At 43.0% G+C, this 144,179-nt stretch overlaps 1 protein-coding gene across 5 annotated transcripts; it reads left to right on the top strand.

Moving 5' to 3' along the window:
* The first annotated feature begins 83,133 nt into the window (after nucleotides 1-83,133).
* Nucleotides 83,134-139,988, top strand: PEX2 (peroxisomal biogenesis factor 2). 5 transcript variants are annotated; one of them, XR_012320165.1, is made up of 4 exons: nucleotides 83,134-83,262; nucleotides 89,783-89,844; nucleotides 135,470-135,543; nucleotides 139,157-139,988. XR_012320165.1 is itself a non-coding variant. In XM_073679474.1 (4 exons), the coding sequence occupies exon 4, from the start codon at nucleotides 103,588-103,590 to the stop codon at nucleotides 104,500-104,502; it is 915 nt and encodes a 304-aa protein (XP_073535575.1). In that variant the 5' UTR covers nucleotides 83,134-83,262; nucleotides 89,783-89,844; nucleotides 102,162-102,222; nucleotides 103,577-103,587; the 3' UTR covers nucleotides 104,503-107,845. The 5 variants fall into 5 exon arrangements, 4 of the variants coding, with proteins under 4 accessions (XP_073535575.1, XP_073535573.1, XP_073535577.1 ...); XM_073679474.1 differs by lacking the exons at nucleotides 135,470-135,543; nucleotides 139,157-139,988 and adding exons at nucleotides 102,162-102,222; nucleotides 103,577-107,845; XM_073679472.1 differs by lacking the exons at nucleotides 135,470-135,543; nucleotides 139,157-139,988 and adding an exon at nucleotides 103,577-107,845.
* The last annotated feature ends 4,191 nt before the right edge of the window (nucleotides 139,989-144,179 follow it).

The raw sequence follows: 144,179 nt of genomic DNA, 5'->3' as shown, positions 1-144,179 counted from the left end.
ATTATTATCAATAATGTCTCTTTTTTTTTACAGTGCATACATAGACTAGACAGTCTTAAAATGTGGTTGATAAATCTGGAATATTTTAAGTTTGTACCACCTATTAGTTGGTTACTTTATGCCAAAAATTAGCACAACAATTTTGATACATATTATGCCCCTTTTTAATAAACCACACAACTTGTCAGTGAGGTCATATCCCTTGCTGGATAAGAAACAAAAAGTGTGCAAAAGACATGAAAAAGGCTGTGGGGACAATTCAAGTGCAACAGTGTTTTATCAAAGTAACAATGTATGAATAAAGTGGTACTTCTCACCTAGTGCGGTTGGCAGATTCAACATGGTGTTGAGGTAATTGGAGATGTGGGTAATCTGCGCTGCTAGTGGTGTGTCCACAAATAATTCCAATATGTAGTGTAGAAGGTAACAAAGTGGTTTATTCTCAATGCATTTCAAAGTTCTCAGACTACTTCTTCAGGAGAACCACAAAGATCTTTTTGATTCTCCTGAAGAAGTCTGAGAACTTCGAAACGCATTGAGAATAAACCACTTTGTTACCTATGTAAGAAGGCCACCAGAAAGGTCCTTGATTGGAGATATGTATCACCCAGGTTGGTAGCTTCGGTGATGTAAAACCGGGAAAGCATGCTCCAGCATGTTTAGTGCTGAGGGGGCTAATAGGCTGTGTCAGGGCCAGTTTTTACGAGTAGTCATAAGAGTTGGGCGGGATTGGCTGCTCACATATCCCCACCTGTGTATAAAATGGAGACCGAGTGTCTCATTCAGTGTTTGTGGCAAGAGGAGTGGAGACCTCCAGCGTGTCTGTGCTACAGGACACTGACTGTGAGCGGGCGAACCTGCAGCATTGTATGGACTGGTTTTTTTGTTTTGTTACTTTGTGCTAGACAAGGCTGTGTTTTTGTTACTTTGTGCCGCACAAGACATGTTTCATTTACTTGGAGAGTGCGGTTTATGAAGTCCGAATAAACCCACCTTGGACATTTTTAAAGAAACTGACTCATGTGACTACTACCTCAAAATTGGCTGAGTGAGTACCAACCCTCTTACAATTGGTGGAGGATGCGGGCAAGATTCCTGGAAAATGTGAACCTGCCACAGAGATAGGTGAATGTCCTGGGTAAAGGCCGCCAGTCAGCCAGAGATGTCCGGCACAATGGAGGAGCTACTCAAACACCTGCTGCAAAGCCAACAACAGCAGCAATTGCAGAGCCAGCAGAGCCTGCAACAGCAGCACCGGGAACAGCAGCAGATGCAGCAAGAGACTAATAAACTCCTGATGCAGCAGATTCAGCAATAACAATGGCAGATGGAAATTCTAGAGGGGAAAGTTCGCAGGAGAGAGGCTGCGACTCCCCCAACTCAAGGTGATGATTCGCACGTCAGGAAGACAGTAAGAAGAGTGTTGCAAAAGATGAGGGGAGGTAATTCAGCAGTTACTAGTGCCAGGGTTGCACAGATGCAGGGTGTTAGATATGGCCCATACACATGTCTTGGGTGGTCATCTGGGAGTAGAAAAAACCCAGGAAAGGATCCTCCAGAGGTTCTATTGGCCCGGGTGTCACAGAATGATCGTGAGTTATTGTAGGTCGTGTCCCACCTGTCAGCTGACCTCCCCGGTGGCTCACTTCCATAGCCCTTTAGTGCCTCTGCCTGTCATCAAGACCCCGTTCGAGTGCATCGCCATGCATCTAGTGGGACCACTGGTCAAGTCCACCAGAGGACATCAGTCCATCCTGGTCATACTGGACTATGCTACAAGGTATCCAGAGGCCGTGCCACTACGAAACTCCTCCTCCAATTGTATAGCCCGGGAGTTGTCCATATCTTTTCCAGGACGGGGTTGCCTAAAGAGATTCTAACAAACCAAGGGACTCCGTTTATGTCAAAGGTGATGATGGAGTTGTGCAGGATCCTGAAAATCACACAACTCAGGACCTCAGTCTACCACCTACAGACAGATGGCTTGGTGGAGCTATTTGATAAAACCTTGAAGGCCATGTTGAAGAAGGTCGTGGAGATAGATGGCCAGGACTGGGACTGCCTATTGCCGTACCTTCTGTTCTCTGTCAGAGAAGTCCCACAGGCCTCAACTCAATTCTCCCCTTTCAAGCTGTTATATGGCCGACACCCCCGTGGACTCCTGGACGTAGCAAAGGAGACCTGGGAGGCTGAGTCTATACCCTACAGGAGTGTAGTCAAACATGTGGCACAGATGCAAGACAGGATTGCCAAAGTAATGCCCATTGTGAAAGAACACCAAAGCACAAGAGGCACAGTCAAGTGTGTACAATAGGTCGGCAGGGTGAGACACTTCCACCCTGGAGATTGGGTACTGGTGCTGGTACCTACAGTGGACAGCAAATTCCTGGCTAAGTGGCAAGGCCCCTATGAAGTAGTGGAAAAGGTTGGCAATGTAAATTATAAAATTCACCAACCAGGGAGACGAAAGCCCTACTAGGTGTACCACGTCAACCTGATCAAGCTATGGCGAGACAGGGAGCCCGTGAAAGCTCTGTGTTTGGTGACAAAGTCTGAAGCCAATGTGGAAGAGGTTAAGATGGCTGAGTCGCTGTCATGTGCCCAAAAGCAACAGTGCCGAGAGTTGCTGCAGCGGAATAGGGACCTGTTCTCCGAACTACCAGGTTGTACCCAGATCATAGACCATGAGGTCCTTACAGAGCCTCATGTCCGGATAAACCTGAAGCCGTATGGGATTCCTGAAGCCCGCCGAGAGGAAATCTCGAAAGAAGTGAAGCGGATGCTAAGTCTGGGAGTCATTGAAGAATCCAAGAGTGGCTGATCCAGTCCCATAGTTTTAGTGCTGAAACCAGATGGAGAATGGGGGTTTTGCAATGACTATAGGAAACTGAATGAGGTCTCTAAGTTCGATTTGTACCCATTGCCCAGAGTAGATGAACTAATTGAAAGGCTAGGACCGGCCAGGTACATTACCACCCTTGACCTCAGAAAAGGGTATTGGCAAATTCCTATGGCCCGAGATGCCAAGGAGAAGACAGCCTTTTCAACTTCAGATGGATATTTCCAGTACACCAAGATGCTGTTTGGGTTGCAGGGCGCTCCAGCTACCTTCCAGAGAACCATACACCGGATCCTAGCTCCCCACAAGGAGTATGCAGCGGCCTACCTGGATGATACCGTGATCCACAGCCAGGATTGGGGAAGCCATCTAAGCAAAGTCCAGGCAATATTCGATGCTCTGCGGAAGGCGGGGTTTTCCATCAACCTGAAGAAATGTGCCATGGGCATGGAGGAAGCCAAGTATTTGGGCTATGTCATGGGCAGAGGCATGATGAGGCCCCAAATAAATAAAATTAATGCGATCCATGGTTGGCCACCACCTCTCTCAAAAAGCAGGTCAGAACGTTTCTGGGCATTGTGGGCTACTACCGCCGGTTCATTCCCAACTTCGCCATTGTAGCTGCCTCTTTGACAGACCTCCTTAAAGGGACAAAGTCGGCTATGGCTAAGTGGTCTCCAGAAAAGGGGACGGCTTTCCAGGAACTAAAGCAGGCTCCGTGTACACAGCAAGTGCTGGTGGCTTCGGATTTCTCAAAGGAGTTTGTGGTCCAGATGGGTATTGTCCTATCACAAGAAGTGAAGGGGGAGGAGCACCCCATAATGTATTTAAGCCAGAAGCTGACATCCTGTGAAAAAAATTACTCCATAGTGGAGAAGGAGTGTTTGGCCATTAAATGGGCCTTGGAAACCCTAAGGTACTACCTCTTAGGCAGGAAGTTCAGGCTCGTGTCAGACCATGCCCTACTAAAGTGGATGAGCGAGAAGAAGGGGAACAGTGCTCGAGTGACCAGGTGGTTCCTAGCCCTTAAGGATCTTAGCTTTCGCGTAGAGCATAGGTCTGGGAAACTGCATGCAAATGCTGACGCATTGTCGAGGGTCCACTGTTTATTAGCAGCAGGTGCCAAGTTCCCTGGCTTTGGGCAGAGGGGGGGTATGTAAGATGGCCGTGGACAGGTCCTTGACGGGAGATATGTAATACCCAGATTGGTAGCTTCGGTGATGTAAAACCAGGAAAGCATGTTCCAGCACGTTTAGTGCTGAGGGGGCTAATAGGGCATGTCAGGGCCGGTTTTTATGAGCAGTCATAAGAGTTGGGCGGGATTGACTGCTCACACATAAGAGTGTCTCATTCAGTGTCTGTGTGGCTGGAGGTGTGGAGACCTCCAGCATGTCTGTGCTACAGGACACTGACTGTGAGCAGGCGAACCCGCAGCACTGCATGGACTGTTTTTCGTTTTGTTACTTTGTGCCAGACAAGGCTGTGTTTTTGTTACTTTGTGCCGGACAAAGCTACGTTTCATTCACCTGGAGAGTGCAGTTTATGATGTCCGAATAAACCCACCTTGGACATTTTTAAAGAAACTGACTCCTGTCACTACCTCAAAAGCGGCTGAATGAGTACCAACCCCTTTACACCTTTACACCACATATTGGAATTATCTGTTGACACACCACTAGCAGCGCAGGTTACATGGAGCAATTTACAGCAGAATTCTGGCAGATTTATCCCCACTGTGTGAATGTACCCCTACTAAAAGAACCTTTTTTTACTTATTTTTTATTCCTATTTTAGAAATAAATTCTCCTTAATGACACGACGCCTGACAGCTCTTAGCAGTCTGCGAGTCACACAAACTGAATGTATGGGAAATCAAAGAGGTATCAATATCTGATTGGCTGCCTTGAGTTACAATGAAGCTTATCAGCGCAGTAGGATCCGATGACTTCCATTTGAATTCAACCTCTTTATTGATAGAGTTGCAATGGCAACCACATAAAAAAAAACCTTCATGCATTTATCCATCTATTGTGAGCCACACTTTATAGCTTACACTGTACATCCATCAGCTATTATTGTGCATTGTACATTAGTCTGTACGTAGCACTGCATTAGTCCTGGACTTTGACTTTATGTATTATATATCATAATTTTTGCCAACGCACTAACTCAGTATGCTATTCTTTACACATAATGCAGTTGTGATAATGAGGTTCTGAGTACGGGTTGTTCAAAGTGAAGATTCTCTATGTAGGGGATTGTGTCCCAATAATCAGGCCTTGATTGTGCCCGGTCCCCCTGTGACGAGGCTCTTTGTGCGACTCTCTTCTTGTGACACACTGCTGTGCGGGCCGATGACTTCTCCATCAGTACACAGTGGAACACATCAAATAGTAAACTGAAGCACTGCTATGACTTTAGCTGGTTTTCCTAGTGTGTGTGGAGCAACACGAAAGGGGAGAGAGATATGGTGGGCAGTAAAACTGTTTTGTATGAGAAATGTTTCAAGAAGAAAGGAGCAGCATTTCAATTCATTAGCTACGTCGCAGATTAGAACTCCTTTGTAAGCAAGAAAAACCCCAATGGAAAAATGGAGATAGGAAGACGTTAAGGGAATGTGGCTGACAAAGTCCACTGGGACTACTGTAAGCGTTGTGCTTCAATACCAACCACTAACTGGATTTCAGCTTCATGCAGTGATTTAGTTTTTTTTTTTTTCTTCATCTTTGCTAGAATACAAGCAAAGACCAGCGTACATTAGGATGCACGAAGGAAGATGCATGTGGATTAATAGTCGCTATTTAAGTACTGTGTTTGGAAGTGTGAAAACAAGGAAATCTCAATACTTCATTGCAGGTTAAGATGCACTTAGAGTAAAGGAAAACATTTAATTTGTCAATAAAAACAATTAACTTGAGGCGTACAGCAGGTTAGGGATTCAGGGCAGGAGCGGAGGGTCCTTGAAACATCATGGATGGTTTAAATAAACTAAAAGCAGGATGTGTTAATGGAAGGACTTGTACTGATTAATTTCAAGTCGGTTACATATTTATTACAACAGCACATTTCTTGGCTTTGGTCAAAAAAACATGGAAAAAGCATTATATGGTAATTGTTCTTGAAAACCAACACATTTTTTAGGGTCATGGTTAAATCACTTAAATGGAAGCTACTCGGGAGCAAAAATACTCTGCTCTGTCAATGCCGTGTAAAAGCATAAAGCGCATTTTCAGACATGCACAATACGTCCCATTACAATGTCCTGTTAGCAAGTCAAAGTGCACAGCAAGTACAATGGAATTATTACAATACAAGCATCACATAAAAAATCTGGAAAATGTCTTGTAAACACTCAAGGCTTAGGGCCTATAGAATAATAGCATATAAAATATATATATTTTTTTAGATGAACCAATCATATGATTTCTTTCACAGTTTCTTAGGGTGGATGTCACCTGCTGCTTAGTCTAAACCTAACAGAACTATTCCACCTGTGGTCCAGTATGTATCTTCCAATTTATTGACAGAAATAAAGAACAGTAACAAGTCCGATTTAAAAGTCCGAGTACGGATCTTAGTGTTCAGACCATCCCTTGGTCTCCTGACCTGAACTCAACAGCTTCATAGGAACATATGAACCTGTTGACTTCAGATCAGGAGACCTGTGGCTGGTTTTGACATTGTGGTCCATAATCGGATGGAGAATGTCAGACATGTGAAATCAGCCTAATACTAATTCTTCTACTCAGTAAGATGTCCATTTATGATATATTGTCCACAGTCCATACCCATCTCTTTCCAGTTCCCAAACTTAAAGGATTATTCTCAAGAGTGAAACATATCAACTATCCTCAGGAAAGGTGATAACTTACTGACCGCTGGATGTTTTACTACCAATAATCTAGAAAGAGGCTATTAGATGCTCCATTGGAATAGAGCGGTGACCAAGTATGTCGGTCACCACCAATCATTATTGGACTACAAAAGACAGTTATGCACTGTATTCTGCAATCTCTTGCAGTCACACATGGAGGTGAGATGCACATGTGCAGACAATATTTTATTACAATGGACCATTTCACAGTTCTCAAGATTGGTGAAGGCAACAGTGGTGGTACCCTCACTAATAAGCAGACTATCATCAATAATGTGGATAGGTGATCATATTCAATATTGTCAATTCAATTACTTGTTAATTATATTGCATTCTCAGGCCATCTCTTCTCAAAAACTTAAAGTCCACTTAGACTGCAAGATTATTGTGAACATGCATTTTTAGGAACGCTCTTTTAAGGATAATCGTGCAGTGTAAAAAGGCTGTCAATGACCCGACGAATAAGCAAAACGATCGTTGATTGGGGAAGTTATATTTTGGTCTGCACAAAAGATCATAATTTTGGAAGCAGTGTAAACAGACGTGTACTGAAAATCTACAATCTGCATTCTGCTCATCTTTTGTCATAATCTGGAATAGGACATCACGAACACTGAAGACTGCACTGCTGACAAGGGAAACCCTAATACGTGTCTTAAAGTTGTTATCCACAGTGGTGGTCTAGATGTCTATAGAGAAAATTTCAATCCTTAGCATACTACCTCCCCTATAAATCTATAATTCAACTATGCCAAACAAGAATATTTCACATATCTGAGAAGTTTCAGAAGTCTAAAATGAATTTTAAAAGGGACCAGAATTTGTGCTTAGGCCTCATTCAGACATCAATTTTTTTGACGCATGAGAAAAACGATTTTCATCAGTTTGGTCAGATTTTCATCAGCTTTTTTCACTGATAAGACCTTCTTCTTCTATCAGTTAAAAAAGGACAGCACACGGATGGTATCCGAATGCTGTTAGATTTTTTCACTGATCCATAGACTTGCATTGCTGATTTAGATCCAACACTCAGATCAATATAGGACATGTCTCTGCGATTTTGCATAGACCACTCGGTTTGAGGAAAAAATATGACATGTGAACTGCCACATAGACTATGATAGGTATGAGTGCTACTCATGAAAATATCGGATAGCACACATACATGAAAAACTGATGTGGGAATGTGATTTAAGACCCTCATCAACATTAGATAGTTGTCAGCTGAACGATCAAAATGTAACCAAAATTTTGGCTCAAACAATGGCTAAACTAAGATAATCTAAAGATGTCTAAAGATGTGCCACGTGTATCATCCAGTATGCGCTACTCTGATGACATTGGCACATTGCCAGACTCTTATCAAAGTTTCTGCTGTCTAAATATTTGATAGGATTGGTAAATGTGCCTAATGTTTTCTCTCTTCTTCACCTTCTTCAGTGCTTGCTGTTTGTTGTTACATTCATGGAGGACATCTTCTGGCTTTAGCATTCTTCCCACCATACAACGAGCATTTTTGCTCCTATTCCTTTACAGATTGCCTGTTCTCTTTTACCAGAAATGATTGTTAATGTTCCTCAGCTATCCTCATTACTTTTTCTGTATCTTTCCCTCATTTAAAGGCTAGGGTCACACCATTGTATTATCTCTTATTTGAAAAAAAAAAAGGTCCGATTATGCTAATCACAGTCTGATCAGAGTATGATCGTAGTGTGATCCAATTTTCACGGATGAGGAGAAGATGCAAAAAAAAAATGTCTCCATCTTCTCCATTCTATCAGACCGTGAAAATCGGACCATACTCGGATGTCATCCAAGAGCAGCCGATTTTTTACACGGACTAATTCATTTGTATGGCCAAGTGCGATCCAAATGTCAGATGCAAGTCATGCATGCTGCAATGTTTTTCTCAGGCAGACTTGGTCCGAGGAAAAAATCAGACTTGTGCGTGGACAGATAGAATAACATTGGTCCACGTGTGATCCGATGTTTTGTCTGATCGCTCTTGTCTGCATGAGCCCAAACATGTAATTACTCCTCTTACGTAATATATCACCTTCCCCAAGCTTTACATTTCATTAAAACTGCTCTTCGTATAGATTCTGATTCTTGACTGGCCATTTGCTCCTAGGCAGCATAGCCACTGTCCTTCGGTTAGTTTTGCTTCTGACCTTTCCACTCTATGCTCAGTTATTTGCCTAAACCTATAATCTTCACCAAAAAATATCCAAAGACCAATCACTGAAGAAGTAGCCATCAAGTCAGTAAGTACAGCACATTATCCCTACCAGATCGTCTTTCTCAAAGTCAGGAAAAACCTTTAAAGGAATTCTCCCATCTCGACAAGTTATCAGCTATCAATAGGATAGGTGATGATAACTTGATCATTATTGGGGGCCTGACAGCTCGGACCTCCAATGAACTTGGTAATGGGGCTGTGAAATGAACTGTTAGAATGGAGTGGTGCCCATACATGAGCGACCACCAATCTATTCATTCTCTATGGGACTGCCGGAGATATAGCGCTGAACTATTTCTGGCAAATCCATAGTCAATGAATGGAGCAGTGGCCGCAAGGTACATACATATAAGATAAATCTCAGCTGAACCTGCCGATATCAAAAGGTTCATGGGAATCCCGGATAACTGATTGTCGGGGGAGTTAAGGATCTGACTTGTCCGAGTTCAGACTGAAGATTTTTTTGTTTTCCCTCAGATAATATCTGGTGGCCGCTCTCTCACAGAAAACAAAGGCATGCTCGTCTGAATGAGCACTCCTGTATATTGGAAGGCCAGTCGAGATGGCTGCCGGCCAAACAATAAGCCGAACCCCAACATTCTGCTGACAGCCATATAGTGTGTATGAGGCGCTTAACAAAGCATTTCAAAGAACGTGCCTCAGGTTCAGACAATTCCTTTAAGACTTGCAAGGTACTAGTGTGGACAAACCTTTGTTCAGTTCTATGAAATTGCTTCTGTCCATAAAGATTGTGTGGTGTTATGATAGTACATTGAGTACAGTTGGGTTATCAATCAGGCAGTAGTAAGAGATGTCCCGATAAATCTTATGAAAATAAATCCAACCTCAGAAGCACAAGAAGATTTCTCAGTTTCTCTCAATACCTTTCGGCCCTTTAACAACTAAAGACTGGGAATCTTTCATATATAATCATTTAATCATTGCCATGTGAGCCACATATGGTCAGCAACTAGAAATCCAATCTGATTTTAGATTATAGCAGTGCTCTGCCTTTTTTTTTCCATACATGCTATAACATTAAAAAAATTATTAAAAACCACTATCATGCCCGCACCATGTAGAGCGTTTCATCATTCAACTGAGAATGCTCCAGGCTTTTTTTTTTTTTTTGCAAAATTGTTTAGGGCTTTAAAATCTAATCCCAAGTCAACTTGATTTATGGAATATGTACATTCAAGTACTTTGAATTAGGGGTTAGATAGGGAATGAATGGCCTCATCTTTCCTACCTCTGCACTTAAGTATTTCCCAAAGGAGCTGACAGGCTGTGCTCTGAGCACCAGATCATTAAACTTCGGGCAGGAAAGGAGAGCAGGACAAGTCCATAATTTGCATGCTTATATCAGCTGGTGATTGACAGGTGCTCACGGGCTGTGAATTGGGCCATTAATATAGTAGGCCCATTGCTTTGTATTTTTCCTTCTTGGCTAAAAAAAAATTATTTTAAAATGCAAACAAACAAACAAATATCCCATGTTCTCCAAGGAACACTTCCGAGATTGTAATTGAGGTATCATTCAGAAGCACGAAACATTTGCCAGAACAGCTACGTCTGCAATATTTGGAGATTCGGAGTTGACAATGAAATCCACAATGACTTAGGTTATAGTCACTAGTTATAAATATGCTATCCTTTTTATTCAGCAAAAAATTAAGGAAATTAAGAAAAAAAATGGGAATGATAAAAAATGCAGCAACAAAGATATAACAAAATGACATTTAGCCTAAAGCACTTGTTCCACTTTTCTATAAGCTCTATGTTTTTTGCGGACCGGTTATCCACATAAAATCGCAAAGACATATCTGTTTTTGATCTGAGTCACAGATCAAAGTTACCTATAAAAGTCTACAATTCCGTAAAAATCCCAAACAGCAGACGGATGGCATCAGTGTACAGTAAGCATGTTGGAAACACTGAGGAAACACTGATGGCAAAAACTGATTAAACTCGGATTCAAATCACTAATAAATAATGGCCTGGGTTTTTACGTACACCAAAATTTATAGATGTCTGAATGAAGCAGGACCTTAACTATAATATAGTCCCACCTGAAAAATATTCAGCATGAGAAATTGGTGCTTTTGAGGTATTGTCTAAGGCCACGTTCACACGTTCAGTATTTGGTCAGTATTTTACATCAGTATTTGTAAGCCAAAATTAGGAATGGATCTAAAATGCAGAAGTGGTGACTAGTGTTGAGCCACCCCCGTAGTGTTCGAGTTCGGTTCGGTTCGTCGAACACCCGTGTGTTCGCCGAACTGTTCGTCGAACTGTTCGTCGAACACCTTCGAACACCGTTAAAACCAATGGCAGGCAAACAAAAACACATAGAAACACATAGAAAACACCTTCAAAGGTGTCCAAAAGCTGACAAACTGCTCAGAAGACACAACTAACACATGGAAAAGTGACAAGTACATATAGTCATGCGAAAAGAAAAGAGGTGGAGGAGTAAAAGGAGGGGGAGACACAGATATAGGCATGTCATGCCCTTCTAAAATCCAAAAAGTGAGAAGCCGAGACGGCCAGTCCGCTCCTGCCCGTGCCACCTCCGTGTCGCCGGGTTTGTGCCAGAGCCGCGGTGAACCCTGACGGCCAGCCCCCCTCTCCCAATACTGGTGCCTGTCCGCTGGTGGGTCGAGAGAGCCCCCCTGTGGTGGAGGCAGCTCTAAGCTTTTTAATTTAAATTGTCCCTCTAATTTGAATGAATACACTTTAAATCCATTTACAAGGATCTATTGGAGGGCAAGTCTCATGCCAGCAGCCGCGTAATTCCAGCTCCAGTAGCGTCCACTAAAGCTGCTGCAGTTAAAAAGCTTTTATAAGGATCGAGCTCGGCTGTCCACCGCAAGGCATCCTAGTGCCAGTCCCAGCCCCTATGCCTTGGGGTGCCTCCTGATGCTCTTCACTAAGTATCCCGTGGTCCCGAAGCATTTCCTTTGAAAAAATTAAGTGTCCAAACTACAGGTGGTGTAGCTTGCTTAACAGCCGGGATAATCCGCTGACTAGCAGACACTGCTACTAGGCACAAAGTATTTCCTGGGCTAGATGCAGTTAAAAATTTGTAAGTAGATACTCTCGTTGGATGCTGAGAAAGCATTCCATAGAGTCTCCTGGCACGCCATATATGATTCTCTTAAAAAGCTTGGGGTAGGGGTCTAGGGGACCCTTTTATAGCCAAAATCACGGCCCTGTATCGCAATACGTCACCTAGGCTGAAGATAAATGGAACTGTAGCACCGAGGGCTCGGTTGCTACAGACGTATTGCACCTCACCCAGAGGTGTGATATCTCACTCTCAGATAAGGATGGAGTGTGGATCAGGACCCGACACCTGCATGCATTACACCACATTGCCGTGGGGCAGGGCGACCAATATGCCCCTGAGATGGGCACGACAGTCCCTGTCCCTGGCTGGAGTGGGGGGAGGGAACACTGAGGAAGGGGAACCCTGCAGTGCAGGAGCAGGGAGGAAGCAGTTCCTGGGTGCATTGAGAAGGGAGTATAAAAGGTGGGCACCATCTTAGTTCAGTGCAGAGAAGTCTGAGCAGAAGTGGCAGGGAGCAGGGGCTCTGCATGAGCTCTGCTCCGGAGGCAGGCCTAGTAACAGAGGCCCAGGCCTGCAAGAGGGAGAAGGAAGGAAGAGGAGCGGAGAAGGCTCCAGGAACGAGGAATGAAGGGATCCCAGGGGTGCGGACGGGCGAGTCGCCACCGCACGCCCGAATCCACCTGCGTGGAGGGGTCAGGCCAAAGGGGGAGACCGGTCACCGAACTAGTGGAGGCAGGAAACGACCCTCAGCTAGAAACCGGAGGCTCTGACATTTTATGTGGCGCAGCCCCTTGCTCCACCCGCTAGGAAGGCACCACATAGGGTCAGGGAAACTGGCGCCAAGTTTACCAAGAGGAGGCCCGAGGCAGCCGGACAGAAGTGTTGGTAAGAAAGGCCAGACAAAGGACACACAAAGGGGGTCCTGTGAAGCGCTCCAAAGTTATCTGGGAGTTGTCTGAGCCCCTCACCTGGTGAGCACAGTACGACGTGGGCAGCCGTTACCTGCAGACGTGGTCTGGATAATAAGAACTGTGAGTAAAGGCCCTGAACTGCATCACTGACTCCGTGTCGTTACTGCTGCTGCCCTGCACCATCACCCCCATCCTCCGCATACACTGCCCTGAGGCTATACTCCTCCCGTGGGGAGTTATGCTACGCTCTGCTGCACCCACAACACCAGCCTTAGCGGTCTGCCCTGTAGCGGCGGTTCACTCTGACCGCAATCCACGGGTGGCGTAGTCGGACATTTAAACATCAAAACCACATAAATAGTTCCGCCACTGGTTTGACCGCCCTGAGCCACGGAACCGGATCGCCGCCACGAAGACTACAACCACCAGCATCCACCAAAAAGGGTCCGGCTCCGGGTGTCCCAAGGCCCAGGGGGTGCGTCAGAACATTTTCATCACCTTTCACAATCACCAATGGGACAAGGCAGGGATGTCCTCTGTCCCCTCTCTTATACATCCTAGTGACGGAGCACCTGCTCTCATCAATTCGCCATAACCCCAATATTAGGTGGATTGAGGTGGGAGGCACCGAGTACAAGTGCTCTCTATTTGCTGATGATGTCCTAGTATATATCACTCAATCACATATATCCATCCCTGCTGTTATTGCTGAAATAGATCACTTTGTTACATGGTAAAATTTTAAAATCAATGCAGCGAAGTCTGAGGCCCTCGATGTCTCCCTCCCTAAATCCATATAGGATTCCATCCAGTCCAACTTTCCCTTTGCCTGGCCCTCACAGGGTATCAAATACTTAGGAATTCCTATTCATAGAGACCTCTCCCATCTATGTTATCTTAATTTTGGGCCCTTTATTGAACAATTCCATACAGACCACGGTTGGCAAGTTAGAACTGTAAGATTCACTACGTGAACCACTGGTGTTTTGTGGAAAAGCACATGTACACCGCGTTCCAAATTATTATGCAAAAAGTGTTTAGGAGTGATAAGGGAAGAATTTGTTTGTTTGTCAGTTAAACTCATTGATGGTGATGTGTGTCAGGGCTCTTTATATCACTGTAAGCAATTGCAGACACCTGTGCTAATTAGTTTGGCAGGTGTGTCCAATGAAAGGCAAGACTACTTAAGAAGGCTCTCTCACATTATTAAGCAGCCTACATTTTCTGCCAAAATGGGAAAGAAAAAGGATGTGTCGGCTGCTGAGAAGCAACAAATTGTGGTGTGTTTAGGTCAAGGCATGACTACAATCAACATTGTGCGATGATCAGGATGAAGTGTCTTGGCAATCAAGAAGTATGTAGCTGATTCACAGTACACACGTGTGCGTGCTGATAAGGGCAAATTGAGGACTCTTTCCTACAGGCAATTACGTCAGGTTGAAAGAGCAGCGGCAAAAAAAGCCTTGTCATAGCAGCAGACAAGTTTTTGAAGCTGCTTGTGCCTCCAACGTCCCCCGAACAACAAGATGCAGGGTCCTTCAGAGGTTTGCAGCTGTGCATACGCCATCCTGTCGACCTCCTCTATCCACTTCACACAAGCAGAAACGGCTCCAGTGGGCCAAACATTACATGAAGACTGATTTCAAAACTGTTTTGTTCACGGATGAGTGCCGTGCAGCGCTCGATGGTCCAGATGAATGGAGTGGAGGATGGCTGGTTGATGGACACCCCACGCAAACACGGCTACAGCGCCAACAAGGAGGAGGTGGAGTAATGTTTTGGGCTGGAATCATGGGGAGAGAGATTGTCGGCCCCTTTAGGATCCCTGAAGGCGCTAAAGATGAACTCCATAATGTATGTGGATTTTCTCAAACAGCACTTCCTGCCATGGTTCAAGAAGAAGAACCGTGTATTTCACAGCAAGATCATTTTTCTGCATGATAATGCACCATCTCATGCTGCACATAAAACATCTGCATCTCTGGCTGATATGGGCATAAAAGGGGACAAACTTATGGTGTGACCCCCATGCTCCCCTGACCTCTACCCCATTCAGAACCTTTGGAGCATCATTAAAAGGAGTGTCTATGATGGCGGGAGGCAGTTCACATCTAAGCAACAGCTCTGGGAGGGTATTCTGTCCTCATGCAAAACAATTGAAGCAGAAACCATCCAAAACCTGACAAATTCAATGGACGAGAGAGTTCAGAAGCTCCTTTCGAACAAGGGGTCCTATGTGAAAATGTAACATCACCTAGAATAAAGTTTTGAGTTGAAAACTGTTTGATTTCAGTTTCTAACAACCTGCTAATGCTTATAATTTCAAAAATGACCATTTTTTTGGTCTTTATTAAAATGAAAAGGTTGATCGAAAAGTTTGGGGGATCTAAGAGTGTGGCAACCCAGTAGTCATGATTACTTCGAATTCTGACAATATGAGGGTCATGCTGCAGGTAGTGCAGCAAGAAGGCACTTATGTGTCTTGCGCATCTCGGAGCCCCAAAATTATTTTCCGGGCTAGATGCAGCTAAAAATTATTTTTAATTTTAAATCTGGTGAAGCTTATTATAGATGGCCTAATAGGATCAGTGCTGCACACTGCTACAAAGCCCAAATTATTTTCCAGTCAAGATACAGATAAACATGATTAGTAATTTGAAAGCTTAAAACGGTTGGTAGGGTGATTTTAACCAATCATCAAGCTTTTACTCTCCCCAGGATGACACAGGGGTAGAAAAGTCGTTTCGGATCCATGATTTGTTCATCTTTATGAACGTGAGTCTGTCTACATTATCAGTGGAGAGCCGCGTGGGCTTATCTGTCAGCACACCACCAGCAGCGCTGAACACACGTTCAGACAGAACGCTGGCTGCGGGGCATGACAAGATCTCCAAGGCGTAAGTGGCTAGCTCTGGCCATTTATCCAGATTGGAAGCCCAAAAAGAGCAAGGGTCCAGTGACACAGTCGTGGCTTCAATGTTTACTTGGAGATACTCCTGTACCATCGTCTCTAGGCGTTGACTATGTGTCAGACTTCTTGTCTCCTGTGGCCTTGCAAAGGATGGGCTAAAAAAGTGGTGAAATGATTCCGCAAAATTGATGTTACCAGCAGATACTGTGGTTCTGTTACGGTTTGAGTGCTGAACACTTGACGGTCCCACGGTTGGCAAGTTGGAACTGTGAGATTCACTACGTGCACCACTGGTATTTTGTGGAAAAGCACATGTAAGATTCTGCAACAGTCTCTGCTGATACTCCTGCATGCGTGCATCCCTTTCTATGGCAGGAATAATTTCTGCAAATTTACTTTTGTACCGGGGATCTAACAGTGTGGCAACCCAGTAGTCAGGATTATTTCTAATTCTCACAATTCGAGGGTCATGTTGCAGGTAGTGCAGCAAGAAGGCACTCATGTGTGTTGCGCATCCAGGAGCACCAAGTCCCTGTTGTGTTGGTGGCGAGGTAACAATCATGCTTCCTTCCTCTGTCCTCTCCCCCCAACCTCGCACAACAGAAATGTGATCAAGGTCTCCCTCATCTGATGAGTCTTCCATCAGTTCGTCCTCCACTTCTTCCTGGGCTCCTGCACCTTCCTCACTAGTTTGGCTGCTACCATGCGCCCTGGTTAAACCATCTCCCCCACCCTCACATGCCTGCCGCCTTGGTGCTGCCGACCGTCTGGACCTTGCAGATGTTAGCCCTTCCGCATACAACTCCTCCTCCTCTACTTCCTCCACCTCCTCTTGTGCCACCACCTGACTCCGAATTCTGTTTAACATGTGCTCCAGCATGTAAATCACCGGAATAGTCATGCTGATAATGGCATCGTCAGCAGTAAACATCTTCGTCGCCATTTCAAAACTGTGCAGAAGGGTGCATAGGTCCCTGATCTGAGACCACTCCTCCAGCATGATTTGCCCCACCTCTGAATCTCGTTGGCCCAGGCTATACGTCAGAACGTATTGCACCAGGGCTTGTCGGTGCTGCCACAGTCGCTGCAACATGTGCAGAGTTGAATTCCACCGGGTAGGCACATCGCATTTTAGCCGGTGAAGTGGCAGGCCCAACGACTTCTGTAGAGATGTAAGTCGCTGAGCTGCGGGATGCGAACGGCGGAAGTGAGCACACAGCGACCGTGCCCTCTGCAGAAGGCCATCTAGTCTGGGATAGTGGGCTAAAAATTGCTGGACAACCAGGTTCAACACGTGAGCCATACAAGGCACGTGTGTGACATTGCCCCGGCGAAGGGCCGCACCCAGGTTTGCAGCATTGTCGCACACGGCCTTCCCTGGTTTCAGGTCCAGTGGAGACAACCATTCATGAAATTGGTTCTCCAGAGCTGACCACAACTCCTCAGCTGTGTGACTCACATTTCCCAGACATTTCAATGTAAAAACCGCCTGATGACGTTGAGCCCTACTGCCAGCATAGTAAGGAGGTGTGCAGGATCCCTTCTGCGCAGTTAGAAAGCTTGTGGCATGACCAGACAGGCTTTGGGTGCAGGTGAAAGACCGAGAGGAGGTTGAGGAGGCAGAAGCAGTGGAGGAAAAATGACATAAAGAGGATTGACGCACAACTCGTGGGGACGGCAAGACTTGGACAGCAGCCCCTTGTCCTGCTGTCACCATAGTTACCCAGTGCCCAGTCAGCGACATGTAACGCCCCTGTCCATGCCTACTCGTCCAAGTGTCTGTGGTGAAATGCACCCTGTCACACACAGAGTTTCTCAAAGAAGCGGTGATGTTGTGTGCGACATGCTGGTGGAGCGCAGGCACACCTTTCTTTGAGAAGTAGTGCCGACTGGGCATCTGGTACTGGGGCACTGCGACGGACATAAGGTCTCGAAAATCCTCTGTGTCCACCAGGCGGAAAGGCAGCATTTCTGTAGCCAAGAGCTTGCAGATGGTGAAATTCAACCTCTTAGCTTTCTCATGGCTAGGAGGAAATGGTCTTTTACTTGTCCACATCTGAGGGACCGAGGGCTGGCTATTGTGCTTAGACGGGGTTGATAAGGGTGTCCCCGGCAAACTGCCGGTCTGTGAGGAAGATGCAGGCGGACATGTTAGGTTGCCTTGATCCAAAGGTGGTGCTATCGATGTCAGACAGCGCTCAAGACCAGCTGGTGTTACCACCTCCAAAGAAAATGATGACCTGCCAATCACGCTGGCTGTTGCGGGTAAAGAGGTGGCAGGTCTGCGCCCCAAAACAGGTGTGACTGCTGTCCCCCCAGTCACAGAGGATGAAGAGGCCGCGGATGCACAAGATATGGCAGACGGTGGTTGGCCCGGCCGGCTAGACCGCATTGTAGCACACTGAGCTTCCCACTGCAACTTATGCTTCATGTCCATGTGCCGGTTCATGCATGAAGTACTCAAACTATGTATTTTTTGGCCTCTACTTAGCTTTTGCTGACAAATGTTACAGATAACACGAGTTGGGTCATCTTTATCGATCTGAAAAAATGCCCAGGCTATGCAAGGCTTAGCACCCATGCGACCTGAAGAGCCACCACGACTTGTGGTGAGAGGCAGAGTTGTGTTTGAGGATGCAGTTGTTGACGTGCTTCCAGTACTACGTCTCTGTCCAGGAAGGCGCAACCTGACCTCGTCGTCACTAGCATCTTCCTCCACCTCCTCTGCTGACCTCATCTCTTGGCTGACTGTGGGTTGACAGTAAGTGGGATCTCCGACCTCATCATCATCACCCTGTGCGTTATCACACCCGTCGTCCTCAGAGCCAACCTGTTCCTGCCCTGACAAAAAACTAAAGTTGTCGCTCCAATCAGGTATTTGAGTCTTATCATCGTCTTCCTCATTGTCTCCACCAACAGGAGTTACAGTTTGGGAATGAGGGTCTACATTATGGTCAGAACCTTCTGCGTCTGGTCCTGGATCCGACTCATAAAGATTCTGGGCATCAGTGCAGATCATTTCCTCGTCTGGATTCACAGAAGCGCTGGAGTCGACCTCTGATTCCCAGGCTATAGTATGAGTAAACAGCTCTGCAGACTCAACCATCTGTTCTACCTCATACTCAGACGGGCAGCTGGAGATTTGGGAGCTGTGAGGAAGCAAGTGCGATTTGGGTGACACCTTTGAGGACTGGAGTATTTGTGATGTTGAAGTTGATGTGGAGGAGAGCCCACTTAAAGGAGCACTTGATATCCGTTGAAGCACCTGCTGTTTTTGTGCCTCATCTGGAATTTGTAGCGATTGGCGTGGCCGTAAGACAGGGATCTTATCACATTGTCCGCTAAAAGAAGTAGACATTTTAGTTTGGCTGGAAGATGGTCTTTCTTCTGCACCTACCCCACGGACACAACCTTTTTTCCCCTTCCCAACACGCCTATTCCCCTTTCCACCAGCAGCAGGCCTTTTTCCACTCATTTTGGTGGTTAACTAATTCACAACTCTGGAGTTGTTTGCACAAAAAAAAAATGGATGGTAACCGAGCAGAGCTGAGTGGCCAAACTGTGGTATTAGGCCAAAACTATTGGCTGGGTTAGATGCAGAAAAAAATTATTTTTAATTTGCAACCTGATGGAGGTCAGTATAGATGGACTAATAGACCAAGTCCCACACACCGCTAGAAGCCCAAATATTTTTTCAGAGCTAGATGCAGAAAATTTTTTTATTCAATTTGCAACCTGATGGAGGTCAGTATAGATGGACTAATAGACCAAGTCCCACACACTGCTAGAAGCCCAAATATTTTTTCAGAGCTAGATGCAGAAAAAAATTATTTTTAATTTGCAACCTGATGGAGGTCAGTATAGATGGACTAATAGACCAAGTCCCACACACTGCTAGAAGCCCAAATATTTTTTCAGAGCTAGATGCAGAAAAAAATTATTTTTAATTTGCAACCTGATGGAGGTCAGTATAGATGGACTAATAGACCAAGTCCCACACACTGCTAGAAGCCCAAATATTTTTTCAGAGCTAGATGCAGAAAATTTTTTTATTCAATTTGCAACCTGATGGAGGTCAGTATAGATGGACTAATAGACCAAGTCCCACACACTGCTAGAAGCCCAAATATTTTTTCAGAGCTAGATGCAGAAAAAAATTATTTTTAATTTGCAACCTGATGGAGGTCAGTATAGATGGACTAATAGACCAAGTCCCACACACTGCTAGAAGCCCAAATATTTTTTCAGAGCTAGATGCAGAAATTTTTTTTATTAAATTTGCAACCTGATGGAGGTCAGTATAGATGGACTAATAGACCAAGTCCCACACAGTGCTAGAAGCCCAAATATTTTTTCAGAGCTAGATGCAGAAAAAAATTATTTTTAATTTGCAACCTGATGGAGGTCAGTATAGATGGACTAATAGACCAAGTCCCACACACTGCTAGAAGCCCAAATATTTTTTCAGAGCTAGATGCAGAAAAAATTATTTTTAATTTGCAACCTGATGGAGGTCAGTATAGATGGACTAATAGACCAAGTCCCACACACTGCTAGAAGCCCAAATATTTTTTCAGAGCTAGATGCAGAAAATTTTTTTATTCAATTTGCAACCTGATGGAGGTCAGTATAGATGGACTAATAGACCAAGTCCCACACACTGCTAGAAGCCCAAATATTTTTTCAGAGCTAGATGCAGAAAAAAATTATTTTTAATTTGCAACCTGATGGAGGTCAGTATAGATGGACTAATAGACCAAGTCCCACACACTGCTAGAAGCCCAAATATTTTTTCAGAGCTAGATGCAGAAAAAAATTATTTTTAATTTGCAACCTGATGGAGGTCAGTATAGATGGACTAATAGACCAAGTCCCACACACTGCTAGAAGCCCAAATATTTTTTCCGAGCTAGATGCAGAAATTTTTTTTATTCAATTTGCAACCTGATGGAGGTCAGTATAGATGGACTAATAGACCAAGTCCCACACACTGCTAGAAGCCCAAATATTTTTTCAGAGCTAGATGCAGAAAAAAATTATTTTTAATTTGCAACCTGATGGAGGTCAGTATAGATGGACTAATAGACCAAGTCCCACACACTGCTAGAAGCCCAAATATTTTTTCAGAGCTAGATGCAGAAAAAAATTATTTTTAATTTGCAACCTGATGGAGGTCAGTATAGATGGACTAATAGACCAAGTCCCACACACCGCTAGAAGCCCAAATATTTTTTCAGAGCTAGATGCAGAAAAAAATTATATTCAATTTGCAACCTGCTGGACGTCAGTATAGAAGGACTAATAGAACAAGTCCCACACACTGCTAGAAGCCCAAATATTTTTTCAGAGCTAAATGAAGAAAAAAATTATTTTTAATTTGCAACCTGATGGAGGTCAGTATAGATGGACTAATAGACCAAGTCCCACACACTGCTAGAAGCCCAAATACTTTTTCAGAGCTAGATGCAGAAAAAAATTATTTTTAATTTGCAACCTGATGGAGGTCAGTATAGATGGACTAATAGACCAAGTCCCACACACCGCTAGAAGCCCAAATATTTTTTCAGAGCTAGATGCAGAAAATTTTTTTATTCAATTTGCAACCTGATGGAGGTCAGTATAGATGGACTAATAGACCAAGTCCCACACACTGCTAGAAGCCCAAATATTTTTTCAGAGCTAGATGCAGAAAAAAATTATTTTTAATTTGCAACCTGATGGAGGTCAGTATAGATGGACTAATAGACCAAGTCCCACACACTGCTAGAAGCCCAAATATTTTTTCAGAGCTAGATGCAGAAAAAAAATATTTTTAATTTGCAACCTGATGGAGGTCAGTATAGATGGACTAATAGACCAAGTCCCACACACCGCTAGAAGCCCAAATATTTTTTCAGAGCTAGATGCAGAAAAAAATTATATTCAATTTGCAACCTGCTGGACGTCAGTATAGAAGGACTAATAGAACAAGTCCCACACACTGCTAGAAGCCCAAATATTTTTTCAGAGCTAAATGAAGAAAAAAATTATTTTTAATTTGCAACCTGATGGAGGTCAGTATAGATGGACTAATAGACCAAGTCCCACACACTGCTAGAAGCCCAAATATTTTTTCAGAGCTAGATGCAGAAAAAAATTATTTTTAATTTGCAACCTGATGGAGGTCAGTATAGATGGACTAATAGACCAAGTCCCACACACCGCTAGAAGCCCAAATATTTTTTCAGAGCTAGATGCAGAAAATTTTTTTATTCAATTTGCAACCTGATGGAGGTCAGTATAGATGGACTAATAGACCAAGTCCCACACACTGCTAGAAGCCCAAATATTTTTTCAGAGCTAGATGCAGAAAAAAATTATTTTTAATTTGCAACCTGATGGAGGTCAGTATAGATGAACTAATAGACCAAGTCCCACACACTGCTAGAAGCCCAAATATTTTTTCAGAGCTAGATGCAGAAAAAAATTATTTTTAATTTGCAACCTGATGGAGGTCAGTATAGATGGACTAATAGACCAAGTCCCACACACCGCTAGAAGCCCAAATATTTTTTCAGAGCTAGATGCAGAAAAAAATTATATTCAATTTGCAACCTGCTGGACGTCAGTATAGAAGGACTAATAGAACAAGTCCCACACACTGCTAGAAGCCCAAATATTTTTTCAGAGCTAAATGAAGAAAAAAATTATTTTTAATTTGCAACCTGATGGAGGTCAGTATAGATGGACTAATAGACCAAGTCCCACACACTGCTAGAAGCCCAAATATTTTTTCAGAGCTAGATGCAGAAAAAAATTATTTTTAATTTGCAACCTGATGGAGGTCAGTATAGATGGACTAATAGACCAAGTCCCACACACCGCTAGAAGCCCAAATATTTTTTCAGAGCTAGATGCAGAAAATTTTTTTATTCAATTTGCAACCTGATGGAGGTCAGTATAGATGGACTAATAGACCAAGTCCCACACACTGCTAGAAGCCCAAGTATTTTTTTCAGAGCTAGATGCAGAAAAAAATTATTTTTAATTTGCAACCTGATGGAGGTCAGTATAGATGGACTAATAGACCAAGTCCCACACACTGCTAGAAGCCCAAATATTTTTTCAGAGCTAGATGCAGAAAAAAATTATTTTTAATTTGCAACCTGATGGAGGTCAGTATAGATGGACTAATAGAACAAGTCCCACACGCTGCTAGAAGCCCAAATATTTTTTCAGAGATAAATGAAGAAAAAAATTATTTTTAATTTGCAACCTGATGGAGGTCAGTATAGATGGACTAATAGACCAAGTCCCACACACTGCTAGAAGCCCAAATATTTTTTCAGAGCTAGATGCAGAAAAAAAATATTTTTAATTTGCAACCTGATGGAGGTCAGTATAGATGGACTAATAGACCAAGTCCCACACACCGCTAGAAGCCCAAATATTTTTTCAGAGCTAGATGCAGAAAAAAATTATATTCAGTTTGCAACCTGATGGAGGTCAGTATAGATGGACTAATAGAATGATGCTATGCCCAAAAGATTTTACTTCACTAGGTGCAGTAAAAAAATTGGTATTCTATACACAGGTGGTATATCTTGCAACACAGATAGGCTACTCCACTGACTAACACACTCTGCAATAGGCCAAAAAGGATTAGCTTTGCTAGATTCAGCCAAATGCTGTGAAAAAAACTTGCACAGCACTGGCACAGACCTGCCTGGCAAAAACTGATAGGAACTGATGTAACCTAGTCCTGAAAAGGACTCCAATTACAATTAGTCTTTACTCCCACAATCTATCTATTTAAGAGCACAGACCTGCCTGATAAAAGTCGAAGGAAATGCTGTAACCTAGTCCTTAAAAGGACTGCAATCACAACTATTCCCTACTCCCAAGCTATCTGTATATTTGTGCGAAAATTGGCTTGAAATTAACAAGGTATAGCGCACACAGCAACAGCGGTGCCGTCTAACACGCAGCTGCAGCAGTGAGAAAATGGTGGCGACGGGGAAAATGGCTTGGTCTTATAGGGCAAGGACATGTGACATACACTGCCAATCACACATGCCCTTGCTTGTGTGAAAAAAAGCACTTCGCTCCGTGTGTGCGCTGCTGATAGGCTGACAGACTGCACCTCCCCACTGCAAATGCGGGAAAGAGAAAAAAAAATGGAGATCTTCATTGTTCCTGCAGAGATCCATCCCCTGCCCCTCCCCCCGCCCCGCTGTACACTCAAACTGCGTATTAACATTAATTTTCATCATTACTGAGAAAAAATCCAGTTATGATTTTGGTGCACGAACAGTTATCGAACATAACCTCGAACAGCCGAATTTTTCTCAAATTGTTCGTGTTCGCCGACCGGCTCGAACACCGCCCAAAACAGCTCGAATTTGAGATTGGCGAACAGTTCGAGTAGAACAACGCTCATCTCTAGTGGTGACGTGTTTCTATTATACTTTTCCTCTGATTGTCCCACTCTTGGTTTTGGCTTACAAATACGGATGTAAAATACTGACCGAATACTGAACGTGTGAACATGGTCTAGTATTTATTAACTTACATGTATGTCCGTCAATGCTAGATTTGCATTTAACAGTAGTGCCCTGTTCATATGGGCGTCAGAGGTTCTAAAGTTTCCATCGGTGGTCCTATCTATACTGATGCCAAAAATTGTGCAGCATGTAGAGCTAGTCTTGCCACCAAAATAATGGATACTGCAACACTAAGAAATGTGGGTCAATAGGGTCCTTAGTTATCCAGCACCGCGTTGCAGCTTCCATTTTAAACAGAAGAAGAAGAAAAAAAAAACATAGCAGAAAAAAGTCAGCCGTATTTACCAACACCGGTCAAAAAATGAATGAACTTACAGGATGTAGCAAATCCCATCATAAAGGCGGAGGCAACACAGGTGCAAAATACTCATGAAACAACCACACACCTACCAAATCATGGCGGGGTGATCACCTAGAATTAGAATTGCACACCGATAAGACTTGTATAGGGCGCCAGTCACACAGATGTAGTGCACAGTGTCTGGCTTACAGCCTATTATGATAATATCAGATTAGATGGGCTGCCTAGCAATATATAAGTGCACCCCACAGGGACAGACAACCTAGTTTACAAGGCCAACATTGATGTGCATGTCTGCGTCCTGCATAAAAATAAAAAAATGTGAAGTAAAATATATATACAGTGGGTACGGAAAGTATTCAGACCCCTTTAAATTTTTCACTCTTTGTTTCATTGCAGCCATTTGGTAAATTCTAAAAAGTTAATTTTTTTTCTCTTTAAAGTACACTCTGCACTTGACTGAAAAAAAAATAGAAATGTAGACATTTTTGCAAATTTAATAAAAAAGAAAAACTGAAATATCACATTGTCATAAGTATTCAGACCCTTTGATCAGTATTGAGTAGAAGCACCTTTTTGAGCTAGTACAGCCATGAGTCTTCTTGGGAATGATGCAACAAGTTTTTCCACACCTGGATTTGGGGATCCTCTGCCATTCTTCCTTGCAGATCCTCTCCAGTTCCGTCAGGTTGGATGGTGAACGTTGGTGGACAGCCATTTTCAGGTCTCTCCCGAGATCCTCAATTGGGTTTAGGTCAGGGCTCTGGCTGGGCCAGTCAAGAATGGTCACAGAGTTGTTCTGAAGCCACTCCTTTGTTATTTTAGCTGTGTGCTTAGGGTCATAGTCTTATTGGAAGGTGAACCTTCGGCCAAGTCTGAGGTCCAGAGCACTCTGGAAGAAGTTTTCATCCAGGATATCTCTGTACTTGGCCGCATTCATGTTTCCTTCAATTGCAACCAGTCGTCCTGTTCCAGCAGCTGAAAAACACCCCCATAGCATGATGCTGCCACCACCATGTTTCACTGTTAGGATTGTATTGGGCAGGTGATGAGCAGTGCCTGGTTTTCTCCATGCATACCGCTTAGAATTATCACCAAAAAGTTCTATCTTCATCTCATCAGACCAGAGAATCTTATTTCTCATAGTCTGGGAGTCCTTCATGTGTTTTTGAGCAAACTCTATGAGGGCTTTCATATGTCTTGCACTGAGGAGAGGCTTCCATCGGGCCACTCTGCCACAAAAGCCTGCCTGGTCGAGGGCTGCAGTGATAGTTGACTTTGTGGAACTTTCTCCCATTTCCCTACTGCATGTCTGGTGCTCAGCCACAGTGATCTTGGGGTTCTTCTTTACCTCTCTCACCAAGGCTCTTCTCCCATGATTGCTCAGTTTGGCTGGACGGCCAGGTCTAGGAAGACTTCTGGTGGTCCCAAACTTTTCCATTTAAGGATTATGGAGGCCACTGTGCTTTTAGGAACCTTGAGTAATGCAGAAATTCTTTTGTAGCCTTGGCCAGATCTGTGCCTTGCCACAATTCTGTCTCTGAGCTCCTTGGGCAGTTCCTTTGAGCTCATGATCCTCATTTGGCCTGACATGCACTGTGAGCTGTGAGGTCTTATATAGACAGGTGTGTGCCTTTCCAAATCAAGTCCTATCAGTTTAATTAAACACAGCTGGACTCCAATGAAGTAGTAGAACCATCCCAAGGAGGATCACAAGGAAATGGACAGCATATGACTTAAATATGAGTGTCTGTGCAAAGGGTCTGAATATTTATGACCATGTGATATTTCAGTTTTTCTTTTTTAATAAATTTGAAAAATTTCTACATTTCTGTTTTTTTTCAGTCAAGATGGGGTGCAGAGTGTACTTTAATGAGAAAAAAAATGAACTTTTTAGAATTTACCAAATGGCTGCAATGAAACAAAGAGTGAAAAAGTTAAAGGGGTCTGAATACTTTCCGTACCCACTGTATATACCGCATTTTGCGGACTATAAGATGCATTTTTGCCCCCAATTTTGGGAGAAAAATGAGAGTGTGTCTTATAATCCAAATGTAGCTTACCGGGGGGCAGGGTGGAGGGAAGGTGGTGGCTCAATGTCGAGCCGAGATCTCAATCTGAGCATGTTCTCACCCACAATGCTCTCCACAGTGCAGTGCCCCCTACATCTTCTCACTCATTTCTGTTTATCGGCCTATCCAATCTCTACGCAACGCAAGCGACTTTCAACTAACATCCGCACTAATCCATACCACCCACTCCCGGCTCCAAGACTTCTCCCGAGCTGCACCTATTCTTCAGAATGCTTTACCCGAAGGAATTAGGACGAACCACAACTTACACAGTTTTAGGCGCTCCCAAAAAGCAAATCTATTTAGGGCGGCTTATCATATTCCCTAATCTAAGTCCTTTTGTATATTTATAGCCCATTCATTATTTCTCCTAACATTATTCTCCACCAAACTCCATCGCACCCAAAAGCACTAGAAATATTGGCTGGTGACTGCTCATGCTGCCTTTATCTATGCCCCATTCCCTCAAGATGGCTGGACCATCTTTGTCAATGAGCCCCTGTACTTTGTGTCACCCCCACCTCAATGTAGATTGTAAGCTCTTACAAGCAGGGTCGTCATTATTTTTGCTTTAATTATTGTATTATCTTTATCTATGTTACATATGACTGTTGTATATGAACCTCTGAATTGTAAAGTGCTGTGGAATATGTTGGCATTATATAAATAAATATTATTATTATGCGCCACCTCCAGCGACCATTTTCCTGAAGCCCACCGCTGGGAGAGCAATGTGCAGAGTGGGGACTCCGCTCCTTCCTGCACGGCCGACATTTTCTTGAAGAAAACCGCTTACCCCGGGAAACTAAATTTGGAATATAAGATGGACTCCCATTTCTCACGTTAAAATAAATGTTTTTCCTATTTACCTTCTCAAAATTTGGGGTGCGTCTTATGGTCTGGTGCATCTTATAGTTTGCAAAATATGGTAATATGCATGCGGTATTCGTGTTGCGGCCAAAGTCACTGTATAGCCCTACCCTAATGGAATTCATCCACATTTTTACTGAAAATATTGGAAAAACATTCAAAATATGTTTTTATTGGTGAGGAAAGTCTGATCTGATAAATGATCTGTGAGTTATCACTTTGTCAAGTCTTGTCTAAAACCCCATTTATCCCACACCACTGTTTGCTAAATCAACCCAATAGAACGGAGAATGAATGAAAACAAAATCCATTGACTTAAGTCAAAGTTCTCAAATATATCACTGCTTGGCAAACCACTTGCTGAAACATCTCCCACAAATGTCACAATAACAACCCGCAACTATAAATACTTAATACAAACACCACTTGGCGGCTGCTGCGGCGGCGACATAATAATATGGCTCGTAATGAATCAAGGAGTCTTTTGCAATAAACCGAGTTTATGATTTCTTTATAAAGTCTAATTTCCTGCAATGACAAGATAGTAGAATTAATAAAACATTGGGGAAGCACTTGAATTGTACAAGGACTTGCCTTGGAAAACACGAAGCAGATGTTTAATAAATGAAACAGTATGACGGTGCACTTGGGGAGCAGTAATGAGCAATCCGAGGCGAGTATTAATTGCAAGCTGTGATCAGAAGAGGGAGTTGTAAGTGATAATTAAAGACAGTTAAATCTAAGAAGTGACAGGCGTCCGTAGCTTACAGTAGTTTGGGCGGAGTATGAATTTATTAAAGAAGACATTGACATCTGGTGTTATATACAGTCTGCCACAGTCTTTAAGATATAAAGAAAAAACTCGTAATGTCATTGCTTTTACATCCTTTTATTACAATGTTACATTTAAACACTTACCGTCATTATCTCCTCAATGGTTATTTCCCATTCTTAATAGTATTTTTTTTTTATTATAAACATCCCTCTTGATGTTAGAACGATTACATTCCTATTATTTTAAGTCTTTAGTTTTGCCCTTCATAAAACCATTATAACCCAACTGTATTCATTCATGATAGAAAAACCTTAGACAATGACCTTGCATTTCGCCAGGACTTACAAATGGAAAAGAAGGTGGTTAAAGGCTCATATTTTCTAATTGTCTTCCTGGGAAAAAAAAAATAAAGTCCTTGCTGATTGTTTTTCATTTCTTAACACAGTGGGTGAGTTATGCTAACCTAACAAGATCTCTTTCTCCAAACTAGCGATCAGTGGTAGAAAACAGCTCCATAACACAGACTACCCTGCTGAGAAAACCTTCTCTTTCGCTCCCGTAATAGGATCCTGGGGACAAAAAGGTGGCCTGCTGAAACTACCTGCCAGGATAATGAGTGACTTAAATAAATAGGCAAATCATGCAGTTTATTCTAGCAAGGGCCATACAAATATTTAATGGTTTGTTTCATATAGTGTCTGGAAAAATTTCTAGTAAAAATAATACTGTTATACGTATATAGGAAGTTTCATCTGAGATTGGTCATGAGATGAAAACAAGAATTGTGACTTATTATTATTGGGAAAGCAATCCCTACTTGATAGGAGAGGATGGAACTAGAGTTTAAGGAGGTAATAGACATCATTTTTAGTAATACAATAAATATTAAACCCATCAGAGATTAGCAATTTTTGGTTCCAAACTTTGAGATACATTTGTTGAGATGTGATATTTTTCTTACTGTGAGGCACGTTCATAGTACTAGTTGTGGATTTTCAATGGAAAACTGATATCAATAACATTTTTTATGACATATCCCAAGCCCTGTTCTGCTTTGTTTTCATACCTCTGTGGCATCACTGATGGTTTGTAAAATCTTCCCAAGTACCCGATGGGCATTTTTCAATAGAGCAATCATCGAGGATATCTGGTGGGGAAAATTATCCTTCCTTAGCTATTTCAATAACAAATGGCACTTACATTTACCTAAAATCTACAGTTTTTATGTTGGCAAAAAGATAAAAGTTAGTTTAAATTTATACTTTGTAGCAGAGTAAGGTAAGCTAGGGTTAAATCCTAGCGGTGCAGGCTCTTATTAGGTGCACCTGGCTAACTCTGCATATAAAAAGGCTAGGTGTTCACCTTAGTCAGTCAGCTGGGGAAGCTGAGCAGACTGGATTGTATTGGAGCTAGAGAGAGACAAGCCAGAGTCTCTCTCTGTGAAGAGACTTCATAGGCCATGTGCACCAAACTGCAAGTATCAGTGGTTGCATTGGACAATAGTCATTTTGTTTGACTGAGCTGGGACTAACTCAGCCGTGTCTGAAGTAGCCAGGGTCTATTTTGTTTAGCTAGCGTCTGAACAAGACAAGGGATTTTGGGATTATGGTTTTATTTTTTGGTGCTGTGCAACCTGTGGAAATGAACATCACATTGTTTTGACACAAGAATCCAGTGCCTGTGTTAACGCTGCCTACTGCTGACCCTGAATCCCTACAAGTTGAATATTATTCTTTTGGTTCTTCACAAAAAAGAAAACAGAATCTTAACGATAATTAATCATTATCTTTAGTTTCATATATTTGTAAACAAAAAAATCCTTTGATTGTTTATTCTTTTTATCAAAAAAGTATTTTTACAAATTTTTTTTTAAATTCGTAAACTCGAGTCCCTGCCCCGCTTGTTTGGCGCTGTTTAACCCCTTCGCAACCTTGGGTTTTGTCGTTTTTGCTTTTTCGTTTTTTGCTCCCCTTGTTCCCTTGTTTTTATTTTTTGGACAATATGGCCGTGTGAGGGCTTATTTTTTGTGGGACAAGTTGTACTTTTCAACGCCATTACTAGTTTTACCATATCGTGTACGGGAAAACAGGAAAAAAATTCCAAGTGCGGTAAAATTGCAAAAAAAGTGCAATACCACAGTTGTTTTTTATTTATTTTTTTTACCACGTTCACTGAATGCTAAAACTGACCTGCGATTCTTATTCTCCAGGTCATTACGAGTTCGGAGACACCAAACATGTATAGGTTATTTTATATTTAAGTGGTGAAAAAAAATTCCAAAATTTGGTAAAAAAAACTAAAAAAAAATAGCGCCATTTTCCGAGACCTGTAGCGTCTCCATTTTTCGTGATCCGCGGCTGGGTGAGGGCTTATTTTTTGCGCGCCGGGCTGACGTTTTTATTGATAACATTTTGGGGTAGATCCGATGTTTTGATCGCCCGTTATTGCATTTTATTGCAATTTTGCGGTGACCAAAAAAATGTAATTCTGGCGTTTAGAATTTTTTTCTCGTTACACCATTTACCGATCTGAATAATTATTTTTTTATATTGATAGATGGGGCGATTCTGAACGCGGCGATACCAAATATGTGTATGTGGGTTTTTTTTTTTATATTTTATTTTCAATGGGGCGAAAGGGGTGTGATTTAAACTTTTATATTTTTTTTATTTCTTTTATATTTTTAAAAACATTTTTTTTCACTTACTGCATGCTTCAATAGTCTCCATAGGAGACTAGAAGCAGCGGTTGTCTGATCGTCTCTGCTACATACAGGGGATCAGCAGATCCCCTGCATATAGCAGAAATGGTCCTGTGCTATGAGCGCCGACCACTAGGTGGCGCTCATAGCGACGAGATCATGACAACCACAGGCATCTGCTGCAGACCCTGCGTTGTCATGCCCACCCATCGGTGACCCACGATCACGTGACGGGGTCGCCGATGGGCGGGGCTTATGACGCGCAACCCGGAAGCGCGCGTTAAATGCCGCTGTCGGAGATTGACAGCGGCATTTAACATGTTAACAGCCGCGGGTGGATCACGATTCCACCCGCGGCTGTTGCGGGCACATGTCAGCTGTAAGAATCAGCTGACATGTGCTCTGTTCAGTGAGGGCTCAGCGCAGCAGCCCTCACTGAACAGGGGGTACGCAAATGTGCGTACTAATATGGCAAGGGTTGGAAAGGGGTTAAACAGTGAATTAACATGTGGGGACTCCCTGCTACTCACTGTAATGCCGCAGCCATGTTGGTTGTAGCATTACAGTGATTAGCTGGCCGCATAGCATCATCAGGTCTATATAAGACCAGGGACCCTATGCTTAACAAAGTCTACCCATCACACAGGCAGAGTAGGGAGAGGTGCTGCTGAGTGAGGGAGAGAATTGGCGGTCGTTTTAGTCAGGTATTCCACAGCATTAGAAATCTACACTAACAGTCTTTCTAAGGACTAATTCTAATGAATATTAATCCTGGTGATAGAAGGAGTTAGGCAGGCAGAGTGTGTGGAGAGCATATACAGCAGAATAGGGTCTATTGCAAGTTCTTTCTGCTGCTGTTCCTTATATCCAGGAGGTCAAATATTACTGGGGTAATAATCGTGACATTTTTTGCAAGCTGCAAAATATTATACTTCATTTAAAGTCTGCCAGTTGTGTGTTCAAGCCTATTCAGACTTGGTAGCAGACCAATAGCATATCTATTACGCCACTGCCTAAAACCGAGGTCATCAGATGTGATCCTATATTACTGCAGTAATAAATTAGAGATGAGCGAATATGTATGAAAAATGATACCCAATTTCAAATTTGGCACGAATATGGCACATTCGGATTAGTGATCGGAAACCCAAGCGATTTTTCTTAAAATTGGCAAAAATTGGTAAAAGTGGGGGAAAGTATTGCATTGCAACTAAAGTATTTTTACCACTTTGGCTAGGTGTCATGCACAGTGTAGGAAAGGCAAAGTGAGACATGAAGGGATGAGGGGAATGGGGCACAAACACTAGGGAAAGGGGAAAATGGAGACCTCCTAGGCTGATCTGCAATCTCCCTGTCTCCCCCTACCATCCCTATATTGGTTCCTCACCAATCGCCACATAGGAATCCCTGTATTTTCCTAGCACTTAGCACTGGATAGGGAAGGTGACTTTGCCAATCCTGGTGTCCTATGGCAAATGGCAAGCATCCTGCACGGTGTTGGGCTGTGAGCACAACCCACATCTGTGGAAGTCGGGCCCTCATACCACCCTCATGGAGTCGGTTTCTAACCGTTTGTGCAAACACATGCACATTTGTGGCCTGCTGGAGGTCATTTTGCAGGGCTCTGGCAATGCTCCTCCTGTTTCTCCTTTCATAAAGGTGGAGGTAGCGGTCCTGCTGCTGGGTTGTTGCCCTCCTACGGCCCCCTCCATGTCTCCTGGTGTACTGGCCTGTCTACTGGTAGCACCTCCAGCCTCTGGACACTATGCTGACAGACACAGCAAACCTTCTTGCCACAGCTCGCGTTGATGTGCCATCCTAGATGAGCTGCACTACCTGAGCAACTTCTGTGGGTTGTAGAGTCCGTTTTATGCTACCACGAGTGTGAAAGCACAACCAACATTCAAAAGTGACCAAAACATCAGCCAAAAAGCATTGGTACTGAGATGTGGTGTGTGGTCCCCACCTGCAGAAATACTCCTTTATTGAGGGTGTCTTGATAATTGCCAATAATTTCCATCTATTGTCTATTCCATTTGCACAACAGCATGTGAAATTGATTGTCAATCAGCGTTGCTTCCTAAGTGGGCAGTTTGATTTCACAGAAGTTTGATTTACTTGGAGTTATATTCTGTTGTTTAAGTGTTCCCTTTATTTTTTTGAGCAGTGTATAATAAATTGGGTACAGTAGTTTAATGCAGAATGTTCTGAATATTTTTTCATAGGAATTTGGGAAAGTTATAAAATGTCCTATAAATAGCTGTTCGATTCCTGATCTAAGGCTACATTCACACACAGCGTTTTTGCTGCATTTTTTGAGGATACGTTTTTCAGCTGCAAAAGCAGATCAGCTTTTAAAAAAACCGCATCACCTGAAAGGTTTTTGAGCTCATAGATAATGTTTTCAATAGCAAAAGCAGATTAGAAAAACGCCGCACAAACTGACATGCTCATTCTTTGTGAGGATCTGTTTTTGAGCCCAAAAATCGATCCTCACAAAACAATGTGTCTGAATGTCATATCTTGAAACCCATTGACTTTGCTGGGATGCCCAGAGTCACTGCATTTTAGTGCAAAAAACGGATCCGCAAAAACGCTCTGTGTGAATCATGGCCGTAGCCAGCGAGGGGCAGGGGGGGCACGTGCCCCCCCCTAGAAGCAAGGGCACGCACAAATCAAAACTCACTTGTATGCTGCAGTGCTCCCATCATGCACCGGCTGCAGACTGCAGGGGGCAATCTCCCCTCCTCTGTCCTGTCTTCTGCCGTCTTCACCAGAGAGAGGAGGGGGAGGGGTGCCTGCCCTGCACAGGATCTGATTCCTGGGCCCCGAGCAGGAGAAAGTGAAAGTACTACTGCTCATCTCTGTCACAGGAAGGTAACTAATCCTAATATTGTAGGTGATTATTATGTGCTCTCTGTACAATGTGTGAACTATACAGTTATATGAAAAAGTTTGGGCACCCCTATTAATCTTAAGCTTAATGTTTTCTTAAAATTGGTGTTTTTGCAACAGCTATTTCAGTTTGATATATGTAATAACTGTTGGACACAGTAATGTTTCTGCCTTGAAATGAGGTTTATTGTACTAACAGAAAATGTGCAATCTGCATTCAAACAAAATTTGACAGGTGCATAAGTATGGGCACCTCACCAGAAAAGTGACATTAATATTTAGTAGATCCTCCTTTTGCAAAAATAACAGCCTCTAGTCGCTTCCTGTAGCTTTTAATGAGTTCCTGGATCCTGGATGAAGGTATTTTTGACCATTCCTCTTTACAAAACAATTCCAGTTTTGGGCACCACATTTTAAAAAAGACATAGACAAACTGGAGCAAGTTCAGAGAAGAGCGACCAGAATGGTGACTGGTCTGCAAACCATGTCCTATGAGGAACGGTTGCAGGATTTGGGAATGTTTAGCTTGCAAAATAGAAGACTGAGAGGAGACTTAATAGCTGTCTACAAATATGTCAAGGGCTGTCACATTGTAGAAGGATCATCTTTATTCTCATTTGCACAAGGAAAGACTAGAAGCAATGGGATGAAACTAAATGGGAGGAGACACAGATTAGATATTAGAAAAAACTTTTTGACAGTTAGGGTGATTAATGAGTGGAACAGGCTGCCACGAGAGGTGGTTAGTTCCCCTTCAATGGACGTCTTCAAACAGAGGCTGGACAGACATCTGTCTGAGATGATCTAGTGAATCCTGCTTTGAGCAGGGGGTTGGACCAGATGACCCAGGAGGTCCCTTCCAACTCTACCATTCTATGATTCTATGATCTATCCATCTATCTATCCCTCCATCTATCCGTTCATCTATCCTTTCATTTATCCCTCTATCTATCCATCCATCTATCTATCTATCCATCCTTTCATCTATCCCTCCAGCTATCCCTTCAGCTATACATCCATATGGCTATCTATCATCTATCTATCCATATATTTATCCATCCATCCATCCCTGTATCTATCTATCTATCTATCTCTCCATCCCTCTATTTACCTATCCATCCCTCTATTAATCTATCTATTCCTCCATCTATCCCACTATCTATCCATCCCTCCATCTATCTATCCATCACTCTATCTATCTATCTATGACTTTATCTATTTTATCTTATCTATCTATCTATCCATCCTTGCATCTATCCCTTCATCTATCCCTCCATCTATCCATCCATATTGCTATCTATCATCTATCTATCCATATATTTATCCCTCCATCCCTGTATCTATCCATCTTTCCATCTATCCATCCCTCTATTTACCTATCCATCCCTCTATTAATCTATCTATTCCTCCATCTATCCCACTATCTATCTATCCATCCCTCCATCTATCTATCTATCCATCCCTTTATGACTTTATTTATCTATCTATTTAAATAGAAGCAATATATGTGGGAGTCAGAGTCGGAGTTGGTGTAAGGTAAAGTGAGGAGTCGGAGTCGCAGGTTTGGCTTACTGACTCTACAGCCCTGCCTGTGACACTAGGATAGTGGTGGTGTATGATGAGTGGGGGGACGTGTTTGATGAGGGGACAGGCTGGGGAGAGCTCAGAGCAGTGTTGTGCTTGTAATCTTTTTCTTTTTTCCCTAACTTTATGTGTGCAAATAGCAGCTAGCCAATCAGGACGCAGGAAGCATCCACAATGTCTAGACACAAGAGCTTATACCATTGCCTGCTGAAATCACATGTTCCTCTCTATATAAAGAGTGGACATGTTGTTTTAGCGCCATTTTGTCATTATAAAAAGTCACAGAGGCTGCTGTTGACGCTGCTCCTGGATTCATTAGAGATTTTAGCTTGTTAGCTAGGTGGTTGCTTCTAAGTCAGATAGTTTAGGTAGCTAATGTCCTGTGAGGCAGTGAAATTGACCTTCCAGATATTTTTTTTTCTTATGGCATTACTGAAGTCCACACAAAGACAGCAAGGCACATGTCATAGAAGTCTGTTGTGCACTGCTTCTATTGTGCTCCATGCATGAGTACACCTTTAAGAATCTATTTTTTTCAGTTGCTAATGTGATACAGCAAGCCATAGTAGCCCACCTTGTAATGTTGGGGGTGAAATTCAGGTGTATGCAGAGCTCCTGAGTGCAGAGTACAAAAATCAATTTTTTTCTGTGAGTAACGTGACGCAGCACACCATAGGCCACCTTGTCATTTTGTGGCATTGAAATTCAGCTGTATGCAGAGTAAAAAAAATATTTTTTTCTGTGACTAACGTGATACAGCAAGCCATATCTCACCTTTTCATATAGTGACACAGAAATTCAGCTGTATGTAGAGATGTTGCAGAATAAAAAAAATATTTGTTTCTGTGACAAACGTGATACAGTAGGGTTTGAAATAGTTTGGAGCATATCTTGCATGTTATACAGGCCTCATCCACACTAAAAATATATTTTCTGCTGTTACTAAAGTGATGCAGAAAGCCATATCTCACCTTGTTATTTAGTGCTGCTGAAATTCAGCTGTTTGCAGAGCTGGAGCAGAGTAAAAAATCAAATTTTTTGTTGCTAAAAGCATGCTCCTACCACATTATCTGAGCAACATGAGTGGGAAAAGGAGAGGTCGTGGTGGAAGGGGAAACAGGCTTGGTGTTCACTGTAAACGTGGGGTAGGTGGTAATGTTAGTCAAAGCACTAGTGAACTTGTAGATCCTGGCCTGCCCTGCCACTAGTTTTTTGTCAGAGAAGATTTTTAGTGCCGCCGGAGGTATTATAACTGAAAATGCTGACAGGCTGACTCTTATCAAAATGAACAAGTGCTGGATTGAGCCAGACTTCTCAACAACACTGGATGATAACAGCAGAAAATAAAGTCAAATCCATTGTTTTTTTTGGGGCGAGGTCTATTCCCATGCACCCCTTCACACCCAGACATGGGTATACACTTCAGGATTTCGTCTATTTTATGTTGTCTTCCTCCTTTTCCTCATCCTCCACCACCATATCAACAAGGTGACCATCAAGCAACACCCACATTATTTTTTAAGGGTGTTTATGATGCCCAGAGGAACTATTTTTAGAGGCCTACCCCTAATATTCTGAATGTTATACAGTGTGTTCATGTATACAGTATGTTCATGTATACCCCCAGGGGTAAATGTTTTTCAGCTCATGCACTTAGTGCATGGGCATTACCAATTTAGGAGACCCACTCCTTAATAATGAGAATTTTTTTTTTACTGAGGCCCTCCTCTATGTCTCTTCAAAGGGATATTGGAGTGAGTCTTAACTTTTGGCACCCTTGCAGTCACTGCATACGCATGAACAGTATAGGAGCCCCATTCCTTAATAATGGGATGGCCAATTCAAATTGAATCTATATTCTACAATATTACCTCTCTTATCTGCAATTCGTGTACGGGTGAGCTATCGCACTATGGATAGCGTTTACATGCATCCAGACAGGGATCATTGCCTTATACTCTTTGCTTCTGCAACCAAACAAAAAAATTATATTCCCTATTGATACCACTGTTAGCTGCATTTAAAATTGGGACAGGTGCTAGGTATCATCAGCTGGAAATGAGTGTTCATTCTGGTCACATACATATCTTCCACAGTGCATAACTTGATTGATGTTTTCCATGCACTCATTGATCGAGTCATAATTTTTACGTTGATCTGTACTCAGAAATTAATCAAAGTTGACAGAAATTTATCATAGAAAACAGAAAACCATTGAAGTTGGCAGAAATATTTTAAATTTAACAGAAATTAATCAAAGTTAAAAAAAATCCTGATTTAATGTGTCCATTCCAAGTTTCTCTGCAGCTTCTGAATGTAAGATTTAGTGTTGGGAGACTTGATGCTAATGGAGCTGGAATTATCACTTCAGAACTCTCCGGTGCTTTGTTTCCATCCATTTCTGGGTGCCTCTTGAAGTATGTTTGGGGTCATTGTCCTGCTGGAAGACCCATGACCTAGGATACAAACCCAGCTTTATGAAACTGGGCACTACATTGCGACCCAAAATCCTTTGGGAATCTTCACATTTTATGATGTCTTGCACACAGTCAAGGCACCCTGTGCCAGAGGCAGCGAAACAACCCCTAAATATCTTTGAACTTCCACCATATTTTACTGTAAGTACTGTGTTCTTTTATTTGTTGACCTCATTGCATTTACAGTAAACAGTTGAATGATGTGCATTACCAAAAAGCTCTATCTTGGTCTCATCTGTCCCCAAGACGCCTGCTGGCCCTCTAAAAATAGTGGAGGCGGCCTGCTGGCACTCTATAAATTATAAAGGGCCGCCTGCTGGACATCCATAAATTGTGAGGGCCATTTGCTGGAAATCCTTAAAAAGTGAGTGCCGCCTGCTGGAAATCCATAAATTGTGATGGCCGTCTGCTGGACATCCAAATTTCAAACTTTATAGAATATATACGAAAAGAAAATTTTACTACCTCAGATGACTATGTTATATAGCCGGCTGATGGCCTTCTAACAATTATAAGGGTCGCCTGATGGCCCTGTAAAAATAGGCTTTGTGACTTTCAGAGTCCCTCTTTCATATGTGTCTGATCATGTCTCACACATCACATGGCCAGATAAGGTTGTAAAATGTTAAAATGACCTTTACTGGTGAATGTATTTTTCATCGTTGAAAGCAATGCAAAAGTGCAAAAACGAATCAAAAATGCTATGTGAACATAGCTCAAGGTGTGGAGGAGCATTTTTGTTTTTGGTTATTTATTTTGCCTTATATACAAGTCATTACCCTGGAAAGAATGCCCCTTAACATTTTTTCCAGGAAAATCCATTTTGGCTTTGTTTTTTAATGTTTTACTGTGAGTCCATAAAAGTGGCGTAATACTCTGACAATAGTGTTCACAGCAGTGACCTAGGAGTCAGAGATGCTTCCAGGGGTCTTCCCCATGCTGTTACCATGTCATTTGAGCACTGTTTCCATCGATTTGACCAGTTTTTAGGCTCCCTCCAGATCTCCGGGGGGGAGGGGGCCACCGGAAAAATGCTCGAGTTTCCAATAGACTTACATTTGGCTCGTTACTGGGGTCAAGCACAGGAGCATTACGATTTTCTCGACCCGAGTAATGAGCAATGAGCACCCGAGCATTTTAGTGCTCGCTCATCACTAGTAATTAACAGTCTTCCATGTATGACTGCGCATACAGAGGTAAATTTAATTAATTCACATTTGGAAATATTTTTTTTAAAAAAATATGCCAACAACAACTCCATTAAAATAAGCTGGTTGTAACATCCCTGGCGGCATGCTTGCATAGTGCACCACCACCCACTATGCAAGACCGCAATCTTATCTGTCAGTCCAGCTTACAAACCTTGCTCCTGTTCATGCTGTGTGCATGTCTCTTGACTGACTGCTTAGGGCAGCGGCCCAGTTACTTCCTGATTCTTATAGCTGCTGTGGGAGCACCCCTAATGCATCTCCAGCCTATTGCTGTGAGTCACTGGATATTTAAACCCCCTCCACCCAGAAGGAAGGGCCTGAGCAATACCTTCACTCAGCTAGTCTTTGCAACTGAATTGTCTGGTCCTGTCCTGTATCTTGTCTGTTTCCGCCACTCTGGGGGCTGCATTCCCAGACCTGTTATCTCTGACTCCTAGTCTGTCTCCGCCACTCTGGGGGCTGCATTCCCAGACCTGTTATCTCTGATTTCTAGTCTGTTCCGCCACTCTGGGGGCTGTATACTCAGGCCTGTTACCTGTGACTTCTAGTCTGTTTCCGCCACTCTGGGGGCTGTATACCCAGGCTGTTTGTCTCTATGTCCGTACCTGCAGTATCTGAACCTGCAACTAACTCCAACTCGTTGTCTCTGTACTTCTGTTTGTGAGTTTTGAGTCCACTCGCTACTTCATAGTAAGTACCTTGTGTGTATCTGGTTCTGATTGTCCCTTTTTCCTTGCTCCGTATCTTCCTCCTGTGTTCTAGCCATCCTCCTGTATTTTCCAGTCTGTTCCTTGTGAACAGAGCCCTGTCCTCTCTGCCTGCACCTTCAGCCCTGTTCAGCTCTACTTGCCCACCGCTCCGGCGGCTTCCCTCTGCTCTGCCTTACCCACCGCTCCGGCGGCTTCCCTCTGCTCTGACTTGCTCACCGCGCCAGCGGTTTCTCTCTGCTCTGACTTGCCCACCGCTCTGGCGGCTTCCCTCTGCTCTACCTTACACACGGCTCCGGCGACTTCTCTCTGCTCTGCCTTGCCCACCACTCCGGCGGTTACGCTCTGCTCTGCCTTGTCCACCGCACCTGCGATTTCGCTCTGCTCTGCCTTGTCCACCGCACCTGCGGTTTCGCTCTGCTCTGACTTGCCCAACGCTCCGGCAGCTTCCTTCTGCTCTGCCTTACCCACCGCTCCGGCTGCTTCTCTCTGCTCTGCCTCGCCCACCGCTGCGGCGGTTCCGCTCTGCTCTGCCTTACTCACCGATCCGGCGGCTTCTCTCTGCTCTGCCTTGCCCACCGCTCCGGCGGTTCCGCTCTGCCTTGTCCACCGCACCTGCGGTTTCGCTCTGCTCTGCCTTGTCCACCGCACCTGCGATTTCGCTCTGCTCTGCCTCGTCCACCGCACCTGCGGTTTCGCTCTGCTCTGCCTTGTCCTCCGCTCCGGCGGTTCCTCTCTGCTCTGCCTTGTCCACCGCTCCGGTGGTTCCGCTCTGCTCTGCCTTGCCCACCGCACCTGCGGTTTTCGCTCCGCTCTGCTTGCTCACTGCACCAGCAGTACCTCTCCGCTCTGCCTTGCCCTCCGCTCCAGCGGTTTCGCTTTACTCTGCTTGACTACTGCATCTGCGGCTCTGAACCTGTCTCCCAGTCTGTACTGGACCCTATCCATCCTGCGCTCCAACCTGCTAGTACCTCCCTGTCTGCACTCCAGCCGTGCTTGCCAGTGCCCACCTGTCTGCATACCAGCCGTACTTGCCAGTACCCACTTGTCTGCATACCAGCCGTACTTACCAGTATCCACCTGTCTGCATACCAGCTGTGCCTGCCAATACCCACCTGCCTGTATGCCAGTCTAACCTGCCTGTTCCTGCATTCCCCGGTATGGGTCAACAACTGTGACCGGGGTCTGACCTGGTGTAGCACCTGGTCCCTCTGCTCAGTTCCTCCTTGGTTCACAGAGTCGACTAAGCCGCCGTGCGACCTTGGTCGGATCGGGTTGATACTTAGTTACACCCCTCCAGGCACTCCTCGGTTCATGGTACAGTGGGATCACTAATCGCGCTCACGCCAGTCAGTCCGGGCACGAGTGTAACAGTTTGCTCAGGCCATGGTTCCCATTGAGCCCCACGGCCTTTTGCTCTCAGAGACATTTTGAATCCTTGTCTGGCGAATACGTACACCAAGAAAAAATGTTTTCTCAAGCTATGGCCCAGGCGATTTACGCACCAGCCCAAATGAATCTATCAGCACTCGTTCCTGCGGATCCACCATGGTACTATGGGGATCCAAAACGAAGCCGTGCATTTGTGGAGCAATGCATGCTGCATTTCAAGTTCTATGCTCACTGTTTTCCTACCGATCGAGTTAAAGTAGCATTCATGATGTCCTACCTAGCGGGTGATGCCTTGAAATGGATCACCCCCCTATGGGAAGCATGGGATCCTATCATCTTTGACTTGCAAGCCTTCCTGGTGGCCTTTCTAATGGTCTTCGATGACCCTAATCCTGAAGCCTCTGCTAAAGCTTCCCTTCCCAATATCCCGGAGCAGCCCCGATGGGTAATGTGTGTAGGTAGCCTACCAGTTCTCCAGCCCGAAGAGACTGCTGCCCACCCAGAATCCACACAGGATGACTATGCTCCACAGAATACTTCTCCCAACCTCAAGAGGCGGTCCAGACGTGCAAGGCGTAGAGGTAAACCGTCACGCCAGGTTCTGTCCTCCCAAAGACCTCCTGTTCCCCAGCCTGTAGAGGCAGCTTTCCGCATAGAATCCATGAAGGATGATTATGTTCGTCAAGCAAAGCAGAGGACAGAACTCAGTCACAAAATCGGATTGCGGTCCCGCTGCAGTGGTTTGGGACTCCCTGACGGTCTTTGTTCAGCGAAGGTTGGAGAATCCCAAGACATTAGGCCTGTAGGAGAGGCTGCCCTTGGCGTTAGTGTTTCCTCTCCACAGATGACCATGACTGTCTCCGTGGCAAGTGAAGGCCTCGGATTAACCAGAAGTTTAGGGCTTAAAGCATTGAAGAGTCGGTGTCTGATTCCCGTCCGACAACTCCAGAAGCCAGTTTGGGCATTGTCAGCAGAAGGACGAGCTCTACTCAGAAACAGTCAAAATATGTCTGTACAAATTAAGCTCCAGATTGGAGCATTACACATGAAGAAGTTCACATTCCAGGTGCTGACTGGCTTACCCACAGGTCGTCCAGAGCCGAGAGATCTTGTGCCCGCTAAGGTCTGGAGATCCTGCATGGTGTATCCTGGGGGACTGCTAAGGTACAAGGGGTGACCAGTCTCCACATCTTCAGGACAGTCAGCAGTTTCTTCTTCTTCACCAGATCTGCTAGTCACTGACGTCTCCGAAGGAAGAAAAGCGGAGGTGATGTCCCCACACAGTCTCGACGATTGTACCAATGATCTGGCTTCAGGTACCGTCCCGCCTTACAGACATGTCATCTCTGAAACCAGTCTGAAGATGGTCCTAAAGCAAGGACCCTCTGTCTCTAATAAATCTGGTCTTGCGTCCATCAAGGCGGTGGTTAACCCCGAGTCTCTGCACCCCTCCAACCAGGCGGAGGACCTCCAGTTGTCTCCTGAATCCTCCGGGGTGCTACCTGATAACAAAGGGAGAGAAACTTTCCTACACCCTGTACCTAGTACTTCGCCCACTTCATCCAGTAAGCTTGGCAAAGTGTACTTCGAAGCAGTAATCACCCTCGAGTCTCTGAACCCCTCCAACCAGGCGGAGGACCTCCTGTTGTCTCCTGAATCCTCCGGGGTGCTCCCTGATAACAAATAGAGAGAGACTTTTCTACACCCTGTACCTGGTACTTCGCCCACTTCATCCAGTAAGCCTGGCAAAGTGTACTTCGAAGCAGTGATTACCCCCGAGTCTCTGCACCCCTCCAACCAGGCGGAGGACCTCCAGTTGTCTCCTGAATGCCCCGTGGTGCTACCTGTTAAACAGAGAGAGACTTTCCTACACCTGGTACCTGGTATGCTGCCCACTTCATCCAGTAAGCTTGGCAAAGTGTACGTCAAGGCGGTGGTTACCCCCGAGTCTCTGCACACCTCCAACCAGGCAGAGGACTTCCAGATGTCTCCTGAATCCACCAGGGTGCTACCTGATAACAAATGGAGAGACTTTTCTGTGTGCTGTTCCTGGTACTTCACCCACTTCATCTGTTGCTGAGGATGGCTTGATAGGAGGAAGCATCCTAGTCACCAAGATGATGAGACCAGCTTCGTTTCCTCTAATGGACAGAAGAGGTAATCCTCTTGAAGAGAAGGATTGGCCTCCAAATTCTCTGCAGAAGACCCTTGCAGGCTTGAAGAAGAGGGGGCATAAAGGAGGGGTACTGTAACATCCCTGGCGGCATGATTGCATAGTGCACTACCTCCCACTATGCAATACCGCAATCTTACCTGTCAGTCCAGCCTACAAACCTTGCTCGTGTTCATGCTGTGTGCATGTCTCTTGACTGACTGCTTAGGGCGGCGGCCCGGTTACTTCCTGATTCTTATAGCTGCTGTGGGCGCACCCCTAATGCGTCTCCAGCCTATTGCTGTGAGTCACTGGATATTTAAACCCCCTCCACCCAGAAGGAGGGGCCTGAGCAACACCTTCACTCAGTTAGTCTTTGCTGCTGAATTGTCAGGTCCTGTCCTGTATCTTGTCTGTTTCCGCCACTTTGGGGGCTGTATTCCCAGACCTGTTATTTCTGACTTCTAGTCTGTTTCCGCCACTCTGGGGGCTGTATTCCCAGACATGTTATCTCTGACCTCTAGTCTGTTTCCGCCACTCTGGGGGCTGTATACCCAGGCCTGTTACCTCTGACTTCTAGTCTGTTTCCGCCACTCTGGGGGCTGTATAACCAGGCTCGTTCTTGTATCTCTTTGCAGTAGCAGTTCCTGTCTGAACTGTATCCTAGTCTGTTGCCTGTTTGTCTCTATGTCCGTACCTTCCCTTTTCCTGCAGTATCTGAACCTGCACCTAACTCCAACTCGTTGTCTCTGTACTTCTGTTTGTGAGTTTTGAGTCCACTCGCTACTTCATAGTAAGTACCTTGTGTGTATCTGGTTCTGATTGTCCCTTTTCCCTTCCTCCGTATCTTCCTCCTGTGTTCTAGCCATCCTCCTGTATTTTCCAGTCTGTTCCTTGTGAACAGAGCCCAGTCCTCTCTGCCTGCACCTTCAGCCCTGTTCGGCTCTACTTGCCCACCGCTCCGGAGGCTTCCCTCTGCTCTGCCTTACCCACCGCTCCGGCGGCTTCTCTCTGCTCTGACTTGCTCACCACGCCAGCGGTTTCTCTCTGCTCTGACTTGCCCACCGCTCCTGCGGCTTCTCTCTGCTCTGCCTTGCCCACCGCTCTGGCGGTTCCGCTCTGCTCTGCCTTGTCCACCGCACCTGCGGCTTCTCTCTGCTCTGCCTTGCCCACCGCTCTGGCGGTTCCGCTCTGCTCTGCCTTGTCCACCGCACCTGCGGTTTCGCTCTGCACTGCCTTGTCCACCGCACCTGCGGTTTCGCTCTCCTCTGCCTCGTCCACCGCACCTGCGGTTTTGCTCTGCTCTGCCTTGTCCACCGCTCCGGCAGTTCCTCTCTGCTCTGCCTTGTCCACCGCTCTGGCAGTTCCGCTCTGCTCTGCCTTGCCCACCGCACATGCGGTTTTCGCTCTGCTCTGCTTGCTCACTGCACCAGCAGTACCTCTCTGCTCTGCCTTGTCCTCCGCTCTGGCGGTTTCGCTTTACTCTGCTTGACTACCGCATCTGCGGCTCTGAACCTGTCTCCCAGTCTGTACTGGACCCTATCCAGCCTGCGCTCCAACCTGCTAGTACCTCCCTGTCTGTACTCCAGCCGTGCTTGCCAGTGCCCACCTGTCTGCATACCAGCCGTACTTGCCACTACCCACTTGTCTGCATACCAGCCGTACTTACCAGTATCCACCTGTCTGCATACCAGCTGTGCCTGCCAATACCCACCTGCCTGTATGCCAGTCTAACCTGCCTGTTCCTGCATTCCCCGGTGTGGGTCAACAACTGTGACCGGGGTCTGACCTGGTGTAGCACCTGGTCCCTCTGCTTGGTTCCACCTTGGTTCACGGAGACGACTAAGCCGCCGTGTGACCTTGGTCGAATCGGGTTGATACTTAGTTACGCCCCTCCAGGCACTCCTCGGTTACATGGTACAGTGGGATCACTAATCATGCTCATGCCAGTCAGTCCGGGCGCGAGCGTAACATTGGTTCATGATAAGTACACGAGATTATAACTAATTTAAAGCACCTCTCCAGTGTTTTTTTTTGTATTTCAGCCCTAGAGTGGTGCTACTTACCTAAGGTCCTTGACCATAGTCTTATATTTACCAGCCGCCACAGCTCTTCCTGGCCCCCCTCTGGTCCCGCTGCGCCATCGTGCTAATGCAACTTACGACTAACCAGAAGTCAGAAGTAATGGTCACAAGCTCTCATTGTAAGTCCATGAGAGCCTCATTCTGGTCTCATTCTGCATCTCATAGACTTACATTGAGTAGTGACTTTCAGACAGTCTAGCAAACACTGGAGCGATCCGGCAGGTCACAAACTGCTGGAGATCCATGGGAGCAGCGCAGAAAACAGGTGTCTTGTAAGTATGAGACTAATTAAAGCACTGCAGCACTGCAATAAAAAAATGCTGGAGTGGTGATTTAATCTTTCAACAAATTATCACTTATAACTCCTAGCAAACCTTTCCTCTGATTGTTCCACTCCTGGTTTTGCCTTACAAATACTGATGTAAAATACTGACCAAATAATGAAGGTGTGAACATGGACTTCCTCTGAAACTCTGCAGTTTTTCAGGAAAAAACATAGTTGAAAGTGTAGCTAAGGACGAGCCGACTAGTCCAAGAGGTGTGCCCGCATTGGCTGCTCCCTGGCGCTCATCTAAACTGACAGTTCTTTCCCTATACATAAAGAAGGAAAGACCTTCAAGCTTTGAAGAGCGATCACAGAAAAGCCGGTGGGATCACACCATTGATCTAGTCACCTTGTCCCTGACAGCGCTTTCAACTATGTTTGTAAGGTAGGAGTCAGTCTCTGATTCATTCAGTTTGTGGTTCAAGCAACATAAATTATACGACAGGTTCCCTTTAGATTTCTTAGCACTCAGCTGGAAACTGAATCTGATAATGTGATAATGGTGTAGGTGCACTTTCCATTAGTTTTAGGAATTAAATATATTTTTGTCCATATGATAAGTATCACGCTGAACTTTAGGGAATAAGGATTGGGACGCATTTTGAATCCATCTTGACCAGCAAGAGATCTTGACCCATCTGAGGCCAGGAGTCCCTTAAAAAGATTTATCTTGTTACATTCACAGCCACAAATGAATCTGCACTGACTAAAACCATGTACAGCAAAATAAAAACTTCAGATTTTACAATTCAAAGCTTTATGGTTTAATTTCCTAGATTGCCATTAAATTCTATGTATATCTCCAATTCCATAATTTTAGTCAATATTTTTTTTAATAACTGTGTCTGAAGTTCTACTTGTTATCAAAAACTTTTATATGGCTAATTACTTTCATTTTTTTATCACACTTCCGATATTTTTTACAATTTTAATTTATTTTTGCTGACATAAAAATTGTTTCGTTATTGAAGCAAAACCTTTGATATTAACTGTGCACCATGAATTTATATTGATGCAGTTTACAGGGATCTTAATTTAAATGTTGATATATTTTTTTTCCCTCCAGATGAGCTAAATTGACACGTATGTCTCGTTGCAATGCATCTAGTTACAGCGCAGCTCAATAATAATGCTTCAACTGATAGTAGTGCTATTGGAAAAGGTATTTCATCTAGTTAAAATCTGCACAATTGCTTTAATCATAATTACGCTAATATCGACAGGCACATGACACTATACACATAAGTATTGATATATTCCTGTCAATAGAATATTTCTAAATAAAATATGTATCTACGAGGTGGAAAACTCTGAGATCTGCTGCCAACAATATACATAGACAATTATACAACTTACATTATGTAGCAATATTGCCATTTTGGAAAATTAAAAAGTGACTTAAATATGTTTAACTTTAAAAATATATATATATATTATTTGGAAAAATATGAGATCAAAACCAGGCAAACTATATACCTAAACAATGCACACCATTACACTACCTCTATACTTTTTTTTTTTTTTTTACACCATCGATTTTTCACTTAAGAAAAAATTGGCAGTGAAATACATTAGGTAACACCTCAGGCAGTTCAGTTGTTGTCTCACATACCTCAATCAACAGGAGCCATACTGAAGGGTTTGGACCATGAATAACATTTATTACCTTTCCAAATGTATGATTAAAGGAGTTGTCCGGCTCTAGGCTACAAGTCTGCAGTCACTTTATGTAGCTGCAGACTTGTGAATCTTCACATCGTGCGCACTGCGTGCTGTGAGGATTCTCCAGTGCCGGCACTGGGACTGGCGGGTGCGTGACCAAGTATGCGATTTGCTTACATGCCAACACGTGCCGGCTAGATGGGCGCGGCCTCTCTCAATGCAAGTGTAATGAGCAAGGCCGAGTCTAGTCGGACAACCCCTTAAAATGGAAGACCAGTGAACATGCATGACCGCCACAATATGCAAATGGGGCACTAGGAACCTCTGTTTTAATGATCGCTGATTGGTCATACACTTACTACTTATCCAATGGATGGGTGATAAATGATGTTTATGGTCCAACTCATTAGAGACATTACTTGTCTGGCTAGGTGCACATTATGTTTCGGTCACATGTTCATGACATCCATCTATGAAGTTGGAAGCAACTGCACTATTGTTTCCAACTTCAAAGATGGATCCAGACAAAAAAAATCATGTTGCATGTTTTGGACTTCGTTTGCTAACAGAAGTCTCTGACTCCGTTAGGATTACATTGGAAACTCATTTTTCAGTTGCTCAGACAGAAACCCCAACAGAGTTACAAATATGTGGCTGAAACCTAATGGATACATGCAATGGACAAAGGGGTGTGATCCACATACTGTACTAGAGTTGAGGATCAAGCCCCTTTGGCTAACAAGACTAGATTACAGGGAGCCGCAATAGTGAGCCATATCTCAGGAACAAAGAGGCACAGGAACTAAAAAAAAAAAATTCAGGAGGACACTTGCATCAGTTTTGATCAGTGTTTTTATTTGATTGTCCTATGATTTTAGGTCCATGTGTCAGTTTTTACCAGTGTAACATCCATTTTTCCGGTATGAAAAAAAAAATGATTTCCAAGCTTCACCTATCCATTAGGCATTGAAAAACACAGATTAATGCGCGATTTTAATCCACAAATAGGACCAAATAAGACTTGTCTACATTTTTATTTGAGGCTCAATAGAAATGTGAAAATGGTTATAGACCACAGGTGAAAAAATGGATACCATTTATACCAAGTTTAAGAACAAGTGCTGTTCGAAACGCGTATGGTAACCAGCATTGTATCCCATGTTTCCCTAATTCCAGATATGGATTTTTGATTGTTCACACTATCAAGATGCATTTTTTCATATATATAAAATAAATGTTTTTGAATTTTAAATTTTGGACGTTTGGTGAGCTGGATCTATTTCTCCTATACCAAAAAATGGATACAACACAAGTGTGTGTTTTTAAAATGGATTCACAGTCCCAACTCTATAGGCTTCAGAGCTGAAATCTCCAAACATTCTGTTCGAATGTTGAGCAGGGCTTTACATTCAGTGAATGAGTCCTTAAGCCCCCCCATACACATTAGAGTAATGTTGGCCGAACCTGATGATATTAACAGATTTGGACAACAGTTGAATGGGTATGGGGGCACCAGCCAACTGATCATTGGGGAAGATGTCTGGCATGTCCAATTTGAGGTTGACGATATCCCGGAGATAAGCTGCCAGACATAGAGAACATAGGAGCGCTCGACCAAGTGAGTGCTCCGGTGTATAGGAGACAGGGCCGAGATTGCTGTCAGTCGGGAGATTAACCGAAGCATCATTCGGCAGAAAACCATCTATTGTGTATGGCCGACTTTACTCTCCCTAAATATCTGCTGTTGGTGGTAATGCTGTCACAGAGTCCTTTGAGACTTTGATTATACGTAGGATTTTTTTGCTTAAGGAAAGAATGTGTTTTTACTAATTTTTGATTTTTAGACCTAATTTTTCTGGGGATACTTTTACATGCATTTTCTTGTGTTTTTAAAGTCTTATAAAGAGGTCTATATACTTTAAAGCACTACATATACTTTAAATTAAAATTTATTCACATAAAAATACTATTAAAAATGCCACAAAAATGATAAAAACACTGTGTGAAATCACACAATTAGTGGCTTTAACCCCCTAATGGTAAACATGGGTGAGTGGGGAGAAATAGCTAATATCACATCATATTTGCTTTGTTTTTTAGACAATATAATGTTTAGGAAGAATGTGCACTGATGGCAAAAGTTAGAAGAGGGCTGGATGTAAGGCCAGTTATCCACATCCGATATTCACAGATTATTGACCGGGATGTCAAATTGGTCGTGGGTATCCTGACTTGAACTCATCAGCTTGATATATACCTATTACCTATGAGAATGTTGAGTTAGGGTCACGAGACTCGCAGCCGGTCCAGACATCGCAGTTCGTACCTTGGAATGTGAATGTCGGATATGTGACACCGACCTAATAAGGACAATGTAAGGACAAGTCAAGAAGAAGCCATAGATGATACAAAATAATATCTTACAAGATCTGATTTAGACACAACTCTCAAATGGCAGCCTGTAGATATGGCGTAACTTTTCCATGGACCACTGGGATGTGCTTTTTCTCTGTTCTCACTTTACAAAATATATACATTGATATAATTCTCTGAGTGAGACATGTCCCTATACACCACAAAACTTTCCAATCAGTGTTGAAAATGTCAAACTGTGTACAAACATCTTTTCAATAAAGGGAGTGGTCGCACCTAGTTGTCAATTTATTAATATATTACCAAGAGGAATAACATAGGAACAACACAGTCCAGTGTTCTAAGAAAAGAAGTACCAGTATTGGCTATTTCATGATGAATGCACGTACAGTATGTTCTTTAATCGGCAATCAAAGCTCAAAGTAAATATTATTTGAAAAGTTGACTGAAAATTCTGCATGGCTGTCATTAGAGAGGTCTCATCAAAGTATTTTTGGATCCTACCTGAGATGTGGAGAGCAAGTCAGCAGGGCAGGAGCAATGACATTCACGTTCAGTTACATTAGTGAATATTTACTGTGGCAGCTTCCTAGAACACTTCAGTGATTCCACTTGGAAATATCATCTACCTATTAAGGTTAAAACGTCTGTGAAATAATGGCTGCAATATAGAGACAAATTTGATCTCTGCTTAATTACATTATTTGTCTCTAATTGAAGAAGACAACCAGTATATAATGTTGTATGTGTTCTATGTAGATACACAATTTTAAAATATTTACCAACTTCTACATATTAGAATTTTTAATGATTACTAGGTTTGGCAAAATGATGAAAAGGATGGGAGATATGGATATCATTACAAAACAACATTATTCAGGAAGTTCATAAAAGGATATAAGTTGTGCACTTTTAGGCTATGTGCCCACGATGCAGAAATGAAGCAGAAAATTTCTGCAGCATTTCTGCATCTCCCTGGTAGAAAAAAAGCATGCAGATTGTGCATGCGTTTTTCCTGCAGAATACATGCGGAATACATGCGGATTCACATGCGTATCCACATGCGTTAATGCATGTGTTTCCGCATGCGGACTGACAAGCACTTTCCAGGCGATAGCATCACTTGGAAAGTGCTTGACAACTAGGTCACACTGTATAAATCCATGCAAACAGCATGGATTTATACAGTGTGACCGTAAAAATAAAAAAACAAAGCTATACTTACCTCTGATGCCCCGGCGTGTGCTGTCGCGCTCCTTCCTGGTTCCTTCCTGGCTTGCCGGCATCTCGCGAGACAGCCTGCGGTCACATGACCGAGACGTCATCTCAGGTCCTGGAAGGAGAAGCGCTGCAGGGGCCGCCGGACAGGTGAATATAAACTTTATTTTTTATTTTATTCTTTTTTTTTACAGGTACAATGGTACCCAGGTCTGGAGGAGAGTCTCCTCTCCTCCAGAACTGGGTACCATCCGCACATTGAATCGCATATTATCCGCTTGTACAAATGTACAGACACGGATTCTATGCGTCTCAATGCAAGTCAATGGTGGCGCTTCCGCTGCGCTTCCGCAAAATTAATGAACATGCTGCGGATTTATGAGCGCTGCAGAAACGCTGCGGAAAAATCCGCAGCATGTGCATTGACATTGCGGAATGCCATTGGGGACCATGGGGTGCGGATTACCATGCGTTTCTGATGCGTTTCCGCTGCGGAAATTCCGCAGCGGAAACGCATGAAAAACTCATCGTGTGCACGCAGCCTTAATACATACGATGGAAGACATACATGAACATCTACTAATGTATAAACAGCAAGTTTTGTGTGTCTATAGTCTTCAAATAATGGGACAACCTCTGTATCACATCTCCTCCTGGACCCGCTCCTGCAACATCTGCTTTTGTCACCAAGTGCCACTGTGTTTATTCTGTTGACGGCGCTGGTGATGTAGATGTCAGGACTCAGGACAAGAGTTTCTGGGCAGCACATGTTTGGACCAACAGGGACAAGTAGTGCCATCCAGTCTGGCAGTATGGGTGTGTGTCTGTCCAGTAGGGTAATCAGGTTTCTGCAATGGCCCATTATAATCTATACTAGCTTTGGTTCACTCCTGTTGCTCAGCTTCTTTTTTGCCTATTTGTTAGTTGCTCTGACCTTGGCCCGTTTAATGATGATTCTTCTGCCTTATGATGTGGCCACTTATTATTCCTCCTAGTTCTGACTCAGCAAACTGACCATTTCTGCCAGCTCACTCCACCAGCCAGCGCTACTCTAAGGACTCAAGTCAAAGTCCCCATGTAAGACCACATCCCTGTACAGGATCTAAAGGAGGAAGGCTTTGTGTTCAATATCTTCTTTTAACTATCCAAAACCTCAGTTGACCATTGTACCATGGAGCAGATCTTGCTAACTCTCTCTTTCCTCTCCCTCAGGTGTCATTCACAGAGCAAAATCCTTTTGTCCTCAGAGCCTATAAACTGCTATAGTGAAGCTACAGTGCCTGTAGAAATAATCATGTGCAATTAATATATATATCTATATACATATACATATGCAACCTCCTGCTCTGTGGCCTCCCTTCTAACACTCTCGCACCCCTGCAATCTATCCTAAACTCTGCTGCCCGACTAATCCACCTATCCCCCCCGCTATTCCTTGGACTCTTCTCTGTCAATCCCTTCACTGGCTCCCCATTGCCCAGAGACTCCAGTTCAAAACCATAACCATGGCATACAAAGCCATCCACAATCTGTCTCCTCCATATATCTGTGACCTAGTCTCCCGGTACTTACCTGCACGTAACCGCCAATCCTCACAAGATCTCTGCTCTACTCCTGTCTTATCTCCTCTTCCCACAGTCGCATACAAGATTTCTCCCGTGCATCCCCCCTACTCTGGAACTCTCTACCCCAACACATCAGACTTTTGCCTACCATGGAAATCTTCAAAAGGAACCTGAAGACCCACCTCTTCCGACAAGCCTACAACCTGCAGTAACCACCGCTTCACCATACCGCTGCACGACCAGCTCTGCCCTCACCTACTGTATCCTCACCCATCCCTTGTAGATTGTGAGCCCTCACGGGCAGGGTCCTCTCTCCTCCTGTACCAGTCGCTGACACGTTTTTGTTCAAATTATTGTACTTGTTGTTTGCTATGTATATTCCTTTCAAACATGTAAAGCGCCATGGAATTAATGACGCTATAATAATAAATAATAATATATAAACTTTGCATAGGCTGCAAATGATCACACATCATCTGTATGCTGGTGTTTCATTCAGATAGCACTTTCCCATTTAGACAGATCCCAAAAGTCTAAACCAAGACATCAAATTTCAGCATGTAGCATTAGTTGCCTCAGATTCTACATAAGATACGTAATTAAATACCTGTGGCAGTCGGCCACATTATATTTAATAGCTTAGCTATCGCTGCCACTATACGTAACAAACAAGTATAATATTCTTCTAAAATCTCTGCAGCTGTGCCACATGTTCTCACCTATGAAAATCTCTTACCAATTATACTATGTACAATACAGACCAAAAGTTTGGACACCGCTTCTCATTTAAAGATTTTTCTGTATTTTCATGACTATGAAAATTGTACATTCACACTGAAGGCATCAAAACTATGAATTAACACACGTGGAATTATATATTTAACAAAAAAGTGTGAAACAACTGAAAATATGTCTTATATTCTAGGTTCTTCAAAGTAGCCACCTTTTGCTTTGATGACTGCTTTGCACACTCTTGCCATTCTCTTGATGAGCTTCAAGAGTAGTCACTGGAAATGGTCTTCCAACAATCTTGAAAGAGTTCCCAGAGATGCTTAGCACTTGTTGGCACTTTTGCCTTCACTCTGCGGTCCAGCTCACCCCAAACCATCTCGATTGGGTTCAGGTCTGGTGACTGTGGAGGCCAGGTCATCTGGCGTAGCAACCCATCACTCTCCTTCTTAGTCAAATAGCCCTTACACAGCCTGGAGGTGTGTTTGGGGTCATTGTCCTGTTGAAAAATAAATGATGGTCCAACTAAAAGCAAACCGGATGGAATAGCATGCCCCTGCAAAATGCTGTGGTAGCCATGTGGGTTCAGTATGCCTTCAATTTTGAATAAATCCCCAACAGTGTCACCAGCAAAGCACCCCCACACCATCACACCTCCTCCTCCATGCTTCACATTAGGAACTAGACATGTAGTCCATCCGTTCACCTTTTCTGCGTCAAACAAAGACACGATGGTTGGAACCAAAGATCTCAAATTTGGACTCATCAGACCAAAGCACAGATTTCCACTGGTCTAATGTCCATTCCTTGTGTTCTTTAGCCCAAGCTTGTCTTTTCTGCTTGTTGCCTGTCCTTAGCAGTGGTTTCCTAGCAGCTATTTTACCATGAAGGCCTGCAGCACAAAGTCTCCTCTTAACAGTTGCTGTAGAGATTTGTCTGCTGCTAGAACTCTGTGTGGCATTGACCTGGTCTCTAATCTGAGCTGCTGTTAACCTGCAATTTCTGAGGCTGGTGACTCGGATAAACTTATCCTCAGAAGCAGAAGTGACTCTTGGTCTTCCTTTCCTGGGGCGGTTCTCATGTGAGCCAGTTTCTTTGTAGCGCTTGATGGTTTTTGCAACTGCACTTGGGGGCACTTTCAAAGTTTGCCCAATTTTTCGGACTGACTGAGCTTCATTTCTTAAATTAATGATGGCCACTCGTTTTTCTTTACTTAGCTGCTTTTTTCTTGCCATAATACAAATTCTAACAGTCTATTCAGTAGGACTATCAGCTGTGTATCCACCTGACTTCTGCACAACACAACTGATGGTCCCAACCCCATTTATAAGGCAAGAAATCCCACTTATTAAACCTGACAGGGCACACCTGTGAAGTGAAAACCATTTCCGGTGACTACTTCTTGAAGCTCATGAAGAGAATGCCAAGAGTGTGCAAAGCAGTCATCAAAGCAAAAGGCGGCTACTTTGAAGAACCTAGAATATAAGACATATTTTCAGTTGTTTCACACTTTTTTGATAAGTATATAATTCCATATGTGTTAATTCATAGTTTTGATGCCTTCAGTGTGAATGTACAATTTTCAAAGTCATGAAAATACAGACAATTTTTAAATAAGGTGTGTCCAAACTTTTGGTCTGTACTGTATTTTATTGCACTTTTTTTTATTTTTATGCAGGATGCAGACATGCACATCAATGTGGCCTTGTAAACTAGGGTGTCTGTCCCTGTGGGGTGCACTTATATAGTTCTGGGCAGCCCATCTAATCTGATAGTATTATTATAATAGGCTGTAAGCCAGACACTGTGCACTACATCTGTGTGACTGGTGCCCTATACAAGTCTTATCGGTGTGCAATTCTAATTCTAGGTGATCACCCCGCCATGATTTGGTAGGTGTGTTGTTGCTTCATGAGTATTTTGCACCTGTGTTGCCTCCGTCTTTATAATGGGATTTGCTACATCCTGTAAGTTCATTCATTTTTTGACCGGTGTTGGTAAATACGGCTGACTTTTTTCTGCTATGTTTTTTTTTCTTCTTCTTCTGTTTACAATGAAAGCTGCAACGCGGTGCTGGATAACTAAGGACCCTATTGACCCACATTTCTTTGTGTTGCAGTATCCATTATTTATATTGGCAAGACTAGCTCTACATGCTCCACTATTTTTGGCATCAGTATAGATAGGACCACCGATGGAAACTTTAGAACCTCTGACGCCAATATGAACAGAGAATTATTTCATCGTACACTCAATTGAATGCAAAGTTCATTTATTGTGAACAAAGTGAGACAGAATTAAACAATCAAACCGAGTTTCAGGGCGACAGTAGACGTTTCGGCCTCTCATATGGCCTTAATCATTACGTCGCTATTGTTATGCGGCTTGAGGGCGTGCTAAGGCTTAGTAAATGGATCAAGGGGAAGAGATTTTCCAGGTGCACGGCTTAAGTTCACAGTAGATATGGGGTCACAGGGATCCAGTGACTACCTCTTGAAGCTCATCAAGAGAATGCCAAGAGTGTGCAAAGCAGTCATCAAAGAAAAAGGTGCTACTTTGAAGAACCTAGAATATGACATATTTTCAGTTGTTTCACACTTTTTTTGTTACGTATATAATTCCACATGTGTTAATTCATAGTTTTGATGCCTTCAGTGTGAATGTACCATTTTCGTTAAATGAGAAGCTGTGTCCAAACTTTTGGTCTGTACTGTACACTTGAAATAATCTGGTGTGGTTTATGCAAGCAATTTGTGTAAAACTTAGTATACAAGTTAAATTGTTAGTGTGAGCCTTTGATACAAATATATTGTCTGCAGAGCTTGTACCTACCACCACATGATTACTACAATTGAAGTAACAGAATCCAGCTGTCGTTACATCGGCATGATTCTTGCTCAGGCTACATTTCGTCATTTCACCACCAGGCTATGTTGTGTAGTTAGTGTAATACAGCAAGGCCTCTGGGAAACCGAGTTAAAAGAGAAAACATATTAAATATGTGTGACTCATGGTGCATATTCTAAGATCAGGTATCCTGTCATACAATATAATAGCGTTGTGATTGTGAAATTTTAGGACTTTGAAAAGACCTATTTCAGTTTTTGTCACAATTTAATTTTCCAAGTTAATTACCGTTGATATATTGTAATAACAGCCTGGGATTTTTGGACTAATAACCACTTGTTTCTTGAAATGCATTGTCAGACTGATCAAGAATTCAAGAAAGATTTAGTAATTACAGTAATAACCGACCATTAGCACAGTATATAGATGGCCTTCTGTACAATGCCAGTCATGTTGAGCCGCATAGTAGAACTGTACCCACTAAATGACCCCCAACTGCTAATAAGGAAAAAACAAGAACATGGTCTTATATTGTTGACTTTGTCACTCAAATTGAAAGTACTGTAGGTTTTCCAAGGGACCCTTCTTGAGAGAATGGAATTGGTCCAACCTCGGTGCAGCTGAAGATAAAAAAAAAGTTGATTTTCTTAGAGATTAAATATCCATGTGTGCGGAGAATGGTACATTTGAATTTGTATTTTACTATGCTACTCATCAATTCAATCAGTATGCTGATTCTATAAGTTCCCTTTAGGTGACAATCATGAAGACCAACCTTTCTCCTCAATTTCTTAAACCTACCCATGGTCAATTCTATACCGTAAATAGCCTTTCTGGAACTAGAAGATCGATGGCGTATTCTTGGCTGATAAAGGTACAACTCTTAGGATGTCAGCAGAATGAAGACCCTACATATCTTCTGTTCATTGGTTACACAAGCATACCACCATTGTGCCAGGTACTGCAGTTGATTAACATTTTCAAAATTCTACTGATCTCTGGAGATCCTAAAAATCAGTTCACCATATGCCAAATATTAATGGCCTATCCTTAGGATAGGCTATAAATATTGAAGTCCACTCCCCAAAAAAAAACTTTTAAGTGGATTTTTCACCAAATTCATCTATTTGTTGCTGAGGTTTTATCAATCAAAGTATTTGGCACCTAATGAGTTATCTTTTGCTAAGTCCAAGTGGTTGTTATCAGAGAGTTTTCACTGGATGTGTGTACTTCTCCTTGTCTAATGTTGTTCAAGCATAAGAATGCAACAACATTTAAAGGAAATATGAACACTCCCCCACCATAGCTTAGAGCAGGTTTCTCAGTGTGTGAGATATAATCACATTAATGTCTGCTGTGCTCAGGCAACTTGTACTCGCTTTGCAGTGAGATCAGGGCTGTCATTATACCTCACACATGAGTAACCTGCCTGTTCTTGATTACTCCATTCTAAGATATAATGAAATACTGTTCTGATTTCACTGCAGAGAGAGTACAAGTTGCCCAGCATACATTAGTGTGGTTACTGACACATCTCAGAACAAGCAGTGTGGGGGGAACAAAAGTACGGCAGATGTGACAGTGCTATGAAAACAGGAGAGCTCATAATAGAAGGCTTTTGTAATGTGACAAAGCTAAACTCAACTGTGCTGCCCCTCTAACCGCAGGGACATCATCTGAAGGGTGTAAGTCATCAGTTTTCTTCTTCTAGCACTTTCTAATCATGCAGGAGGTTAGCCTAGGAGACCATGGCTGCCTGCCATACTTCTTACGCACTGAGAAAATTACTCTAAGCTATTGTGGGAGGCTGTTCTTTTTTTGCTGTGTTGCTGCTTGCTTATGAATGTTCAGCATCATACAGTGGGAATAAGTACACATCACCAATGAAAACTATCTGATAACAACCACTTGGACTTAACAAAAGTTATCTCATTAAGTGCCAAATACTTTGACTGCTAATATCACCACAACAAAGAGGTAAAATTAAAAAAAACAAACAACATTTACTCCATCTGCAGCCACTATTACATCATGTGTCCAGTTCAAAATGAAAAATTTGATGAAAGAGGACAGTAATGTACTGTGCATCTTGTTTGGGAAAGACTTAAACAGTAGTCAAAGAAACATCTGGTATACTAATGAGGCAGCATTACTTTAGACTTTGCTGCTGAAGTGAAGTACTGCAACTTTTCAAGTTCTGCGAAGGAGCGATGCTCGTCCAGAAGGTAAGTATAAGTTTTAATTTCCTACACCATCTTGAGCCCATTAAGGTTACCTTTTGAGTAGCAGACAACCTCTTGAAGTTGAACTATCTTATCTTCTTTTTATTCCTCATCCCACCTACTTTTACCACCTCCTCCAAACATTAGCTCCCATTTTATCCACTTCATAATTACCATTTTGTTCACACAAAAGGAACTACCTCAATGCCACACTCCTCAACACCTTCTAAAATTAACTGGATGCAATACTAAGCTGTTCCTTTACTGTTAAAACAAGGATTTACCCCTTAAATTTCATCAAGTTTTGGGGTCATCTTGCCTGCCTCATGGCTTCTTACTCCCAAGTCCTTGTTTCTCCATCGCTTTTTTATTACTCTAAGTGTATTCCTATGGAACGCCACCGTCATGTGACTTCAATTGTTGAGAACCAACACACAGCAGAATTGGCAAATCTCCAACCTTAGACAGAAGCGTGTGCCGGTGTATGCAAAGCAAATCCACAATACAGTAATGTGACAAATTCATTGTAGGAACAACGTATTCGGAGTGACTCTTTTTCATGCAGGCATTAAATCACAAGCACTGGATGTTCAGAGTTTGACAAATGGACCCCTGAAGTCTCCCACTTCTTTCAAGTTACAGTTTAGAAATCCCATCTGATACCTCCTCTGCATCATAACAATATTTCATGGCTGTTTCTGGAAGGCTGACAGAATTTGGCAGCTGGGATGAACTGGCAGCAAGGTTGTGCCGAGGATGATGTCACCGGCCCGTTAACCTGCTTCAGGAAGTCATTAGGAAGACGGAGGTACCGTGCATTCTGAAAATCTTCACAATACAAAGCAATCGAGAAACAAAACACAACAGGGGAAAATTGATTTGAACTAAGACAGCTGCAATTACTGAATAGACTCTTCGTTTTACAGAATATTTTCTCCTGATGACCTTTACATTTTGAATTTATTTTTCAATCAAGCCTCCTGCCTTGCCGTGAATGCTTTTGTTCTTTACTCTGAATGATCATCTCACCCCTGCTGACTGTATCTTCACATTTTGGATATATTTTTTTTTATTGAGTCTTGCATACTTTGTGAGTTTGGTTATCATCGACTAATTAAGACATCACAAATTCACAACCGATGTGGGCTTGTATATTTCCTAATGCGGAATAATATGTGATAAATCGTCTGGGAGCGACTTATGTTGTTTAATGTCAGGCAATTAGTTCTGGGGCAGGAAAAATTTATGCCTCCTACTTACAGGTGTAAAGTTTTCAAAGGAGAGCCGACTTGCACTCGGCTGGAAAGAAGCCATAAATATCACTGAAATACTTGCCTTTGGGAGAATTCTTTGAGACAAGGGAGGGAAATGAAATGATAACATATATTATCCATCATAAATATACACACCTCATCATAAAGCATATACTCAGTGTGAATTCTAAACCTCAAGATGTCATGGGTGATGCAAAAAGGCACTACGTATAAAGTAACGCAATGACAGGTTACAGACAATAGAAATATTTGTTCAGTAAAGCAGATTTTAATAGTGAGAATGTATAAAAGGCAATATAAAAGGCCCCCAATTAGTTTAGGTTCATAATTATACATTTCCGTACATCGAGCGCCAATGTCGGAAACCCCAACAGAGCCATTCACTTGAATGAAGCCAATGGAGTCATTGTAGACGTTGTTTGGTCTCTTGGCAGTATTTTTTTTTCAGACATGCACAAATATGTGGATAATCACAAATACTACCTTGAGGGAAGCCAGGCAATGGCCATAGTGACTCTGTTGACTTCCTTCAATGTCTCCTTTGGGGCTTTGGTTGGAATAGTTTTTTAGGGATTCTGATGAAAATTCCAATGTAGTGCTCAGTGGAGAGCACTGGATAAGTATGAACCTAGCCTTTTAGGAGTTTTCCGGCAAGAATATGACCCATCTTTAGAATGTTGGGGGATGGGTCTAACTATGAGAACATTGCTGATCACCAGAATGGGAAATTTAGTTAGGACTGCCAGAGACAGCAGAGTCCTGAACTTGTCAATTTCTGTCGGTCCCATAGAAAATGAATGGAGCAGAAGCACATATGCTCGACCACAGTGCCATTTAAATAAGAGACAGAAGACCCTCGTTTTAATGATCAGTGGAACTCTAAGACGTCAGACACCCAACGATCTAGTAGTTACAATCTATTTTAAGGATAGATTCTAATTTCTTAACAAACCAAATCTTCTTAGTTAAGTTAAAGGGGTTTTCCCACAAACAGAAGTTCATTTTAATCAGTGGCTGTGTTTGACTGTGTACGGAACATGGTCTGATCATACCACATCTCCTGGGCAGAGGAGGAAGCAAAAGACTATACAGACATTTCAGCAGGGGATTGCAGCTGATTCTTTCTTTGAAGTAAAACATTGTTAAAAACAGGCAGGGAAATGTTTTTCCTCACAAAAAAAAACAGCTGTGATCCCCTGCTGTAATGTCTGTATTGTCTTTTGCTTCCTCCTCTGCCCAGGAGATGTGGTATGGTCAGACCGTGTTCTGTACATGATCAGACACAGCCATTACACAGTACACAACAGGGGCACATTTATAAGATTATCTCAGCCCAGGAACATTTTATTAAAAGACATACAATTGTGGAACTTATTATTGTTCCAAGAGCTATTGATTAAAATCAACTTTTGTTCATGGGAAAACCCCTTTAAAGTTGTGCTATTTAAGTGCTACAGAAAAACTGAGTTACAAGAAACCCTAAAAAGTTATTAATTATAAAGATTACTGCCTTTATAATAAACGTACTCAATATTAGTGTATTTTATATGGTCCAACTAGTGATGAGAATTATTTTAATTGTGCAAGGATCCCAACTCTGTTGTACAAGCACCGCTTCTGCCATTCTGGAGATTTATGCACCAATAAGTTAGCCAAACAGGGTGCATGGTAGATTTATTTTAGCACCTCGATAACTAACTTCAGCCTGTCTAATCATAAAACTAATGTAAATAAAAATTTTGGACCATTAAAACCCATCTGAAGTTTAATTTATCAATTTTCCTTCCAGAATGATAGCTGAAATGGTGCAGGATGCTATGGCTCCTACCAAATAAATAGTTTGCCACTCCCCATATAGAGGATCCCTGACTGCATGTTTACCATGGTCGATAATGATTGTGTAATGCATCTGTCTTGTATTCAGTGCTAAACTCCATTCCCTTTCTCTATGACTGCTGTTTGTTGTGTTCCACATTGGGTCTTACCAGCGGCCTGACATTCTTCAGTGACATCATTTCCCAAGGCCCACTTGGACACATCCCTGAGAATTAAGAATAATGTATTCAGCTGCTGTTTGGAGTTTGCTACCATCCAGTGTTTTCTGTTGCATTGATCTTTGCAAAATGCTGCGATTCTACAAACCATCTGACCTGCTGGTTAACCCTCCGCTTGCTAGCTGCTTGTTAACCTATTATTTGCTGTAACATCACTAACTGTTATTAGAGACTGTTCACATTGGCACCTGCCACCTACATCTGTGTGCTGCTTAAGACCTGCCCTTTTCCTCTGCATTTGCCCTCCTTGTGACCTCCGATGAATCTCACCTCTGTTGCTTGTCTGCTGTCTAGTAAAGCCTGTTGTACAATTCCTCGCTGTTCCATGTGCCTTCCAGCCTGCTATGCCAATGCCATGGAACCGTGTGTCCACCTGGACCTGTTTCTTTGTGAATTCACCTAACCAGGTGATCCTAACAGATTGGACGCACTCATTAAGGCCATTTACATGGAGTCGTTTTCCATTGATCCACTATCTTGGCCTGTGGTAATACCTTTTGCATATAATGCCTTCGAATAGGGAGCAGCAACTTAACTGTAAGATAAATAACTGTACAGAGCAGTGAACAATGACTTGAGATGTCCAATCCCTTACAGTAATATATCAGGAAATGTAAGCCATTATACTGTGGTTGAATCTCCAGTACAACATCCAGTTTTAGACTTATTTGCACTGTTAGTTATCTATTAGGCTCTGTTCATACACTCAAAGCCCTTTTACTACTTTGTTTAAGCTTGTCTTGCCAAAAGGTCCATGGAACGTCTGCCATTGGGCATGTTTTCAACATTTTTCTATGTATCTGCTTATGATGAAAGGTTTCACTATGTATATTAAGAAAAATATATGTATATTTAAGCAAGTCTTCATACAGCCTTACAAAGCTCCTATAATCATCACTTGGACTGGAGTGAAATTGGGGGATTCTATGAAATGAAAGGAGGAGAGGTCACAGACGACACATTGATGAGCCTTGGTAGAAACTGTGCCATCATATACAGGCAATTGTACAAATTTTACCAATGGATTATCAAATTTATGTCAGGAACAACACTGCACATTGTACTCTGGCATGATATAATGTTTAATGAGATATACATAGCATAGTACGTTGCCTTCATAGCCATAAGGCCCACACACTGTGAAGATGTCAACAAACTAATGATGCATGGAGAACATACCTTCTGATGAAAGAAGAAGTTTCATCTGAAGATACATACAAACCTTTAATACAGCTAACCTCAAGATTCACGCAAAAGCTGTGGCCAAACCCATTAGTATAAATGTAACGAAAGTCCCAGTGTCCTACTGGACATGAGTATTGGCAGGACAAGTTAATATGGTACTCTACATGTGACTGGTAGTCAAGGAATCCAGTGTTTGAGCTCCAAGATACTAAATCTATCCAGTTTTTATGTACTGGGTTTCCATTGCATTTCAACAGCACAATTTTTAATGTCAAAATACTTAAAACCTGACGTACTGAAATTACAGTTGAAGGGAATTTGTCAACTCCCCAACTCTTCTTAAACTGCCACCATAACTTTATACTCCCTCTTTCTGACCACAACCTGCTTACATTCTCTGCCCTCTCCTCTCCAGGTCCACAATCCCCACTTCACAAACTTGCACGCCCTCGCAGAAATCTCAAACACCTTGACCTACATTCACTCTCTGAATCCCTCCTCCCTCTTACACGCATAAACTCCTTACATGACACAGATGTTGCTGCTGCTTTATATAACACCACAACAACTGCAGCTCTCGATTCGGTCGCCCCTCTGACACATACCACTCAATCGGCAACCCTGGCACACCAAATTGACTAAAGAACTGCGAAGGGCCTCCAGGGTTGCTGAGCGGAGATGGAAAAGATCCCACTCCAACGAGCACTTCATCGCATTCAAACAATCCCTCACTATTTTCAAGTCCACACTCACAGCAGCAAAACAAACATTCTTCTCATCTCTCATATCCTCTATGTCTCACAACCTCAAACATATATTCAACACTTTCCATTCTCTACTCCATCCCCCAGCGCCTCCTCCCTCTCCTCTCATCTCAGCCGAAGAGTATGCCTCATTCTTTGAGCAGAAGATTGACACCATCAGACAAGGATTTGGCATAAGGTCCCCACAGCCCCTCCTCATATCTACTCAACCTTCCTCCTCTAAAACCAACTTCTCCACCATTACAGAAGATCAAGTTTCTTCTTTACTCTCCAAATCACACCTCATCACCTGCGAACTTGACCCAATCCCATCCCATCTCATCCCTAACCTTACCAGTCTTCATCCCAACCCTAACCCACCTCTTCAACCTGTCACTAACAACCAGTGTCTTCCCCTCATGTTTCAAACATGCCTCAATCACACCCATCTTCAAAAAGCCCTCCCTTGACCCATCCTCTCTTACTAGCTATCGCCCTATATCACTTCTTCCCTAAGCCTCAAAACTACTGGAACAACATGGCCACCTTGAACTGTCCTCCCACCTCTCCTCATGCTCCCTCTTTGACTGCTTACAATCTGGCTTCCATCCGTATCACTCCACTGAAACTGCCCTGACTAAAGTCACCAATGACCTACCAACTGCCAAATCCAAGCGACACTACTCCGTCCTCCTACTCCTAGACCTGTCATCTGCTTTCGAGACAGTGGACCATTCCCTCTTACTACATACTCTCTCATCTCTTGCATCACGGACTTGGCCCTATCTTGGATCTCTTCATACCTAACAGACCGGACACTAAGCGTCTCCCACTCACACACCAACTCTTCATCATGCCCCCTATCTGTCGGTGTCCCCCAAGGCTCAGTTCTAGGGCCCCTGCTCTTCTCCATCTACACCTTCGGCCTGGGTCAGCTCATAGAGTCTCGGCTTTCAGTATCACCTCTATGCTGATGACACACAAATCTACCTCTCTGGACCCGATATCAACTCCTTACTAACGAGACTCCCACAATGTCTGTCTGCTATTTCATCCTTCTTTGCTAGATTTCTAAAACTTAACATGGATAAAACTGAATTCATCATCTTTCCCCCACCTCACTCAACCCCCCCCACCTGACTTATCCATCAAAGTTAATGGCTGCCCACTCTCCCCAGTCTCACAAGCTCTCTGCCTCGGGGTAACCCTGGACTCTAAACTGTCCTTCAAACCACATATCCAAACCCTTTCCACTTCCTGCCGACTCCAATTCAAAAATATCTCCCAGATCCGCATATTCCTCAGCAAAGACTTTCAAAAATGCTAGTGCATACCCTCATCATCTCCCACCTCGACTACTGCAACCTCCTGCTCTGTGGCCTCCCTTCTAACACTCTAGCATCCCTCCAATCTATCCTAAACTCTGCTGCCCGACTAATCCTCCTGTCCCCCGCTAATTCCCGGCCTCTCCCCTCTGTCAATCCCTTCACTGGCTCCCCAAAGCAATACAAAGCCATCCATAACCTGTCTCCTCCATACATCTGTGACCTAGTTTCCCGGTACCTACCTACACACAACCTCCGATCTTCACAAAATCTCCTTCTCTACTCCCCTCTTATCTCCTGTTCCCACATTCGAGTAAAAGATTTATCTCGTGCATCCCCCCTATGTTATGCACACGCCCGGGCTGAGCGGCGTGTGCGTGTGATTGTAGTGATTCCACTGGACCATGAACCGGAGAGTGCCTGGAGGGGCGTGACTAAGTATCTGGCCGATCCGACCAAGATGGCACGACGGCATACGACGCCAGTGCACCAGGGAGAAACCGGGCAGAGGGACCAGGTGCTACTCCAGGTCAAATTCCGGACACGGGGGTTGACCCACACAGGGATTACTGGATCAGGCTGGTTAGGCTGGCGCACAGACTGGAGGGTATAGGCAGGCACGACTGGTATGCAGGCAGGCGGGTAAAGGCAAGCGCAGCTAGAGTGCAGACAGGGAGGCACTAGCGGGTAGGGACACAGGCGGGATAGGACCCAGTACACACTGGGACTCAGGAACAATACAGGTAGAGGGGTACAGGCAAGCACAGCTAGAGTGCAGACAGGGAGGCACTAGCAGGTAGGAACACAGGCGGGATAGGACCCAGTACACACTGGGACTCAGGAACAGGCAGGTTAGGCTGGCACAGACTGGTGGATATAAGCAAACACGGCAGGTATGCAGATGGGTGGATACAGGCGAGTATGCAGGCAGGAAGGTACTGGCCGAAAGGACGGGCTGGAGCACAGAAAGGTTAAGACCCAGTACAGACTGGGTCACAGAACCGCAGATGCGGTAGACAACCACAGCAGAGAGGGAACGCCCGAAGCGATGGGCAAGAACAGAGCAGGACAGGACTGCCGGAGCAGCGGGCAGAAGCAGGGCAGGACAGGACTGCCGGAGCAGCGGGCAGAAGCAGGGCAGGACAGGACTGCCGGAGCAGCGGGCAGAAGCAGGGCAGGACAGGACTGCCGGAGCAGCGGGCAGAAGCAGGGCAGGACAGGACTGCCGGAGCAGCGGGCAGAAGCAGGGCAGGACAGGACTGCCGGAGCAGCGGGCAGAAGCAGGGCAGGATAGAACCGCCGGAGCGGTAAGCAAAGGAGTCAGAGCAGACTAGAACCGCCGGAGCGGTGAGCAAAGGAGACAGAGCAGGCTAGAACCGCCGGAGCGGTGAGCAAAGGAGTCAGAGCAGGCTAGGCTGAGTAGGGGGGACAGGGCTCTGTTCACACGGAACAGACAGGAAGGGAAAGTCAGAGCCAGACACCCACAGGGTACTTGCAGTGAAGTAGCGAGTGGACCACAAACTCACAAACGGGAGTACAGAGACAACAAGCAGGAGTTAGGTACGAGTGCAGACTCTGCAGAAAAAGGAAGGGAACGGACATAGAGGCAAAACAGGTAAAGGATAGGAGAGAGTTCAGACTGGAACTGAGTGTACGGAGGAGACCGACACTGCAGCGGGATACAGGAGCGGGTCTGGGAATACGGCCCCCAGAGAGGCAGGACGAACAGGCAAGGAGCGTGTTCAGACAGGACAGACAAGATACAGGAGCGGGTCTAGGTAATCAGCCCCTAGAAGGCGAGAGGAACAGGCTAGGAGCGTGTTCAGACAGGTCAGACAAGATACAGGAACAGGTCTAGGTAATCGGCCCCTAGAAGGCAGGAGGAACAGGCTAGGAGCGTGTTCAGACAGGTCAGACAAGATACAGGAACAGGTCTAGGTAATCGGCCCCTAGAAGGCAGGAGGAACAGGCTAGGAGCGTGTTCAGACAGGCCTGGAAATACAGCCTCCAGGATAGGCAGACAAGAGAACACAGAACGGGACCTGGCACCTTCAGAGTGCAAGCACACACTGAAAGAAACACTATGCTCAGGCAGGGATAGATGGGCGCAGCTGAGCTATATACCAGGTGACAGACAGCAATAGGCTGAGGACGCACAAGGGGTGTGACCCACAGCAGGTACAAAAAGCAGGAAGTGATCGGGCGCCGCCCTTAAGCAGCAGAAACAGACACAAACAGACAGCATGGAGGGAAGCCAGAGAGACATTCTGGACAGGAGATCAAGTGCGCGCTCTTGCACAGTGGGAGATGGACCACTATGCAAGGACGCCGCCAGGTATGTTACAGTACCCCCCCCCTTACGCCCCCTCTTCTTCAGGCCTGCCAGAATCTTCCGCAGGGAATTCGAGGACCAGTCGTTCACTTCAAGGAGATCACTTCCACTGTCCACAGGAAAAACTGATCTCATCTGGTTAGCTAGGATGCTACCTCCTATCCAGCCATCCTCAGCAACAGACGAAACGGGTGGAGTACCAGGAACAGCACACAAGAAAGTCTCTCTCCACATATTTTCAGGTGGCACCCCAGAGGGTACAGGAGACAACTGGAAGTCCTTCACCGGGTTGGAGGGGGACAGAGACTTGGGGGTAATCTCTGCTTCGAGGTACATCTTGTCAAGCTCACAGGAAGAAATAGACGGGTTATCAGGTACATAATGAGGAAAAGTCACTGTCTCTTTGTTATCTGGTGGTACCCCGGAGGATTCAGGAAACAACTGGAGGTCCTCCGCCGGGTCAGAAGAGTGCAGAGGCTCAGAGAAAACATCTGCTTCAGAGTACACTAGGTCGGACTCACTGGACGAAGCAGGCGAGGTATCGGGTACCGAGTATAGGAAAGTCTCTGTCCATTCACCACCAGGTGGCACCCCGAAGGGTTCTGGAGACAACTGGCGGTCCTCCGCCTGGTCAGAGGGGTGTAGAGACTCACGGGTAACCTCTGCTTCAGAGTACACTGGGTCGGACTCACTGGACGAAGCAAGCGAGGTATCAGATCTAGGATATAGGAGAGTCTCTGTCCATTCACCACCAGGTGGCACCCAGAAGGGTTCTGGAGACAACTGGAGGTCCTCCGCCTGGTCGGAGGGGTGTAGAGACTCGGGAGTAACCTCTGCTTCGGAGTACACTAGGTTGGACTCACTGGACGAAGCGAGCGAGGTATCAGGTACAGAGTATAGGAGAGTCTCTGTCCTTTCGCTACCAGGTAGCACCCCGAAGGGTTCAGGAGACAACTGGAGGTCCTCCGCCTGGTCGGAGGGGTGTAGAGACTCGGGGGTAACTACCACTTTGGGGTACCCATTGTCAGGCTCACAGGACGAAGCGGACAAAGTATCGAGTACCGGGTGTAGAGAAGTCTCTCTCCATTTGTCATCGAGTGGTATCCCGGAGGATTCAGGAGGCAACAGGGGGTCCTCCACCAGGTAGTAGAGGTGCACAGACTCTGAGGTAACCACAGCTTTGGAGCATCCTTGGACATGCACACCGGTTAAAGTGGGTGAAGCATCTGATGCCGGGTGCAGGAAGTTCTCCTGTGTGGAGTCTGGATGGGCAGAAGTCTCTTCGGGCAGGAGAACAGGTGCACTACCCACGCACATTACCCGTTGGGGCTTCTCCGGGATACAGGGAGATGAAGCTTCAGTAGGGACTTCAAGGTTGGGTTCAGGAGGTCTCAGGGAGGACAGACCCTGGCGTGACGGCTTGCCTCTATGTCTAGCACGTCTGGACTGCCTCTTGAGGTTGGGAGAAGTATTCCGGAAAGCGTAGTCACCCTGTGAGGATTCTGGGTGGGCAGTAGTCTCATTGGGCTGGAGGACTATTGCGCTACCCACACACATTACCCGTCGGGGCTGCTCCGGGATATTGGGAAGTGAAGCTTCAGCAGGGGCTTCAGGGTTAGGGTCCTCGAAGACCATACGAAAGGCCACCAGGAAGGCCTGCAGGTCAAGGACGACAGGATCCCATGCTTCCCATAGGGGGGTGACCCATTTCAAGGCATCACCCGCTAGGTAGTCAATCATAAAGGCCACTTTAGCCCAATCGGAAGGAAAATAGAGAGGGTAGGCCTTAAAGTGTAGCATGCATTGCTCCACAAATGCACGACACTGTCTTGGATCCCCATAGTAACGTGGCGGATCCGCAGGAACGAGAGCTGATAGATCCATCTGGACGGTGCGTAATTCGCCTGGAACTCAGCTAAGGGGAAAAAAAAATATTTATTTATTTATTTTAATGCATGTATTCGCTGGAAAACTTCTCAGAGAGCGAAGGCCGTGGGGCTCAACGGGAACCATGGCCTGAGCATGCTGTTATGCACACGCCCGGGCTGAGCGGCGTGTGCGTGTGATTGTAGTGATTCCACTGGACCATGAACCGGAGAGTGCCTGGAGGGGCGTGACTAAGTATCTGGCCGATCCGACCAAGATGGCACGACGGCATACGACGCCAGTGCACCAGGGAGAAACCGGGCAGAGGGACCAGGTGCTACTCCAGGTCAAACTCCGGACACGGGGGTTGACCCACACAGGGATTACTGGATCAGGCTGGTTAGGCTGGCGCACAGACTGGAGGGTATAGGCAGGCACGACTGGTATGCAGGCAGGCGGGTAAAGGCAAGCGCAGCTAGAGTGCAGACAGGGAGGCACTAGCGGGTAGGAACACAGGCGGGATAGGACCCAGTACACACTGGGACTCAGGAACAATACAGGTAGAGGGGTACAGGCAAGCACAGCTAGAGTGCAGACAGGGAGGCACTAGCAGGTAGGAACACAGGCGGGATAGGACCCAGTACACACTGGGACTCAGGAACAGGCAGGTTAGGCTGGCACAGACTGGTGGATATAAGCAAACACGGCAGGTATGCAGATGGGTGGATACAGGCGAGTATGCAGGCAGGGAGGTACTGGCCGAAAGGACGGGCTGGAGCACAGAAAGGTTAAGACCCAGTACAGACTGGGTCACAGAACCGCAGATGCGGTAGACAACCACAGCAGAGAGGGAACGCCCGAAGCGATGGGCAAGAACAGAGCAGGACAGGACTGCCGGAGCAGCGGGCAGAAGCAGGGCAGGACAGGACTGCCGGAGCAGCGGGCAGAAGCAGGGCAGGACAGGACTGCCGGAGCAGCGGGCAGAAGCAGGGCAGGACAGGACTGCCGGAGCAGCGGGCAGAAGCAGGGCAGGACAGGACTGCCGGAGCAGCGGGCAGAAGCAGGGCAGGACAGGACTGCCGGAGCAGCGGGCAGAAGCAGGGCAGGATAGAACCGCCGGAGCGGTAAGCAAAGGAGTCAGAGCAGACTAGAACCGCCGGAGCGGTGAGCAAAGGAGACAGAGCAGGCTAGAACCGCCGGAGCGGTGAGCAAAGGAGTCAGAGCAGGCTAGGCTGAGTAGGGGGGACAGGGCTCTGTTCACACGGAACAGACAGGAAGGGAAAGGCAGAGCCAGACACCCACAGGGTACTTGCAGTGAAGTAGCGAGTGGACCACAAACTCACAAACGGGAGTACAGAGACAACAAGCAGGAGTTAGGTACGAGTGCAGACTCTGCAGAAAAAGGAAGGGAACGGACATAGAGGCAAAACAGGTAAAGGATAGGAGAGAGTTCAGACTGGAACTGAGTGTACGGAGGAGACCGACACTGCAGCGGGATACAGGAGCGGGTCTGGGAATACGGCCCCCAGAGAGGCAGGACGAACAGGCAAGGAGCGTGTTCAGACAGGACAGACAAGATACAGGAGCGGGTCTAGGTAATCAGCCCCTAGAAGGCGAGAGGAACAGGCTAGGAGCGTGTTCAGACAGGTCAGACAAGATACAGGAACAGGTCTAGGTAATCGGCCCCTAGAAGGCAGGAGGAACAGGCTAGGAGCGTGTTCAGACAGGTCAGACAAGATACAGGAACAGGTCTAGGTAATCGGCCCCTAGAAGGCAGGAGGAACAGGCTAGGAGCGTGTTCAGACAGGCCTGGAAATACAGCCTCCAGGATAGGCAGACAAGAGAACACAGAACGGGACCTGGCACCTTCAGAGTGCAAGCACACACTGAAAGAAACACTATGCTCAGGCAGGGATAGATGGGCGCAGCTGAGCTATATACCAGGTGACAGACAGCAATAGGCTGAGGACGCACAAGGGGTGTGACCCACAGCAGGTACAAAAAGCAGGAAGTGATCGGGCGCCGCCCTTAAGCAGCAGAAACAGACACAAACAGACAGCATGGAGGGAAGCCAGAGAGACATTCTGGACAGGAGATCAAGTGCGCGCTCTTGCACAGTGGGAGATGGACCACTATGCAAGGACGCCGCCAGGTATGTTACACCCTACTCTGGAATTCTCTACCCCAACATATCAGACTCTCGCCTGCCGTGGAAACCTTCAAAAGGAACCTGAAGACTCACCTCTTCCGACAAGCCTACAACCTGCAGTAACCACAGCTCCACCATACCGCTGCACGACCAGCTCAACCCTCAACTACTGTATCCTCGCCCATCCTTTGTAGATTGTGAGCCCTCACGGGCAGGGTCCTCTCTCCTCCTGTACAAGTCGATGACTCATTTTGTGGCGCTATAATAATAAATAATAATATACAAGTCTATTCCTGGATTATAAGAAGGTCCTTTATGTGCCATACCCATATTTCTAAGTCTGAAAAGTCATGTTATAAATCTGATTAAGATGAGTCAGGTGGGGCATTAATTGCCCCAGATTAGCCCTGCCTCAAATCATGTAATCACATCCAGGTAGGTGAGACTAACATCCACCCCACAGGCGATGTCAACATCAGGGCCCTGCAACTCCGGTGCATGATCGCAATGTTCTGCCTTCCTGGCCATGCGCAATGAAGCTTGTTTTATGCTTCCCGGCTTCATCGGTACACTGCTCATGCCCAGAGGAGCATCTGAAATACCCATTCCACTTTACTTTGGCTGCCTGCAAAACAGCATCAGTGTGACTATTACATATTTGGGCATGTACAGTGCACCGAAGAAGCCATTGTGCGTTGCCAGGAAAATAGAACACGTATGCACGACAGTTGCACAACCCTGATATTGAACCCTGGTGCGATTACAAGATCCGTGGAAGGACTAGTCTGTGGAAACCGCCCGACTATCCCTGGATAATTTGCGTACTGTCAGCAAGATTTATAGCTTGATTTTTCAGACTTAGAAATAAGTGTACGGCTTGTAAAACATACCCCCCACCTGTCATAGAAGAGAAAATCAGACAAACAATGTGCCACACAGTAAGAGCCGTGGCAGAGTTTTGGCCACCCCTTAACCACACACAAATACAATTTCTTTCTACCTTGGCAGGAGGAGATGTAATAGGGGGCAAAATAAATTCAGCAAATTGTCCTGGACAGCGGGACGTAAACCCATATCTGGTATTCTCCTTCTGTATCCAGGATGATTGGGAGCTATGGATTTATTTTTTGTTCCTTTATTCATAGTTGTAAAAGCCACAATTTTTTCATTTTCATGTAAGCTTCACTGTATGAAGTCTCGTTGTTTTGCAAGATGAGCTGTAGGTTTATTTTTTGTGCCATTTTGACAAACCAATCTATGTTCACACAAAACATAAGCTCTGCATTTTTTCTGCTGTGTTGATTGTTATTGCGCAGTATGATGTGGACAACTGCAGAAAAAGTGCAAATAAAAAGTACCTGAAAACACAAACCATTTATGCTACATGTGAATAGAGTCTCAGTGTTACATTTTTTATGGGATTACAATTAAGTAATTTTTTTTATGCCATATACCGATAATCGAAAAATATTCTGTACACTGTATTGCATGGGTTGTTATGCTTACAGGGATATTAAATATTGCTTATTTGTGATATTTAAAAAAATAAATAAATAATGCATTCAAATGTCATTATTATAAGTGATTTCATTATTTTGAAGAAAAAAAAATTCTGATTTTACCTTACTTCTAGAATACAAGGACATAGAAATGCACTGACATATAGAGATGTATCTTTATGTATCAACACATTGTGCCTGTCATGACGAATATCAGTCAAATTAAGTAGAGAAAATTCAACCACACATGGTATTGCAGCCTGAGGTTCATTACTACAGCAGCTGATTAACATGCAAGAGGCTGGATGTTCAAATCCAGGGATGACAAGACTTTCGGAAAACTGAAGAATGAGTTAATAAAATAAAAGAATACAAAAAATAAATACAAGCACGCACAAAACACAAATATACGCCAGAGTCAGGAAAGGGGGACTACCTACTGAAAAATGAATTCCCTGGCCCTGACCGACACTGGCTTTGCATTAGGGCCAGCTGTCAGTCAGGACCGGGGGCGCGGTTACAGTCGCTGCTCTTTATAACACAGGGCAGTGACTGAACTTGCACCGGCATTGCCCTAAACCAGACTGAAACCGGAATACTGCTGGGGGAAATAAAGTTCATTTTTTTCCTAGCAGCATTCGGCTAAGTGCAGGCGCCGGGCAGTTTAATAACGCTATTAACCTGCAGATTAACCCCATATCTGCAGGTTAATAGCGTTTTTTCTTGTGACAGGTTCCCTTTAAAGAGGTATTTCCAAAACAGCAAATTATCCCGAATTCATAGGAAAGGGAATAACATGCTAATCGCTGGGGGTCCGACTGCTGCGATCCACAGCGGTCCCAAGAACTGAGCTCTATACTACCCCACCTTGAAATTCTATGGTTTGGGAATATCTTGCTTTTTGGTAATAACCCTATAACTGGATTTCTGCTTTAACTCTAAAAGTTTTTTTTTTTAAAAAGTAGTAAATATAATAAAGTTATCCTCAGTGTCTTTTAAATGCAAAAGCACTTTGCTTAATCTAACTTTACGCTATTTTTGCCCCCCGCTCCTCCTCTACATCACTGGCTGTGATGATATGACTGCTGGGCTCTCTGCCAGATTACATTGCAACACATACGACTGAATGCGCGTTCCTGTGCCTGTCAGTATTTAGCTTATCTGCATGCATGAAACTCTTGTACGCTGGCACATGGAGTCCCTACAGGGACTGTACTGCCATATGGTGCCCCTCTGGGACGTCATATAATACCCTAACAGCAATCTCTCTACGGGAGAACACTCCTATAATATTGCATGCATTCAAGCATAAACCAATTTTATTTCTTACAGATTGTATATGAATCCATTCCTAGGTAAAATCAGATGATAGAAAGTTATAGGTGCTCTATTACAGTAAGGATGAGCGTAAAAAGGGGTGAAGATTATGAACTATCATACACCATTCTTGATGTGTTTCCTCTTTAAATGGAATCTGTCAACAGGTTTTTGCCACCTAATCTAATATCTGCTTAATGTAGGGGCAGACACCCTGATTCCAGCGATGTGTCACTTACTAGGCTGCTTAGAGCAATTTTGATACAATCACTGTTTTATCAGAAGGAGATTATCACTAGAGGACATGTAAACCTGCTGCCATGTAGTTCTCCATATTCATGACTCTGTATAGCCCCCACCCTCACCACTGATTCGCTGCTTTCTGTGTACACTGTACATGGGCAACAAGCTGTTAATCAGTGGTGTGGACGGGGTTATACAGAGCTCTACTTTTATAAAACTGATAGAACAGTGATTTTATCAAAATTACAGCAAGCAGTTCAGTAAGTGACACATCGCTGGAATCAGGGTCTCTTTCCCTACATGATGCTACTCTCAGATGGGGTAGCAAAAACCTGGTGACAGATTCCCTTTAAGGACTTAGGGTGCTGAGAGACTGTGCCGAGTTTATTTTACTTCTACTTTGTACATAACTATTTATTGCTCTGTACATATGTTGCTTTGCCATGGCCCAGTGCAATGGGTCCCTTTATGTGAAATGAGAGGCTTCAGGCAGACAATTACGGAGGAGAGCCATTGTCAGAGTAATGCCCAGAAATAGCCTATTCAGGCTATGAGGGATAAGACGTCATGCTGCGTCGCTGCGCTAGTAGGAGGGGGCTAGGAAGAGCCCATAAATAAAATGGTCTGGAGCTGGGATGGTTGAGTTTTAATTCAGTACTTCTGTGGAGTAGTGACCTGACACTGCAGAATAAACAGTGAGCAGATGAAAGGTTGATGACGAGGTGGTGGTGGCTCATGGCCTGTGAGAAGTGGTGAGAGAAGGTCGCTAGTAGGATCCAAATCTGAACTCAAAGTGGAAGACAGTTAAGTTCTCTTGCCAAGCAAGACCTAGCAAATGAATCCTGGAGTGGACAGTGAGCTAGAACTTGACTAATAGTGGTCAAGTTTTGGCTGAAATTTTTTTACTGCGTGTTAGTTGGGCCCAAGGGAAGTCTGTGTGAGCGGTTGACTGATCGATGAAGGCTAAAATATATAGTCTGTTGATAAGATTAGCACTGTCAATCTGCTAGGATTTTAAGAATTCTAGACCTGGTGGGTAAGAGGAGTGCTGTGCTCCGGTCCTGTAGACAGTGGAGGAAATCTGTTACACTCGCCTGGTAAGGTGGATCCTCCAAGTCTCAGGTCCGGGTGGGCTCATGAACCCCGGGTGTTGATGTAGCAAGCAGGAAGGCATATGGGAAGTGTGGACTTGGCACACACAGGAATCTCAGGAGCAGCAGGACGGATTAAGTGGAACCCAGCAGGGATGGAAGCAAGTAAAAGCACAACATTCACAGCAAGTGGAGCACACCAAACATAGAAGTCTACCGTCTCAATGGGCCTTAAATAGGCCTAAGGAGATGATCCACGTCAGGCAACTTACAAAACTTGACGTGTAGCACAATAGAGGGCAGCGGGCCCAGGGGAAGGAAGTAGAGCCCAGGATACCAGAAACAAGTCTGTAACAAAATCATTTGGGCCAGTAGGTACTAAACTGTAAGACTGATTGCCCTGTGGGCCTAAAACGTAGCATATAGCATATGGGCACATTCTTGATGCATTGGGCCTAAGTAGAGACAGTGGCCCAAGTTAGAGATTGAGTTCAGTTTTTTCAGTGTTAGTGTTGGAGAAAGCGTGACAAACCTGAATGAGACCTGTGCTATGATCTAGATATCAGGTTTAAAGCTGGAGAGCTTCAACGGTATGTGTTTAATACAAAAATAGTTGGGAGACACTTAACCCTTGAGAGTCAATAAACTGTAAGGAGGACACTTGAAGGGAATGTGTCAGCAGAAAAGGAGAAAAGGACATGTCAGGGTTTTGTGCTGAAAAAAAATGGCAATTTTCATTTTTTTCATATCTGAAACAAATATTAAAGAAAAAAAAATTAAATCTTGCAGTTTTGAAACTGGCCATTGAGGGCCTTTTTTTATTTTAACTTCCTTTTGTTTTAGGAAACAACACGTGTGCATTAGCCACCATGGGTAGACTCTGACCCTGTCTTTTTTACTGAAGCATCTAATGAGCATGTGCAAAGGTCATTGTGAAAGGAGGAGGAGCAGGGTCAGATGTAACATCACCTATTGTGATTGGTGGAGCCTTTGTTATTAAAGTGAACACGACAGCTGATATGTGAACACGGCAGCATGAATCAGAAACTGGCTGTATGAACTTAGCCAGGAATGTTTGACTCTGAAAACTGCGGCGTTTAAGAAAAAAAACATACTTTAACAGCAAGTGTGGATTGAGTCGTGCTGTAAATTAGTCAGACAGGCGATGCAGCGTTTCAGAGTCAAACATACCCGGCTGAAACCATACAGCCAGTGCCTGATACATGCTGCCCATGCACTGGCATCATGCATCAGCTGTCATGTTCCCTTTAACATAGGAAACTGTATTTAGTCTTTTATATTTTAAAAACTGCTGATGTATAAAAACAGATGCCACATGGTTGTGATATGAATAAAAAAACGACTGTTTTTTTCTCATTGAAAATCGGTCGATTTTGTTTAATACGCTCACGTGAACTCAGCCTAATGGTCATGCGTCTGGATTCACACCCTTGATCCTGGGTTCTGTGGTCAGCATCTCTTTCTGCTGAGCCATGGCAGATACACCTTTTCTCTCTCTGTTTTAATTCTGTAGACTTTGTTGGATTCATTGACATTGCTGTAGTTTGTGTTCATTGCTGTTGTTTCGTGTGTGATTCTTTTATTCCGTACGGATTTGCTACTGAAGCTATACTAGGAGCTGCTAAAGACATTGAGGGTAAGCTGCCATCGAGTGGGGGCGCCACTGCGTTATGTTAGCATGCCAACCTGCGTGGACAGGCAGGGACAGACCAGGGTCAGAGAAGGGCTTTTTCCTAGTCTGAACAAAGATCTGTCAGATTCAGGTATTTGTCCCTCTGGTTTGTATATTACCCATGTGAATGTGCTGTAGCAGTCATAACATTAGCCCCTTCATGACCTATGACGTATAGGTACATCATAGATTGTAGATTTGGAGCGGGCTCCAGCGCTGAGCCCGCATCTTTTCCGGCACATGACAGCTGATTTGATCATGTGCCCTTAATAGCGGCGGGTGGAATCGCTATCCACCCGTGGCTGTTAACATGTTAAATGTCGTTGTCAATCTCTGACAGTGACATTTAACTTGCCCTTAAAGGAAGCACGTCACAAACCACGCCCATCGGAGCCCCTGTCACATGATTGCGGAGTACCGATGAGTTGACATGACAACCGGGGTCTGCAGAAGACCCTCGTGCTTGTCATTGCCGATCTATGAACGCCGGCCATGGGTCATAGGAGATGATGATTTCTGCTACACATAGCAGTGCTGAAGCCCTGCTATGTGTAGCACAAGCGATCGGAAGATCGCAGCTTCAAGTCTCTTAAGGGAACTATTGAAGCAAGTAAAAAGTGTAAAAAAATGTTTAAAAATATTACTAATTTTTGAAAAATCTAAAAGTTTAAATCACCCCCCTTTTACCCCATTCAAAATAAAACAATAAAAAAAATCAAAAATGCACATATTTGCTATCGATGTGTTCAAAAACCCCCGATCTATCAAAATATAAAAACAATTAATCCGATCGGCAAACAATGTAACGAAAAAAAAAAACCTCAAAATGTCAGAAGTAAGTTTTTTTGGTCAGAATAACATTGCAATAAAATGCAATAACAGGCAATCAAAACATCGTATCTACCCCAAAATGGTATCAATAAAAACGTCAACTCGGCGAGCAAAAAAGCAAGCCATATTGACGGAAAAATAAAATAAGTTATAGCTCTGGGAAGAAGGGGAGCAGAAAAAAATGAAAATGCAAAAAACGGAAAATCCCAAGGTCGTAAAGGGGTTAATATTGACAACTAGAAGATGAACCCTTTGAGGTTCACGGAACTACAACATTCCGACTTAATCCTTGTAAATGGAAACCGATCCATGTTCCATGTGCAATATGGTATACAACAGAATCAATGTGAAATGAGCCAAGCACCACAAAATCCACATTCTAACAGAACTGTGTATCCTGGGGTGTCACTTTAAGGCCATGGCCCCACTATCAGTATTTGGTCAGTATTCAGTCAGTATTTTTTCTCAGGAGTGGGAGCCAAAACCAGGTGAGGAACAATCAGAGAAAAGGTATAATAGAAACAAGTCACCAATTCTGCATTTATCACCCACTCCTGGTTTTGGCTCCCACTCCTCAGAAAAATACTGACCAAATACTGACCAAATACTGATAGTGGGGCCGTGGCCTAAGATGGATATACAGAATACTTTGCTGTACTATTGCTCAGTAATAAGAAGCTCCTTTTGTCACCGCTGTCATCTTTATTAGCTATAAACAACAGCCAAGCTAGGAACAATCAAGAATAGTCAAGGTCTAGCTTCGCACATTCGCAGCCAACAATCATTCCGATGTTTTGTAGAAACTATTGATGATCATGCTTCACATATCAATACAATAATTCTTATTATCCCTCTGTCCTAACACAACCGCCGGAAAACCGAGGACGCAAACTTTCCAAAGGATGTTTTCTTCCGAGAGTTCTCCTTCGGAGTGTGGGTACATAGACTTTTCTACGAGCTTGATTGTTTTATTCTTTTTAAATAATGTGACAAAAGATCCAATCTACACGTCGCGTCTCCCAAGGCCGCGAGAGCGGAGTATTAACGGCGGCTAAGAAGAAGAAAATGACAGAGCACCAAATTAAAGGACGACAGAACTGAGAAGACGCTGCCATGTTACACTGAGACGATTGTACGTTTCCTCCGGAAAATTCTCTCTGATTATTCTTGTGCTGAATAATTACCGAGTTGAGGAAAAAGTCTGGTAATCTAAGGTGGGTTTGTGGGCAGTAAACACCAGAGGCTAGTTAAGCAAGATATAAATGTGTCCGTTCCACATAACGCATACCTCAATACCACAAGTTAAATACCAAGTTATAAAAATATCTTGGTGGACGTAAATGAAGCAAGTAATGGTAAAAATGCATGACTGCAACGATTAGACTAAATCTTTCATGACTCCCGTACATAGGTTTATCCAATTTAATTGACAATTTAGGAGAAATATGTGACAATATCTGGCTTTTAGCCTTGATCAACGTCCTCAGCCTCGTCCCTCTTCCAAGATCTTGTCAAACATTTATCATTTTCTTTATGTTGCTATGAAGGGCTATTGCGAGTTTTCGGTCTATTGCGGTCAAATTTGGATTTTCTTCTGCTTATTACATTCGAAAGGGAAACACATCAGTTTTAGCTAAAGCGGGTAAGGGGCCGTAATCTGTCTAAAATTAGAAATGTTGTCAAGTCATTTGCGGACTAAATAAGCAGAGAGCCGGAAAACTATTTGGAGGCAGTTCAGTTTGGGGCACGGCAATATTTTAGCAGGCATTGTACAGTTGCTTGGTTACTAAGGGTGAATTGAGGTGCAATGCTAATTTTTTTTTTCTAAAAGAAAAACACGGCAACTTTGTCTGAACACTTTTTTTCTAAGAACGCAAACTAAGCAATTTCAATATTGAATGTGCCAAAGCAGCTAATAGATAATAATGCATTTTATTTATTTTCAGTTACTTTTCCTGGATCCAACATTGGACGTTACATCTTCTTCTCGCTGCATCTTCCCGGCTCCACTGTTCTACAGCAACCTGATGTACTGCTATGGCATCACTCTCTCCATGGGCCATATAGCGCTTTTCAGGTGGGGGGGGGGACACTACCAAAGCCAATGCCACTACTGAGGACTGCTTCCTGGTCCTTAAAGGGGTTTTCCCATGAAAAATAATTAATTTTAATCAATAAATCTTCGAATAATAATAAGTTCCACAATTGGATGTGTTTAAATAAAATGTTCCTGTGCCGCGATAATCTTATAAATGTGCCCCTGCTGTGTACTGTGTAATGGCTGTGTCTGACCGTACAGGAACATGGTCTGATCGGTTATAGGAAGTTTCGCCCCCAGCAATTTGCCCTCAGTAGTTCGCCCCCATCTATTCGACCCCAGGTACATTTCGCCCCCAGGAAGATTCGCCCCCGCACGTTTCTCCCCTGGACGTTTCGAACTGGGGGCGATATGTGCGGGGGTGAGATGTGCTTGGACAAAACACCCTGGGGGCCAAATGCTGGGGACAAAATGTGCGGGGGCGAAATGTACCCGGGGACGAATTGGTGGGTGCGAACTGCTGGGGGCAAAACATCCAATTCCCAGTCTGATCATACCACATCTCCTGGGCAGGGGAGGATGCAAAAGAGTATACAGACATTACAGCATGAGATCACAGCTGATTCTTTCTTTGAAGTAAAACATTGTTAAAAACAGGCAGGGAAATGTTTTACCTCACAGAAAGAATCAGCTATGATCCCATGCTGTAATGTCTGTATACTCTTTTGCTTCCTCACCTCCTGCCCAGGAGATGTGGTATGATCAGACTGGGAATTGGATGTTTTGCCCCCAGCAGTTCGCACCCACCAATTCGTCCCCGGGTACATTTCGCCCCCGCACATTTTGTCCCCAGCATTTATTGGTAGTGGTAGTGGTCGGATAATGAAAAAATGCCACTTAAAGGGGTTGTCCGGGACTTATATTGATGGCCTATCCTTGTGATAGGTCATCAATATCTGATCAGTGGGGGAGCAACAAGTGGCATCCCCAGCAATCTGCTGTTCCAGTGTCGGCTGGATGTGCAGAGCTGCAGAGCTCCATTAATGGAAAAGTGGCTGTGGTTGGGTATTGCACATCGGCCTTCTATTCAAATCAATAGGGAGTGGTTGTGCGGTAGCCGGCCCCAAGCACTGTGCAATTGACATACCTGTGGCATGCAACTCCGCAACACAGCACATCCGGCCACTGGAAACAGCTGATCGGGGGAGGTGCTGGGTATCACTCCCCCACCGATCAGATATTGATGACCTAACCTTAGGATAGGCCATCAATATAAACGTCCCGGACAACCCCTTTAAAGGAGTGTTCTAATTTTCTGTGTTCAGAAGTGCACTGCCCCTCCACCTCCTGATTTCTTGGTTGCGGAAGGGTGGTGCGCTCCTTAAGATTGACTGTTCGGATCACCGGGGTTGTCACTGCGCTGATCCAAACTAGGCTCTGTCTCAAGCTGCTATAAAAGGAAGCTTCACCTATGCTGCATGGGAAAAGCTCAAGCAGCTGAAGTCAGCCATCTACACAGCAGCACTACCAGGCTCTAAAGCACTGAGCCTGGCCGTGCCGTATGCTCCTTGCCAAGGTGACTGCAGGGTGGCATGTAACTAGGCAACGAGCCGTACACTATGAATTTAAAAATCCCTCCATTCTTCAGAACAGACAGGATTTTTAATGAGAAGTGGATTACAAAGTTGCTTGTTTTGCAATTTTAACAATTTAAGAACTTGAGACATCCCCTTTACTCCCATCCCAACCTACAGTATGTCGCACATTTTCGTCATAGCTCATTAATAAATGTATGAAGTCGGCTCAGGGTGTGAGATTACTTCTTACCAGGCAGATGCTGGAGTTTGATCTGATCACTTAACCAATTAAATGCTGCTGTCAATCTCTGAGAGCGCCGTTTAAAGGGAATCTATCAGGTGATTTTTTAGTAGTATACTAATGGTATCCTGCAATAGGGCTTGGGCAGCCCTTTCAGAATATGTAACTTTGAACAGGATTGAATAGGAGGCGGATATGCAGTACACCACGGCGGCCACTACCGCTAGACGGTGGAGCCCCGCAGGCAAGCACTTCCGGCCGGCGGCCGCCGCCACCGGCACGGATACCAGCGGGGGTGCCGCGTGTGGGACCCCGGCCGATCATACATCGATACCCTATCCTACGGATAGAGCATCAATGTAGGAGTAGTGGACAACCCCTTTAAACATCAAAATACAAAAAAAAAATCGAAACAGCAGGATTTCAGCTTTTTGTTCGTCACACTTCCCCAAAAATATGCAGTCTTAGGGTATGTGCCCACAATCCGTAATAGCAGCGTTTTGGACTTGAGTTTTTCTTGTACGAGTGCTGTCCATGTTCTTTACGGATAGCACTGCGACCTGCCATAGTCTATGACCACTGTTCACGTCTGATTTTTTCCTCAGACCGAGCGATACATATAAAATCGCAGCGACATGTCCGCTAGTGATCAAAATCTGCAATGACAGTCTACCGGTCTGTGAGAATGTTGGACAGCACTCGGGTGACCTCCGTTTTTCCAGGACTGATAGGAGAAGGTGGAGAAACTTTTATTTTTTTCTCATTAGAGAAACTGATGAAACTCTGATGAATCTTGCTTTGATTTTTCTCGCGCTGTGAAAAAAAAAAAACAACTGATGTGTGAATGAGGTCATATGGGTCTTGCAAGAAGGGGAGGATAAAACAAAAGCGCAAAAAACCCAAAAAATATTCTTGGGTCATTAAGGGGTTAACACATGCAGGCATCTAATGTTCTGCACCTGATACTTGTGCTGTTCATAGGAGCACTCTTTGCCCACAAAGGGGGGCCCTGTGGCACTGCTGATGGGGACAGACTGGGCTTTTCTCTTCCCAGCAGTCTCTGCCAGTCATTGTTTGGAGCAGTTTCCCGGGACTTCCTATAAATTCACGCAGTCTCCAGTGGTTTGGTCTTTTGTAGCTTCCGTAGTCAGACTGAGGTCACCTGACTAGAGGCAGCCAGGAAGCAGCGGTGACAGCTGCAGAGGTTGTTTACGTCCTGGAGATCAGTGAGTGCTGCTGCTGCTGACCACCACCTGTGAGTTGCCTTATGTCCTCCTGTTACTGCGCTTCCATTCTGCCTGCAGCATCCTCACCACGACACTTCTCCAGGGTCCTCATCAGCAGGGCATTGTGGGTCTTCTAGTTCCACAGCAGTTTTCCTGCAGGATGTGATGCTTGCAGTGTGTTTCTGCGTGGGCTCAGAGTTCAGAGCAGGAACAACGTGCAGCTGTGGGAGACGTCTGCCAGCTCCTGTATACAAGGAGTGCTGCCCACAGCAGCCAATCACAGCTCTCCTTTCATTTTCATCCTGACCTGGTAGCCTGTAATGATTTTTGCTGCTCTTTCCAGAGCCAGACCTCTTTTACTTTCCAGTCAATATGGCCGTGTGAGGGCTTGTTTTTTGCGGGACGAGTTGTACTTTTGAACGACACCATTGGTTTTACCATATAGTGTACTGGAAAATGGGAGAAAAAATTCAAAGTGGGGTAGATCTGATGTTTTGATCACCCATTATTGCAATGTTGTGGCGACCAAAAAAAAGTTATTGTGGCATTTTGATTTTTTTTCGTTACACCATTTACCAATCGGATTAATTCATTTTTTAATATTGATAGACCAGGTTCTGAACGCAGCGATACCAAATGTGTTTGTTTTATTTTGAATGGGGCGAAAGGTGGTGATTTAAAATTTTATATTTAAATTTTTTATTTTTATTTTACTTTTTTACATGCTTCAATAGTTTCCGTGGTAGACTAGAAGCTGCGATCATCTGATCGCCTGTGTTACACATAGCAAAGCTTCAGCCCTGCTATGTGTAATAAAAGTGCTTATCTGCAATGAGCGTTCCGCGCTCATAGCAGATTGGCTATGACAACCACAGGGGTCTCCTGCAGACCCCGGGTTGTCATGGCAACCCATCAGTGAGCCGCGATCATGTAATGGAGTCGCTGATGGCCGGAGCTAATGACGCGCTTCCGGCGAGGTTATGTTAAATGCCGCTGGCAGAGATTGACAGCGGCATTTAAGTAGTTAACAGACACCGGTGGATCGTGATTCCCACCCATGGCTGTTAGGGGCACATGACAGCTGATCAGATCATCTATCCTGTGCCCGGAAAGGTGCAGGCTCAGCGCTGGAGCTCATATCAAAGGGGGAGACACGCCATGCACCAACGTGTGTGAATGCTGCTGTTCTCCTGAATTTTATTTATTTTTTTTTGTTCCTGCACTTTTCCATTCCTGAGACGCGGCCTCCTCTTCCCTGTATTAAAAAAAAAAAAAAAGCTGGTCTTGTTTGCCAATTAGGTGTGGTGCTCATAAAGACTCTCTCAAAGAGGAATTGAAATCCGCACCCCCTGGGCTAAGAAGTGTTAGACTACGGTCCCACATTGAGTGACCGTAGCCTATGTAGTCAGTATTTTACATCTGTATTTGTAAGCCAAAACCAGGAAAAGTTGCAAATTATGAATTTGGTGGAAATCTCTGAAACCGCTAACCCAGGGTCCCCTAACTCCAGTCCTCATGGCCCACAATAGGTCATGTTTTCAGGATTTCCTTAGTATTGCACAGATGACTGCATCACCTGTGCAATACTAAGGAAATCCTGAAAACATGATCTGTTGGTGGGCCATGAGTTGGGGAACACTGGGATAACCCGAGCAGTCAGTTGAAAAAAAAAATGAGAAAGAAAAAAAAAATTGTCGTGCATATAAAGCAGATTTTTAAGGCGCAAAGGAAATTTTGGTGCAAACAAAACAATAAGGTGAACGGCACCAAAAACTTGATAAAAACAAATTTGCAAATACAATAATGAATTGGGCCCTATATTTATATACAGGGGAGCGGGGGATATGTCTCAGGGATGGAGAGGAACAAAAAATAACTCCAGATTCAAGAGAACAGTGCCATTTACACCAGGTAAAAAAGTGACTTGTTTATTGCAAGTGAAAGCTGAGCTGTCATCTTTAAGGCTCTGGATACATTGCAAGATGACTAGTGTGATACTGATGTCTGTGGATCTCTTAGCCAAACAGATGGTAGAACACTTCAGTAGATGTTATATGCAGCTCCTTTATTACCATCTGATACAACGAGGGCACATTGCTAGGGTATGCCTTGATTTTGATTGGTGGAGATTAACCTCTGAGACCCCACTTTTCTTTAGAATGAAGGAGCTAATATAACGCTTCCCTTCATAGTGATGCTCAATGTCTGGCGCCCTATACTACAGGAAACTATAGTATGGCTTCATTCATGTTCTGCATCCTCTAGTGTAGGGTTCCCGAACTCCAGTCTTCAAGGCCCACCAACAGGTCATGGTTTCAGGATTTCCTTAGTATTACACAGGTGATAATTCCATCACCTGCACAGGAAATAATTCCATCACCTGAGCAATACTAAAGAAATCCTGAAAACATGACCTGTTGGTGGGCCTTGAGGACTGGAGTTGAGGGACCCTGATATAGTGTTCTGGATTACCACTAAACCTAAACTGATCACCATATTCAAGCACTGAAATGAGAGTATCCTTATGGCGAGAGTCACAGGGCCGTAAAACTTGGACGAGGATCGCACCGCAATCCTCAGACTTGCCTTCGGCTCTCCTGACAGGAGCATGGCTGCATGTATTTCTATGCTGCTGTCACACTTTGGTCAGGAGAGCAGATAGCCAGTCAGAGCACTGCGATGCGATCCTCGTCCGAGTTATGTAGCCACGTGATTGTCCCCTATAAAGTGTCTCAGCAATCAGCCCCAAGGTTTACTCCATATGATGCCAATCTAACCATTCCTATATTTTATCAGTTATCTACCATTGTTTTATATTGCCTTCATTTGTTGTTTCGCTCTGTTATCAGTGGTGACATCCTGCCTTTATGGCTGAATTATCTGATTGTACTTACATAGGATTAGGCCTGAGTCAACCGTATAGGTTTGGGTCACTGATATCATGTGGGGGGTGGCATTGCTCTTCCAGTTGTAATAAAAATTCTATTGTATCTGCATCACAGCAAAGGAAGTATAAGATCAGTTCCATGTTGGCATATGTAGAATACGGATCAATAATCCATCTGTATTACAGGTAATGTAGCACCATACATATCATATTCAGCATACATATTCTGTATTGAAACCAGATTACCGATCTGTAACGCCTATAGTCTAGAGAGGAAGACAAAAGACTCCTCTAAGTGCAAAACTGGTAAGCTATAACAGAGGACATACATTGAGACTAATCTCCATAGACTTCCATGCGTATTATGCGTCCAAAAAACTGATGAAAGTGGTGCGTGCAAGCATGTATTTTACATGCCTTAGAGGGGTTCTCCTTGCGTTAAATACGGATAACCTATTGTGAGGCTAGTTTATCAATATAAGATTAGTGGTGGTCTGACACCCTGTACCCCTCCGCACAGCTTGTTCAATGTGTAGCGGCCAGTGTCTGCAGATCAGCTCCTATTTATCGGCAGCGACCTCTACAGATTGTACAGAGCTGTGCTGTTTTCTCCATTCCTTGTTCACATTGAGCCGCTACCGGAGCTAATAACCGCTAAGGATAGGCTCTCAATATTATATGCCCAAGCAATCCCTGTAAGGTTCCAATACATCTTCAATAGCGATCAGTTTGTTCAACGGACAGCCGTATTTCCCCTCCCCCACATTAACATGCATGCCCCGGTTAGCCGAGCAGGTCTGTATTTTCCGAAAGGGGTGGGGGGGGGGGGGACAAAAGAAGCTGCCCATGACATGCCACATGCTGATCCGTTCTCTGCCGCAACATCACAAATCTGTGTGTGGTCGGCTTAATTCTTAAAGGGGACTTCCTACTCAAAACATTTGTAACCTTTGGGGTTAAATCCTCAATAGTCTGCCTAGTGTGTCCCGCTTAAAAAGATTACATGGAGACCCTGGTCTCCTAAAAAGGTGCAATCCCCAATGAGATGACCTTTTGTATGCGCCGACGTGTGACCATGTGCACGGACCATCCATACTATCTCCATGGGGGGTAATTGTAACAGCCCAGTGTTACTTCTCGCTAGGATACCCCTTTACTTCTAGCTGTGCAATAATCGGACCTGTCAGTATGGACGTGGGGGAGGGTAGATTAGTGTATAAATGTGGCGCAGACATTATCTGATGTAATTGCGCCACTTCTGTTGTGGACACAACGCGCCTGCTGGAGATCTGTGAATCCTGCCTGCAATGTGTATAATTTCTTGTAGCCATGTGCTGATATAAAGAACATCTGTCCCCGTCCAGTTACTATAGGCTGCGGTCTGGTATGTGACACCTACTTAGGCGAGGAGGATGTGTTTACTTGATACAGGATCACGTCTAAAACTTAATACAAGCAGAACGCTCAGCCAAACTCTGTAATGTATTGCAGATCTGTGAAGCTGCGGAGTCTGGACAGAAGGAGGAAGGGAAAAAGTTGATGCTTTTTATGGTTTTGTTTTTTTTCTTTTGGGCAGAGGACATCCATTAGCTCACTGGGTAGGTGCGATGAGTATATAGTACTATCAAGGGGAGAGATGGAAGACCCTCCAGAGGAAGGACTCATGAATTGTTGTAGTGTAGACTTGCAAATGATCTACTTGCATAGATAAGTGACAACATAAACATGCACCTTACTTATTAGATCGGGCTGTGTTCACACTGCATTTATAGTATATGTGTTATTAATAGGCCTGTGGAGTCGGTAAGCCAAACCTCCGCCTCCACAGCCCTGCCTCACTACTCAGCATGTACATAAAGTGCTGCACAGATTCATCTCACTGCCTCACTACTGAGCATGTACAGAAAGTGCAGCACAGATTCATCTCACTGCCTCACTACTCAGCATGTACATAAAGTGCAGCACAGATTCATCTCACTACTGAGCATATACATAAAGTGCAGCACAGATTCATCTCACTGCCTCACTACTGAGCATGTACATAAAGTGCAGCACAGATTCATCTCACTGCCTCACTACTCAGCATGTACATAAAGTGCTGCACAGATTCATCTCACTGCCTCACTACTGAGCATGTACAGAAAGTGCAGCACAGATTCATCTCACTGCCTCACTACTGAGCATGTACATAAAGTGCAACACAGATTCATCTCGCTGCCTCACTACTCAGCATGTACATAAAGTGCAGCACAGATTCATCTCACTACTGAGCATGTACATAAAGTGCAACACAGATTCATCTCACTGCCTCACTACTGAGCATGTACATAAAGTGCAACACAGATTCATCTCACTACTCAGCATGTACATAAAGTGCAGCACAGATTCATCTCACTGCCTCACTACTGAGCATGTACATAAAGTGCAACACAGATTCATCTCGCTGCCTCACTACTCAGCATGTACATAAAGTGCAGCACAGATTCATCTCACTGCCTCACTACTGAGCATGTACATAAAGTGCAGCACAGATTCATCTCACTACTGAGCATGTACATAAAGTGCAACACAGATTCATCTCACTGCCTCACTACTCAGCATGTACATAAAGTGCAGCACAGATTCATCTCACTGCCTCACTACTCAGCATGTACATAAAGTGCAGCACAGATTCATCTCACGGCCTCCCTACTGAGCATGTACATAAAGTGTAGCACAGATTCATCTCACTGCCTCACTACTCAGCATGTACATAAAGTGCAGCACAGATTCATCTCAACTAAAAGCCGAGATCCTAAGATCAGGGATAGGACAGACATTTATAGGACATTTCATAACTTTCCCAAATTCTTATGAAAGCATTTACAGCACATCCTGCATTGTACTACTGTACCCAATTTATTATATATTTTAGGAGTCTGAATCGGTCCATTTGTTTATCGACCCCCAACTCAGACTCCACCAAAATGGACACCGACTCTGATTTCACAGTCCTGGTTATATATGCTGGGATATATCCCGACATGTTCACCAAATGTATCCACAACCTATAGCAGGCCAGTAGTGTTCTTTGAAGGGGTTATCCATTCTTAATGAAATCTTTACCTTTAAAATAAAATAAAAAAATAAATAAATAAAAAAATAAAAATAATGCTCAACTTCTGTCAGCCCTGTGGATGCCACACAGGCCGCTCTTGTTGCAAATGTTGCCGCAAACCTGATAGAAGTAGTAATCCCTGCTTTTAGGGAGTTGAATGTGTCTCTTCTAGCCATTGGACTGGCTATACGTGTGATTGTTCTGTGACAACTAGTGATGAACACATGTGCTTGTTACTAGAGTTTGTCTAAGGTGCTCAGGTATGCACAGAGTATGGCAGGTGCTCAAGTGACATGTTCGAGTCTCTGCGGCCGCATGTTAAACAGTCACAAAACATGCAGGGATTGTCTGTGGTTTGTCAGACAATTCTTGCATGTTTTGTGGCGAACAGCTGCGGGGACTTGAACATGTCACTCAAGCACCCGCAATACTCAGCCTAGGGTGCTTGGGTATGGACTAACTCCAGTAACGAGCACTTGCGCTCATCACTAGTGACGATATGTGATAATGATGGCATATCCAGTGTCTTGCCAATCACCAACACATTTCTGTATTCGTTTTTCAGGAGGTTCGTGTAAACGAGGGGCCACTGTATCTGTACAATCTCGCCCCACGCCATCAGGAAAGGTATGGAATATATTAAGAATTACATGCATGATCCAAATGACTGCTTCATATTTACACCAGGAGTGGATGGCAATCGTCTTATAGGGTCTGGGATTCCTTAGGACCATTTTGTGGTACTTAGACTAATTGTCATTTCTCAAGTTTGAGCAAGAGATTCAGAAATTTGAAGGTAACACCTTGCTGCCAATCATCAATTTTTGCTATCAAGGCATTTAAAAGGGTTATGTTAATTTTTTTGAAAAGAAAATGCAGGAAAAAAAAAATGCTCACCTCCACATTCCTGTTTAGATCCAGCAGTGCCGCCTCCTCCTCCTCGGTCTTCCTCCCTCCGGTTGCAGTGATCATGTGTCGATTGTGCAGTTACTGTCCTCTGTGTCCATGGATGCTGCTGCTGCTAGCCTCATTGCTTTAAGAGGCTTTCTGCACTTTATCAAATATGTCCTAAAAATAATAAATGGCATACACCCAACTCCATTCCTCGACGCTCCTCCATGCTTCTGTCTGTACTGGCCTCATCTTTCACTTCCGGTATGGTCGGCATGTGACTGCTGCAGCAATCAGTTGACACAGCAATAGGTTGCACTGGTCAAGCGTTGATCCAGCAAGAAAGTTGGAGATGAGTGCAACGGGGACACAACCCAGCAGGACGGTAGAGCAGTGATGGCTCATTAGGTATAGATTAGTGATGATCGCAGGCACTTGTTACTCGAGTTTCTGAGGGTGCTCGGGTATGCTCAGAGTATCCCGGGTGCTGGAGTGACATGTTCAAGTCCCCGCTGCCACATGTTTCGGCACTGTAAAACCCACAAAAAAAAGCGGGGATTACCTGACAAGCATGAGCAATCCCTGCATGTTTTGTGGCTGTCTAACAGCTGCGAAACATGCGGCCGCAGGGACTCTAACATGTCACTCCAGCACCCGCGATACTCTGTGCATACCCGAGCACCCAAGGCAAACTCTAGTAAAGAGCACCTGCTCATCACTACTATAGATATAACCCATTTCATATTTTTCTTAACACTTTGGGGTCGTATTTCAAGGAATATTCTTAAACTATGGGAGAGATGATGCTATTTTTTTAGACTTGTCAAAAGTTAATGGACTCCTTGAAGATAATTTTTAGCCTTATTTCTTTGTCTGCATTTATGAACAGACTTGTTTTGGCTAGAAGTGCTCGGAGTGTGCACCTACCATAACAATCACATCCTTCTGCAATCTCTTGCATGTATGACTATAGAATATTATTGTAGTAATGGGGAGCAAAAATATAAATTTTTGTTACATGTGCATCTTAACATAAGGATAAATGTAGCGAGCGCTGATTTATTTACTCCTGGCATAGAAGGGGGAATCCGATGCAGCATTCTTGCACATATCATTTGCTTGGAAGGTGCTCACTTAAATTGGCCTACGGGGAATAGAAGCCGGCAAATGGCCGCAGTGGGCTCGCCTCCACATTTTATGCATGTGCACAATTTGGCTTCAGTAGTTTGACTTTTCTTTTTGTTAGTGCAGTGACCTCAAGAGAAAGAACTTCCCTTTGTTCTCAGGTTTTGTCTGCAGATCTGGGGTCATTCTTTGTTACAACATGATATTCATGTGACGTTGAGCGAATGTCAATAGGTAGCAGAGTGGAGTATTTCATGAATAGTCTCCGGACTGCAGAGCATTTAGTTTTCCTTTTTCTCCCCATATACAATTTTATTCTTTCATCAGATAATCGCAATACAATAGTCAGGCCCACCTGCAGAAGCCGGGCTTTTGTTCCTGGTTTCTACTCTATGCTTCAAGCATGGGGTCAACTATCTATGTATGTTTTGACCATGGGTGGACAAAATAATACGAAATTCCGGAAGCAGTCAGTCAAACTGGAGCTGGACATTTAGGAGCTCTCCACCTGCTGAGGTCTATACAACTCGCCCCAAGTTTTGGTGAATCCTATTCTTTAGTCACAGACAATGCAGTTTAGTGGGATTTCATTTTTAGTGCGGCGTTGCTCTTTACGTATTTTTATCTTTTATTCACACTTTATTGTGTTGATATTTATATTTTTTTCTTTTTTTGTAGTTTAATAAATCATGTTCTGCATATTTATACGGGCAAAAGCGAAAAGCAAAATTTGCAAAACAATTGGAAGGATTTTGATGTAAATGTTACAATTCCCCAATGGCTCTCCATCCACCTGCTCCTTCTCTCTGATGGATTTGTCATCCTAGATTTTTTTTTTTTAAAAAAAAGGGCGTGGAAAATTATGCAGCCATGAGCCACTCTTCCATTTCTTTTACCTTTTTATTTTTAATACAGTAAAGCACCATGCTATGGATGGTAGCTTAGGAACATAGGACTGAGAAATATATAATCTGTACATTCTAACGTTAGTCAGGGCTGTGGAGTCGGTAAGCCGAGACTCCGACTCCTCAATTTCCATGACACCAACTCCACGACTCCAACTCCCTCATACATGGCTCATGTTTAAGTGATAAATTTACGGTAGCACAGATTCATCTCAGCTAAAAGTCTAGACCCTTAGATCAGGAATAGGACAGACATTCATATCTTTCCCAAATTTGTATGGAAAAAATATTCCCCACAAACTGCTTGAACTACTGTACCCAATTTATTATATATTTTAGGAGTTGGAGTCGGTCCATTTTATACCGATTTCGACTACACCAAAATGGACTCCCGACACTCCGACTCCACAGCCCTGGTCAGAGTACCCCAATGGGGGGCACTGTATCGGGGCATGCTTTAGCTAGCAGAGGATGGTACACTATGATCTGCACTTCAGCTATAGCAGATCATCTTTTTAAAGGAGTGTCTCACTTTATTCAGAGGTTAGCTTCTTAAACTTGTTCAAATCGATTCTGTAGCTGCAGTGTGAATCATAAGGAATAAATAATTCACTTCTGTGTTTGGTGATGCATAAAAGAATTCTACTGATACAATGGAATAACAAGTACCAATGTTTCCATCCCTAGTTTTTAATAAAGGGATTCTTCCCTCTCTTTAAAAAAATAAAAAATAATTAAAAATCTAAACTTGCACAGTTCCTTCTTGTTTGGAGGGAAGGAGATGGCTGCTGTCACTAATTGGCTGGAATGGTCAAGTGACACCCCCTTCCCTGGATGTTAACAAAGGACCTTGGTGCTGGAGAGCGATCCAGTCTGGGAAATTAGTATAGCTTTTTTTTTTTTCACCTTAAAGCGCCCTGGGTCCTTTAAAATATAAATTGTAAATTAAGGGACCACCTCTTTGTTACTTCTGGTCATTAGGAGGGGGATTTATAAGAGTTGGGTGGCATGCTGTTTTGTTAAGGTAGTTGTATGACTGCACCTGGGCTTTAGGTTACATACAGTGTGACCAGAGTATTATTAATATGAAGTTTGTGTGTTCTTGCTTTGTGTTCAGGGGTTTCCTCTATTTCTTCCAAAACATACATTACATAATTTTCATGCTATTGTTTTCATGCACGTTGGCATCAGCATGATTGTATACTCCATGCAGAACTGTACTAGATTAATAACTGCTTTGCATGAACAGTTATATGCTCATATCTTCTCTTATTTTCTAAAATGGGAATAAGAAAACTGGTAGGTAAGGACAAGGGCTCATTATTTTCTCCTTCCCCCATGACAACACCACAGAGAGAGGGGATCCGCCCTTCAAGGACAGGAAACCTACAGCTAAAAAGGCGGTACCTCTCCCGCATCAGTTGGTTTCCTGTCCTTGACAGGGACCAACAGTGATCCAAGAAGCATACCTGAAGACAAATCCAAACGACAGATCAGGATGAGATACCATATTCGGCCAGACCGGCTCAGGCAGCGGGGGTTCCCTGCCTCTGTTGCCTTAAGCGCCACCGCTGAGGTCAGCGGACCTCCAGGGTGGCGGGGAGATGCGGCGCAGAGGTTGAAGGAGGCAGCATCAGCTGCGGACCTGCCGCGTCTTCCGGCGGTGACGGCGTGCTAGGGTGGTGAGTAGGCCTGGGCCTTCCGGGTCCCACTGCGCATGCGTGCTAGGGTCAGACGCTGCCCTGTACAGTGTCCCCGCAACAGCATCGAGGGGGACACGCCCATACGTGGGAGATATGCGCACACATAATCTCCATAGGGAGTGTGGTGCACGAAGGTCCTGCAAGCACGGCAGGCTGATTAAAACAATCAAGGCCGGCACAGCTGGAGGGGTCCCCCTTTTTTTTTTTTTTTTTTTTTTTTTTTTTTCCCCTTCTCTCATCAGGGAAGGAAGAGTACGGGCAAGTCCAAACATAGGACCTGTGCACTTTGCACATGGGAGAAAAGACTCTGCAGCTCCTGTGTTGAACAGACAATCTGCGAGGAGACCCCCTAAGTTTGCCTCAGAGCTCAGGACCTTGATTAATCCCAGGTAGAAAATGCCTTTAAATCCTTTCAGAGGGGAGGGAAAAACCAGGAACCTGTCCCTGGTATCAGGGTCTAGCAGTCCAGACGTGGAGGTGATAGATTCAGATTCGTCCTTCTCATCTTCATCCTCATCTTCCTCCAGGGATGGAGGCGGACGCAGCTGAATCCCCATAGAAGGAACGGATAATTTAATTAAAACAGTCAGGTCCACTATGGGGTTGGTAGATACTCGTCCCAAGAGATCTGTTCAGGACATGATGTTCAGTGGCCTAGAACAAAAGAAAAGATCTTTCCCTCTCAATGACAGTCCATTCCTTGATTAAGAGTGTTTAAAAAAAAAATTAAAAAAAAACACCGAAAGGGCCTCTTGTCCCCCTAAGAGGAAGTACCCCTTTGAGGACCCAGTAAATTCATTTTGGGTGGGAAAAGCACCAAAGTTAGATGTGGCAATTGCTAAAGCCTCTAGGAAATTTTCTCTGCCATTTGAGGGCATGGAGATACTGAAGGATCCAATGGACAAAAAAGCGGATACCTTCCTAAAAGGGGCTTGGGTGGCCACAGGGGGAAGATTGAAACTCTCAGTAGTAGCCACATGTACGGTCAGATCATTAATTCTCTGGCTAGACCAACTGGAAAAAACGCTAAAGAGCAAAACATCCAGAGACCGTATATTAGGCTCCATCTCTGTAATGAAAGGCGCAGCAGCTTTCCTGACTGCGGGCTTCTCTAACGCAGCCAGGCGGGCCCTCTGGCTTAAATGCTGGCCAGGAGACCCCCCAAACAAAATCGAAGCTGTGTTCCATTCCCTGTGAGGGTGAATTCCTATTTGGACCCATGCTCAATAATATCCTCAACAAGGCTGGGGATAACAAAAAACGTTTCCCTGTCCTCTCTAGTACTTCTTACTGGAAGCCCTTTCAGAGCAGGAAATTCATCCGAAGAAAAAAACTAAAGGGTTTATGTACAACACCCCCCCCCCCCCCCCCCCGGCCAACCTGCCCAATGAGGGTTGTCCCCAGGTGGGGGGGGGGGGGGGCAGGGACTTTTAAATTTCCTCCCACCCTGGGAAAAAATATCCGATGGCTATCAGATTTTTAGACCTAATAATAAAATCTGGTCTAAAATTTCAGTTTCATTCCATTCCCCGACCGAACGTTGTCATAACCCCTAAGAGGTCCTCAGATGTAGAACAGTTAGCACAAAGGATTCTACTCCCCTGTGTTCCTGAGAAAAACACTGGACCGGACTTTCAGGACAATCCTAAACCTGAAAAAATTGAACAAATTTCTGAAGGTTCAAACCTTCAAGATGGAGTCTAAGTCGTCAGCAAAACTGTTTCCAGACTGTTTTATGGCTGTCCTGGATCTGAAGGACGCCTATTACCATGTCCCCATAAACAAAAATTACCAGAAATTCCTAAGGGTAGCAATATTGATAGAGGGAATAGTCAAACACTACCAGTATACAGCCCTCCCATTTGGACTAGCCATTGCCCCATGGGTTTTCACAAAGAAAGTGGCGGAGGTAATGGCTCACCTAAGGGAGCAAAACATTTGGATTACCCCGTACCTGGACGATTTGCTGATAATAGGCAGCGCTTTCCATCATTGCAAGGACCAACTGACAAGGGTCATGGATTCCTTGACTAACTTTGGCTGGCTTTTGAACCTAAAGTCCAAAATAGAGCCGGACCAAGTACAAGAGTATCTAGGCATTTTAATAGATATGAGAAATCAGGAGTGCCGTCTCCCAACAGAAAATTTTTTGAAAATGATGGCTCGGATATCTCAAGTAAGGGATCACCCCCTCTACTACTCTGCGGAAAGCAATGTCTCTCCTAGGTTCCATGACTGCCTGTATCCTGGGCGTCTGATAGGCCCAGATGCATACCAGAGACTTGCAGTGGGAAATCTTGGGGGCAGAAAAATCTCTAAAAAGGCACTTAGACTGTCAGCTAACGTTGTCGCCAAAACCCTTACTTTCCTTAAGATGGTGGGCGAAAGTCGACAGTTTAACCCAAGGTGTTCCATGGACGATCTTTGGTTCTGACCACAGGTACAAGCTCCAGGGGATGTGGGGGGGCTCCCTTATATGACCAAATAGCCCAGGGGATCTGGACAGAGGACTTAAAAACCGCATCCTCCAACGTGAAGGAACTTCTAGTGGTAAAATTCACCCTTTCGCAATTTCTAAACACTCTACACAGCCACCATGTAAGAGTGTACTCAGACAACTGGGTAGTAGTGGCGTACTTAAACCACCAGGGGGGACCCGGTCCCATTCTCTACTACAAGTAGCAAAATCTAGCTTCCTGTTAGCCGAGAAAAATTTGGGGTCTCTGTCTGCCCTTCACATAAAAGGAACAGAAAATCTCACAGCAGACTTCTTGAGTCGGACCCAGTTGAGATGGGGCGAATGGGAGCTGAATCAGTTAGTGTTCAACCAAATCACAGAAATGTGGGGATACCCTTCCATAGACCTACAGTACAGACCAAAAGTTTGGACACACCTTCTCATTTAAAGATTTTTCTGTATTTTCATGACTATAAAAATTGTACATTCACACTGAAGGCATCAAAACTATTAATTAACACATGTGGAATTATATAATAAAAAAAGTGTGAAACAACTGAAAATATGTCTTATTCTAGGTTCTTCAAGGTAGCCACCTTTTTGTTTTGATGACTGCTTTGCGCACACTTGGCATTCTCTTGATGAGCTTCAAGAGGTAGTCACCGGAAATGGTCTTCCAACAATCTTGAAGGAGTTCCCAGAGATGCTTAGCACTTGTTGGCCCTTTTGCCTTCACTCTGCGGTCCAGCTCACCCCAAACCATCTCGATTGGGTTCAGGTCTGGTGACTGTGGAGGCCAGGTCATCTGGCGTAGCTCCCCATCACTCTCGTTCTTGGTCAAATAGTCCTTACACAGCCTGGAGGTGTGTTTGGGGTCATTGTCCTTTTGAAAAATAAATGATGGTCCAACTAAACGCAAACCGGATGGAATAGCATGCCGCTGCAAGATGCTGTCGTACCCATGCTGGTTCAGTATGCCTTCAATTTTGAATAAATCCCCAACAGTGTCACCAGTAAAGCACCCCCACACCATCACACTTCCTCTTCCATGCTTCACTGTGGGAACCAGGCATGTAGAGTCCATCCGTTCACCTTTTCTGCGTTGCCCAAAGACACTGTGGTTGGAACCAAAGATCTCAAATTTGGACTCATCAGACCAAAGCAGATTTCCACTGGTCTAATGTCCATTCCTTGTGTTCTTTAGCCCAAACAAGTCTCTTCTGCTTGTTGCCTGTCCTTAGCAGTGGTTTCCTAGAAGCTATTTTACCATGAAGGCCTGCTGCACAAAGTCTCCTCTTAACAGTTGTTGAAGAGATGTGTCTGCTGCTAGAACTCTGTGTGGCATTGACCTGGTCTCTAATCTGAGCTGCTGTTAACCTGCGATTTCTTAGGCTGGTGACTCTGATAAACTTAGCCTCAGAAGCAGAGGTGACTCTTGGTCTTCCTTTCCTGGGGCGGTCCTCATGTGAGCCAGTTTCTTTGTAGCGCTTGATGGTTTTTGCAACTTCACTTGGGGACACTTTCAAAGTTTTCCCAATTTTTCGCACTGGCTGACCTTCATTTCTTAACGTAATGATGACCACTCGTTTTTCTTCTCTTAGCTGCTTTTTTTCTTGCCATAATACAAATTCTAACAGTCTATTCAGTAGGACTATCAGCTGTGTTTCCACCAGACTTATGCACAACACAACTGATGTTCCCAACCCCATTTATAAGGCAAGAAATCCCACTTATTAAACCCTGACAGGGCACACCTGTGAAGTGAAAACCATTTCCAGTGACTACCTCTTGAAGCTCATCAAGAGAATGCCAAGAGTGTGCAAAGCAGTCATCAAAGCAAAAGGTGACTACTTTGAAGAACCTAGCATATAAGACATATTTTCAGTTGTTTCACACTTTTTTGCTAAGTATATAATTCCACATGTGTTAATTCATAGTTTTGATGCCTTCAGTGTGAATCTGCATTTTCATGACTATGAAAATTGTACAAATTTCTTTAAATGAGAAGGTGTGTCCAAACTTTTGGTCTGTACTGTATTTGCCAGCTGGCAGAACAAAAAAGTAGACACATTCTGCTCAATAAACCCCAAGGGAACCCAGCAGCATTAGATGTATTTAGAAACCCATGGAACTACCACCTAGCCTATGCCTTTCCCCCGATTTCCCTGATTCCAGCAGTTCTGAGGAAAGTCAGGGAAGACAGGGCAAGCGTAATCTTGATAGACCCTTCTGGCCAAAGAGGCCCTGGTTTTCCTGGCTGAGGATAATGTCCACCTCTGACCCCTGGGTTCTTCCTGAACTCCTTTTCCAGGGACAAGTCCTCCATCCTCAGGTAGCAAATCCTACACATGATGACCTGAATTTTGAAAGGGCGCTCTTAAGGGATAGAGGTTTTTCCCCAAATTTGATCTCCACTGTACTACAGGGTAGGAAACCCGTAACTACCAGACTTTACGGGAAAACCTGGAAAAATTCCTCTCTTATTCAGGTTCTGAGTTACAAGGGGAGGTCCCTCTTACATCTTAGAGTTTCTACAGAGGGGATTAGAACTGGGTCTGGCCACAAGCACACTGAAAGTTCAAGTGGCGGCATTAGGAGCCTTAAACAATTGTGACCTGGCCAGAAATAGGTGGATATCTAGATTCATCAAGGCATCAGCCAGGTCTAGACCCATCCCCTCTGGAGATGCTCCTCCTCCTTGGGACTTAAACTTAGTCCTTACAACCCTAACCAAACTTCCCTTTGAACCTTTATTGGATGCATTTCTAAAAACCCTATCTCTTAAGACATCACTCTTAGTAGCTCACATCCGCACAAAGTGTTAGCGACATACAAGCTCTATCGGCAGCCCCCCCCTCCCCCCTTCACTCTAATCCTAGAGGACCGGGTGACCCTTAGGACTGACCCAGCATACCTACCTAAAGTGGAGTCACACTTTCATAGATCTCAGGAGGTCACCCTCCCTTCCTTTTGCCCTAATCCTAAGAACAAGGGGGATAAAGACCTACACACCTTAGATGTTGGTGCATTATCCAATACTTAGAGGCCACAGGAGAGTGTAGAAAGGATAGGGCTCTGCGTTTCCAGGGACCTCGGAAGGGACAGAAAAGCTTCCAAGGGCACACTGGCAAGATGGATAAGAGACGCCATCTCCCTGGCGTATTCGTCAAGAGGGGAATCTGCCACGGAGAATCAAAGCTCACTCGACAAGGGCAGTAGCAGCCCCCTGGGCGAAGAAAGCCGGTGCCTCAATAGAACAGATATGTAGAGCTGCGACCTGGTCTTGCCCTTCTACATTCTTTAAAGAAGTTGTCCGGTACTTTTTTAAATTGTCCAATGTATTCAGCATGTGGGCATAAGTATATTTGTAAATACCTTGGGTTGCTGATAGCGTCGTTCATAGGCATTATCGGTGGCCGCTCACAGGTATCACGTGACCCAGCGCTGACGTCAGAAGTGAGGTGTGACTCAGCACTGGGGTCCACACGGTGGCTGCTGGGTTGTGGGTAGTTTTATTTCCCTGCTTCACACCCAGCATCCACCGCACGATTTTCCAATGAATGGGGAGAGGGAGAGCGTGCTTTGGATGCAGTGTGTGGCGCAGGGGAATAACCCCGCCCATAACCCAGCAGCTACCGGTGGAACACGGAAGAGGGACCCTCGGCTGCAGCCTGGACTTGTCGTGACGTCCGCGCCGGCTGCAGCCAGGGGTTACGTGGTGACTGTGAGAGGCCAGTGATAGCGCTGCTCACAGGCATTATCTGCAACACATGGTATTTACAGAGATACTTATGCCCACTTGCTGAATATATTGGGCAACTTAAAAAAAGGAAAAAAAAAAAAGTACCGGACAACCTCTTTAAACACTACCAGCGGGATCTAACCTCTACATCACACCTTACTTTTGGTAGAAGGATTCTGGAAGCGGTGGTCCCTCCCTAACGATACTTCTCTGCAGTTCTCTCTGTGGTGCCGTCATGGGTGGGGGGGGGGGGGAGGGGAGAGAGAAAGACTTAGTTACTTACCAGTAACGGAATTTCTCAGAGCCCATGACGGCACCCGTACATTCCCTCCCTTCATGCGCGGGTGTGCACACTTATTTGTTACTTATATGTACACTCCCTGACAGAAGATGTCGCTTATCCATGTTATGTAAATAAAAGCTTATAACCTGATGTTAAATTCATCCATTGGTTTTATAAATTGATTTATTTAAGAATAAATTGGCATCAGTGCTGAAATATTGATCATTTAATGAACACAGAATGGTCAAATTTTGGCAAGACAAAAGTTTTGTCGCCCACAGAAATTAATGTGATATTCAAACAAATAATTATCTTAAAATACAAATATATGTTGCATAACATTGGTGATTGAAGTTGTGGTGCTATTAGTCATATTTAATATTTTGTGTGACTTCCATGAGCGTGAAGGACTGCATCCATGCGGTTCAACAATGATTCATACAATTTATTAATGAATTCATCAGGAATAGCAAAGAATGCAGTCTTACATGCCTCCCAGAGTTCATCTAGATTCTTTGGTTTTGTCTTCCAAGCTTCCTCTTTCATCCTACCCCAAACATGCTCAATGATGTTCATGTCTGGTGACTGGGCTGGCCAGTCTTTTAGCACCTTGATCTTTTTTGCCTGGAGGAACTTTGTTGTAGAGATGGATGTATGAGATGGAGCACCATCCTGCTGCAGAATTTGGCCTCTCATGATTTGGAATGTAAGAGTCAGCTAATACTTCTTGATATTGCCTTCCACCTTGCAAATGTTTCGCACACCCCCATACTGAATGTATCCCCAGACCATGATCTTTCCACCACCAAATTTAACTGTTTTCTGGGTGTATTTTGGATCTATACGGGCTCCAGTAGGTCTCCTGCAGTATTTGCGGCGGCTGTGGTGTAATTCTACTGAAGATTCATCAGAGAAATCCACCTTCTGCCACTTTTCCAGTGTCCATCTGTTTAGCAGGCTGTGGGACTTTGCAAATACCACACGGTTTTTTATTTGCCTTTTGTTTAGTGCTGGCTTCTGGGCACTGATTCGACCATGGAGGCCATTTCAAGACAGAATCCTACAAACTGTTCTAGTTGACACAGGGACTTGAGGTGACCAGGCCTGTGGTAGCTCTGTTGCAGTGGAAGAGGGGCTTGCTTTGGATTTTCTAACCAACAAACGTTCCTCCTGAGCAGTTGTCTTGCGGGGTCTGCCGGACCTGGGCTTGTCAAACACATCTCCAGTCTCTTCAAATCTTTTTTTTAATTCTTTGTACTTGACGCTGAGACACATTAAAGGTGCCAGCCACCTCTGCAGTGGATCTGGTCTTCAGCCTCTTGATGATCAAGACTTTGGTCACAGGGTGGATTTTTGGCATGTTGTCAGAGCTCAAGTTGCAGTTCAAGTGAAAATCTGGGGTGCTGGGTTTCTTTTTATACACACCCACTAATTAACCGATCATTTACTGAGCTCTGGTGAGGATGTAAACCTAGGATTGGGTGCATTATATGACCAGGTGACAAACTTTTGTCTTGCCAAAATCTGACCCTTCTGTGTTCATTAAATGATCAATATTTCAGCATTGATGCCAATTTATTTTCTTAACCTATACCAAACTTCGGAGGGTTTCAGCTTTCAAGAGTAATTTATAAAACCAATGGATGAATTTAACGTCTGGTTATAAGCTTTTATTTACATAACATGGATAAGTGACATAACTTCTGTCAGGGAGTGTAGTCACATGGTGTTCCTGATGAGCTTTTTTTTAAAAAAAAAAAAAAAGTTAAATTTTGTGTTACTAAATGCTCTGTAAGCAACTGATGTGGGAGAGAGGTACCGCCCTTTTTATCTGTAGGTTTCCTGTCCATGAAGGGCGGATCCCCTCTCTTCATGGGCTCTGAGAAATCCCGTTACCGGTAAGTAACTACGTCTTTTTACTTTTTGGGAGTGGATCTGACAGCTGAATCCTCTGACCTATCTGTGCTGCATTTAACATTTTGTAGATCTGGTAGCAGCCAAAAAAAACACACATTTTCATTGTACAGTTTAGTTACCAGAAGTACGGACCTGCACCTTGTGGTAGATCAGCTCACTTGGATGCACATAGAGGTAGACACAGGAACGCTGTCTCTTTAAATCTTCCACTGGTTTTTTAAAGGTACTGCATAAGCCAGTGTAGCCTTAGCAAAACAAACACTGCCATTGTGGCCTAACTGGAAAACAAAAAAAACCACGTATGGCACAGACGTTGTTGCTGCTGGGATCTACCCGCTCAGGAACAAAACAAAAGGTTCAGCTTTCCTTATCGTGAAAACACTGCTCTGGAGCTTGCAGCTCCAGGCACACCCAACCACCCAACACTAAATGAGCCAGAAGGCTGTGTATTTATCCTCTAGACTCCACCCTGGGGTGGAGATATGTTGAACAGCCTCCCACCCACTCTATAGATGTTCACTCAACCTAGCCCTAAACATGGCCGATTAACCCCTCTCAGCACTTAGTGTGCTGGAGAATTTTCCTAGGTTCAGATCACTGAAGCTAACAACCTCAGTGCTACATATCTCCTCTCCAGTACTTTGCCAGTGACTTTGTCACAGCATGTTATATGCTGTTCTTATTAAGCTGAGCATATTAAGCTTACAGATCCATTTTAAAGGATCTGTCTGCAGCAGACATTGATGACCTAGTGCTATGAAATGCCATCAACATTCAGTCACTGGGATCCTGTCAATCACTTGAGTGAAGCAATAGGAAAGCGCTAACCGCTAAGTTCACATGGTTAGCCATTAACTATAATGGTCCGACCATGCTGTCCCTGGAGGAGAGCATGGTCATAGATTGATATCCCAGCTTAATGCAACCACTCATCAGACAACCCCTTTTAATCATTATAGGTGTCTCTGTAGTAGAAGATGTGGAGCTACATGCATATGGTACTTGGCTTGAAGACTGGCGTATGACATGTTCCCCTCTGCGCCTACATTATAGCCAGTTTCATAGCAATCTGTCTTAAACAAGTGTGCAGAAACCAAGGTACTTTGATATGCTGACATTATGGATCCCAAACCATGGCCCAAATGGTGTAAGGTAAGAGAAGGCTAGCCAGCGAGCCACTCGGATGCCGAAGTCTCTAATGTTAATAACCAGAATTTGCCCTTTTACAGCTTTCTTCATTGACCTTGATGATAATATATGGTCTGAATTAGACTTGGAGCTTTTCATTCAGATAATTATTCTGCATGTTAAATAACCTGATTTATTTCCCTGCAGTTGAATCGGCCATGGCTAAAAACAATATGGAAGACATAAATCCTGTATTAAGAATTAGTCAACTGGATGCTATTGAACTAAACAAGGCATTGGAGCAATTAATCTGGACTCAGTTTAATAGTTGTTTTCAAGGCTTCAAACCAGGACTTTTGAGCCGCTACGAAGCGGAGATTAAAGCTTTTTTATGGCTGTTTTTGTGGAGATACACCGTCTATTCCAAGAATGCGACTGTGGGCCAGGCAATACTGAACATTCATTACAAAAACGACTTGTCTCAGACTCCGAAATACCAGCCACTTAATAAACAGCAGAAAGTATGGTTCGCGCTGTTATCAGTTGGGGGCAAATGGTTAGAGGAAAGGTCCTATGACATATTCAGTAATAACCCTTTCGGGTCATCATTTCTCAGGATGAAGCATATAATTAACATTGTTTCTGGACTCGCCAAGGTCTTCGGACTCTTAAACTTCTTAATTTTTCTACAGCAAGGAAAGTTTGCAACATTGACCGAACGATTGCTCGGCATTCGATCCGTTTTCAAGAAACCCCAAGATGTGCGGCAAGTTGGCTTTGATTACATGAACAGGGAAATTTTGTGGCATGGATTTGCTGAATTCTTGATATTTCTCCTGCCCCTTGTTAATACTCAAAAGCTAAAATCGAAGTTGTTCTCTTGGTGTAAGCCAGTCAAAGGGCTGCGACTTGCTGACCCATCCGTAGCCACCATCTGCAAGGAATGCTGCCTGTGTGGAGAATGGCCCACAATGCCTCATACCATCGGTTGCACTCATGTCTTTTGCTATTACTGCATTAAAAGCAATTACATGGCTGACATGTATTTCACATGTCCGAAGTGTAGTACCCAGGTACACAGCCTGCAGCCCCTGGAGTTCAAGATTGAAATCTCTGAGGTTCATACCTTGTAAGATAAAAAGGACCTCTGGGGGACTAGTTCCAGGCAAAGCTTCATGGGTAGAGTATGCAAATGAGCTCTCCTCCAGAAAGAAGAAAACAATTTCAAATTTTCCATGCTCGATACCTTTTTGTGTAGACAGTTGATTCAGAATTTAGCCCCACATCGGTAAAGAGATGGGTCCCGGTTGGCTGGCTGGGATGCCTTCTGGTGCGAGACAATGAGAACCAGAAGCTCCCTCCATCCAGAGTTGAGTCATTTTATTCAGCCAACCAAGTCCCTTCACTACCCTGACAAAGGGCAGAATCCTGGAAGGCTGTCTACAGATGGTTGCCTGGTTTAGTTTAATATAGTTTTTCTTCTAGAGGAGAACCAATTTGCATAAGATGAAATGTAGAAGTCGATCGTAAACTGAATTCCACTGAGACTTGTGAATATTTCATGAGATTTTCATCTTTAATTACGATCTAGTATTGCCACATATGAAGAACATGTTTCTATTACTGTAGCATGCTATGGAGTATTAACAGATGTTAACTGCTGGATCCTCCTAACTAATACAAAGTTTGGGAGCATTAGCAAATAACCAAGTGCCACCAATCTGCACCAGCATTCTTATCAGGGCGTCTTGGGATTGTCGCATAGTAGAGAGGAAATCGAGCTTGACTTTGATATATTAATATATACTGACACCAAGCAGAGATTTTAATGCACCCAACACTGTAAAACAAATGTTATTTACAAGCGGAGAGTGAAAACCCATGTCCTGTCTAACTGACCCTGGTACAGTGCCACAAACAAACCACCCAAAACTTTTTTTTCTTTTTGATCAATAAGCTTTATTTCCATGAAACTAGAAAACGCAAATGTTCCATGTACTCCGTAGTCTTAGGCCAGATGATCCTTTTAAAAGGAATCTGTCAGCACATTTGACCTATCTAAACTATTAATATGGTCATACAGGTAATAGACTGCTGAGGTGAGTGACTCCTGTATGCCTCATATAAGATGTTTTATTGTGGCGAAATCGTCTTTCGACGATATCTCTTTATATAAATGAGCTGTTCCAGGCTCTGTGGAGGACGCTGCCCGGAAGATAACGCTGCCTCCAGAGCTTATTATACATGAAGGGGGAGATGCCTGTGTGATGGCCGCCCTCTGCTCTCCTGATCCCACTTGCAGGGCTGTGTGTGACTATACCTGACACATCTGCAGGTTCCTCTCCGCTTCCATCTCACAGGCATACAGGGCTGCTATATTTTTGCAATACAGCAGAGCTCGGAGAGAAGCAAAGATGTATTTGCAAGAAGACAAATTTCATTTCTTCTGTTCTCTGTTAGTTACTTGTCTCACACTGGTAACTCCTCCGTCATGTATAATAATCCCTCAATTCTCTTCCAGACAGCGTCCTCCCCAGAGCCTGGAAGAGGGCACTTTTATAGAGTGATAAAAGATGATTTCTCCACAAGACATCTGATATCACTCTCCTCAGCAGTCTATAACCTGTATGCCCATATTAATAGTTTAGATAGGTCAAATGTGCTGACAGATTCCCTTTTAACATCTAATAGTATTGAAAAGTTATATTAAAAGGTCCAGCAAAGTTATTGGAAGCCCATTTTAGAGGTGACGATTTACGCACGATACCAACTAGCAGTCAACTGTATACCAATCCAGCGATCGTTCTGTCCTCTTACAGCATCGTCTTGTCGGTGCATCCCCCATATAGATGAGGCCACGTTCTGGCATAAATCATCCAATCTACACATTTATAAGGATCTTGTTTGATCGTGAGCTGATCTGAGACTGGTTTACATGAGTCAAAAATGATCAGCCATTGTTGACATTGGCATTGGATTCCGTTCCGGTTTTATTTTTAATTTATGGGAAAAATTGTCATTTACAACTTTTATTCTTGTCGAAAGAAAGAGAAGAAAAAAAGAACTGGAATGGACGGGCTCACGAGTCAGTGATTATTGATCAGCATTTGTTAGGACCTGTTTGACAACAGAGATGTCATAGCTTCATTAAAACAGAAGCCATGACCTTAATGTAATCACAGCCTGTAGCACTCTTAACCCTCTAATAACATCCGCTGTATATGTGCAGCGGATGTGTGCAGGAGTTAAAGGAAATAAACTTGGAAGTTTGACTGACCATGTATGTGTTCTGAATGGGGAGAAGGGAGCGAGCCACTGCCAAACTGTCTTCTCTCCAAGAACATCAGAAGTTTTGAGAATTGACATTCAGCATGCACTATTCCTCTTTCCCTGACTTTAAATGTGGGGGAGTCCCTACACACGTTAGATGCTTGGCTAGCCACTTTAAAATCTACTGCCTTGGCTAACTTTTCTGTGTATGAAGACCTTAATAGTAATAAAGTGAAAACTTTTCCTTTAAGTTTAGAATCCAATAAAAGGCACTTTGCACTTTATTCTTCAGTTTCTGGTGGAGAGTTGGCGGCACACTTGTGGTTATACTCTATTCTAGTCTAGTGGGCATTCCCATATATTAAACACCCAATTACTATTTATGCAATGTTGACTGGATATTCCAAAACTGGCTATTTGTGATAGACCCCCTATGAGAACACCAAAAGTGTCATTTGTCTGAGGAACTTTATGTAACTCTCCAATCAGTGGTGCCAAATATCACAAAGGGAGAGCATGCACTTTTAAAAAGGTATGATTGTGGAAATATCCCCTGCTCCTCGTAAAAGGAAAAAGTTTGAGTACTAGAAAAATGTCTCCAGCAATATTTATTATTTTAGGAAATTGCCCGTCTGTTGTATTTTACACAAACATGTTGGCTTTAGGTACTCAATGGGCAAGCAAACAGTTTTATGCTTTTGAAAAGGAGAAAACCCTCTACATATGTAGCTACCCTCTGAAAATCAAGCTCTCCTCCCATTACAGACATAGAGCTGTCATTCTCTCATGGTTAGCAGATCCGAACCTTAGGTTCCTCAGGTTGAGATTACACTTGGCGCTTGATGTGTGTGTTACATGCATTAGAGGTGTCTGCTGAAAGGCCGGTTCTCTATTGTCACAGCAGCTTTCTAATCATTAGAAATTAATTGCTAATGGCTTGTTTACTGTTAACGATCTTCCAGTTTTGGCAAAAATAAGTTGCCAGTGACCTATCATTTCTGATGCTGTTGAAAGCTGCTGCAACATTTTTCAAGTGGCTCCTCAGCAGACATACCTTGGATGCATGCTACATGCACTCCAGGTGCTAAATATGCACCCGAGCCAAAGATCGATGACCCCAATTCGGAGCAAGTCGCCATACTGTGTTAAGCATAAGGTTGGGGGCTGCAGCTCCAAAGTATGTCCAGCTGGGACTGAGCTGTGTTCCTGTCCTTTTTTCACATTGCGTTCAGGCACCCATTCGGTGGCCCTGTTGGGGCTCTCCTCAAAACTGGTTTTGGACGTATGCGCCGACTGAGCCATCAACTATAATAGTGCCGGCAAAGCGAAAGTGCGCTCGGCCGTGCATCATTTTCGGACGTATACACCTACTGGAGGAGGACACTCGGTCTACTACAAGTTTTGAGGGGAGTTAAGACTTTAAGTCCCGACAGGTTCACCGAATGGGTGCCTGAACGCAATGTGAAAGCACCCTTACCATTCCAGTGCTTCAGGATGTCCTACCTATGACTTCTCAAGATGTTTAGCAATGCAGTATGGCCTTAGAAGGGGAGGAAGATTGTACGGCTTCTATTTGTAGACACCACAAGCTGGAGTACAAAGTTTCAGAGGCCAGGCCGTGCTCCATGGAGAAAGAAGTAATGGAATTAAATGGGTTGTCCAACTTTGACACATTTTATACTTGTCTTTTTCGGAACTTTTCTCAGCTGATTTATGACCACAGACCACAAAGTTGAGTGTGCAAGAAACAGAGCCTCGGGGAAAAAAAAAGTGCAAATTTTTTTTTACTGAATCCCTATTACAAAAATGATTTTGGCCTCAAATATTTGCATTTAATCCCCTGGGTAGACAATGACATTAAGTTAGTTCAGAAGGGAGAAAATAATGTGTCCTACTTATAGGAGGTAGCTAACTTGTCCAACCCTTTACCGAGCCTTGTAGCATGACTATGGATAGAAGCCAAACATGGGTCTCCTCCGAAAGGAAAGGACGCCCATCTGTAGAGCCGTATGTGACCCTGACGTGACATAAGCTGTTGGAATCTTACCTTACTGTGGCCTTGGTAAAATATTGACTCATTTAGAGTTGTTTTATATGCACTAATGTTTCCCCTTGAGGTCAATGGGGACGAACTACTAAACACAAGGGATAATCCATACTATCCATGCTCACACTATGGAGAAATGCTACTAAAACCAACAGCTAAAATCCTGTAGGTGACTAATCGCCATGTGTTTTTGCTTGTTCTTTATTGTGATTAATTCAATTGTAGAACTGGATGTGAAATGAAATGCTGGTATCTAATGTTTAGAATAAAATATTTAATTTTTCACACTTGTCCATTTTCTTATTAATATGATGTAATATTGAAATTAAAGTAATGATATAAATGGCTGAGCTTGTGTAATTTTTGTCTGCTTACCTTTTTTTTTTTTTTTTTAATCTTTCTAAATATATAATAAAATGGCAACATTGTGAATGGATTTCAGTTAAAAATTGCCCTCCGTGTATGAAGATACCCACCACATTTCTATGGACCATGCTGTGTATGCAATTAATAAAAATACCAACTGTGCAAACCTAGATTAGTCAGTATTGCTATGCACCTAGTTCATCACACTGGCTCATTCTGGATGATCGTTTTTGATGCATTGTTAGACACTTTGGTTTAATTTATACCACCTCCTGGCTTACTTTTTTACACTTAAACTTTTGGTGCACTTCTCATTTTAAGTAACACAACTTCTGAGCTTTGCCAGTTTGCAACACAATTAACGTTTTCTTCTTAAGGCCACAGCCCCACTATCAGTGTTTGGTCAGTATTCGGTCAGTATTTTTTCTCAGGAGTGAGAGCCAAAAGCAGGAGTGGGTGATAAATGCAGAATTGGTGACTTGTTTCTATTATACCTTTTCTCTGTTCCTCACCTGGTTTTAATTCCCACTCCTGGGGAAAAAAAATACTGATCGAATATTGACCAAATAGTGATAGTGGGGCCGTGGCCTAAAGTCGAGACGCTGACCATAGTAAAGGTGCCCAAATATACATTTGACTGTTGGCCAACAGCTCTCGTTCCAAACTTCCCAGTACACCAGAATATTTGGCTTTTCCTGAGAAGCTAAATGGAAATCTGTTAGTTGGGTCAACCCTCCTAAGCCATTTATATGGATTCTCATCATAGAATGTTGAATAAAACAATACCTTAATATCTGCGATGCAATGTCTTCAGAAAAATCCTTGTTTTCTCATATGTAAACTAGCTATTAAACCTGTTCTACACCCAGGTGGCGAGCATTTTTTTTGGTACATTTCTGTCTACTTTTTTTTTTTTTTTGCAGACCCTGTGTCTGTGAATTCGCATATACAGTGTCTTCAATAAAATGGAGCCAGATAGCACAGTATGCACACGTGCTGACTCTGGTGTCATTTTATTGAAGTAATTACTACAATGTCAACATGGCAGTGCACACGCGCCGGCCACAGGGATAATTGCGATGGCCGGTGCTACCACCAATGGAGAGCGGTCGGATGGAGACAGCGGGCGTTGGACGGCACAGTGTGGCTTGAGTTAAGTTTAAATAAAATGGTGCCGGACTCGGCACAAGCTCATACTGTGCCATTTTGTTGAAGACACTGTGTAAATTTGTCTAAAAAAAAATGGCGCCAGAAATGATAATATGCGCAGGCACTGATTCTGGTGCCACAGTCCTCTTCCGTACTCTCCAGTATGTCCTCAAGGCGTCAGAGATCGCGGTATGCAATCAGCGCCCACGCATACCGCTATCTCCAGCGCCACACTCCTCCTGCCTCGTCTTCCCGGTCGCGATGTTATTCTGTCTTTGTGCAGGCGCACTGTGTGGCCAGTCTATAGAGGCTTCAAACAGAAGGACACATCCCTGGTTATATTATAGAGTAGCAGTTCAGAGCTATGGGCTGGACACTGATCTCCCTGAGAATCTGCCTCCAGAAATTATTGTAAATGGGGCATTACCAGTGTGATGGTCGCTCACTGCTCTTCTGATTCCGCTGCAGAGCTGTGTGATATTATAAGGCCACGGCCCCACTATTAGTATTCGGTCAGTATTTTTTCTCAGGAGTGGGTGATAAGTGCATAATTGGTGCACTTGTTTCCATTATACCTTTTCTCTGATTGTTCCTCACCTGGTTTTTGGCTCCCACTCCTGAGAAAAAAATACCAAATACTGATAGTGGGGCTGTGGCCTAATTGACACATCTGTAGGTGTCAGGTGTGACAGGCTGTTGCTCTGGATCAGGCTGTAGAAGCTCACTGCACTAGGCATTGCAGACACAGCCTTGATCCTCTTATCTCTGTAGTATAGTTTTATCCTTCTTCCTTTAGGACTCAGCAGCGACCTCCACCTTCTGTTGCTTATTGACACACCCTTGCTTGGTAGTTTAAAAATGGCTCCGTTTCTCCAGAGAGTCGCTAGTGGTAGTTCTATGTACTTCTGTGCAGACTTGGAGTACTGGCAGTCGGCTATTCTTGTCTTTGGTACCCTTGGAGGACAGTTGACGTTATCTCTCTGGTGTCTGCTCAAGCTAAGTGTAACTCCTTTGTTTACCTTGTTGTCTTTAGTTTGTAGTGGGGCCTGAGTATTGCTCACCCCGTCCCTTCCCTATCTAGTGCCTAGCTCTAGCGTTATTCAGGGTTTAGGCTTCTGCTCGGCGATAGGTGCAGAACCTATATCGGGACAATAGGGTAGGCAGGGTGATATTAGAACTGCCTAGGGGGTCTCCACTCCCCCTTTCCCTAGTTGTTGGGCTCCCTTTTCCCGTCGTTGTACACTTATTCCTTCCCTCACTTTGCGTGACGGTAGGTTCCTCTTAGATTCAGCTTCCATCTCACAGGCAGTGTTGCAATACAGCAAAACTGTGAGAGCTGCTGCAAGCATGTTTGTTATGAGACAAAGTTTACTTCTACTGTTCTGTGTTAGTTACATTTCTCACACTGGTAACTCCCCCTTTCATTTAAAGTAATCTCTGCAGGCTGACTCTCAGGAACTATCAGCTCATTTACATATAAGAAAACGTGAATTTCTCTGTAATAAGTCATCAGATCGTAGATATCAAAATTTTATTCAGCTTCCTGTGACCTACATGCTATAGACAGCTTAGTAGGGTTGATCCCACTGATAGATTTCCTTAAAGAATTGATCAGGGAGCATTCAGTAGGCCGCCATATCAATTAAATAGTTGATCTGTCAGTGCATATTAGACAAGTTCGGACGACTTTCACTGCGACTTGTCAGGAAGATTTTACTACTCAAACTTGGGAGTAATCTGACGTGCTGAGAAATCAAATTTAAAAGCCAAATGAAAAATTAGCCCGGAAGTTCATTTAAGCAGTATCAAAGTGCTCTGGGTATATCGATGAACCTACAATGCACTTCCAGACTAAATTGCAGGTGCTATTATTTATTATTATAGCGCCATTAATTCCATGGTGCTTTACATGTTTAAATGGCAAACGAGTCAGCGACTGGTACAGGAGGAGCGAGTACCTGCCTGCGAGGGCTCACAGTCTACAAGGGATGGGTGAGGATACAGTAGGTGAGGGCAGAGCTGGTCGTGCAGCGGTATGGTGGAGTGAGGGTTACTGTAGGTTGTAGGCTTGTCAGAAGAGGTGGGCCTTCACGTTCCTTTTGAAGGTTTCCACGATAGGCAAGAGTCTGATATGTTCGGGTAGAGAATTCCAGAGTACGGGGGAAGCACGGGAGAAATCTTGTATGCGACTGTGGCAAGAGGAGATAAGAGGGGAGTAGAGAAGGAGATCTTGTGAGGATCGGAGGTTGCGTGCAGGTAAGTACCGGGAGACTAGGTCACAGATGTATGGAGGAGACCGATTGTGGATCGCTTTGTATGCCAAGGTTAGGGTCTTGAACTGTAGTCTCTGGGATTGACAGAGTGGAGAGGCCATGGAATAGTGGGGGGACAGGTGGTTTAGTCGGGCATTTTAAAAGCTTAATTTTTTTCAATGCTGGCATATTGGATTACTACAAGTGTCTTACATTTTTATTGTTGTTCTGGGACATGTACAGTCATACCACTAGATTCAGTATTAAAACTTTCCTGATAGGTTATTTTTAACAAGTAGGGTAGACTAAAGGAACCCCTATATGTGTAGTCCCAGCTTAGGGTGCATAAATGGCTTCATACACATATTACACATCACACTGTGTTCCTATGGTCATATTGAAGACCTGTATGCCTACACATACACATTTCAGCAGGTTGCCAATCCCATTTCCCATGGACTGGTCAGATTCTTTTTTGCACCTGTATGATCCTGTTTTTTTTTTTTTTGTTGCTAAAATAACCCATGCCAGAGATATGATTGCTCTCTATCCCTGATATCACAATGCCTATGGTGAAGATTGTACGGCTATGAGTTACTTTGTGTCTATTGTGATGCAATATTACATGGTCTAATTATAAAATGTTCCACCCGATTATAAACTGTAATCCAAGCTATCCCTGAGCTGATGATGTGACCTGTATTAGAAGCAGTCCGGTGGTAATTGAAGTTATATGCTCTTTGGGAAGATAACTAGTGTTCTTTGCCAGGCTTCAAAGCTGCATGCATTTTTAAGGCACCTTTGTATTAAGTATGTATGTTCATTAACCCGTTTGGTTGTGCTTGTGCTTGCTTTGAATTGCGAGGGCTTTTAAGTCTATATAGAAGCTAATCAGACCCTGCCTTTGATCTATCTCACACTAAACAAGGCAGTTGTGGCATAAATAGGTTTTAACATACAGTGCAATATTTCACCAATTTTGATCTGACTAGTGTAAATCAGAATCTCTAAATTCCAATCCTCGGGTCATGTCTGGAGGATAGACGGACTACTCTACCAGTGATATAATTGGTGTAACTGCAGCAGTAATTGTCATTGATATTCCTCCTCTATGAGAGATCCTGGAAACTTGGCCTGTGGGGGCGAGAAACTTCATTGTAAATCATGAGTGTTTCATTGTACTGTCTGCACATGAAGAACGGACAAGTACAAGACCTTATCCAAGTATAAGCAGCTGCTTTTTGAACCATTTGTCACAATAAAAAAATATATATTTTTCTAAAAAAACCTCTGATTTGCAGTAAGTTGCTTTCCCTTATTGGCTGTTGCCATTGTCCAGTGGCTTCCCTGCCCTGATAGCCCACTGCTCTGTTATGCTTGTGTGTAATTTGACAGACAGGAGAGCAGGAGCTGAGACAAAGCCCTGCCCTACACTTCCCGTAATCTGTTTTGATGTCTCTTCTGCTCATGACCGCATCCCACGATCACCCTCTCCACAAAAATATAGAGTCATATTTCTCTATGAAAGATGTCATGCACACCTTTACTGATGCAGTCTGTTGCTCTTTGACTGAAAAATCAGTGTCTTAATGCCTATCCAAATGAGGCTTAAGTGCTCTGGGAGTGTCAAAGCACTTCACGGCCTCTGGCTTTCCAGCTCTATTCCCCACACAGTCCTATTTTTTTCTGCTTGACAGATCACTAGCTGTGTAGTCAAACCCGTGAGCTGTCAATCAAACAGAAGTAGACTGGAAATAGGGAGAAAGAGGCTTGGGAATGACACTCCCACAGCACTTAAGCCTCATTTGCATATGAGTTAAAACCTATTATTCAGTCAGAGAGCAACAGATTATATCAGTAAAGGTATGGATAACATTAACTTAGCCCAATCCCCCTTCCCTCAAACTGTTTAGAACAGATTTTCTTTAATTGATGCTTCAGTATTATACTGTAGCATCTGTAGTGGGCATTTGGTTATGCATCCTATGAACAGTTTTGGTATTTTTATCTGCAGTAGAGTAGTTGTTGGGTCAAAAATGCCAGAAAATTGATTCTATTATAGATCGATGGGCTCAACCAGAATTTGTCAAGTATGCTTCAGAAATAGATCGACAACGGTCATAAACAAAGCCATTGATCAAACGTAGGAACATGTGATATAGTAAAAGGAGAAATCTAATACTTGATGCCTTTTCATTATCTTTCCTCTTTGTTCAAGCGATTCCGAAATGAGTGAGTGCTTGTGAGCAAGTACAATAGGAAGCTCTGCTGCTGTGCCCTGGATATAACAACCTATCCTACTTCCTGTCATCTCCTGGTCACAGCAGCGTGGCTTCCTATTGCACATTAATGGAGGAGATGGAGCTTCCTACTGCAAAGGAAGGGAGGGGTGGAGCCTTCTTCTCTGCATAAAGGAAATGGATCTTCCTACTGTGCATGAATGGAAGAGATGGCGCTTATTACTGTGCAGGAAGGGAAGGGCGGAGCTTCATGCTGCACATGAATAGAAGAGATGGAGCTTCTTACTGCACAGGAAGGGAAGGGCAGAGCTTCCTACTGTACATGAATGTAAGAGATGGAGCTTCCTACTGTGCATGAATGGAAGAGATGGCACTTATTACTGTGCAGGAAGGGAAGGGCAGAGCTTCATACTGCTCATGAATAGAAGAGATGGAGCTTCTTACTGCACAGGAAGGGAAGGACAGAGCTTCATACTGCACATGAATGTAAGAGATGGAGCTTCCTACTGTGCAGGAAGGGCAGAGCTTCCTACTGTACATGAATGTAAGAGATGGAGCTTCCTACTGTGCAGGAAGGGAAGGGTGGAGCTTCATACTGTACATGAATGTAAGAGATGGAGCTTCCTACTGTGCAGGAAGGGCAGAGCTTCCTACTGTACATGAATGTAAGAGATGGAGCTTCCTACTGTGCAGTAAGGGCAGAGCTTCCTACTGTACATGAATGTAAGAGATGGAGCTTCCTACTGTGCAGGAAGGGAAGGGCAGAGATTTTTACTGCACATGAATGGAAGATGTGGAGCTTCCTACTGCACATGAACGGAGAAGATGAAGCTTCCTACTGCTCAGGAAGGCAGGGGCGGAGCTTCCTACTGCACATGCTCACAGACTCTTGTCCTATTGACAATCTAAGGTTTATGTTAACACTGCATATTCGTCTATTGTCTGTGGCTCCATTAGGGCTTGCATTTGAATCCCTAGAAAACGGAATTTGGACATTTGCATTGTTGGGGCCATTGACATGGAATGATGCCGACAGACTGACTTTGCGTTCCATCCATCATAATTTTTATCAATATCTGTTTACTTGAGGCAGGCTTGAAAATGCAGTTGACCACGTTTGGTTGGCTTCCTCAAGTAGGCAGATTCTGATGAAAATGATGTCCAGCAGAGCACAAAGTCACTCCTTCAGCTTTGCTGGTAAGCCCCATCGAAGCCACTGAGGAGTCCCTGCTGATGATCCTTTCTTGTTCTTCCCAGTATAAAGATTTATTTGTCTTGGTCCTTGAGATTTGATCTAAGCATTTCTTTCAGCATTTTAATCTAATATTTTATCCTTTATTTTGTCTACATATAGTAGAGCATTTTTAATTTTGCCATTACAGCCGACATAATGTGATTGGTATGGTGCTTTATACCATGAATTCTTCGCTCCCTCCCCGAATAATTGCGGCACAGTATTCACAATTCTATTACCTTATATTTTTTCGAAGCCTTAAGTGTGCGGTGAGTTTTTTTTCTTTTTTTTTTTTCTATAAACAGCAAACTGTACCTCATAAAAATTCATTACAGAAGGGCATAAACAAGTACTTTTTCCTTCCAGTCATTGGCAGTAAGTGATTCATCTGTTTTCCACAGAAAACCAATTTCATTGCAGATGCCCTGTAATTTCCAATCTCCCCGAATTGTGGAACCGTATCACACCATCCTGATGTGAGGAATGTGAGGATTTTTTTTTTTGTGTGTGAGGGAGTAGGAGTGAGGAAAAAAAAAAAGCCGTGCTTAGTCTTGTTAATGGGATTGAATAGCATTTGCTGTCTCATCAGTTTTGCAAAAGAACCGTAAAGTAATCAGACTGCCTTCTTTTCTTCCCTGTACCGGCTATCAATTTAACCATGTGGCTGATTTTCTTGCATATATGTGCGGGGACAAAAGTGGAATTGGGAAGACCTTTCACATAAGTCTTTCTCTATCAAAAGAACCTTTAATATGAAGCATTACTTTACTAGTGGCTTTACCCATAAAATGGTGGCCCGCGCGGCTTAGAAGGTATTGTTACCTTAAAGAAAATGTGCATTTTCAGAACCAACATATACATTTGCCATAAAACAGGTTAAAAGCCTATTAATTCCTTCTTTCATTTCTGATTTCTTTCTTCCTACATTTTCCTGCACTTAGTTTGTCATCCTATTTTCTGCTCTGTTCCCCTGGCACTCTGCCTCCCAGGTCTCTCCTCACCCTGGCATTAGCACAGCGGTAGTGCCAGTCAGAAGCACGGGTACTTCATTGTACAAACAACAACCTAATTACTCATAGTGTTTCAATTGTATATTATAAAGTTATATTACGCCTCCAGTTTAGACTACATTCTCACCTTGCTCACATACCTCCATTCACAATGCATGTGGCATTTTGGCACTTTTTGGACGATTAGTCAGAGCCTTGCCAATCGCACAATAATGGCATCTACATAATTTTTTAAGATCTAATCTGTTGACGAGGCAAGTGGTACGTGGTACTTCCCACATAATAAGAGCTACCATAATAAAAGGGACTTGGCCATAGGTAATGTCGTTATCAGTTTGCAAGAAAGAGTTGTAGATGCCAAGACTATAGGGCATTTTTTACAACCTCTTTGGTCTTGGAGAACCTTTGGTGAAAAATTTTCTTCCAGGCACCCTTACCAATTATTATTATTTTTTTTTTAATTTTTACAAATAGCCCAAAAATATGTACCGTGCTCCTTAAAAATAAAGTAAAAACATACAATGTGGCCCCTGAATATTAAAGAAAAGAAAAAAAAACACTTTGGATGTTTTTAAAATATTCCTGTGCTGGGATAATCTTATAAATGTGCCCCTGCTGTGTACGGTGTAATGGCTGTGTCTGACCGTGCAGGAACCTGGTCTGATCATACCACAGCTCCTGGGCAGCATGGAATGGCATTTGCTACTTGTTTTTAAACATGTTTTACCTCACAGAAAGCAGGAGCTGCGATTCTTTGCTGCCCTGTCTGTATACTCTTTTGCTTCCTCCCCTGTCTGTATACTCTTTTGCTTCCTCCCCTGCCCAGGAGATGTGGTATGACCAGACCATGTTCCTGTATGGTCAGACATAGCCATTAGACAGCACACAGCAAGGGCACATGTATAAGATTATCTCAGCACAGGAACACTTTTTTTTTTTAACACATCAAATTGTGAATCTTATTTTTATTCCAAGATCTATTGATTTTAAAGTTTACTTTATTCATTGGAAAACCCTTTTAAGCTTCTCTGCCCACTAGAATAAAACAAAATTACCCCAGTCGCCTCACATCAGACACTTCCAATCGGTCCTGTATTCTGTCCTCTCTCCTGCCGAATGGCGCAGTACCATCACTATGCCATGAAAGTAGACTAAGAAAACATGGGAGGGGGCAATGCAGAAAGCTTCCAATGGTTTCCAGCAGAGCTGATGCCTTTTTCAATTTCTGCTGCATTTTGATGTCACGGAGGCAAGTCAATTAACCGGCAGTGCCGCAGGAAGTCATGAGCTTTTTACGCCTAGCACCCTGCGCTGCGCGCTCACCGGCCGTTTTGACCAGAGGGTTGCAGCAGCCGTGGGCCGGGTCTCCATAGCACCTTTTCTTTTGCCTATGGGCTCTTTCATGTGACTGGAATTATTTTATGTCCTAGTTCTGTGCCATTTGTTTTTTCTCTCATTGCATAGTGGATGCGACTTTTCGAAATCTCAATTCCTGTGCTGCAGAGAAAATCTTCAGTGTAAATTAACCAGCACTTCGGATATTTCAACATCCTGTCCAATTGGGTTGCACCTTTTCAATGCATAAAGTAAAATCTACAGAAAAATCTACACGATTTACCACGGATTTTGTTGCTGCTGAAGAAAATCCAAAGCAGAAAAGTCATGTGTGGATATACCCTGAGGCCTCATACCTACGTCCCTGCTTTATCATGAATTGCTCATGGACGCCAACCTTGTCCTGATTTTCACAGACTCATAGACATTTCTATGGGTAATTTTGAGCCGTGACTTGTCTCCATGATTTTTTTGCAGACACATGATGTATTTAAAAAAAAAACACCTTGTGAACATATCCATTATAAGGGATATGTGTTCTATCTGAGAAAAACATGGACAGAAAGCGTATATGAAAAACAGGCGTCTTATTAAATATCCTCACCATTTTCAAGAATGATGGGATGTTTAATTAAATTTTTACTGCTTGTGGCCTAGGTTTCCGGAAACCACTGCGAGGAGCACAGCCCTTACAAGCTCTTTTCAGTGGCACTGAAGATGGATAAGAATAAGGACAGAGTATTTTCTAATGATCCCCTAACCGCTTCCATGTCCATGTGTTTCTGCTTGCTACGAGTCAAATCAACCTTATTTAGCAGCATTGGAGAGTGCATAGCTGGAGCTATCAGCACAACAATGTCTCTCGTCTGAACTGTCAATCATTCAGGAGCCCACGCTTATACCCCTTCAAGCAAGCCGGAAGCCAGGAACGTGGCTGAGACAATCCCTATAATGAATGTGCACCAAAATGTGATCATATGCTGGAGTAATTTTATATAAATTTTTTTTCCACTTTTTAATACATTTAAAGTGAATTTCTCAAGCTTGTGACTGACTGCGCCCTTAAATTAATTCCTGCCTACTTTATAAAAAAAATAAAGTGTTAGGGCTGGTGTAAAGGTGCAAAAAATTGCAGTTTTTGTACAACCGTTTTCTTAATCTCAATGGAATTCTTAGGTGCCACGTTACAGATCTGTACCAGACGGATTGGTTATACAAGATGATTCACTCACTACTTTACCCTAAAAAATTGCTGCAACGTCTAAAAGACGCTCGACCATACTGAAATTTGGACTGTACATACTTTGGTTTATGAGTAGTGAGCGTGCAGTGACCCTCAGTAAAAGTGACAAGAAACATCCATGCGCTGAGTGATCTCGCCAACTTGTCACCCCGCCGGTTGTCTCCACAACGAGACAACTTGCTGCACACCTTTCTGCGCGTTGGTAGTTTGTGTGGTGTTTGCATTTCACTCCTGCCAGATTCCTTCTTCATTTGTTAACAATGTACAGATACAGTTAGGAGTAGCAGGTTTTCATTGTGAAAACATATTGGAAAATTGTGTCCTTAAAGAGGTGCCAAAGTGAGTTTCTTAAGAAGTTTGAAGGTAAAAAATCCACTAACCAAACCGTATATTGAAGCCTTCTTTGATTTGACTCTGTCATCAAAGAAGGCTTCAATATACAGTTTAGTTGGTGGATTTCGACCTTCAAACTTCTTTAGAAACTCCATTTTGGCATGAAACTGTGGCCACCAACATCACCAGATCTTTTTGTTTGGGGCCATTTGAAAGGTCGGAGTACAGAAAGAAGCCACGAACATTACAGACACTCTGAGAGAACATAGAGCGAGAAACTCAGGCTATGACCCCAGACGTCCTGCAGAATACATTCAACTATGTTGAACGGTGCATTCTTCGATGCGAACAGTGGACATTTTCAACACCTGCTTTAAAACATCATTTTCTCATGAACCAAGTATATACAGTCCAGATTTCTATATGATAGATCGTCTCTTTCAGCTATTTTTACGGGTAAAGTAGTGAGTGAACCATCCTGTATAACCATTTATATGAACCCCATTTGCCCTGAACAGCCAGTGTGAGACCCAGTTGTGGCCAATATTTTTAAGACCGATGCTCCACTCTTTGCTGTCATTCTAACCATCACCCTTCTTTGTCCTTCATTTCCTTTCGCTGGAGGTTTTCTGTACGGCTGTCAGAGTTTGTAGATTCATTGAAGCTCTGTACGGCTCCAGCCGTCTGCGTCTGTGGAACATTTGTGTGTCTTACTTTCAGTAATCATACTAATTACGCTAATTTATTATGGATACACTTAAGGATAAATGTACGAGATCAGCAATGTGAGATGTAGTTAGGAGCGTGGAGCCAAGACAAACCAGAGCAAACCTCTAAGTCTGCTTCCAGCACTTCTTCCCGTAGAAGCTCCCACTAGAAGATTCTTCCTATTTTTCCGCTGGATTTGCTTCATTATAAATTTGACCATTTTATTTAACATGGTTGTTTATCTCTCCGACAATGACCAATAATTGTAAAATTAAATGTAAATGGAGAAGCACATAAAATTACTCTGATTTACCACTGGACTCTTCACCTTTTTCTGTGCCAGGGTTTTGGGTTACTTTAATTTTTTTTTTCTTCTAATTATTATTTTCTTCTTCAGTGGATGTTATATGGAGTGTTTGAATACAGACGTAGCATTATTTTGGCACGTATGTTTTACATTTATAACTATTAAGAAGAATGGGTAAGAATGTTATACTTGAATGGTTTCTTGGCTGTATTTACAGCAATCATTCCAAGCAAATATATAAAAAAAATTCTGCTATGTACCAATAAAATATGTTTGTGCTATTGTTTTTTTATTCTAAACCAGTGTTTCCCAAACCCCATCCTCACGGCCCCCCACAGGTCATGTTTTCAGGATCTCCTTAGTATTGCACAGGTGAGAGAATTCCTGATGCCTTGATGATACTTCAATCACCTGTGTAATACTAAGGAGATCCTGAAAACATGACCTGTGGGGGGCCGTGAGGATGGGGTTTGGGAAACACTGTTCCAAACCTTCCCGATAGTGCGATTCCTCTACTAGTTAACTTTAATTGGGGTTTTTAAGGTGGATACATTGACATGAATAGTAATTTGGGTCTTCACCATGCCCCTAACACATGAATAAGCCACCTTGCCACAAGACAGGAATAGTTGTCATGAGGTCCATACAGAAGAGCTGAAGGTAATATTAAGATTAGGACTATACAGCAAGAAGTTAGCGAAAAATAATTTTCACATTATGGAATTTTTCTTTTTTTTTCTTACCCATTAAAAGGATTTATCTCATAATAGCAAGTTATCTTCTATCTATACTATCGGGAATATCATGCTGATTGCAAGGGCTCTGCAACTGCTGAAGATTCTGCTGCTTCATGACAACAATACAGTTCTTCCAGGCTGCTCTGTCGAGTGTGCAGCACTGCCAATATCTTGCTGATTGAGAGATGGCTCCCCACAGTTAGGCGGTGGGGAACCAGCTGTTAATCAGAACGACATCAGCAGCCACACCCCATCAACAGAGCAGAGGGGAAGGGAAGTGGCTGCTCTGTCGACGTGACATCATCGGAAGCTGCAGGAGCGGTCTGACCACTCTGAGCTGGCAGAGATTGGCGGCGGGCAGATCAGGAACATAGTTAGCAACTACCTGCCTGTTAGTTTTTTGGCCCATAGTAAAAAAAAATAATTTGTCCCGGATAACCCCTTTTAACATGAGATTCTCTGTGCTTAAAACGATTATCTTTTGTCTTATATTAGACTTCTGCATCACGTATACAGCAATATGAACTGTGCCCTATTCAGTTTGCACACTGAAACTTCCATCAGCCTTTGATTAGTGATCACTGCTAGAAATTGTCTCTGATATCAATTCCCGCATAAAGCATATGAAATAAGTGAATGACGCATTTCAGACGTACACAATTAAATGTATTATTACTTGGGGAATGATTCGCATTGCTTTATGATTATCATTTTATTTAGCCACGCATTACAGGGCAAGGAGTCTCTATAGGATACTTTTGAAGAAAATCTCTTCTGGATTATAGAGGTTAAAGTCTGTAGCTCAGTCACAGGACTTAACATCTCTTATCTGCAAAATGAACCCAAAATCCAGTCATCCGTAAACCATTTGCCATCCTTTGAGATATCAGAGAGCTACAGCTTTCTGCCTGCAATGATGCTTTTAACTGGCCGACATCAGACCCCAGATGCTTATATTAACACTATATTGTTGAATCAACATGCAGTATCACTGTAAAGTCCCTTTCAAGAACAGAATTCAGAATTGCACGATATATTGTCTATTTGGATGTTATTTTTAAGAAATTTGTTCTAAATCTACCATGTCTGTATATAAGATAAAAAGCAATTCTGCCCTAAGAAACCTGGAGCAGAATCCCCAGGCTACAGATCTTACATTTGCCAATTGCAAAACTTTTTATTTTTTCCAGTAGCCATGACAGATATTTGGAACAGATCCAGACAGAACATACTAACATACAATAACTCCGTCAGGTTTCCATTTTTGTTTTTAAACAGACGTTGTCAGCACAGAATGACTGTTCAAAACAAGTACAGGTGATCGATGCATTGTGGCTTGGCCAAAGAATTAGGTGCACTTTCCCAAATGCTTGTTTTCCATTTAGTGCCAACCAAACCAGAGCTGTCAATCAAAAAAGAGGGGAAAACAAGCAGGTGGGAAGGTGCATTTAAATGTTTGACTACAACATAATGCACCAAAGGTTCATAGAAGCAGCCCACGGGACCTTCAGGATTTGAGGAATGTTAGTATGGAAAAATGGACCAAAATCATACCTGAGCAATGCATGCGACTAGTTTCTCCATACAGGAGGCATCTTGAAGCTGTCATTAAAAAAAACAAACAAAAAAAAACACTTTTGTACAAAGTATCACATTTTAGTAAGCGTGTTCAATACTTTTTCCCTGTGTCATTTCTCATTATTACACATAACTTCATTCATGGACATCTATGATTTTATTTGTTTGCCTGTGTGGATTGGATGGATTGTTACAGACATCTGGTGAGAATTTCTTGTCAATAGCACTTTTAGAAATATATTAACTTAGAAAATTGGTGATGTCTTTGTCAAGGATGACACCAGCAAGATCACACAAATCCCACCGCTGAAACCAGTTGTCAAAGATAACAGCTACCACCAGCTTGTCAGGGGATGCAACTCCACTTCCTCCAATCGTCAGGAAAGTTACGCAAATGACTGACGAGTGATGGATGCGGCTGCTTCCACTTTTAGACCAGTTATTGGGAAACTCACGGTGGGCGTACGGTATATACACCTCCAATTTCAACACATGAAAAAAAAAATATATATATATATATAGACATACGCACGCACACCCGGTAACATCCCTTCACAATGACAGAAATAAACCACTAGCTGCCACCGCCAATCATATATACAGGCCAATTGGACACACACTGTAGGTACAGTAGCGTATGACTTGAGGGGTGCTGTTTACAGAACAAGAAGAACAGAGGTATCAAATTTTATATATTTAATTAAAAAACGTAAGCAGTGTTGATACAAAGATTATACAAAATGGGAACAAAACAATATGTACCTACAATTACATCCAATTAAAAGGAATAACGAAAGACAAATACTAATACTTATGGTGCAGGATTGTCTCTTATCTTTATGGAGGGAAGCACTCCGATTGGGAAAAATGACCACTCTCACAGCGAAGTATGTCTTCCAGAATGAGCAAACACAGACACCCAAACTCTCATTTTTATTAGATCAAAGTTATGACCACATACCTCCCCTTGCAGAACTCAAGTGGGAGCTGGTTGTGGGATGTACTAATTTTATGAGATCCCCAACTTACAGGATACCTTTGCCCCTGGAGGTCCCAGGAAGTAGATAATGTCATCATGTTTCTTATCGCAATTTTACCTGTCTATAGAGATGAAACATGGCCTGGATAGCACCATCCATCTGACCAATATTAAGTTGGAGGGGTTCTGCTGGCCTTTTGGAAAATACTGAACGTGTGAATGTAGCCGAGTATTTGTAAGCCAAAACCAGGAGTGGGACAAAAATGCAGAAGTGCTGACTTGTTTCTATTATACTTTTTCTCTGATTGTGCCTCTCATGGTTTTGGCTTACAAATACTGATGTAAAATACCAAATACTGAACATGCGAATGTGGCCTTACGGTGCTGTGAGTGAACGCGTTATGTTCGTCTCTTCACTACAATGCCAAAAATGTATCTCACATAAATATCACATTGATGCAAACCCAAATATTCATTACTGACCACTGGCTCCAAAACATCTCAGAAAAATCCATTGAGCAGAGGAAGCCCCTATACTTCTCCACCTCTGAATAAACGATTCCCCTTGTGATATATAGCTCCCCAAGTACATATCCTGTTGCAATTACTTGGTCACCGCAGGAGGCTCCTGCTTCAATTGAGGTTGACGTGTCAGCTCTCTCTTACACCTTAAGTTATAATTAGTTTCTCTCTTCCCCAGCTATAATTAATCCCATATGTTCAATGTGAGGGTGATATGTCCCTTCGCTGGAGATGTCTTATGGATTTTAATTTTTCTCTATGACAGTGTTCAATACTTATTTCACCTGCTGTATAGAGGTGGACTATGTGGCTATCAATTTATATAGGGGAGGGTTTGCTAAGAGTATGGGATGGGGAGTTATGACTATACTTCTATATTGCTTCTCCATTGGGGTATGATGCACCAGCAAAGAATCTCCTCTATTTCAGCCTGTTCATGCCCAAAACCTTACATAACACTGTACAGTAAGGTAAGACACTATAATTGAAATATTCATCTTCTCTTCTGGGGATTTGCTTTAATAGGCTTATTTCATGAGCTCTTCTTACTGTCTCAGCGGTACCCTAACGCTATAACAGGGTACAGCAACATCAGTAATTGGAGAAACAGCCCCTGCTTACTCTTACTATTACAATCAGAACTGTTCACACTTTGTAATGTTATCCCTTCTTGGTACTACACCTCTAAACCTTGTCCTTCCTACCCCCTTCTCAAGAAGTACAAGTCCAGACAGCCCGGGTGTCATTTTTATTAGCAGTGGTTAGTATCACAAATATGGCCCTTGTGCAGGTGTCTGGGATCCTCCGCTGGGCCAATCCGATGCTGCACCTATACCATATACCCAACAGAAAATGCAGACCTTACATTCTCCACCAACATCTTCATTCTAGCATGCATCCTGCGAAGAATACTTTGCACATAGTTGCACCAGCTTTTGGATCTCTCGTTCTTGTGATTGGTTAGGATTTTATGCAGAACATAAACACAAATATAACACAAACTGCAGTATTTACAAAGAAAAATTCAATGATAAATGACATGTTTGGGGATACCATAAATTTTACATTAATGGTCACCTTCTTAACCCAGCAAGTAGTGCAATACTACCTCAAAAACACTAAAATAGACAAATCACCAGATGCGAATGGCATACACCTTTAAGTTCTGCAGGAACTAAGTACTGTGATAGACAGATCATTATTTCTATTACTTAATGATTCTATAATAACAGGGTCTATACCACAGGACTGCTGCATACCCAATATGGTGCCAGTATTTAAAAAGGAAACTGGAAACTATACAACCTTAAGTTCAAAATCGACTGGGCAAAAGCTTTGAGAGCTTTCTAAGAGATGCTTTCTTGGAGTATCTCAATAAAAATAACCTCATGATCTAGCATTAATATTGGTTAATGAACGATCTGTCCTGTCAAACTAATCTGATAAGCTTCTATGAGCAGGTAAGTTCAACACCAAATCAGAGTAAGGCCATGGATGTCCTCTATCTGGATTATTTTAAAGTATTCAATATGGTGCCATAAAAGGTTAGTACAGAAAATACAAACAATGGCACTAGCGGAAAATATGTTATTGGATTACAAACTGGCTCAGTGAAAGAGTTGATTTTATTGAAAACACATTGAGTGGGACACAGAAAATAGCAAGGTACCACAGGGATCAGTATTGGGCTATTTTCTTTTTAATATAATATTGACTTTGTAAAGGAGATACAGAGTACAAATTAAATATTTTTAATGATCCTAAGGTCAGCAAGGTAATCAACACCGAAGAGGATAATTTAATACTACAGAGGGATACAACATTGTTGATCACTCCCTTTTACTATAGATCCTCTCTTCCCTTCCCTTGGCATCAAAAACCGTGCCCTCTCCTGGATCGCTTCATACCTAATTAACCGCACATTTAGCTTCCCCCCATTCTCATACTACCTCCTCATCCCATCCTCTCTGTTGTTGTCCGTCAAGGCTCCATTCTAGGACCCCTACTCTTCTCCATCTATACCTTTGGCCTGGGGAAGTTAATAAAGTCCTGTGGCTTCCAGTACCTCCAATATGCTGATGACACTCAAATCTACATCCCTGGCCCAGATGTCACCTCTCTAATGTCCAGAATCACAGGGTATCTATCAGCCATTTCATCATTCTTCTCATCATGCTTTTTAAAATTTAATGTGGACCAAACCAAACTCATCATCTTTCCTCCATCTCCCTCAACCCCGTAACCGATATACCCATCTCAGTAAATTACATTACAAATTGTCCTATATCACAAGTCCAAAGCCTTGGTGTAACTCTTGACTTGTCCTGTCCTTCAACTACACATCCAGGCCCTTACCACTTTTCGCTGCCTGTAACTCAAAGATATTTCCATAATTTGTCTTTTCCTAAACCCCGAATCTTCCTCTAAAATGTTAGTGCATCATCTTCTGTCTTGACTACTGCAATATTCTCCTCTGTGGCCTCCCAACTAACACTCTAGTACCACTCCAGTCTATATTTATTTAGCTCTACTGCCCAATCAATTCACATCACCCTTGCTAATTCTCCACCTCTGTCCTCTGTCAATCCCTTCTCTGGCTTCCAATTCCCCAGCGAGTCTAGTTTAAACTCCTAACAATGACTTACAAGGCTGTCAATAATATGTTTCCTCCATTCATCTTCAAACTAATCTCCCTATACTTGCACATGTATTTTCTGATCATCAAAAGACATCCTCTCCTCCCTTCTCGTACATTCCTCACCCAATCGCCTTTAAGATGATTCCCAAGCATTCCTCAACATATCTGTCTCCTACATGTGGAACCTTCAGACGTGACCTGAAAACTCATATCTTCAGAAAGGTCTGCAATTACCCTGCTGCCACCTCACTACCACCGGAGCATCGGTTCTCTCCCCCTCTCTATCAGTCTGTAAGTTTGCTTACATTATTTTATATATGTTATATCTGTTGCATGTATGTAAACCTTTCTCACATGTACAGCACCATGGAATTGACCCCTCAACGACTTATGATGTACTATAAGTCGTTTCGCTCTTCCTTTGATGCAGGCTAGCAAGCCGAGCCCACATCTTTTCCGGCAGGTAATCGCTGGAGTATTCAGCCATCTTCTGTCCCTAATAGCGTGGGTAGAGCATAGCTCCATCCACGCCTGTTAACTTTGTTAAATGCTGCTGTCAATCTGTGACAGCGGCATTAACAGCGCACTGGCAGGGGTGGTGTGCCATTTCCTTCTGTCAACGAGGATCCAGCGACGTGATCGCGGGAAGCCGATGTGTTGCAATGACAGCCAGGGGTCTGCTGAAGACTCCTGTTTCTGTCATCATGGTACTCCTCTGAAAACCGACCCGGGATTGGCGTTCATAGACCTTAATTTTTGCTGTATACAACAATGCTGCAGCATTGCTATATATAGCACAAGCGAGCAGACAATCTCAAGTTCAACTTCCCTTACGGAACTAACAAATACTGTGAAAAAAAGTTTTAAGAAATATGATAAAAAAAATATGGAAGTTCAAATAACCCCCCCTTTCCCTCATTAAAAATTTAGAAATAAAAAAATACACATAATTGGTATTGCTACTGTATTCTTAAAAATCAGATCTATCAAAATATAAAATAAATTAATTCAATCTGTAAATTGTGGTACGAGAAAAAAAAATCAAAATGCCAGAATTGCAGTTTTTCAGCAGCTGCAACAACAGAAAAAAAACGTAATAACTGGTGAATAAAACATCATATCTTCCCCAAAATTAAATCAATAAAAACATTGGCTTGGGGTGCAAAAAACAAGCCTGCACACAGCCCCATATCCTAAAAACTGAAAACGTTGCGGCTCTCGGAAAGTGACAACACATGCAAATTTTATTTATTTATTTATTTTTTTTTTTTTTTACAATTTTCTGACTTTTTTTCACCACTTAAATAAAACAAAAACTATGCATGTTTGATACCTGTGCAATTGTACTGACCTGTAGAACCATATTGCTGGGTCAGTTTTACCATACAATCAACGCTGCAAAAAAAGGAAAAAAATCAATTGCAGATTTTCACTTTTTATGCTATATCGCCACACTTTGAATTTTATTTTCCTGCTTTCCAGTACATCATTGAATGGTGTAATTTGAAAGTACAATTCGTTCTGGAAAAAACAAGCCCTCACACGTCTAAATAGGCCGAAAAATAAAAAAGTTACAGCTCTTGGAATAAGGGTCCATATATCACAGCAAAGAGGTAAATCCTATTAGTGCTAGTCAATACAACAGCTCACAGAAACTGCACCTTATTAGATAAATTAAAATTCAACTTTTATTAAATATCTCTTAAAATCCTGTTCTCATTAGTTAAAACAATAAACCACACTATCATTGCACAGTTCAGAAACGAAGGGGATGTGCCTAACCCTGTATTGGCACTACCTAGCCCTACCTTGCAGCGGAGGTTGGCGCCCAATATCCTGCACAATGACACCCCCGCTCCTCAACGACTCACCCTCCTCTCCCTATATCACCCTATAGTGACAGTAAACAGTTACGAAAGTGCAAACAGTGGCAAAAAAAATTTGAGGTAGAGATGTATTATTTTATTTTATCAGATAGCAAACGGTTGAAAAATTATTATATCTGCAGCCCTGATCAGTGCAATTAGCTGCAGACATATCAGTAAAAAAGAAAAACTAAGAAATATGTCCTGGAGGTCTAGGTTTAATCTTATATATATTTCAATGGTATAGAATAGAATCCATTAGCATGGAATATCAGATTCATAATATAATTAAAAGTTTATGGATCAGAAATAATAGAATATCAAGAACCCAATAGCATACAATATTAGAATGTAAATTTTTCTGATCCCACTCAGAGTTATTATATATAGAATATCAAAGTCCAGCGACTCAGAATCACAAATTATAACATGATTCTAAGTTTCTGATTACACATATAATATTCATATACAATACCATACTCCAAGCATAGATAAATATATGGCCTAACCAACCCAAATGACAACTTGATGCGTTTCTCCTTTTAAAAGGTTCATCAGGAGTAGTTAATCAGGCAGAGTTTATGTATAATTATCCAAAAAGATACTTATTTGGATCCCATTCTTGTTTTGACCCAGATTTTGAAAGACCCAGCCTCATAATAGGATGTTTGAGAAGTCTATCAGGATACTGGGACTGCAGGGGATTCGCCTTGTGACCAGTGTCAGGCAGCTGCTGCAAAGGCAAATAAAATAATGGAATGCATTAAAAGGTTTAGATGCTCATGAGAACATAGAATTGTCTCTTTACAAATCACTAGTGAGGCAATTCTTGGAATACTGTGTATAATTTTGGTTTCGGGTGGATAAGAAGGATACAGCTGAACTTGAGCGGGTGCAGAGAAGAGCGACCAAGGTTATTAAGGGAATGGGTGGACTGTATTACTAGGACTGGTTATCCAACTTGGGGTTATTCTCTTTTAAAAAACAAAGGCTCAAGGGCGATCTAATCAAAACGATCAAATATATGAATGGACAGTGCAGAGATCTTTCTAATGATTTTTTACACCTTGGCTTGCAATGAAGACAAGGGGGCATCTAGAGGGAAGAAGGTTTCATAATCACAGATGACAATGCTTTACTATGTGAGCAAGGAGGCCATATGATATAATGGCCAATTCACCAAATAAGTGCAAGGAGGCCTGCTGCCTTTCTTGAAAAATTATTAGATTGCAGGTTATGGGTACTATATTTTGTGATGGGGCATTGATCCAGGGAACTAGTCTGATTGCCGTGTGTGGAGTCGGGAAGGAATTCTTCTCCTAATATGGGGCAATTAGCATCTTCCTCCTCGGGTTTCTGCCTGAACAACCTGTTAGGTTATTACCTAGACTTGATGGACAGGTCTCTTCTTTCAATCTGAAAGGGATTGTCCGGTCCAAACCGATAAGTCTGCAGTCACTCTGTGTGACTGCACACTTATGAATCCCCCCAACGCACACACTGTGCGCTACGGGGATTCGCCGGTTTCAGACCTGAGAACGGAGGATATGTATGAGTTACACTTGTATTGGGGTATGTATAACGCATATACCCTCCATTCCCGGGTCTGAAACCGGTGAATCCTCACAGTGCACAGTACCTGCGCTGGGGGGATTCATAAGTCTGTAGTCACACAGAGTGACTGCAGGACCGGACAACCCCTTTAAAGCTACAAAACTATTTAAGATGCGTTTCCTGATTTTAAACCAACCCCAGTATTGTAATAGAGCTTGAAATATTGATCATGAATTAATTAAATTTATGTTTTACTGTATCTTCGTGGTTTTTTTTTTTCCTTTGCTTATACTTTTTGTCTAAACATTATTTATTGCATTTCATGGTGATATAGCTCTAATGAGGAAGCATAAGTTTGTCAAATAACCACTTACAACACGAATACAATGTTAGAAATAGTATTCTTTGTGTTCATTTGGGTTTTGTGAAGGAATGTGAGATCTGGTATAATGGTTACTGGAATATGTGCTGCACTACTGAAATTTCATAACACTTAATTATGCTCTCCCACCTGCACTGAGCATTTCCAAGCGATATATGATATCCATTTTTCCTACCAGATAGAACAAGAAAAAAATATAGAGTTCATCTACTGAAAACCATTTATTCATTAGTCAAGGGGAAACATATTAATATCACTTAAAGTAGCAACCCGCTCCGAAACTATTTTTCTTTCATTGTAAAGTGCATGTTTAATAAATGCTTCCTTTTAATGTATAATAGTCAAGCCAAGAGGAAATCTAGTAGGTGCCATGCCACCAATAAGCTTAAAATTAATGCCCATCGCTGAACACCATTTTCTTTACTCTTTTGTTCAGTGGGTTTTAAAATTGCGTGCTGATATATTTCTTGAAATATCTTTCTAGCAGTCGGAGATCAGTTTTCTAATACACAGCGCAAAATCTCCTGTGTACATAGAGATAAATAATACCTGGCTGATACCTGTAGCCACCACTAGAGTGGACTTAGAGATTGCTATTTACCTCTTTATATTAAAGGTGTATTTCAGTTTCTAAAAAATAGTGACTATCCATTGGATAGCTATTTAAGAAAATAGAAATAACCCAAGAGTATTAAGACGGCATCCTGGAGTTCTTGATTAGTCTCCAAGGTGCCATGGCAATCCATCAAATTTTCTAACTGCTTAGATGCTATTGACTACAGCATCTAAGAGGTTAAATGAATGGGGTCTTTGTCATATAATATGAGCTTCTGAGTCCTCCACATTTACTCACTGGTTCAAAGAGGTTTGTTAATAAAGCAGTATGCAATAAGCTCCCGAGCTTCCTTCAGTGCTGGCTGCGGGTAGCAAAATGACCTAATTTAAGGGAGTTTCATCCACTATGGAAATCTATATGATTTTGTTGATTGACTCACATAGTCTGGGACAACATATCTCAGGAGAAAAGTCAGAAATGCATTGTTCATAGTTATCCTCAGAATTTATATGCAATCTGTGAGTGTTTTAATGATGCTCCTGTTTCGGCCTACCTGTCCTCTCCTGCTAAGAAGTAGACACGCTGAGGATAATGATTGTGAGAAGGACATACATCATGTGGTCAGTGGGAGCTGTATAACTAGACCAGCTAGCAAGAAAAAACACATTGAGACTGTAAAAAATGCAAAATTACTTTAATAGGAACCTATTGTGTCAAAAAACGCTATTTACCTGTAGATGTAGGGTTAATATGCAGGTAAATGGCATAATTTTCCTGTGTCTCTGCTTGTTTTCTCACTCTGCTCCTCATTCCTCCTTTTCTTTCCAAAGAGCAAAAGAGGGGGTGTTAGCTGATACATCAATGTTCTGGTGTTAGGATCATCTGTTGATTGGGATCCACAAAGTCTTAGGTCCGGGTGAGCACACAGACCCCAGGCATTGTTGCAGTGTCCTAGAGGACACGTGAGGACTTGGAAATCATGAATCATAGGAGCAGTAGGATAGATTAAGTGGAACCCAGAAGGGATAAATGCAATAGGAGCAGAGTCCTGTAATAGTTTGTGACTTTACCTTCTCTTGGACCAACTCATCAGTTGGAGTAAAGTGAGTGTTAGCCGGCAGGACTGAAGGTATGTAAGATCACAGATGGGTTGCAAATTGAAGCACAATATGCACAGATTGTGGAGAACACCAAACATAAGACTCTTAGGGTACGTGCACACGATCAGTAATTGCTGCGGATTGGACGCAGCGCACAGTGGCCAGATGTTTCAGCATAGTGGATGGGATTTGAAGAAATCCCATGCCCACTATGTGTCTCCGTGCTGCTGCGGATCACCCGCGGATACGGATATTCGGCGCGTGTTTACAGACTGCAGCATGTCAATCTCTCTTGCGGAGACACTAGTCTTAGTGGGCCTTATATAAGTACAGGGAAATTATGTCATCAAGCCACTCCAGGCAACTTTGAAAACCCAACAAGGAGCACAACAGAGAGCAGTGAACCCAGAGGAAGAAAGCGGAGTTTGTAATACACAGGACAGGTGCATAATTACTGGTGGAGAAAGGAGCAAATTTCTCTGATAAATTTAAGAAAAGTTGTATAATATCTTATCTTTTCTATTAATTTCTGCAAAGTTTGTTAAAAGTAAAGTTTCCATTTATTAAAAAAAATCAACATCAAACTTCAAGGACAACCCCATCAATAAATGCTGTGATTGTATGATTTGCATGTTATTGTGTTTTTTTTTTTTTTTTTTAAATAACACCTGCAATCTTCACATCAGCCCTATCTTTTATCTAGCCCTATGTTTTTCCTTATATTGTATTTTACCTGTTAAGTAACATTACTTCTAATATCTGTAAAATGATTTTGTCTTTCTAAACTCGCTTGTATCTATTCTACATTCGGTGCATCGTGACCTCAATGGTTCCACCATCTGTCATGGCGTATATTCTGCTCATTGTATGAAGGTTGTTATTAAATCTCAGAGGAGAATTTCTTAAATAGTCTCTTGTTGGTCATTCAGTAGAAACGTCTCATCCAAAGAATAAAATATCAGGACTAAGGTACCGGATTCCCATTTGCATTTTTGTTAAAGTTATATGACTGTTGCATTATTACTCACAAAGGAATGTTCCTTGATAACTATTTCCACAGGTTTCAGAACAAAAGGTCAAAAGCTAAGTTGTACATACTTTAAGTTATTGCTTTGTAGCTGTGAAAGTACAAGAGCACTTCCAGGTGGATATATAAAATGTATTATGCCTGCAGTTCTGCTCTTCTCTCCTCACTATACCTGCCTGAATTATGTATTGTAGTCACCTATTTTATATCACGGAGACTTTGAACTGTTTGCGTATGCGTGTTAATGAAAAGGATGATGATAAATTCCTTTTGATAAAACATTTCACAAGACCTCATTATGCAGTCACTACTCATGAACAAACACCACTACTCTAGTTTTTGCCATCTATAATATCAGCTTTTCTTTAGCCTCAGATGATGACTCCGCCAAATGTGCACAATTTTACAAAAATTTGCTTGGTTGCAGAAGAATCGATTGCCTCGGTGAGATCGAGTGTCATGCCCATTAAAAATACATCAGAGTTTTCTTCTTTCTAGGACATTAAATACATTTTGTGCAATTGTTGCCTTTTAAAAACACACCACAAAATTAGACATTGGGATAAGTGATGATTGAGCACCGAAATGCTGGCGTGCTCATTACTCGAATCGCGCCGGTCGGACACTCGGACGGGTTTAACTCGAGTAACGAGCATAATGGAAGTGAATGGGAAACTTGAGCATTTTTCTGGGGGACTCTCTCTCTCCACTCTCTCTTCTCTTTCTCCTCACTCCTCTCTCTCTTTTCTCTCTCGCCTTTCTCCTCTCTATCTCCTCTCTCTCTCCATCTCTCCACAGAGTCTGGCTGACAAAGGAATCTCTGTGCTCCCAGCAGGGAAATACCCGGCTTCAGCGCGGCGCGTGGCTCCAATAATTAAAATGAGCTTCTTCCTGGGACTCAAGCACCTTGCTATACTCAGCAGTGCCAAACACACTCGCTCATCACTAATTAGGATATGATCATTGTAATAAAGGGTTTAATAACATGCAAAAATTGTACCAAACTGTACTACAAACTTCCTATTACCTTCCGGCATCATTAAAAAAAAAAATAGGATAAGAAACAAGTACGGATGCAACACGGATGTAAAAAGGAGATAAGAAGGGTGGCACAAAGAACAATGGTCCAGTTTTTGATGGATACAAAAATGGACACGTATCTATTTACATATAAGAAAAATGTGGATTTCTCTGGAATAAGACATCGGATCATCGATATCAAGGTATCATTTTATTAAACTCTCTATGACCTACATGCCCATATACAGTAGATGGATATGATCCTCATGACAGATTCCCTTTAATGGAGACCATAACATTCCATTGTAGAGTTTGTAGCCAAATGTGGAGATGGAGTGTTGTGTCAGCTAACATGACCTCCACAATATTCTGACCTCAAATCAGTTGAGATGTTTTGGGATGAGTTTGACCACAGAATGAAGGCAAAGCAGCCAACAAGTGCGCAGCACCTGTGGGAATCCTTCAAGACTGTTCGACAGTCATTCCAAGTGATGATTATCTGTTGTAGCAGCTAAACAGAATACCAAGGGTGTGTAAAACTATCATCAGAAAAATTGCAAAGTACTTTGAGGAATCTAAAGTTTATCACATATTCTGGTTTGTTTCATATGTGTTTCTTGACCCTTTGTTTCCATATGTGCCTCTTAGATTTTTTGCTGCCTTCAGTCAGAATCTACAATGTGCACATTCCAAAAGAAGAAGAAAAGCCATTTCATGAACAGGTCTGTCCAAACTGTTTACTATACTGTATATCATCAGAAAATAACCTATTGTTTAAAAAAAAGTTTTTTTGTATTAAATGTATTTTTAAAAATGTTTTGGCAATATTTTTACTTTCAAATTACAATCTGTATTAAAATTTATTAGAAATATATATTGTAATTTTCACATTGGCCACAAGGGGCTTTTTTGACTCATACTTTATGTTCTTTACAGAAGACTTTTCAGGAGTCTCATTATGATTACAGGAAGGGTGACAATGACAGATATGACACAGGTTCCACAAATCACAATAGGTGATGTCACAGCTCCGCCTGCTCCCCTCCCTTCACAGTGACTTTTGTACATGCCATTAGATGTTTCAGTACAAAAGATAGGATCTGAGTCAGTCTATTGCTGCTAACTTCCTGTATATGTGAATTGCCTGAAAGAACAAGAAGTAGGAATCTAAAGTAACATAAATGGCCAGTGTGAAAATTGCAAGATTTTTTCTACTTTTTGATTTTAATACAAATCATGATTTGAGAGAAAAAAATGAATAAATAAAAATATAAAATAAATAATATAATATATATACACTGCTCAAAAAAATAAAGGGACCACTTAAACAACACAATGTAACTCCAAGTAAATCAAACTTCTGTGAAATCAAACTGTCCACTTAGGAAGCAACAATGATTTGACAATTAATTTCACATGCTGTTGTGCAAATGGAATAGACAATAGATGGAAATTATTGGCAATTATCAAGACACCCTCAATAAAGGAATGGTTCTGCAGGTGGTTACCACAGACCATTTCTCTGTTCTCATCCTTTTTGGCTGTTGTTTTGGTCACTTTTTAATTTTGCCTTTGCTCTCACCCCTAGAGGTACAGTAGCATTAGGCGGTGTCTACAGTACAACCCACAGAAGTTGATCAGGTAGTGCAGTTCATCCAGGATGGCACATCAGTGCGAGCTGTGGAAAGAAGAGTAGCTGTGTCTGTCAGCACAGTGTCCAGAGCATGGAGCAGATACCAGGAGATGTGAAGTGAGCCATAGGAGGGCAATAACCCAGCAGTAGGACCGTTACCTCCTCCTTTGTGCAAGGAGGAAAAGGAGGAGCACTGCCAGAGCCCTGCAAAATGACCTCCAGCAGGCCACAAATGTGCATGTGTTGCATAAACGGTTAGAAACCGACTCCATGAGGGTGGTATGAGGGCCCGACGTCCACAGATGGGGGTTGTGCTCACAGTCCAACACCGTGCAGGACGCTTTGCATTTGCCACAGAACACCAGGATTGGCAAAGTCGCCACTGGCGTCCTGTGCTCTTCACAGATGAAAGCAGGTTCACACTGAGCACATGTGACAGACGTGACAGAGTCTGGAGACGCCGTGGAGAGCGATCTGCTGCCTGCAACATCCTTCAGCATGACCGGTTTGGCAGTGGGTCAGTAATGGTGTGGGGTGGCATTTCTTTGGAGGGCCGCACAGCCCTCCATGTGCTCGCCAGAGGTAGCCTGACTGCCATTAGGTACCGAGATGAAATCCTCAGACCCCTTGTGAGACCATATGCTGGTGCAGTTGGCCCTGGGTTCCTCCTAATGCAGGACAATGCCAGACCTCATGTGGCTGGAGTGTGTCAGCAGTTCCTGCAAGATGAAGGCATTGAAGCTATGGACTGGCCCGCCCGTTCCCCAGACCTGAATCCGATTGAGCAGATCTGGGACATCATGTCTCACTCCATCCACCAACGTCACGTTGCACAACAGAGTGTCCAGGAGTTGGTGAATGCTTTAGTCCAGGTCTGGGAGGAGATCCCACAGGAGACCATCCACAACTTCATCAGGAGCATGCCCAGGCATTGTAGAGAGGTCATGCAGGCACGTGGAGGCCACACACAATACTGAGCCTCATTTTGACTTGTTTTAAGGACATTACATCAAAGTTGGATCAGCCTGTAGTGTGTTTTTCCTCTTTAATTTTGGGAGTGACTCCAAATCCAGGCCTCCATTGGTTAATAAATTTGATTTCCATTGATGATTTTTATGTGATTTTGTGTCAGCACATTCAACTTTGTACAGAACAAAGTATTCAATGAGAATATTTCATTCATTCAGATCTAGGATGTGTTATTTGAGTGTTCCCTTTATTTTATATATATATATATATATGTGTGTGTGTGTGCCAGTAATTGCACTGGTTACCCATTCACCACAGAATACAATACAAACTCATCTCTCTCACCCACAAAGCTCTCCACAGTTATCTCATCCCTCATTTTTGTCTATCACCCCCCCCGTACCCTCCATTCTGCAACTGATCTAAGGCTGACATCCTCCTTAATCCGAATCTCACACCTCCGTCTCCAAGACTTCTCTCATGCTGTGCCTGTTTTCTGGAATGCACTGCCCCAAACTATCCGACTGATATCTAGCCCACATGTCTTCAACTGTGCTTTAAAAACACATCTGTTTAGACAAGCCTATCACCTCAACTCACCAACCGAACTCTCTCCTGTCCCCTCCTAAATGTTAATCTTAATCTGCTCCTGCCTATTCATCTGTCTCCACATCCTCCATGCATGCAATAGCACACGGTAACTGCTCTTAGACAGATACTGGCCGGTGACCACGTTCTGCCTATTGTGTTCCCCCCTTTTCCATATAGATTGTAAGCTTGCGAGCAGTGCCCTCACTCCTGTAACTGTTGAAATGTGATACCTTGTATTGTTTATATTGTCTGTATATGTCCCTACTTAATTGTAAAGTGCTGCGGAATATGTTGGCGCTATATAAATAAAATTATAATGATATAGTTTTTTTAACAAAAAAGTTTAAAATATATATTTTACATAAAACCCTAATTTAAACAGTAAGTTATTTTTCCGATGATACATTCTCTTTAGCAGTTTTTGGGGGTTGTAATAGTTTTGCGAATTGAATACCAAGTAGTGGTTGGTTTCGTACACATGGAGTTGCCACATTATGGGACCCTACCCTAAAAAGTAAGATTCATTCTGTCCTGAATGTATATTACAGGAAGAACACCACTTATTCCATAAATTGTCTGTAGAAAAGGAAAATAAAAACAAAGACTACAATCACAGTCACATTTTGAGATGTTTATGTTAACTAAGGTAAGACAGATGTAATCATTTCTGAGAACAATTAAGAAACTTGCTATAAAAAGGTTTTTATTGTAAACAAAATCAAGTTGTTGGTCTCGGGTCGACGTCAAAACAAGTTTAACTGAAACAATCTGAATTCAGCGGCCATGAATATTTCTCTACACTTTTTATTTAAATAATTAGTATTGAACTTATAGTTCACAGAAGATTCTAGAGGGGGCAAACACTGTTAACAGTTTTTCTGGTTTACATTTTGTTTATTTTTTAATCATTTATATACTAGTGCACATGATTTTGGAATCAATCATTTTTGTTAAAATATACCTGCAGTCCCCATCCCCCACCAAAAAAAATATCTAAGCTCATGTAGCAACTTGTATGTGCAGTACAATTTTTTTTTATTCTTGTTTATATTGTGCTAACATATTCCGCAGGTCTTTCCAGGCGTTGTCACTACTCGTTGGCGTTGTTCCCTATGGGGATTATATATTAAATTTCCTTTCAGTCTGTCTTTAGATTGTGGAAGGAAACTGGAATACTCAGAGGAAACCCAAGCAAACATGGGGAGAAGATTGATACCGATTCATGCAGATGTTGTCCTTGAGATTTGAACCCCAAGACCTCAGCGCTACAAAACAAAAGTGCTAACGAGTGAGCCATCGTGCTGTCCTCAGTTTCTGATAAAGGAAGAACCATGTTCCTGTCAACCATATTTGCTTCCATGGGGCTAATATCTCTGTCACCCAGTAAACATGTTTTTGTATGTCATCACTTTTTACTTGTCCTCCACCATTCTCTCTCTTCAAACATTTATGATGATGCAACACTCTCCTTGTCACAAAGACACTTAATTTAATATGTGATTCCTCTGTTAATCTTGGAGTTTTTGGAAAACTCCTTGACTCTAAATGCTCAAAACCGTTACTGATTTAAAGGGGCTTTCCATGACATATTCAAATAGAAATATATGTGAAAAAAACAAATCCTTCACTTACAAAATCGTCTTGATTAATAATTCTGCCACATTGTCAAATTACTCTTTACTGATTATTTTTCAATGAAGTTTTAGGCTGGCTATACATATAGCTCTAGGATAGCAGTCCTAACCCTACATATACATGCATGCTCACCTCTGCCGAGGATGAATGTGTATCAAGTAGAAAGAAGGGAGGAAGTTTCTGCCAAACTTTACTGTCAATGGCTTATCTTGCCAAGAATTAAAAGATCGGACAGTTAAAGAAGCACTCCTCCCATCAAAATTTGTCTCCCCTTAATACATTGCAATCATCATATTATATGGCACTGTGTACTTGCAATTGCTCATTTTGCCTTTCTACCCAGCTATTTCTCTTTTCCATTAGGTCTATGACATCACGTGATTAGAATCTGACTAGCTGAATCCTTCTAAGCTCTATGTAGAAACAGGAAGTCTCTTTTCCCTATATGAGTCATCACTGTAAAAGTTCCTGGCAGTGGGGAGGAAAGGAGCAACTGAGTCATGAATTAAAGAGGGGGATGACTCATGGAGGGAAAAGAGACTTCCTGTTTCTACTTAGAGCTTAGAAGGATTCCGCTAGTGAATTTTTATTTGTGTGATGTCATAGACCTAATGGAAAAGAGAAGAATTGGCTGGGTAGAAGTCAAAATGAGAAATTGTAAGTACACAGTGCCATATAATAGGATTGTCAAATATTAAGAGGATAACAATTTTGATGGGAGTAGTGCTTCTTTAGAATCCAATTATCTGACCATTAACTTCCCGACATCTGACATGAGGGTACGTCGCTATACACATTTGATGTTTGGCCCGTTCATATGATGCACTTTAAATCTGTATGATCAGCTTCAGATATAAATCCATATATACTTATATGGATCTGTATTCTTGTCATAAGGCAATTTAGTCTAAAAATGGAAGTGTATTGTAGACTGCATTGAAATCACTAGAGAATCTACACTACAGACACCTATTTTTAGGCTCCATTGACTTCTAACAGTCTTCTATAGGGATATACGGTAATCAACTTTGCTAACCACAATGAAATCGATGTAATTACAAATTCATGTTTTTAGACCCCCAATGACTTCCTTGGGGAGAATATAACTGTGTTGTGCATATAACAAGTTGTTTATTTGCTAGGAAACTGAAAAAGACATTTCAGTGGTAACTTGTCAGTCACACCGCTGACTCTGCTTCCTTTCTTTTGTTCTGTACTAAGTGGACCTGTTGCTCTCATTGTTATAGCAGCCGATGTATCTTTATGATGTCACCCTGGTGGGGCATTTTCTTTGACTTGCTTTGCTTGAATGTTTTGTACCCCACACTTGCCAAAAGGCTTGGCATTTTGCTCATATGTCTGACCTAGGTTAAGTGAGTTGTCCATCCATAAAATATTGATGTCGAATCCCTTGGATAGGTCAACAATATCAAATTGGGGTTGGTCCAACATCCAGCACCACCAACAATCAGATGTAAACATTGAGTTGGACTGTTCAGGCTAGATATCACTAGATAGTACTGCAGTTCAGCTTCTGATCAGATGAACAAGAGTCGATCTGCAGTTCTTGGCAGCAGCTGATACACATAAAGTATTATTTATTATTATAGCGCCATTTATTCCATAACAATACTAATAATTTTTGGTTATATAGGAGCAACATACTCTGCAGCACTTTACAATTAAGCAGAGACATGTACAGACAATAAAACAATACAGTGTAATACATTTCAACAGATACAGGAGGAGTGAGGCTCCTGCTCACAAGTTTACAATCTATAAAGAAATAGGGGAACACAATAGGTAGAACATGCTGTTATGTACAGTCAAGCCATCATTTAATAAATAAGGGTTTTCATATTAAGCTGCAGGATGCAGTCATCAGCTAGCCTTACATGTGAAAAGGGGTATACAAAATAAAAAAACAAGTACAATAATCTTGAACAAAATGAGTTACAGACTGGTACAGGAGGAGCGAGGACCCTGCCCGCGAGGGCTCACAGTCTACAAGGGATGGGTGAGGACACAGTAGGTCAGGGTAGAGCTGGTCGTGCAGCGGTATGGTGGAGCAAGGGATACTGCATGTTGTACGCTTGTCGGAACAGGTGGGTCTTCAGGTTCCTTTTGAAGGTTTACACTGTAGTCAAGAGTCTGATGTGTTGGGGTAGAGAGTTCCAGAGTAGAGGAGATGCACGGGAGAAATCTTGTATGCGATTGTGGGAAGAGGAGATACACATTGAACGAAACTGTGCAGTGCAGCCCCATTCAATGTTTACATCTGATCAGCACCAAAGAGAATAACATCTGACTAAGGGGCTGCTGGATATCAAACCAGCACCAATTTGGTATTGATGATGACCTATGCTAATGATAGCTCATCGATTTTTTTTTTTTTTTTTTTTTTTATGCCCAGACAACCCCTTTATTTCCTGACTCATTTCCTGCACATATTCCAAATTTATCTTTGCTTTGCTGCCGATTTCTGATCTTGACACATTTCTTTGTTTTCAAATATGTCTCCTATCTGCTCCCTGTATCCTTGTATTCTGACCAATATCTACTTCTGATTATGCAGCTGCCAACAATCACAGACTATTCCCAGGACCGCAATCTAGAGTCAGTCCTGCCCATCCAGAAGAGGGTCAAAGGTAGTGACTGAGCTTACTTAGACTGCATCCCAAATTGGCAATGTTCAGTATGATTGTGTTTTCAGAAGGTCCTCGATACATGGACACCTTTGACAGTGGGGTGGGTAATTATGACATTTTATTAGTTGGCCCGGTAATGTTTAAACTAAATTTATAGTTCGAATTTGCAGTTAAAAGTAGACTTCAAATAAAGACTTTAAAGGTTCTTCAGAATAAGAGCTTTGTATAGTTCTTTATTCAAGTACTTTGCTTTTCTTCATTCAGGAGAATTAGACTATGTATCCTCTTGGTATAATAGTATCTAGATGACTTCCTCTAATGGTGTCATAGAGAGACATAAGACGATAATTGTACTTTGGCTTTAGCATGCTCTTTTGAAGACTTGTGTAAAAAAAAAAAAAAACTGAGTCCACCAATTTTGGGAAACAGTGAGTGGGTAGTCGGAGTTTGCATGTTTGCATCTTTTTTTCATTTAATGAAAATGTCGATGTCCATAGCTGCCTTAGACTTGCTACTTAATTTAATAGCATTGTATTCTGTAACCTCACACAGGATAATGCCATGTGTCTGAAAATACAAATTGTAATCTCTAAAATATCATTCTCCGAGCAATGTTTTTGCCTTTTTGTAAAGTCCGATTTGCTTGCCTGATGTTCTTATTCTCTGTCATTGTTTTTTAATCCCTTGGCACAGCCTATCCAGACCTCCTGCTACTATGTGCTGAGATATTTTTCATAATGCCGGATATTCCGCTGCTCATTCTTAGGTAATGAAAATATTTTAGATATTGTAGCATAATCTTAAAGACTGCATTCCCAAGATCATTTCAACTCATATGTGGATTGAATTTCTAAATGCTTTAATAGTTTTATGCCTGCTGCTGTTTAACTCACTTCACTGCTGGAAATGCTTGCATGGTCTTTGTCACAGACACTTTTCATAGCTTGACTGATATAGAGTCAAAGATGTGAAAAAGCATGTATGGTATAGGTAAGTTAATAACCCTAATTACTTCAGCCTGTAATCAAGTATCCTACAATATGTATGTTCATACAGAGTATTAAAAAGTCTATTGAAATTTCCAATACAGAGCAGTACATAAAACATTCCAATAAATATGGCCATTTACTTTGTATATTCATGTTTCAGAACTTTCTGCTGAGTGATGTTTTTTTCTTTTTATAATCTGTATGTTGCTAGTTTAAGTTCATGTCTTTTTTCGCTTGCCATTTCCTACATAGGATAATGTTTAACCCCTTCACGCCATGACCATTTTCCATTTTTCCTTTTTTGTTTCTTCCTCCCCTTCTTCTAAGAGCCATAACTTTTTGTTTTCCATCAGTATATAGCCGTATGAGGGCTTGTTTTGTGCGGAACAAGTTGTACTTTTGAATGACACCATTCATTCTACCACATAATGTACTGGATAATGGTAAAAAAAAATTCCAAGTACGTTAAAATTGCAAAAAAGTGCAATTTCACAATTGTTTCTTTAGTTTTTTTTATTTACCATGTTCATTATATACTAAAACTGACCTTGTATTATGATTCTAGAGGTCAGTACGAGTACGCAGATACCAAACATGTATAATTTTTTTTTTATTTAATAAGTGAAAAGAAATATGGAAATTTATCCGAAATTTTTTTTGCCTTTGTCGCCATTTTCCTAGACTCCTAACGTTTTCATTTTTGGGGTTATGGGGCTGGGTGATGGCTTATTTTTTGCACCCTGAGCTGACATTTATACTGATATAATTGGGGGTAGATGTCATGTTTTGATCGTATCTTATTCCACTTTACCGCAATGTTGCGGCAGCCCAAAAAATGCAACTCTGGTGTTTCGATTAATTTTTTCGTTACCGAGTGGAATAATTTATTTTAT

The sequence above is a fragment of the Phyllobates terribilis genome, unplaced genomic scaffold, assembly GCF_046119375.1.
Source record: "Phyllobates terribilis strain yellow unplaced genomic scaffold, ASM4611937v1 Scaffold_4__5_contigs__length_816908805, whole genome shotgun sequence".
Lineage (NCBI taxonomy): Eukaryota > Metazoa > Chordata > Amphibia > Anura > Dendrobatidae > Phyllobates > Phyllobates terribilis.
The sequence above is the reverse complement of the archived record's forward strand: the minus strand, read 5'-3'. Positions and strand labels throughout refer to the sequence as shown.

Coding starts and splice junctions, on each gene's coding strand:
- PEX2 (XM_073679472.1), top strand. CDS start 103,588: ATGGCTAAAAACAATATGGAAGACATAAATCCTGTATTAAGAATTAGT.